We start from the raw sequence: 113,322 nt of genomic DNA on the forward strand, positions 1-113,322 counted from the left end.
ACCCTCCCTATCTCTGTAACCTCCTCCAGTCCCTACACCCCTCCCTATCTCTGTAACCTCCTCCAGCCCCTATGCCCCCCTCACTGTAACCTCCTCCAGCCCCTACACCCCTCCCTATCTCTGTAACCTCCTCCAGCCCCTACACCCCTCCCTATCTCTGTAACCTCCGCCAGCCCCTACAACCCTCCCTATCTCTGTAACCTCCTCCAGCCCCTACACCCCTCCCTATCTCTGTAACCTCCTCCAGCCCCTACACCCCCTCCCTATCTCTGTAACCTCCTCCAACCCTTCACCCCTCCCTATCTCTGTAAACTCCTCCAGCCCCTACAGCCCTCCCAATCTCTGTAACCTCCTCCAGTCCCTACACCGCTCCCTATCTCTGTAACCCTCCTCCAGCCCCTACAACCCTCCCTATCTCTGTAACCCTCCTCCAGCCCCTACACCCCTCCCTATCTCTGTAACCCTCCTCCAGCCCCTACAACCCTAAGTCTGTAACCTCCTCCAGCCCCTACACCCCTCCCTATCTCTGTAATCTCCTCCAGCCCCTACACCCCTCCCTATCTCTGTAACCTCCTCCAGCCCCTACACCCCTCCCTATCTCTGTAATCTCCTCCAACCCCTACACCCCTCCCAATCTCTGTAACCTCCTCCAGCCCCTACACGCCTCCCTATCTCTGTAACCTCCTCCCGCCCCTACACCCCTCCCTATCTCTGTAACCTCCTCCAGCCCCTACAACCCTCCCTATCTCTGTAACATCCTCCAGCCCATACACCCCTCCCTATCTCTGTAACCTCCTCCAGCCCCTACACCCCTCCCTATCTCTTAAACCTCCTCCAGTCCCTACACCCCTCCCTATCTCTGTAACCTCCTCCAGCCCCTACACCCCTCCCAATCTCTGTAACATCCTCCAGACCATACAACCCTCCCTATCTCTGTAACCTCCTCCAGCCCCTACAACCCTCCCTAACTCTGTAACCTCCTCCAGCCCTTACAACCCTCCCTATCTCTGTAACCTCCACCAGCCCCCACACCCCTCCCTATCTCTTTAACCTCCTCCAGCCCCTACACACCTCCATATCTCTGTAACCTCCTCCAGCCCCCACACGCCTCCCTATCTCTGTAACCTCCTCCAGCCCCTACACACCTCCCTATCTCTGTAACCTCCTCCAGACCCTACACCACTCCCTATCTCTGTAACCTCCTCCAGCCCCTACACCCCTCCCTATCTCTGTAACCTCCTCCAGCCCCTACACACCTCCCTATCTCAGTAACCTCCTCCAGACCCTACACCCCTCCCTATCTCTGTAACCTCCTCCAGCCCCTACACCCTTCCCTATCTCTGCAACTTCCTCCAGTCCCTACACCCCTCCCTACCTCTGTAAACTCCTCCAGCTCCTACAACCCTCCCTATCTCTGATACCTCCTCCAGGCCCCTACACCCCTCCCTATCTCTGTAACCTCCTCCAGCCCCTACACCCCTCCCTATCTCTGTAATCTCCTCCAGCCCCTACACCCCTCCCTATCTCTGTAACCTCCTCCAGCCCCTACACACCTCCCTATCTCTGTAAACTCCTCCCGACCCTACACCACTCCCTATCTCTGTAACCTCCTCCAGCCCCTACACCCCTCCCTATCTCTGTAACCTCCTCCAGCCCCTACAACCCTACCTATCTCTGTAACCTCCTCCAACCCTTCACCCCTCCATATCTCTGTAACCTCCTCCAGTCCCTACACCCCTCCCTATCTCTGTAACCTCCTCCAGCCCCGATGCCCCTCTCACTGTAACCTCCTCCAGCCCCTGCACCCCTCCCTATCTCTGTAACCTCCTCCAGCCCCTACACCCCTCCCTATCTCTGTAATCTCCTCCAACCCCTACACCCCTCCCAATCTCTGTAACCTCCTCCAGCCCCTACACGCCTCCCTATCTCTGTAACCTCCTCCCGCCCCTACACCCCTCCCTATCTCTGTAACCTCCTCCAGCCCCTACAACCCTCCCTATCTCTGTAACATCCTCCAGCCCATACACCCCTCCCTATCTCTGTAACCTCCTCCAGCCCCTACACCCCTCCCTATCTCTTAAACCTCCTCCAGTCCCTACACCCCTCCCTATCTCTGTAACCTCCTCCAGCCCCTACACCCCTCCCAATCTCTGTAACCTCCTCCAGCCCCTACACCCCTCCCTATCTCTGTAACATCCTCCAGACCATACAACCCTCCCTATCTCTGTAACCTCCTCCAGCCCCTACAACCCTCCCTAACTCTGTAACCTCCTCCAGCCCTTACAACCCTCCCTATCTCTGTAACCTCCACCAGCCCCCACACCCCTCCCTATCTCTTTAACCTCCTCCAGCCCCTACACACCTCCATATCTCTGTAACCTCCTCCAGCCCCTACACACCTCCCTATCTCTGTAACCTCCTCCAGACCCTACACCACTCCCTATCTCTGTAACCTCCTCCAGCTCCTACACCCCTCCCTATCTCTGTAACCTCCTCCAGCCCCTACACACCTCCCTATCTCAGTAACCTCCTCCAGACCCTAAACCCCTCCCTATCTCTGTAACCTCCTCCAGCCCCTACACCCTTCCCTATCTCTGCAACTTCCTCCAGTCCCTACACCCCTCCCTACCTCTGTAAACTCCTCCAGCTCCTACAACCCTCCCTATCTCTGATACCTCCTCCAGGCCCCTACACCCCTCCCTATCTCTGTAACCTCCTCCAGCCCCTACACCCCTCCCTATCTCTGTAATCTCCTCCAGCCCCTTCACCCCTCCCTATCTCTGTAACCTCCTCCAGCCCCTACACACCTCCCTATCTCTGTAAACTCCTCCCGACCCTACACCACTCCCTATCTCTGTAACCTCCTCCAGCCCCTACACCCCTCCCTATCTCTGTAACCTCCTCCAGCCCCTACACCCCTACCTATCTCTGTAACCTCCTCCAACCCTTCACCCCTCCATATCTCTGTAACCTCCTCCAGTCCCTACACCCCTCCCTATCTCTGTAACCTCCTCCAGCCCCGATGCCCCTCTCACTGTAACCTCCTCCAGCCCCTGCACCCCTCCCTATCTCTGTAACCTCCTCCAGCCCTTACACCCCTCCCTATCTCTGTAACCTCCTCCAGCCCCTACAACCCTCTCTATCTCTGTAACCTCCTCCAGCCCCTACACCCCTCCCTATCTCTGTAACCTCCTCCAGCCCCTACACCCCTCCCTATCTCTGTAACCTCCTCCAACCCTTCACCCCTCCCTATCTCTGTAACCTCCTCCAGCCCCTACACCCCTCCCTATCTCTGTAACGTCCTCCAGTCCCTACACCGCTCCCTATCTTTGTAACCCTCCTCCAGCCCCTACAACCCTCCCTATCTCTGTAACCCTCCTCTAGCCCCTACACCACTCCCTATCTCTGTAACCCTCCTCCAGCCCCTACAACCCTAAGTCTGTAACCTCCTCCAGCCCCTACACCCCTCCCTATCTCTGTAATCTCCTCCAGCCCCTACACCCCTCCCAATCTCTGTAACCTCCTCCAGCCCCTACACCCCTCCCTATCTCTGTAACCTCCTCCCGCCCCTACACCCCTCCCTATCTCTGTAACCTCCTCCAGCCCCTACAACCCTCCCTATCTCTGTAACATCCTCCAGCCCATACACCCCTCCCTATCTCTGTAACCTCCTCCAGCCCTTACACCCCTCCCTATCTCTGTAACCTCCTCCAGCCCCTACACCCCTCCCTATCTCTGTAGCATCCTCCAGACCATACAACCCTCCCTATCTCAGCAACCTCCTCCAGCACCTACAACCCTCCCTAACTCTGTAACCTCCTCCAGCCCTTACAACCCTCCCTATCTCTGTAACGTCCTCCAGCCCCCACACCCCTCCCTATCTCTTTAAACTCCTCCAGCCCCTACACCCCTCCCTATCTCTGTAACCTCCTCCAGCCCCTAAACACCTCCCTATCTCTGTAACCTCCTCCAGACCCTACACCACTCCCTATCTCTGCAACCTCCTCCAGCCCCTACACCCCTCCCTATCTCTGTAACCTCCTCCAGCCCCTACACACCTCCCTATCTCAGTAACCTCCTCCAGACCCTACACCCCTCCCTATCTCTGTAACCTCCTCCAGCCCCTACACCCTTCCCTATCTCTGCAACTTCCTCCAGTCCCTACACCCCTCCCTATCTCTGTAACCTCCTCCAGCCCCTATGCCCCTATCACTGTAACCTCCTCCAGCCCCTACACCCCTCCCTATCTCTGTAACCTCCTCCAGCCCCTACACCCCTCCCTATCTCTGTAACCTCCTCCAGCCCCTACAACCCTCCCTATCTCTGTAAACTCCTCCAGCCCCTACACCCCTCCCTATCTCTGTAACCTCCTCCAGCCCCTACACCCCTCCCTATCTCTGTAACCTCCTCCAACCCTTCACCCCTCCCTATCTCTGTAACCTCCTCCAGCCCCTACAGCCCTCCCAATCTCTGTAACCTCCTCCAGTCCCTACACCGCTCCCTATCTCTGTAACCCTCCTCCAGCCCCTACAACCCTCCCTATCTCTGTAACCCTCCTCCAGCCCCTACACCCCTCCCTATCTCTGTAACCCTCCTCCAGCCCCTACAACCCTAAGTCTGTAACCTCCTCCAGCCCCTACACCCCTCCCTATCTCTGTAATCTCCTCCAGCCCCTACACCCCTCCCTATCTCTGTAACTTCCACCAGCCCCTACACCCCTCCATATCTCTGTAATCTCCTCCAACCCCTACACCCCTCCCAATCTCTGTAACCTCCTCCAGCCCCTACACCCCTCCCTATCTCTGTAACCTCCTCCCGCCCCTACACCCCTCCCTATCTCTGTAACCTCCTCCAGCCCCTACAACCCTCCCTATCTCTGTAACATCCTCCAGCCCATACACCCCTCCCTATCTCTGTAACCTCCTCCAGCCATTACACCCCTCCCTATCTCTTAAACATCCTCCAGTCCCTACACCCCTCCCAATCTCTGTAACCTCCTCCAGCCCCTACACCCCTCCCTATCTCTGTAACATCCTCCAGACCATACAACCCTCCCTATCTCTGTAACCTCCTCCAGCCCCTACAACCCTCCCTAACTCTGTAACCTCCTCCAGCCCTTACAGCCCTCCCTATCTCTGTAACCTCCACCAGCCCCCACACCCCTCCCTATCTCTGTAACCTCCTCCAGCCCCTATGCCCCTATCACTGTAACCTCCTCCAGCCCCTACACCCCTCCCTATCTCTGTAACCTCCTCCAGCCCCTACACCCCTCCCTATCTCTGTAACCTCCTCCAGCCCCTACAACCCTCCCTATCTCTGTAACCTCCTCCAACCCTTCACCCCTCCCTATCTCTGTAACCTCCTCCAGCCCCTACAGCCCCTCCCAATCTCTGTAACCTCCTCCAGTCCCTACACCGCTCCCTATCTCTGTAACCCTCCTCCAGCCCCTACAACCCTCCCTATCTCTGTAACCCTCCTCCAGCCCCTACACCCCTCCCTATCTCTGTAACCCTCCTCCAGCCCCTACAACCCTAAGTCTGTAACCTCCTCCAGCCCCTACACCCCTCCCTATCTCTGTAATCTCCTCCAGCCCCTACACCCCTCCCTATCTCTGTAACTTCCACCAGCCCCTACACCCCTCCATATCTCTGTAATCTCCTCCAACCCCTACACCCCTCCCAATCTCTGTAACCTCCTCCAGCCCCTACACCCCTCCCTATCTCTGTAACCTCCTCCCGCCCCTACACCCCTCCCTATCTCTGTAACCTCCTCCAGCCCCTAGAACCCTCCCTATCTCTGTAACATCCTCCAGCCCATACACCCCTCCCTAACTCTGTAACCTCCTCCAGCCATTACACCCCTCCCTATCTCTTAAACCTCCTCCAGTCCCTACACCCCTCCCAATCTCTGTAACCTCCTCCAGCCCCTACACCCCTCCCTATCTCTGTAACATCCTCCAGACCATACAACCCTCCCTATCTCTGTAACCTCCTCCAGCCCCTACAACCCTCCCTAACTCTGTAACCTCCTCCAGCCCTTACAGCCCTCCCTATCTCTGTAACCTCCACCAGCCCCCACACCCCTCCCTATCTCTTTAACCTCCTCCAGCCCCTACACACCTCCATATCTCTGTAACCTCCTCCAGCCCCTACACACCTCCCTATCTCTGTAACCTCCTCCAGACCCTACACCACTCCCTATCTCTGTAACCTACTCCAGCCCCTACACCCCTCCCTATCTCTGTAACCTCCTCCAGCCCCTACACCCCTCCCTATCTCAGTAACCTCCTCCAGACCCTACACCCCTCCCTATCTCTGTAACCCTCCTCCAGCCCCTACAACCCTAAGTCTGTAACCTCCTCCAGCCCCTACACCCCTCCCTATCTCTGTAATCTCCTCCAGCCCCTACACCCCTCCCTATCTCTGTAACCTCCTCCAGCCCCTACACCCCTCCCTATCTCTGTAACCTCCTCCAGCCCCTACACCCCTCCCTATCTCTGTAACCTCCTCCCGCCCCTACACCCCTCCCTATCTCTGTAACCTCCTCCAGCCCCTACAACCCTCCCTATCTCTGTAACATCCTCCAGCCCATACACCCCTCCCTATCTCTGTAACCTCCTCCAGCCCCTACACCCCTCCCTATCTCTGTAACCTCCTCCAGCCCCTACACCCCTCCCTATCTCTGTAGCATCCTCCAGACCATACAACCCTCCCTATCTCAGTAACCTCCTCCAGCACCTACAACCCTCCCTAACTCTGTAACCTCCTCCAGCCCTTACAACCCTCCCTATATCTGTAACGTCCTCCAGCCCCCACACCCCTCCCTATCTCTTTAACCTCCTCCAGCCCCTACACCCCTCCCTATCTCTGTAACCTCCTCCAGCCCCTACACACCTCCCTATCTCAGTAACCTCCTCCAGACCCTACACCCCTCCCTATCTCTGTAACCTCCTCCAGCCCCTACACCCTTCCCTATCTCTGCAACTTCCTCCAGTCCCTACACCCCTCCCTATCTCTGTAACCTCCTCCAGCCACTCTGCCCCTATCACTGTAACCTCCTCCAGCCCCTACACCCCTCCCTATCTCTGTAACCTCCTCCAGCCCCTACACCCCTCCCTATCTCTGTAACCTCCTCCAGCCCCTACAACCCTCCCTATCTCTGTAACCTCCTCCAGCCCCTACACCCCTCCCTATCTCTGTAACCTCCTCCAGCCCCTACACCCCTCCCTATCTCTGTAACCTCCTCCAACCCCTACAACCCTCCCTATCTCTGTAACCCTCCTCCAGCCCCTACAACCCTCCCTATCTCTGTAACCCTCCTCCAGCCCCTACACCCCTCCCTATCTCTGTAACCCTCCTCCAGCCCCTACAACCCTAAGTCTGTAACCTCCTCCAGCCCCTACATCCCTCCCTATCTCTGTAATCTCCTCCAGCCCCTACACCCCTCCCTATCTCTGTAACCTCCTCCAGCCCCTACACCCCTCCCTATCTCTGTAACCTTCTCCAGTCCCTACACACCTCCCAATCTCTGTAACATCCTCCAGCCTCTACACCCCTCCCTATCTCTGTAACCTCCTCCAGCCCCCACACCCCTCCCTATCTCTGTAACCTCCTCCAGCCCCTACACACCTCCCTATCTCTGTAACCTCCTCCAGCCCCCACCCCTCCCTATCTCTTTAACCTCCTCCAGCCCCTACACCCCTCCCTATCTCTGTAACCTCCTCCAGCCCCTACACCACTCCCTATCTCTGTAACCTCCTCCAGCCCCTACACCCCTCCCTATCTCTGTAATCTCCTCCAACCCCTACACCCCTCCCAATCTCTGTAACCTCCTCCAGCCCCTGCACCCCTCCCTATCTCTGTAACCTCCTCCCGCCCCTACACCCCTCCCTATCTCTGTAACCTCCTCCAGCCCCTACAACCCTCCCTATCTCTGTGATCTCCTCCGGCCTGGACACCCCTCCCTATCTCTGTAACGTCCTCCAATCCCTAAAACTGTCCCTAATCTATAACCTCCTCCAGCTGCTACACCACTCCCTATCTCTGTAACCTCCTCCAGCTCCTACACTCCTCCCTATCTCTGTAACCTCCTCCAGCTCCTATACTCCTCCCTATCTCTGTAACCACCTCCAGACCCTACACCCCTCCCTATCTCTGTAACCTCATCCAGCCCCTACACACCTCCCTATCTCAGTAACCTCCTCCAGACCCTACACCCCTCCCTATCTCTGTAACCTCCTCCAGCCCCTACACCCCTCCCTATCTCTGTAACCTCCTCCAGCCCCTACACACCTCCCTATCTCTGTAACCTCCTCCAGCCCCTACACACCTCCCTATCTCTGTAACCTCCTCCAGACCCTACACCACTCCCTATCTCTGTAACCTCCTCCAGCCCCTACACCCCTCCCTATCTCTGTAACCTCCTCCAGCCCCTACACACCTCCCTATCTCAGTAACCTCCTCCAGACCCTACACCCCTCCCTATCTCTGTAACCTCCTCCAGCCCCTACACCCTTCCCTATCTCTGCAACTTCCTCCAGTCCCTACACCCCTCCCTATCTCTGTAACCTCCTCCAGCCCCTATGCCCCTATCACTGTAACCTCCTCCAGCCCTTACACCCCTCCCTATCTCTGTAACATCCTCCAGCCCCTACACACCTCCCTATCTCAGTAACCTCCTCCAGACCCTACACCCCTCCCTATCTCTGTAACCTCCTCCAGCCCCTACACCCCTCCCTATCTCTGTAACCTCCTCCAGCCCCTACACCCCTCCCTATCTCTGTAACCTCCTCCAGCCCCTATGCCCCTATCACTGTAACCTCCTCCAGCCCCTACACCCCTCCCTATCTCTGTAACCTCCTCCAGTCCCTAAAACCCTCCCTATCCCTGTAACCTCCTCTAGCCCCTACACCCCTCCCTATCTCTGTAACCTCCTCCAACCGTTACACCCCTCCCTAACTCTGTAACCTCCTCCAGCACCTACACCCCTCCATAATCTGTAAGAACCTCAAGCACCTACATCCCTCACCATATCTGTGATCTCCTCCGGCCTGGACACCCCTCCCTATCTCTGTAACGTCCTCCAATCCCTAAAACTGTCCCTAATTTATAACCTCCTCCAGCTGCTACACCACTCCCTATCTTTGTAACCTCCTCCAGACCCTACACCCCTCCCTAATCTGTAACCTCCTCCAGCTCCTACACCCCTCCCTATCTCTGTAACCTCCTCCAGCCCTTACAACCCTCCCTATCTCTGTAACCTCCACCAGCCCCCACACCCCTCCCTATCTCTGTAACCTCCTCCAGCCCCTACACCCCTCCCTATCTCTGTAACCTCCTCCAGCCCCCACACCCCTCCCTATCTCTGAAACCTCCTCCAGCCCCTACACACCTCCCTATCTCTGTAACCTCCTCGGAAACCTACACCACTCCCTATCTCTGTAACCTCCTCCAGCCCCTACACCCCTCCCTATCTCTGTAACCTCCTCCAGCCCCTACACACCTCCCTATCTCAGTAACCTCCTCCAGACCCTACACCCCTCCCTATCTCTGTAACCTCCTCCAGCCCCTACACCCCTCCCTATCTCTGTAACCTCCTCCAGTCCCTACACCCCTCCCTATCTCTGTAAGCTCCTCCAGCCCCTATGCCCCTATCACTGTAACCTCCTCCAGCCCCTACACCCCTCCCTATCTCTGTAACCTCCTCCAGCCCCCACACCCCTCCCTATCTCTGTAACCTCCTCCAGCCCCTACACACCTCCCTATCTCTGTAACCTCCTCCAGACCCTACACCACTCCCTATCTCTGTAACCTCCTCCAGCCCCTACACCCCTCCCTATCTCTGTAACCTCCTCCAGCCCCTACACCCCTCCCTATCTCTGTAACCTCCTCCAGCCCCTACACCCCTCCCTATCTCTGTAACCTCCTCCAACCCTTCACCCCTCCCTATCTCTGTAACCTCCTCCAGCCCCTACAGCCCTCCCTATCTCTGTAACCTCCTGCAGTCCCTACACCACTCCCTATCTCTGTAACCCTCCTCCAGCCCCTACACCCCTCCCTATCTCTGTAACCCTCCTCCAGCCCCTACAACCCTAAGTCTGTAACCTCCTCCAGCCGCTACACCCCTCCCTATCTCTGTAATCTCCTCCAGCCCCTACACCCCTCCCTATCTCTGTAACCTCCTCCAGCCCCTACACCCCTCCCTATCTCTGTAATCTCCTCCAGCCCCTACACCCCTCCCAATCTCTGTAACCTCCTCCAGCCCCTACACCACTCCCTATCTCTGTAACCTCCACCCGCCCCTACACCCCTCCCTATCTCTGTAACCTCCTCCAGCCCCTACAACCCTCCCTATCTCTGTAACATCCTCCAGCCCCTACACCCCTCCCTATCTCTGTAACCTCCTCCAGCCCCTACACCCCTCCCTATCTCTGTAACCTCCTCCAGCGCCTACACCCCTCCCTATCTCTGTAACCTCCTCCAGTCCCTACACCCCTCCCTATCTCTGTAACCTCCTCCAGCCCCTACACTCCTCCCAATCTCTGTAACCTCCTCCAGCCCCTACACCCCTCCCTATCTCTGTAACATCCTCCAGACCATACAACCCTCCCTATCTCTGTAACCTCCTCCAGCCCCTACAACCCTCCCTATCTCTGTAACCTCCTCCAGCCCTTACAACCCTCCCTATCTCTGTAACCTCCTCCAGCCCCCACACCCTTCCCTATCTCTGTAACCTCCTCCAGCCCCTACACACCTCCCTATCTCTGTAACCTCCTCCAGACCCTACACCACTCCCTATCTCTGTAACCTCCTCCAGCCCCTACACCCCTCCCTATCTCTGTAACCTCTTCCAGCCCCTACACACCTCCCTATCTCAGTAACCTCCTCCAGACCCTACACCCCTCCCTATCTCTGTAACCTCCTCCAGCCCCTACACCCCTCCCTATCTCTGCAACTTCCTCCAGTCCCTACACCCCTCCCTATCTCTGTAACCTCCTCCAGCCCCTATGCCCCTATTACTGTAACCTCCTCCAGCCCCTACACTCCTCCCTATCTCTGTAACCTCCTCCAGCCCCTACAACCCTCCCTATCTCTGTAACCTCCTCCAGCCCCTACAACCCTCCCTATCTCTGTAACCTCCTCCAACCCTTCACCCCTCCCTATCTCTGTAACCTCCTCCAGCCCCTACACCCCTCCCTATCTCTGTAACCTCCTCCAGTCCCTACACCGCTCCCTATCTCTGTAACCCTCCTCCAGCCCCTACAACCCTCCCTATCTCTGTAACCCTCCTCCAGCCCCTACACCCCTCCCTATCTCTGTAACCTCCTCCAGCGCCTACACCCCTCCCTATCTCTTTAACCTCCTCCAGCCCCTATGCCCCTATCACTGTAACCTCCTCCAGCCCCTACACCCCTCCCTATCTCTGTAACCTCCTCCAGCCCCCACACCCCTCCCTATCTCTGTAACCTCCTCCAGCCCCTACACACCTCCCTATCTCTGTAACCTCCTCCAGACCCTACACCACTCCCTATCTCTGTAACCTCCTCCAGCCCCTACACCCCTCCCTATCTCTGTAACCTCCTCCAGCCCCTACACCCCTCCCTATCTCTGTAACCACCTCCAGCCCCTACACCCCTCCCTATCTCTGTAACCTCCTCCAACCCTTCACCCCTCCCTATCTCTGTAACCTCCTCCAGCCCCTACAGCCCTCCCTATCTCTGTAACCTCCTGCAGTCCCTACACCACTCCCTATCTCTGTAACCCTCCTCCAGCCCCTACACCCCTCCCTATCTCTGTAACCCTCCTCCAGCCCCTACAACCCTAAGTCTGTAACCTCCTCCAGCCGCTACACCCCTCCCTATCTCTGTAATCTCCTCCAGCCCCTACACCCCTCCCTATCTCTGTAACCTCCTCCAGCCCCTACACCCCTCCCTATCTCTGTAATCTCCTCCAGCCCCTACACTCCTCCCAATCTCTGTAACCTCCTCCAGCCCCTACACCACTCCCTATCTCTGTAACCTCCACCCGCCCCTACACCCCTCCCTATCTCTGTAACCTCCTCCAGCCCCTACAACCCTCCCTATCTCTGTAACATCCTCCAGCCCCTACACCCCTCCCTATCTCTGTAACCTCCTCCAGCCCCTACACCCCTCCCTATCTCTGTAACCTCCTCCAGCGCCTACACCCCTCCCTATCTCTGTAACCTCCTCCAGTCCCTACACCCCTCCCTATCTCTGTAACCTCCTCCAGCCCCTACACTCCTCCCAATCTCTGTAACCTCCTCCAGCCCCTACACCCCTCCCTATCTCTGTAACATCCTCCAGACCATACAACCCTCCCTATCTCTGTAACCTCCTCCAGCCCCTACAACCCTCCCTATCTCTGTAACCTCCTCCAGCCCTTACAACCCTCCCTATCTCTGTAACCTCCTCCAGCCCCCACACCCTTCCCTATCTCTGTAACCTCCTCCAGCCCCTACACACCTCCCTATCTCTGTAACCTCCTCCAGACCCTACACCACTCCCTATCTCTGTAACCTCCTCCAGCCCCTACACCCCTCCCTATCTCTGTAACCTCTTCCAGCCCCTACACACCTCCCTATCTCAGTAACCTCCTCCAGACCCTACACCCCTCCCTATCTCTGTAACCTCCTCCAGCCCCTACACCCCTCCCTATCTCTGCAACTTCCTCCAGTCCCTACACCCCTCCCTATCTCTGTAACCTCCTCCAGCCCCTATGCCCCTATTACTGTAACCTCCTCCAGCCCCTACACTCCTCCCTATCTCTGTAACCTCCTCCAGCCCCTACAACCCTCCCTATCTCTGTAACCTCCTCCAGCCCCTACAACCCTCCCTATCTCTGTAACCTCCTCCAACCCTTCACCCCTCCCTATCTCTGTAACCTCCTCCAGCCCCTACACCCCTCCCTATCTCTGTAACCTCCTCCAGTCCCTACACCGCTCCCTATCTCTGTAACCCTCCTCCAGCCCCTACAACCCTCCCTATCTCTGTAACCCTCCTCCAGCCCCTACACCCCTCCCTATCTCTGTAACCCTCCTCCAGCCCCTACAACCCTAAGTCTGTAACCTCCTCCAGCCCCTACACCCCTCCCTATCTCTGTAACCTCCTCCAGCCCCTACAACCCTCCCTATCTCTGTAACATCCTCCAGCCCATACACCCCTCCCTATTTCTGTAATCTCCTCCAGCCCCTACACCCCTCCCTATCTCTGTAACCTCCTCCAACCCTTCACCCCTCCCTACTTTGTAACCACATTCAGCCCCTACACCCCTCCCTATCTCTGTAACCTCCTCCAGCCCCTACAACCCTCCCTATCTCTAACCTCCTCCAGCCCCTACACCCATCCCTATCTCTGTAACCTCCTCCAGCCCCGACACCCCTCCCTATCTCTGTAATCTCCTCCAGCCCCTACACCCCTCCCTATCTCTAACCTCCTCCAGCCCCTACACCCATCCCTATCTCTGTAACCTCTTCCAGCCCCTACACCCCTCCCTATTTCTGTAACCTCCTCTAGCCCCAAAAACCCTCCCTAGTTCTGTAACCACCTCCAGCCCCTACACCCCTCCCTATCTCTGTGACCTCCTCCAGCTCCTACACTCCTCCCTATCTCTGTAACCACCTCCAGATCTTCCACCCCTCCCTATCTCTGTAACCTCCTCTAGACCCTCCACACCTCCCTAATCTGTAACCTCCTTCAGCCCGTACACCCCTCCCTATCTCTGTAACCTCCTCCAGCTCCTACACTCCTCCCTATCTCTGTAACCTCCTCCAGCTCCTACACTCCTCCCTATCTCTGTAACCACCTCCAGATCTTCCACCCCTCCCTATCTCTGTAACTTCCTCTATACCCTCCACCCCTCCCTAATCTGTAACCTCCTTCAGCCCGTATACCCCTCCCTATCTCTGTAACCTCCTCTAGCCCCTACACCCCTCCCTATCTCTGTAACCTCCTCAAGCCCCAACAACCCTCCCTAGCTCTGTAACCAGCTCCAGCACCGACACCCCTCCTTAATTTGTAACATCCGCCATCTCCTACACCCCTCCCTATCTCTGTAACCTCCTCCAGTCCCTACAACCCTCCCTATCCCTGTAACCTCCTCCAGCCCCTACACCCCTCCCTATCTCTGTAACCTCCTCCAGCACATACACCCCTCCCTACTTTGTAACCACCTTCAGCCCCTACAACACTCCCTATCTCTGTAATGTCCTCCAGCCCCTACACCCCTCCCTATCTCTATAACCTCCTCCAGCACCTACACCCCTCCCTATCTCTGTAACCTCCTCCAGACCCTACACCCCTCCCTATCTCTGTAACCTCCTCCAGCACCTACACCCCTCCATAATCTGTAAGAACCTCAAGCACCTACATCCCTCACCATATCTGTGATCTCCTCCGGCCTGGACACCCCTCCCTATCTCTGTAACCTCCTCCAATCCCTAAAACTGTCCCTAATCTATAACCTCCTCCAGCTGCTACACCACTCCCTATCTTTGTAACCTCCTCCAGCTCCTACACTCCTCCCTATCTCTGTAACCTCCTCCAGCTCCTATACTCCTCCCTATCTCTGTAACCACCTCCAAATCTTCCACCCCTCCCTATCTCTGTAACCTCCTCTAGACCCTCCACCCCTCCCTAATCTGTAACCTCCTTCAGCCCGTACACCCCTCCCTATCTCTGTAACCTCCTCTAGCCCCTACACCCCTCCCTATCTCTGTAACCTCCTCTAGACCCTCCACCCCTCCCTAATCTGTAACCTCCTTCAGCCCGTACACCCCTCCCTATCTCTGTAACCTCCTCTAGCCCCTACACCCCTCCCTATCTCAGTAACCTCCTCTAGACCCTCCACCCCTCCCTAATCTGTAACCTCCTTCAGCCCGTACACCCCTCCCTATCTCTGTAACCTCCTCTAGCCCCTACACCCCTCCCTATCTCTGTAACCTCCTCAAGCCCCAACAACCCTCCCTAGCTCTGTAACCAGCTCCAGCACCGACACCCCTCCTTAATTTGTAACATCCGCCATCTCCTACACCCCTCCCTATCTCTGTAACCTCCTCCAGCACATACACCCCTCCCTACTTTGTAACCACCTTCAGCCCCTACACCCCTCCCTATCTCTGTAACCTCCTCCAGTCCCTACAACCCTCCCTATCCCTGTAACCTCCTCTAGCCTCTACACCCCTCCCTATCTCTGTAACCTCCTCCAGCACATACACCCCTCCCTACTTTGTAACCACCTTCAGCCCCTACACCCCTCCCTATCTCTGTAACCTCCTCCAACCTTACACCCCTCCCTAACTCTGTAACCTCCTCCAGCACCTACACCCCTCCATAATCTGTAAGAACCTCAAGCACCTACATCCTTCACCATATCTGTGATCTCCTCCAGCCTGGACACCCCTCCCTATCTCTGTAACCTCCTCCAATCCCTAAAACTGTCCCTAATCTATAACCTCCTCCAGCTGCTACACCACTCCCTATCTCTGTAACCTCCTCCAGTCCCTACACCCCTCCCTACCTCTGTAACCTCCTCCAGCTCCTACAACCCTCCCTATCTCTGATACCTCCTCCAGCCCCCTACACCCCTCCCTATCTCTGTAACATCCTCCAGCCCCTACACCCCTCCCTATCTCTGTAACCTCCTCCAGCCCCTACACCCTTCCCTATCCCTGTAACCTCCTCCAGCCCCAACACTCCTCCATATCTCTGTGCTCCTCTCTGTCCAGCCTTTTGAGTATCCCCATTTAATCGATCTACCATTGATGGCTGTGCCTTCATCTGTCTAGACCCCAAGCTCTGGAATTCCCTCCCTACGCCTCTGTCTCTCTCCTTCCTCCTTTACTTTCATAAACCTCAAACCCCAACTCCAAGATCAAACTCAAATCATCTGCCCTATAATCACATTAATTGGCTCCATGTCAAAGTTTGTTAATGTCCTGATGAAGTACCTTGGGTTGCTTTACACTCTGGGTGTTATGCAAATGTAAGTTGTTGTTATGTGTTGTTTAAAGTCTTCAAAACATGTTCTAATAGGCCCCCCATAGGTATTCCCTTCCTCTTTTATTGCTTCCTCTCCTGACACTGAATGCACCCTGGCTGCTGCCCCCTCACTACTTACCTGTGCTGCCCCCTCGTCACTTACCTGTGCTGCCCCCTCGCCACTTACCTGTGCTGCCCCCTCGTCACTTACCTGTGCTGCCCCCTCGTCACTTACCTGTGCTGCCCCCTCGTCACTTACCTTTGCTGCCCCTGTTCCCCTCCCTGACCTCCCATTTATCCGTATAAAGAGACCAGAACAGTGTGTTCCATTCCAAGCCCAAATTATCGACATTATCAAAAGGGGTTTTTAATCAGGATTAACTACTTGTGTAACTGAGCTTTAATAAAAGATGTTTTTCCTTTCAGTTATTCCATGGACCTTGTTTGTTGAGTATTTCTACTGTTTTCACAGCCTGTTGCTTACTTAAAATGCAGCTTGAACAGCTCAGCCTCAGGTTATTTCCTCACTCTGACCCTGGGGCTCTGTCCCAGGTAAGATCCATGTGGAGCTGCCCAGAAGCTGCAGAGGAGAAGCTGGTCAATCTCCTCCTGTGAACAACCCAACTGCACAACACAGAGCAGAAACTGAGGAGCCGACTTTAATGGACACTTTTTAATTCAGTCTCAGGATGTCAGCATTGCTGACAAATCCAATATAAAATCAAAATACTGCGGATGCTGCAAATCTGAAACAAAAACAGAAAATGCTGGAAAAACTCAGCAGCTCTGACAGCCTCTGTGGAGAGAGAAACAGAGTTTACCTTTTGAGTCCGTTTGACTCTTCTGCAGAGCTGGGAGGAGAGTCATATGGACTCAAAAGGTAAACTCTGTTTCTCTCTCCACAGAGGCTGTCAGAGCTGCTGAGTTTTTCCAGCATTTTCTGTTTTTGTTTCAGTTATTCCCCAATCACTGGTTGCCTAGAAAATTCAGCTTCGATTGGCAGAAAAATTCAGCTTAGATTGGCAGAAAAATTCAGCTTAGATTGGCAGGCCACATCTCCTGTTTGGATGACTGCAGAATCCCCAAACACATCCTCTATGGTTAACTGTCTCAGGGCAAACAACATCAAGGTGATCACGACTGATGACACAAGAACACCCTTAAAAAAAGAACTGTACAAACTTCTGCTGCCGAATCTTGGGAAAGCACTGCAGCCCCATGTGGAGGCTAGCACTAAAATTTGGTTCAGCATGCTTCAAGGACCATCTACACCAAACTCGCAAAATTTGATGTGTCCAATGGAAGACCAGAGGGGGTGCAACTGCAAGAGTTCTCCCAATCACCAACAATGACATGAACTGGCAGGTCTGTGGGCGTCCATTCTGATCTCATCGGACTCTGTCACGAGAGGACCCACAGAAGACGATGAAATCGTTTACAGCCTTGACGCACTCAAATAGCAGGGAGTCTGCCCTGACTTCTCAAGGAGGTGGTGGTGAAGCCGCTGTCATGAGCTGCTAACAGTTTGATACAACACCTTGCTGGGCAATTTCAGAGGCAACCACATTGCTGAGGGTCGGGAGTCACATGTAGGCCAGACCAGGTGGGGGCAGCAGGTTTCCTTCCCTAAAGGATGTTAGTGACCCAGATGGGGTTTTAAAGACAGTCCAACAACCTTGTGGTCACTTTTACTGATCCTTAAACTAAATTCAAGTTCCAAATTAACCTGATAATCCAGGCAGTGAGCTCTGACCCTACCAGTCCAATAACAGAACTACTTCACTCCCACTGTCTGCCATTCCACATTCAACCAGTAGAGAGTGCTGCACCAAAAGATGTGTTGAGTCAATCCCACATTTGAGTACAAAACAGGAAAGATATAACAAACCTGTATAAAACTCCAGTTAGGCCCGACCTAGAGTATTGCATCCAATTCTGGTCACCACACTTTAGGAAAGGTGTGAAGGTCTATGAGAGGGTGCGGAGGAGATTTGTCAGAATGGTTCCAGGGGTGGGGGTTTGAGTTACAAGGTGAGGTTGGAGAAGCTGGAGTTGTTCTCCTTGGAGCAAAGGAGATTGAGGGGAGATTTAATAGAGGGGTACAAGATTATGACAGGTTTAGATAAGGTAGGCAGGGAAAAACTCCTCCCATTAGCTGATGGCAGAAGGACTTAGGGACTCAGATCCAAGATTTTGGGCAAGAGATGCAGAGGGAATGTGAGGGAGAGCTTTTCTTTTACACACAGGGAGTGGTAATGATCTGGAATTTGCAGCCCATGATGGATTGTGCATGTGGAAGCAAGCAATGATTTCAAAAGGAAATGTGAAGGTCGCTTCGAGAAAATAAACTTGTAGGGGTATGGGGATAGAGTGGGGAGAGTGGGATTGAATGGAGTGCTCTGCAGGGAGCTGGCATGGACTTGATGGGCTGAATGGCCTCTTTCTGTGCTGCAAATGACTGACTCTTTTTAGATTCTTCCCTAACCCAGGGTAAGGAATAACAATGGACTGACAAGTGGCAAGTAACATTCGCACAACACAAGTGTCAGGCAATGACCATCTCCAACAAGAGAGAATCCAACCATCACCCCTTGACATTCAATGGCATTACCATCACTGAATCCCCCACCACCAACATCCTGGGGGTTACCATTGACCAGAAACTGAACTGGACCAGCCATATAAATACTGTGGCTACAAGAGCAGGTTAGAGACTGGGAATCCTGTGGTGAGTAACTCACCTCCTGACTCCCAAAGCCTGTCCACCATCTACAAGGCACAAGTCAGGAGTGTGATGGAATACTCCCCACTTGCCTGGATAAATGCAGCTCCCACAACACTCAAGAAGCTGGACACTGTCCAGGACAAAGCAGCCCACTTGATTGGCACCACATCCACAAACATTCACTCCCTCCACCACCGACACACAGTAGCAGCAGTGTGTACCATCTACAAAATGCACTGCAGGAATTCACCAAGGCTCCTTAGACACCCCTTTCCAAACCCACGACCACTACCATCTAGAAGGACAAGGGCAGCAGACACATGGGAAACACCACCACCTGGAAGTTCCCCTCCAAGTCACTCACCATCCTGACTTGGAAATATATCACTGTTCCTTCACTGTCGCTGGGTCAAAATCCTGGAACTCCCTCCCTAACAGCACTGTGGGTGTACCTACACCACCTGGACTGCAGCGGCTCAAGAAGGCAGCTCACCACCACCTTCTCAAGGGCAACTAGGGATGGGCAATAAATGCTGGCCCAGCCAGCGAAGACCACATCCTGTGAATGAATTTTAAGAAAAGACACACCCACCTTTAACACTTAAACCGTTTCAGTCAATTGACAGGAGCATTATAATGTGACATCTTTCCTGGTGAGGGGCTGGAAGGACAGATGTTACACATGTGGGTATAACCTGAGGGAAACTAGCCAGCAAACCCTGTCTTGGTGCAGTTTGTAGAGGCCAGTGAGCCCCTCCCCCTCCCTCCTCCTCCCCAAACCCCGTCCTCATTCTTCACCCTGAACGAGAAAGAAAATTTCCCCCTGGACATTCGACTGTGGAGGGCAGCTCACAGCCGGAAATCGCCACAAACCAGAGTGATCGGAATTCGCCGGAAGTGCCCGGGGGAGTGCTGAGAGGGGACGCACCGGAAGTGCCCTGTGGCGAGGGCTAAGCGGGGACACACCGGAAGCGCCCTGTGGGGAGGGCTAAGCGGGGACACACCGGAAGCGCCCTGTGGGGAGGGCTAAGCGGGGACACACCGGAAGTGCCCTGTGGGGAGGGCTAAGCGGGGACACACCGGAAGCGCCCTGTGGGGAGGGCTAAGCGGGGACACATCGCAAGCGGCGGCCTCATGGTGATGGCGGCCAAGCGGCGGGCCGGCGGTGGGGCAGGGGCCGCCAAGCGGCGGCGGATGAGCGGGAAGGAGTCGGCGGGAGCGGAGCCTGAAGCTCCCAGGGGCAGAGAGAACATCATCCCCGGCCCCGTGTCCAGGGTAAGCCCCAGTTACATTGTTATAGCGCCTGTCGCATCCTCACTGAAATGGAGCCCAGTGTATTTACACAGCAAGATCCCAGACAGTGAGGTGGGGTTGACCCAGATCATCACCAGTTCACATTGAGAGGAGATTTGACGGAGGTTTTCAAAATCCCGCGGGGTCTGGACAGGGTCAATAGAAACTGTTCCCATCGGTGGAAGGATCTAGAACCAGAGGCACAGATTGAAGGGGATGAGTAAAAGAAGCAATGGAGACATGAGGAGAAACCCTTTCACACAGCGAGAGGTTAGGATCTGGGGTGTACGGCCTGAGAGTGTGAGAGAGGCCGGCTCAGTCGAGGCTTTCTGAAGGGGAATTGAGTTATTAGGGGTGAAAAGGAAGAATGTGCAGGGTTACAGGGAGAGGGCCAGTGCAGACATGGTGGGCCAAATGGCCTCCTCCTGCCCCTGAACAGAGAGCGCAGTTGGGGCCTCATTTTAACACCTCATCCAAATAACAGCACCTCCAACTGTGCAGCATTCCCTCAGTACTGACCCTCTATCAGTGTAGCGCTCACTCAGTGCTGACCCTGCTCCAAGAGTTCTCAGTCTTCAGAATTCTCCACCTCAGTGAATAATGGGCTGCGTTCAACAGATTTTTTAGATCTACAAGGGGGTCCAGGGTTGTTGGGAGGTGGGGCGGGGGGGGGGGTGGGGGGGCGGTGTTCGCAGACAGGAAAGTGGAGTTAAGGCCACATTCAGGTGAACCCTGATTTGTGGAACAGGCTTGAAGGGCTGAATGGCCACTTCCTGTTCCTATTTCTTCTGATTTTATGATTTTGATGTGAGTTAGAATCTGGTTGAGAAAAACCATAACTCTTCCTGCCCTCAATCACCTTAACCACAGGGCAAATGGAAGAACAAGGAACGCGTTCTTATCTTCTCCTCTCGAGGGATTGATTACAGGGCACGCCATCTGATGCAGGACCTCCGCACACTGATGCCCCACTCGAAACCCGGTAACGCAAGACATTTCTTCCTTTCAAATTACTGGGATAAGGACTCGCTTTGGGGGGATTTCAAATCGAAACTTTGACTGTGATTTTGGAAACATTTACCTGATGAATTGGACAGGAAGCTGAGTTTAGGGAGGGTTGTAAACGAGCTGGACTTACTTTTCAACATTAAGTTCAAGTTGTTGCTGGAGGGTTAGGGAGTGGTGTTGAGGGGTTTTTATTTGTTCATGGGTTTGATTTCAGATATGTTTTCACAGACACCTGACTATTGCTCTAACTATCAAACCCCAGACCAGAGCTTTTCTGACCTTCCTTTCTTTTTATTCACTTATGGGATGTGGGCATCGCTGGCTGGGCCAGTATTTATTGTCCATCCCTAGTTGCCCTTGAGAAGGTGGTGATGAGCTGCCTTCTTGAACCGCTGCAGTCCATGTGGTGTAGGTACATCCACAGTGCTGTTAGGAAGGGAGTTCCAGGATTCTGACCCAGTGACAGTGAAGGAACGGAGATATATTTCCAAGTCAGGATGGTGAGTGACTTGGAGGGGAACTTCCAGGTGGTGGTGTTCTCATCTATCTGCTGCCCTTGTCCTTCTAGATGGTAGTGGTCATGGGTTTGGAAGGTGCTGCCAAAGGATCCTTGGTGAATTCCTGCAGTGCATCTTGTAGATGGTACACACTGCTGCTACTGTGCATTGGTAGTGGAGAGAGTGAATGTTTGTAGATGTGGTGCCAATCAAGTGGGCTGCATTGTCCTGGATGGTGTCAAGCTTCTTGAGTGTTGTGGGAGCTGCACTCATCCAGGCAAGTGGGGAGTATTCCATCACACTCCTGACTTGTGCCTTGTAGATGGTGGACAGGCTTTGGAGAGTCAGGAGGTGAGTTAATCTCCACAGGATGCCTAGCCTCTGACCTGCTTTTGTAGCCACAGTATTTATATGGCTAGTCCAGTTCAGTTTCTGGTCGATGGTAACCCCCAGGATGTTGATAGCGGTGGTTTCAGTGATGCTAATGCCATTGAATGTCATGGGGAGATGGTTAGATTTTCTCTTGTTGGAGATGGTCATTGCCTGACACTTATGTGGTGTGAATGTTACTTGTCACTTGTCAGTCCAAGCCTGGATATTGTCCAGGTCTTGCTGCATTTGGACATGGGCTGCTTCAGTATCCGAAGAGTCATGAATGGTGCTGAACATTGTGCAATCAACAGTGAATATCCCCACTTCTGACCTTATGAAGGAAGGAAGTTCATTGATGAAGCAGCTGAAGATGGTTGGGCTGATGACACTACCCTGAGGAACTCCTGCAGTGATGTCCTGGAGCTGAGGTGACTGGCCTCCAACAACCACAACCATCTTCCTTTGTTAAAAACAAAATACTGCGGATGCTGGAAATCTGAAACAAAAACAAAAATAGTTGGAAAAACTCAGCAGGTCTGACAGCATCTGTGGAGAGGAACACAGAGTTAACATTTTGAGTCCATTCTGATGAAGGGTCATATGGACTTGAAACATTAACTGTGTTCCTCTCCACAGATGCTGTCAGACCTGCTGAGTTTTTCCAGCAATTTTTGTTTTTGTTTCATCTTCCTTTGTGCTCGGTATGACTCCAACCAGCAGAGAGTTTCCCCCCCGATTCCCATTGACTCCAGTTTTGCTAGGGCTCCTTGTTGCCACACTCAGTCAAATGCTGCCTTGATGTCAAGGGCAGTCACTCTCACCTCACCTCAGGAGTTCAGCTCTTTTGTCCATGTTTGAACCAAGGCTGTAATGAGGTCAGGAACTGAGTGGTCCTGGCGGAACCCAAACTGGGTGTCAGTGAGCAGGTTATTGCCAAGCAAGTGCCACTTGATAGCACTGTTGATGACCCCTTCCATTACTTTACTGATGATCGGGAGTAGACTAATGGGGTGGTAATTGGCCGGGTTGGATTTGTGCTGCGTTTTGTGTACAGGACATACCTGGACAATTTTCCACATAGCCGGGTAGATGCCAGTGTTGTAGCTGTACTGGAACAGTTTGGCTAGGGGCGCGGCAAGTTCTGGAGCACAAGTCTTCAGTACTATTGCTGGAATATTGTCAGGGCCCATAGCCTTTGCAGTATCCAGTGCCTTCAGCTGTTTCTCGATATCACGTGGAGTGAATTGAATTGGCTGAAGACTGGCATCTGTGATGGTCGTTAGTAATCGTGAAACTACTGGATTCACCACCTGGGTCACTAATGTCCTTTAGGGAAGGAAATCTGCTGTCCTTACCTGGTCTGACCTACATGTGACTCAAGACCCACAGCAATGTGGTTGACTCTTAAACACCCTCTGAAATGGCCAAGCCAGACACTCAGTTGTATCAAACCAATACAGAAAAAAATTGCAGCACTGTGGGTGTACCTACACCACATGGACTGCAGCGGTTCAAGAAGGCAGCTCACCACCACCTTCTCAAGGGCAACTAGGGATAGGCAATAAATGTTGGTCCAGCCAGTGAAGCGCAGGCCCCACTAAAGAATGAGAAAATACAGAATTATGTGTGTGGAAGAGCTTCTTGGGGGCGGGGTTTCCCTGGTTACAGGGGTGCGGGGTATCCCTGGTTACGGGGGGGTGTTTCCTCCGTTACTGGGGGGGCGGGGTCTCCCCGGTTACTGGGGGCGGGGTCTCCCTGGTTACAGGGGTGCGGGGTATCCCTGGTTACGGGGGCGTGTTTCCTCGGTTACTGGGGGGCGGGGTCTCCCTGGCTACCAGGGGCGGGGTCTCCCTGGCTACCGGGGGCAGGGTCCTAGTGGTGAGCCACCTGGGGTCTCCAGGCCTTTTGTGGAACTAATGAAAGGTCTTTCCTCTAATTCCAGACACCAAAATGGATCGAAAGGACAAGCTGTTTGTTGTTAATGAGGTAAGCTGTGTGCTGGGAACTGCAATATGTGTGTGAATTACATGAAAGATGCAGAATGCCTGGTCTTAGAATCCCCCGGATGAGCTGGAAGGCGCTGTTCCTGGGTTACAGAGAGAGTGGGAGGAGCAGCATTGTGGTTGCTGATTGTGTAAAACTCAAACCCGTTTGCTGATACACTGGGTCCACATGTTCAGGCTGCTGATAGCTTCCTGGCCTTTCACCGGGTGTGGTTTTGCAGCACTGAGCTGTCACACACCTGTCCACAGGTGTGTCCCTACTCCCTGCGGTGAGCTCAGGGGAGATGCTGTGAACTATAACCACAGGAGACACGGTGATCCCAGGAGGACAGTGTGTCCATGAGGGAGCAGATTGACTATACACACTGGCTCAGTGAGTTGGATCAGGTTTCCTGACTCTGGGCAGATGTGCCCCAGCCAGAAAGGCAGTGATGGGACTGTGTTGGGAACTGGTTTGTGAGCAGTAACCTCTTTGTTAATTGAATCTGAGAACCTGCTATTGTTGATTCTTCAACAACAGATTTGTGAAATGAAGAACTGTAATAAGTGTGTGTACTTTGAAGCCAAGAAGAAACAAGATCTGTACATGTGGTGAGTGAGAATCATCGTGTTATTCAAGTGATGGGATCAGGATCTGTGGATGTGGTGAGTAAGCTGTGGGGAGGACACAAAGAGGCTGCAAAGAGATGGACAAGTTAAGTGAGTGGGTAACAGGGTGGGCAAGTGGGAGGTGATTCACTTTGGTCAGAAGAATAGAAAAGCAGAATATTTTTGAATGGTGAGAGACTGGGAAACATATGCATTCAGAGGGACCTGGGTGTCCCTGTACATAAGTCACAAAAATAATATGCAGGTCCAACAAGCAATCAGGAAGCTAAATGGTTTGTTAGCTTTTTGTTGTTATTTCCTTGGATGTGGGACTCACTGACTAGACCAGCATTTATTGCCCATCCCTAGTTGCATTCTCCATGGCAACGCCACTTGCCAACCAATCAGCACTCTCTTCACATTGGGTATAAATTGTTGTTTCCCCCTTATATTGTTATTCTTGCGAGTGTCCTGATGAGTGCACGACGAAAAGCTTCAACCTGTCTCTTTTTTCAGCAATACTCAAGTTCTGTACCACCAAACGGCCAGCCCTAATTGCCCTTGGTGGTGGTGAGCTGCCATCTTGAACTGCTACAGTCCATGTGGTGTAGGTACACCCACAGTGCTGTTAGGGAGGGAGTTCCAGGTTTATTACAAAGGGATTGGAGTATGAGAATAAAGAAGTCTTACTACAATTATACAGGGCATTGGTGAGAGCACAGCTGGGGAATACCGTGCAGAGTTTTGGCTCTTACCTAAGGAAGGATAGACTTGCCTCAGAGAGGGTACAGCGGAGGTTCACTGGATTGGTCCCTGGGATGAGGGGGTTATCCTTGGATGAGAGGCTGAGTAAGTTGGGCCGATATTCTCTGGAGTTTAGAAGAATGAGAGGCGATCTCATTGCAACATATGAGACTCTGAAAAGGTTTGATAGGGTGGACACTGAGAGATTGTTTCCATTGGTCGGAGAATCTAAAACCTGGGGGCACAGTCTCAGGATAAGGGGCTGATCAATTAGGATTGAAATGAGGGGAAATTACTTCACTCTAAGCTCTGTAATCCTGCCACATCCAGTTGTGAATGGTGGTGGACAATTAAACAACTCACTGGAGGAGGAGGCTCCACAAATATCCCCATCCTCAATGATGGGGGAGCCCAGCACATCAGTGCAAAAGATAAGGCTGAAGCATTTGCTACAATCTTCAGCCAAAAGTGTCGAGTGGATGATCCATCTCGGCCTCCTCCACAGGTCCCCAGCATCACAGATTCCAGTCTTCAGCCAATTCGATTCACTCCACATGATATCAAGAAACAGCTGAAGGCACTGGATGCTGCAAAGTCTATGGACCCTGACAACATTCCAGCAATAGTACTGAAGACTTGTGCTCCAGAACTTGCCGCGCCCCTATCCAAGCTGTTCCAGTACAGCTACAACACTGACATCTACCCGGCTATGTGGACAATTGTCCAGGTATGTCCTGTACACAAAAAGCAGGACAAATCCAACATGTCCAATTACTGCCCCATCAGTCTACTCTCAATCACCAATAAAGTAATGGAAGGGATCATCAACAGCGCTATCAAGCGGCACTTGCTTGGCAATAACCTGCTCACTGACACCCAGTTTGGGTTCTGCCAGGGCCACTTAGCTCCTGACCTCATTACAGCCTTGGTTCAAACATGGACAAAAGAATTGAGCTCCCAAGGTGAGGTGAGAGTGACTGCCCTTGACATCAAGGCAGCATTTGACCGAGTGTGGCATCAAGGAGCCCTAGCAACACTGGAGTCAATGGGAATCAGGGGGAAAACTCTCTGCTGGTTGGAGTCATACCTAGCACAAAGGAAGATGGTTGTGGTTGTTAAAGGTCAGTCATCTCAGCTCCAGGATATCACTGCAGGAGTTCCTCAGGGTAGTGTCCTCGGCCCAACCATCTTCAGCTGCTTCATCAATGACCTTCCTTCCATCATAAGGTCAGAAGTGGGGATGTGCGCTGATGATTGCACAGTGTTCAGCACCATTCACAACTCCTCAGATACTGAAGCAGTCCATGTCCAAATGCAGCAAGACCTGGACAATATCCAGGCTTGGGCTGACAAGTGGCAAGTAACATTCACACCACACAAGTGTCAGGCAATGACCATCTCCAACAAGAGAGAATCCAACCATCGCCCCCTGACATTCAATGGCATTATCATCACTGAATCCCCCACTATCAACATCCTGGGGGTTACCATTGACCAGAAACTGAACTGGACTAGCCATATAAATACTGTGGCTACAAGAGCAGGTCAGAGGCTAGGAATCCTGCAGCAAGTAACTCACCTCCTGACTCCCCAAAGCCTGTCCACCATCTACAAGGCACAAGTCAGGAGTGTGATGGAATACTCACTTGCCTGGATGCGTGCAGCTCCCACAACACTCAAGAAGCTTAACACCATCCAGGACAAAGCAGCCCACTTGATTGGCACCACATCCACAAACATTCACTCCCTCCACCACCGACACACAGTAGCAGCAGTGTGTACCATCTACAAGATGCACTGCAGGAATTCACCAAGGCTCCTTTGACAGCACCTTCCAAATCCACGACCACTACCATCTACAAGGACAAGGGCAGCCGATAGATGGGAACACCACCACCTGGAAGTTCCCCTCCAAGTCACTCACCATCTGGACTTGGAAATATATCACCATTCCTTCACTGTCGCTGGGTCAAAATCCTGGAACTCCCTCCCTAACAGCACTGTGGGTGTACCTACACCACATGGACTTCAGCGGTTCAAGAAGGCAGCTCACCACCACCTTCTCAAGGGCAATTAGGGATGGACAATAAATGCTGGGCTAGCCAGCGATGCCCACATCCCATGAATGAATAAAGGAAATGGTCTATTCCTGCTCTTATTCCTTATGTTGAAAGCTGGGTTTCGGGGGTTTGGGTGAGGGTTAAACCTGGTTCAGGGGGCTAAGCCTACCCTACCTGTTACCCTCCACATGAACCACAATCAGGGCTTTTGGGAGAGTGTGGGGGCAGAGTTGGGGGGGGGAGGGGGAGTACGAGGAGGTAGAGTTGAGTGGAGGGGGTGGGGATTGCGGGGAGGAGGCCGAGTTGTTGTGGGGTGGGGGTACCGGGCCTGTGTAGGCATGTTCTGACGGAGCCTGTACCTGTTCAGTTTGGGCTGTTTTTAATCTGAATGAAATGCAGGTTCTAAATGATGCAAATATTTTCTGTGTGTTTCAGGATCTCAAATGTACCACATGGACCATCTGCCAAATTTTTAATACAAAACAGTAAGTTTGCTGTTGTCTGTGGGTAGTGGGTTTAATGTGTTTAAATGTTTCACTGCCCTGGGGAGGGATACTCAGGCAGTGGTCTGATATCTCAAGGTTAGTAACCATATTCCCAAGCTGCATACAGCACTAACTCTGGCCCCATGTACATCTCTCTTCGATGACAGGAGTCAGCAGGCTTTGTCCCACATTGATGGAAGGGAATGTGACTTAGAGCTGAATTGTTGGTGGCTACAGATTTTGGTGTCGACACTCCTCAGTGTGTGTGTGTTTGGAGGTGTCGACACTCCTCAGTGTGTGTGTGTTTGGAGGTGTCGACACTTCTCAGTGTGTGTGTGTGTGTTTGGAGGTGTCGACACTCCTCAGTGTGTGTGTGTGTGTGTTTGGAGGTGTCGACACTCCTCAGTGTGTGTGTGTGTTTGGAGGTGTCAACACTCCTCAGTGTGTGTGTGTGTGTGTGTGTGTTTGGAGGTGTCGACACTCCTCAGTGTGTGTGTTTGGAGGTGTCGACACTCCTCAGTGTGTGTGTGTGTTTGGAGGTGTCGACACTCCTCAGTGTGTGTGTGTGTTTGGAGGTGTCGACACTTCTGTGTGTGTGTGTGTGTGTGTGTGTGTGTGTGTGTGTGTGTGTGTGTGTGTGTGTGTGTGTGTGTGTTTGGAGGTGTCGACACTTCTCAGTGTGTGTGTGTATTTGGAGGTGTCGACACTTCTCAGTGTGTGTGTTTGGAGGTGTCGACACTTAGTGTGTGTGTGTGTTTGGAGGTGTCGACACTTCTCAGTGTGTGTGTGTGTTTGGAGGTGTCGACACTTCTCAGTGTGTGTGTGTGTTTGGAGGTGTCGACACTCCTCAGTGTGTGTGTGTGTGTGTGTGTTTGGAGGTGTCGACACTCTGTGTGTGTGTGTGTGTGTGTGTGTGTTTGGAGGTGTCGACACTCCTCAGTGTGTGTGTGTGTGTGTGTGTTTGGAGGTGTCGACACTCTGTGTGTGTGTGTGTGTGTGTGTGTGTTTGGAGGTGTCGACACTCTGTGTGTGTGTTGGGAGGTGTCGACAGCTCCTTTTCATTTGAAGTGAATGAGGTCAGGGAGGAAATGAGTTGCCTCAATGTGAGGGAGGATGCTGATTGAGTGCAGAGGAGTTTGTTCAGGAAATGTATCACTAACCAGAGAATACAGATAGCATTAGGAAAAACTTCAGGGTGGATGAGGAGGGTTTTGAGATCCTGTTTGTTGTTGTAATTTGGAATGTGTTTCCTTAAATGGCGCGGATGCAGAATGAGTGAGGACATTTTAAAAAATACTCCAGCAGGTCTGTCGGGAAAGAGGAGGGCAGTGCAATTAATTGGAAAGCTCTTTCAAAGTGCTAGCACAGGCATGATGGCCTGAACGGGCTCCTCCCATCCTGTGATCATGTTAGTACAGGCACCAGTCACAACAGGAGTTGATGTCCTGAGTTGAGGCAGATCTCACTGTGACCCCTCGAGCCTGGGATTCTGGCTGGTATCCAGTCTCAGTGATTCCCTTTGTCTGGGTGTCAGAGTTACCATGTCCGATGGTACATTGACTCCCTGCTGAAGACAGCTTCGAATCTCCTGTAATGATGGCAGGCTCAGAGTACAATGAACATATGTGACCTGTGGCTCCTTCACATATCTCTTTCTGTCTCTCTCTCTCTCACTTTCTGTCCCTCGTTTGCTCTCTCTCCCTTCTTGCGCTCTCCCCCTGTGTATTCGCTGGCGCACTCTCTCCCTCATCTACATCCCCTGGGCTATCCTTATGTCTCCCTGGTCTGCTACCCCACTGCTCTCTCCCTCCTGCTCACCCCCTCTCCCCTCCCACACCCCATTCCCCCCAATGTCCTCTCTCTTTCCCCCTCCTCCCCTTGCTCTCTCTCCCTTGGTTTTTCTTGTAGTTCACACCCTGGATGAGTTGAAGATGACTGGAAACTGTTTGAAAGGTTCGAGACCGCTGCTGTCCTTTGACCCGGTGAGGAAGCTGCTATTCTTCAATCTTTGTCCTATTTGTCCTAGAGGCTACATGTTTAACACTTGTTTTCTCCTTCTCTTCTCAACAGACTTTTGATAAAGAACCTCATTACAGTGTCCTCAAGGAACTCTTTATCCAGGTGAGTTTGTGTTTACCCTGTCTCTGATCTCGAGCACACAGAGGGAATCGGGGAGACACAGTCTGACCAACCCCTTTGCCTCAATAACACAGACCTACAGCACCTGCTGCAGTCAGTTTGTGCCCCTGGCTCAGCTTGTCTCTTTCCCTTTGTCAGTGCACTCCTCCAGCTCGCTCGGCCAGTGCACTCCTCCAGCTCGCTCTGCCGGTGCGCTCCTCCAGCTCGCTCGGCCGGTGCACTCCTCCAGCTCGCTCTGCCGGTGCGCTCCTCCAGCTCGCTCGGCCAGTGCACTCCTCCAGCTCGCTCGGCCAGTGCGCTCCTCCAGCTCGCTCGGCCAGTGCACTCCTCCAGCTCGCTCTGCCAATGCGCTCCTCCAGCTCGCTCGGCTAGTGCACTCCTCCAGCTCGCTCTGCCGGTGCGCTCCTCCAGCTCGCTCTGCCGGTGCACTCCTCCAGCTGGCTGGGCCAGTGCACTCCTCCAGCTCGCTCTGCCGGTGCGCTCCTCCAGCTGGCTCTGCCGGTGCGCTCCTCCAGCTGGCTGGGCCGGTGCACTCCTCCAGCTCGCTCTGCCAGTGCACTCCTCCAGCTCGCTCTGCCAGTGCACTCCTCCAGCTCGCTCTGCCAGTGCACTCCTCCAGCTCGCTCTGCCAGTGCACTCCTCCAGCTGGCTCGGCCAGTGCACTCCTCCAGCTCGCTCTGCCAGTGCACTCCTCCAGCCCCCTTTGGAAGGGAGATCTTACAGTGTCTAGGAGTGAAAGAAACACCCAAATCCTGAGAGAGAATTCTGACCTCTACCTTCCAAACTGCTCCTTGACAGAAGTGCTAGTCACTCTTGCCATCTGCGGAAGTTGGGCCCCAACCTTTTACACCTGGAATTCAGGGTCACTGTTTAAAAATATGAGGTCGCTCGTTTAAGTTGGGGCTGAGGAGATTTTTTTTCTCTGGATGTTTTGAATCTTTGGAACTCTCTCCCTGAAAAGCTGGTCGAAAGAGAGTCTTTGAATATTTTTAAGGCAGAGGTGGATAGATTCTCGATTAACAAGGGGGTGTAAGGTTATCGGGGTAGGCAGGAGGTTACATTCGCACAGCCGAGACCTTATTGACTGGCGGAGCAGTCTCGAAGGGCTGAATGGCCTACTCCTGCTCCCAGTTCGTATGATCTGTAATCAGTGTACACTGTTACAGTCACACATCGATCTGTAATCAGTGTACACTGTTACAGTCACACATCGATCTGTAATCAGTGTACACTGTTACAGTCACACATCGATCTGTAATCAGTGTACACTGTTACAGTCACACATCGATCTGTAATCAGTGTACGCTGTTACAGTCACACATCGATCTGTAATCAGTGTACGCTGTTACAGTCACACATCGATCTGTAATCAGTGTACACTGTTAGTCACACATTGATCTGTAATCAGTGTACACTGTTACAGTCACACATTGATCTGTAATCAGTGTACGCTGTTACAGTCACACATTGATCTGTAATCAGTGTACACTGTTACAGTCACACATCGATCTGTAATCAGTGTACACTGTTACAGTCACACATCGATCTGTAATCAGTGTACACTGTTACAGTCACACATCGATCTGTAATCAGTGTACACTGTTACAGTCACACATCGATCTGTAATCAGTGTACACTGTTACAGTCACACATCGATCTGTAATCAGTGTACACTGTTACAGTCACACATCGATCTGTAATCAGTGTACACTGTTACAGTCACACATCGATCTGTAATCAGTGTACACTGTTAGTCACACATCGATCTGTAATCAGTGTCTGCTGTTGTTGCCCATCCCTAGTTGCCCTTGAGAAGGTGGTGGTGAGCTGCCTTCTTGAACCGCTGCCGTCCATGTGGTGTAGGTACACCCACAGTGCTGTTAGGGAGGGAGTTCCAGGATTTTGACCCAGTGACAGGGAAGGAACAGTGATATATTTCCTCATATATATATATATATAATATATATAGACAACTAGATTTTTTTTTCATGGAGAGAAGACATGCCTCAGCTGTACAAAGCCCTGTTAGACCCACACCTGGAGTTACTGGGAGCAGCTCTGGGCCCCACACTTTAGGAAGGAGATATTGATATTTGGGACAGTGCAGCATAGATTTAGCAGAATGGTGGGACTCCAAGGGCTACATTACTAGGAGAGATTACACAAACTAGGGCTGTATTCTCTGGAATTTAGATTGAGGGGTAATATTATTGAAATTATCAAAATATGAAGGGGAACTGATAGGGTTGATTGGGAGAAACTATTCCCACTGGTTGGGGAGTCCGGGACTAGGGGCCAGAGTTTAATAATGACAGCCAGAGTTTTCAGGAGTGAAATTCGGAAACACTTCCACACACAAAGGGTGGGAGAAGTTTGGAACTCTTCCACAACCAGCAGTTGGTGGTGGATCAATTGTTGATTTTAACTCTCAGATTGACTGGTTTTTGTTATCTAAAAGTATTAAAGGAAATGGGGCAAAGGAGGATATAAGGAGTTAGGTCACAGATCAGCCATGATCTCATTGAATAGAAGAACAGGCTCAAGGGGCTAAATGGCCTCCTCCTGTTCCTAAGTCAGGATGGTAAGTGACTTGGAGAGGAACTTCCCATCTATCTGCTGCCCTTGTCCTTCTAGATGGGAGTGGTTGTGGGTTTGGAAGGTGCTGTGGAAGGAGCCTAGGCAAAGAACACAATGCAGGCGAGGTAGAGTTTGTCAAACTGTTTCAGTGTGTTACCCAAAGGACTGTGTGTTACTGTTCCCCTGTCCAGTCTGGTTTGGTATAACCCTTTCTCTTGCAGATCTTTTCAACACCTCACTACCACCCGAAGAGTCAGCCCTTTGTTGATCACATCTTCACATTCACCATCACCGACAACAGGATCTGGTTCAGGAACTATCAGGTCAGTTTGAAGCGGTTTTTTTAAATCCTGTAAGCCTGCTGTTATGAGGGCAGGAGGAGACTTCACCTCACTGCAGTTTGGTGTGAGCTGGGGGTTGTTGAACCTTGTCCCAGGTAGAGGGGCTGTGGGGGAGTCACTCTGGCTGTCTCTCCAAGGATATTTTGAGTAATTGAATCATCAAAGACCTGGGTTCAGCCTCACTGCTGGCTAGGGAGGTGCAGGATGATAACACCTTCTCCCTGCCTAATGAGGCACTTCTTCCTCCCTGGGGATGTTTGTAGGGGGTGGTAGACAGTGATTGGAATGAGATGCCTGCGGTTCACAATTGGGTTGGTGTATGGACCTTATGAGGAGAGGTTGAGTAGGTTGGGCCTGTACTCATTGGAGTTTAGAAGAATGAGAGGTGACCTTATTGAAACATATAAGATTCTTAGGGGGTTTGACAGAGTAGATGCTGAGAGGTTGTTTCCCCCTCTGGGAGAGTCTTGGACCAGAGGGCATAATCTCAGAGTAAGGGAGTGTCCATTTAAAACAGAGATGAGGAGGAATTTCTTCTCTCAGAGGGTAGTGAATCTGTGGAATTCTTTACCACAGAGGGCTGTAGAGGCTGGGTCATTAAGTATATTCAAGGCTGAGATAGACAGATTTTTAATCAGTAAGGGAATCAAGGGTTATGGGGAAAAAGCAGGAAAGTGGAGTTGAGGATTATCAGATCAGCCATGGGCAGTAAGTGCTGGTCTAGCCAGCGACACCCACATCCCGTGAAAGAATTTAAAAAAAGATCGCCCCCTTGTCTTCTAAACTGGAGAATACAAACCTAGTGTAGGCAAAATACTGCTAATGCTGGAAACCTGAAATAAAAACAGAAAATGCTGGGAATACTCAGGTCAGGCGGCAGCAATGGAGAGAGAAACAAGAGTTAACATTTCAGGTTAATGACTCTGCATCCTCCGAATTTAACCCTTTACCCCCCAGTATCATTCTGCTGTGTCCACTCCCCAGCAGGGGTCCAGACTTCAGGCTTTTATCACTGTCGAGTTTTACAGAATTCTTACAGTGCAGAAGGAGGCCACTTGGCCCATCCTGCCTGCTCCAAATGAACCGAGTGTCAGCCCCCAGCCTTCTCCCTGTAACCCTGCACCACCTTCCTTTTCAAATAACAGTCCAATTCCCTTTGAACTACCTCCCTTTTTAATCAGCTTCTCTGATTTGATTTCCTTTTCTCTGTTACAGATTATCGAAGAGGATGGAGCTCTGGTTGAAATTGGACCACGCTTTGTTCTAAACCTTATTAAGATTTTCCAGGGCAGTTTTGGGGGACCGACACTCTATGAAAATCCCACCTATCAGTCTCCAAACATGGTAAGCAGGACCTCCCAACCCAGTTACAGGGAGAAATGTCTGACTCAGCCAACTAAAACAAGCAAGACTGCAGGGGAACTCTGAATCCTAGGAAATTGGATCAGGAGTAGGCTATTCGGCCCATCAGTCCTGCTGTGGCATCCTTCCTGCACCCACCCTCTCGAGCCCTGTATGAATTGTGTAAGTTTCAGTGAGGTCACTGCTCATTCTTTGAAATTCTAGAGAATACAGGCCCAGTCTCCTCAATCTCTCCTCAAACGACAATCCTGCCATCCCAGGAATCAGTCCGGTGAACCATCGTTGCACTCTCTCTCTCTGGCAAATATATCATTTCTTAGATAAGGAGACCAAAACTGTACACAATACTCCAGGTGCAGTCTCACCAAAGCTCTGTACAATTGCAGCAAGACATCTTTACTTCTGCACTCAAATCCCCTCGTAATGAAGGCCAACACACCATTTACCTTCCTATTTGCCTGCTGTACCTGCGTGTTAGCTTTCAGTGACTCATGGACAAGGACACCCAGGTCCCTTTGGACATCAACACTTCCCAACCTCTCACCATTTAAGGAATACTCTGCCTTTCTGTTTTTTCTACCAAAGTGGATAACTTCACACTTATTCACGTTGTATTCCATCTGCCATGTTCTTGCCCATTCACTTAGCTTGTCCGAATCCTCTCAAAGCTCACATTTCTATAGAGCAACCAGCATCACAGAGCACAGACAGCCAGAGCATTTCCTATCCTAATTTACTCACTGCAATGTCCCACAAACTGCAGTGAGTTAATACCAGCTTTGTGATGTTGGTTAACAGACCAGAGAACAGGAAGAATCCCGCTGCTCTTCGAATAATGCCATGGGAACCTTTACATCCACCTGAGAGACAGACAGGGCCTTGGTGTGCCTCAGCTTAAAGACAACACCGCCAATAATGCAGCACTCCCTCAGTACTGACCCTCCGACAGTGCAGCACTCCCCCAGTACTGACCCTCCGACAGTGCAGCACTCCCTCAGTACTGACCCTCTGACAGTGCAGCACTCCCCCAGTACTGACCCTCTGACAGTGCAGCACTCCCCCAGTACTGACCCTCTGACAGTGCAGCACTCCCTCAGTACTGACCCTCTGACAGTGCAGCACTCCCTCAGTACTGACCCTCTGACAGTGCAGCACTCCCTCAGTACTGACCCTCCGACAGTGCAGCACTCCCCCAGTACTGACCCTCCGACAGTGCAGCACTCCCCCAGTACTGACCCTCTGACGATGCAGCACTCCCCCAGTACTGACCCTCTGACAGTGCAGCACTCCCCCAGTACTGACCCTCTGACAGCGCAGCACTCCCCCAGTACTGACCCTCTGACAGTGCAGCACTCCCCCAGTACTGACCCTCTGACAGTGCAGCACTCCCCCAGTACTGACCCTCTGACGGTGCAGCACTCCCCCAGTACTGACCCTCTGACAGTGCAGCACTCCCTCAGCACTGACCCTCTGACAGTGCAGCACTCCCCCAGTACTGACCCTCTGACAGTGCAGCACTCCCTCAGTACTGACCCTCTGACAGTGCAGCACTCTCCCAGTACTGACCCTCTGACAGTGCAGCACTTCTTTAGTACTGACCCTCTGACAGTGCAGCACTCCCTCAGTACTGACCCTCTGACAGTGCAGCACTCCCCCAGTACTGACCCTCTGACAGTGCAGCACTCCCTCAGAACTGACCGTCTGACAGTGCAGCTCTCCCCCAGTACTGACCCTCTGACAGTGCAGCACTCCCTCAGTACTGACCCCCTGACAGTGCAGCACTCCCTCAGTACTGACCCTCCGACAGTGCAGCACTCCCTCATTACTGACCCTCTGACAGTGCAGCACTCCCTCCGTACCAAACCTCCAACAGTGCAGCACTCCCCCAGTACTGACCCTCTGACAGTGCAGAACTCCCTCAGTACTGACCCTCCGACAGTGCAGTAGTCCCCCAGTATTGACCCTCTGACAGTGCAGCAGTCCCCCAGTACTGACCCTCTGACAGTGCAGCACTCCCCCAGCACTGACCCTCTGACAGTGCAGCACTCCCTCAGTACTGACCTTCTGACAGTGCAGCACTCCCTCAGTACTGACCCTCTGACAGTGCAGCACTCCCTCAGTACTGACCCTCCAACAGTGCAGCACTCCCTCAGTACTGACCCTCTGACAGTGCAGCACTTCCTCAGAACTGACCTTCTGACAGTGCAGCACTCCCCCAGTACTGACCCTCTGACAGTGCAGCACTCCCTCAGAACTGACCTTCTGACAGTGCAGCACTCCCTCAGAACTGACCCTCTGACACTGTGGCACTCCCTCAGTACTGACCCTCTGACAGTACGGCACTCCCCCAGTACTGACCCTCTGACAGTGCAGCAGTCCCCCAGTACTGACCCTCTGACAGTGCAGCACTCCCCCTGTACTGACCCTCTGACAGTGCAGCACTCCCTCATTACTGACCCTCTGACAGTGCAGCACTCCCTCCGTACCAAACCTCCAACAGTGCAGCACTCCCTCAGTACTGACCCTCTGACAGTGCAGCACTCCCCCTGTACTGACCCTTTGACAGTGCAGCACTCCCCCACTACTGACCTTCTGACAGTGCAGCACTCCCCCAGTACTGACCCTCTGACAGTGCAGCACTCCCTCAGTACTGACCTTCTGACAGTGCAGCACTCCCCCAGTACTGACCCTCTGACAGTGCAGCACTCCCTCAGTACTGACTCTCTGACAGTGCAGCACTCCCCCAGAACTGACCCTCTGACAGTGCAGCACTTCCTCAGTACTGACCTTCTGACAGTGCAGCACTCCCATAGTACTGACCCTCCGACAGTGCAGCACTCCCTCAGTACTGACTCTCTGACAGTGCAGCACTCCCCCAGTACTGACCCTCTGACAGTGCAGCACTCCCTCAGTACTGACCTTCTGACAGTGCAGCACTCCCTCAGTACTGACCCTCCGACAGTGCAGCACTCCCTCAGTACTGACCCTCTGACAGTGCAGCACTCCCTCCGTACCAAACCTCCAACAGTGCAGCACTCCCCCAGTACTGACCCTCTGACAGTGCAGCACTCCCTCAGTATTGACCCTCTGACAGTGCAGCAGACCCCCAGTATTGACCCTCTGACAGTGCAGCAGTCCCCCAATACTGACCCTCTGACAGTACAGCACTCCTTCAGTACTGAACTTCTGACAGTGCAGCACTCCCTCAGTACTGACCCTCCGAGAGTGCAGCACTCCCCCAGTACTGACCCTCTGACAGTGCAGCACTCCCTCAGAACTGACCTTCTGACAGTGCAGCACTCCCTCAAAACTGACCTTCTGACAGTGCAGCACTCCCTCAGAACTGACCCTCTGACAGTGCGGCACTCCCTCAGCACTGACCCTCTGATAGTGTGGCACTCCCTCAGTACTGACCCTCCGACAGTGCAGCAGTCCCCCAGTACTGACCCTCTGACACTGCAGCAGTCCCCCAGTACTGACCCTCTGACAGTGCAGCAGTCCCCCAGTACTGACCCTCTGACAGTGCAGCACTCCCCCAGTACTGACCTTCTGACAGTGCAGCACTCCCTCAGTACTGACCTTCTGACAGTGCAGCACTCCCTCAGTACTGACCCTCTGACAGTGCAGCACTCCCTCAGTACTGACCCTCTGACAGTGCAGCACTCCCCCAGTACTGACCCTCTGACAGTGCAGCGCTCGCTCAGTACTGACCCTCTGACAGTGCAGCACTGCCTCAGAACTGACCTTCTGACAGTGCAGCACTCCCTCAGAACTGACCCTCTGACAGTGCGGCACTCCCTCAGTACTGACCCTCTGACAGTGCGGCACTCCCTCAGTACTGACCCTCTGACAGTGCGGCAGTCCCCCAGTACTGACCCTCTGACAGTGCAGCACTCCCTCAGTACTGACTCACTGACAGTGCAGCAGTCCCCCTGTACTGACCCTCTGACAGTGCAGCACTCCCCCTGTACTGACCCTCTGACAGTGCAGCACTCCCTCAGTAATGACCCTCTGACAGTGCAGCACTCCCCCACTACTGACCTTCTGACAGTGCAGCACTCCCTCAGTACTAATTCTCTGACAGTGCAGCACTCCCTCAGTACTGATTCTCCGACAGTGCAGCGCTCCCTCAGTACTGACCCTCTGACAGTGCAGCACTCCCTCAGTACTGACCCTCTGACAGTGCAGCACTCCCTCAGTACTGACCCTCTGACAGTGCAGCACTCCCTCAGTACTGACCCTCTGACAGTGCAGCACTCCCTCAGTACTGACCCTCTGACAGTGCAGCACTCCCTCAGTACTGACCCTCTGACAGTGCAGCACTCCCTCAGTACTGACCCTCTGACGGTGCAGCACTCCCTCAGTACTGACCCTCTGACGGTGCAGCACTCCCTCAGTACTGACCCTCTGACAGTGCAGCACTCCCTCAGTACTGACCCTCTGACAGTGCAGCACTCCCTCAGGACTGACCCTCTGACAATGCAGCACTCCCTCAGGACTGACCCTCTGACAATGCAGCAGTCCCTCAGGACTGACCCTCTGACAATGCAGCAGTCCCTCAGGACTGACCCTCTGACAGTGCAGCAGTCCCTCAGTACTGACCCTCTGACAATGCAGCACTCCCTCAGTACTGCCCCTCTGAGAGTGCAACACTCCCTCAGAACTGACCCTCTGACAGTGCAGCACTCCCTCAGTACTGACCCTCCGACAGTGCAGCAGTCCCTCAGTACTGACCCTCTGACAGTGCAGCACTCCCTCAGCACTGACCCTCCGACAAAGCAGCACTCCCTCAGTACTGACCCTCTGACAGTGCAGCACCCAACTGGTACTGTGTCTGCACTGTGCCGATTTTTGGACTAAGGGAGTTGAGGGATATGGGGATGGTGTGTGAAAGTGGAGTTGAGGCCCACGATCAGCCTTGATTGTATTGAATGGCGGAGCAAGCTCAATGGGCTGAGTGGCCTACTGCTGTTTCTTGTGAATGTGCACTTTCTCCAAATTGTGTGATGAATGTGAGCGAGTGTTTTATTTATTTCTCATTCTGGGTTCCAATTCTCCCTGCTCTGTTCTGGGATCTGACTCTAACTGTTCTCCCTCTTCCCTGGGTTCTCTCCCCCAGCCCCCCTCTCTCTCCCTCTTTCTGTTTCTGGGTTGTAACACTCTCTCTGGGTTCTAACTTGCTGCTCCCCCTGTTGTCTGGTTCTAACTTTCTCTTTGTTTGTGGGTTCTACCTCTTGCTGCTCTCTCTGTTTCTGGGTTGTAACTCGCTGCTCTCCCTGTTTCTGGGTTGTAACTCACCCCTCTCTCCCTGGGTTCTACCTCTCGCTGCTCTCCCTGTTTCTGGGTTGTAACTCACCCCTCTCTCTCTGGGTTCTACCTCTCGCTGCTCCCTGTTTCTGGGTTGTAACTCTTTCTCTCTCTCTGGGTTCTAACTCACTGCTCTCTCTGTTTCTGGGTTATAACTCTCTCTCTCTCTCTCTCTCTCTGGGTTCTAACTCGCTGCTCTCCCTGTTTCTGGGTTATAACTCTCTCTCTCTCTGGGTTCTACCTCTTGCTGCTGCTCTCTGTTTTTGGGTTGTAACTCTTCCCTCTCTGGGTTTTACCTCTCGCTGCTCTCTTTTTGGGTTGTAATTCTCCCCTCTCTGGGTTGTAACTCGCTGCTCTCTCTGTTTCTGGGTTATAACTCTCTCTCTCTGGGTTCTACCTCTTGCTGCTCTCCCTATTTCTGGGTTATAACTCTCTGGGTTCTACCTCTCGCTGCTGTCTCTGTTTCTGGGTTGTAACTCTTCCCTCCCTCTCTGGGTTTTACCTCTCGCTGCTCTCTTTTTGGGTTGTAACTCTCCCCTCTCTCTCTCTGTGGGTTCTACCTCTCGCTGCTCTCTCTGTTTCTGGGTTGTAATTCTCCTCTCTCTCTCTCTCTCTCTCTCTCTCTGGTTTCTAACTCGATGCTCTCTCTTGTTTCTGGTTCTAACTTTCACCCCTGTGTCTGTCTCCAGCACCGAAGGATTTTGCGGATAGCTGCTGCTGATCGCTTTCTGGAGAAACATCAGATGAAGCGGTTCCAGCGCATCCAGCAGACTGAGGAGCGTTTGACTTTACCCGAGGACCCCACTCAAGCAGTTTTTGATACGCCGGCTGATGAGAAATCATCCCTCACGCAACTAGAACCTCCTCCAGAACAACCCAGAAATCCAAACAGGAAAAAGAGGCCGTTCAAACGTCAGAGAATGAAACTGCGAAGATAGACGGACACTCCATCCAGACTGGAATCACCCACTGGCAAAATTCCCATCCAAACCACCAGGGAATTGCCTCCTCCAATCTGATAGGTCAACGACCACATGGGAAATAAACATTAGCAAGTTCCTGAATCCCCTGTCAAACTGCATAATCCCAGGTGAACTGCTATACTGGGAGGGGACTATGGGATGTGGTGGGAATAAAAGTTTTGATTAATCAATTTTAAAAATATGTTTTAAAATTTTTTGATACATTCTTGACGCTGCAGTAAAATTGTTTCCTCGTTTTCCTGCCTGGTTATTTGTGTATTTGTCAATCAGATTTGGGGGTTTGCAGATGGAGATGGACTGTCTCTCCCTGCACCCAGACTGGGCTTTTACCTGGTGATGGGATCACAGGGAAGGGGATGAGAGAGGGGGAAGAGGGTGAGAAAGAGAGAGGGGGAAAGAGAGAGGGGGGGCAAAGAGGGTGAGAGAAAAAGGGGGAAAGCGGGTGAGAGAGAAAGGGGGAAAGGGTGAGAGAGAAAGGGGGAAAGGGTGAGAGAAAGGGGGAAAGAGGGTGAGAGAAAAAGGGGGAAAGAGGGTGAGAGAGAAAGGGGGAAAGAGGGTGAGAGAGAAAGGGGGAAAGGGTGCAAGAGGGTGAGGGGGAAAGGGTGCAAGAGGGTGAGGGGGAAAGGGTGAGAGAGAAAGAGGGTGAGAGAAAGGGGGCAAGAGGGTGAGAAAGGGGGGCAAGAGGGTGAGAGAGAAAGGGGGGAAAGAGAGTGAGAAAGGGGGGCAAGAGGGTGAGAGAGAAAGGGGGGAAAGAGGGTGAGAAAGGGGGGCAAGAGGGTGAGAGAGAAAGGGGGTGAGAGGGAAAGGGGGTAAGAGTGAGAGAGGGGAATTGCTGCTTCCTGGGTTGTGATGGTGACAGGTTGGGGTTAGGGGAGGGGGTGCAGAAGGAGATTCACCAGGATGTTGCCTGGGATGAAACATTTAAGTTATGAAGAGAGGTTGGATAGAATTGGGTTGTTTTTGTTGGAGCAGAGAAGACTGAGGGGCGACCTGATCAAGGTGTACAAGATTATGAGGGGCATGGACAGGGTGGATAGGGAGCAGCTGTTCCCCTTAGTTGAAGGGTCAGTCACGAGGGGACATAAGTTCAAGGTGACGGGCAGGAGGTTTAGGGAGGATGTGAGGAAAACCTTTTTACCCAGAGGGTGGTGACGGTCTGGAATGCGCTGCCTGGGAGGGTGGTGGAGGCGGGTTGCCTCACATCCTTTAAAAAGTACCTGGATGAGCACTTGGCACATCATAACATTCAAGGCTATGGGCCAAGTGCTGGTAAATGGGATTAGGTAGGTAGGTCAGGTGTTTCTCACGTGTTGGTGCAGACTCGATGGACCGAAGGATCTCTTCTACACTGTGTGATTCTGGGAGTTGGCCCCAGTCTAACCAATCGGGGGGGGGGCGGGGCTAGGATAGGCCCCGCCTGCTCAGTGACGTCATGTGCGTGCGCCGGAAGTGAGGCTGTGAGAGCGGCCGCGGTGCCTGATTTCCCCACCGGCCCGGCGGCGGCGATCGCAGAGACCCCGGCCCCCCGGCCCCCCGGCCCCCCGGACCCCCGGACCCCCGGACTCCCGGCCCCCCGGCCCCCCGGCCCCCCGGACCCCCGGCCCCCCGGCCCCCGGACCCCCGGACCCCGGCCCCGGGATGCGGTGTCACTATGAGGAACTCGGTGTTCCCAGGGACGTCAATGAAGAGGATTTGAAAAAAGCTTATCGGAAACTGGCGCTGAAATGGCATCCGGGTAACCTGGGGTAGGGGGGAAACACCCCCCCTGGGGGACAGGGGGGAAACACCCCCCCCTGGGGGACAGGGGGAGGGGTAAACACCCCCCCTGGGGGACAGGGGGAGGGGGGTAAACACCCCCCCCTGGGGGACAGGGGGAGGGGGGTAAACACCCTCCCCTGGGGGACAGGGGGAGGGGGGTAAACACCCCCCCTGGGGGACAGGGGGAGGGGGGTAAACACCCTCCCCTGGGGGACAGGGGGAGGGGGGTAAACACCCCCCCTGGGGGACAGGGGGAGGGGGGTAAACACCCCCCCTGGGGGACAGGGGGAGGGGGGTAAACACCCCCCCCTGGGGGACCGGGGGAGGGGGGTTAACACCCCCCCCTGGGGGACAGGGGGAGGGGGGTAAACACCCTCCCCTGGGGGACAGGGGGAGGGGGGTAAACACCCCCCCTGGGGGACAGGGGGAGGGGGGTAAACACCCCCCCCCTGGGGGACAGGGGGAGGGGGGTAAACACCCTCCCCTGGGGGACAGGGGGAGGGGGGTAAACACCCTCCCCTGGGGGACAGGGGGAGGGGGGTAAACACCCTCCCCTGGGGGACAGGGGGAGGGGGGTAAACACCCTCCCCTGGGGGACAGGGGGAGGGGTAAACACCCTCCCCTGGGGGACAGGGGGAGGGGGGTAAACACCCTCCCCTGGGGGACAGGGGGAGGGGGGTAAACACCCTCCCCTGGGGGACAGGGGGAGGGGGGTAAACACCCCCCATGGGGGACAGGGGGAGGGGTAAACACCCCCCCCTGGGGGACAAGGGGGTAAACACCCCCCCTGGTGGACAGGGGGGTAAACACCCTCCCCTGGGGGACAAGGGGAGGGGTAAACACCCCCCCTGGGGGACAAGGGGAGGGGTAAACACCCCCCCTGGGGGACAAAGGGAGGGGTAAACACCCCCCCTGGGGGACAGGGGGAGGGGTAAACACCCCCCCTGGGGGACAGGGGGAGGGGTAAACACCCCCCCTGGGGGACAGGGGGAGGGGTAAACACCCCCCCTGGGGGACAGGGGGAGGGGTAAACACCCGCCCCTGGGGGACAGGGGTAGGGGTAAACACCCGCCCCTGGGGGACAGGGGGAGGGGTAAACACCCGCCCCTGGGGGACAGGGGGAGGGGTAAACACCCCCCCTGGGGGACAGGGGGAGGGGTAAACACCCGCCCCTGGGGGACAGGGGGAGGGGTAAACAGCCCCCCCTGGGGGACAGGGGGAGGGGTAAACACCCCCCCCCTGGGGGACAGGGGGAGGGGTAAACACCCCCCCTGGGGGACAGGGGGGTAAACACCTCCCCTGGGGGACAGGGGGAGGGGTAAACAGCCCCCCCTGGGGGACAGGGGGAGGGGTAAACACCCCCCCCCTGGGGGACAGGGGGAGGGGTAAACACCCCCCCTGGGGGACAGGGGGGTAAACACCTCCCCTGGGGGACAGGGGGAGGGGTAAACAGCCCCCCCTGGGGGACAGGGGGAGGGGTAAACAGCCCCCCCTGGGGGACAGGGGGAGGGGTAAACAGCCCCCCCTGGGGGACAGGGGGAGGGGTAAACAGCCCCCCCTGGGGGACAGGGGGAGGGGTAAACAGCCCCCCCTGGGGGACAGGGGGAGGGGTAAACAGCCCCCCCTGGGGGACAGGGGGAGGGGTAAACAGCCCCCCCTGGGGGACAGGGGGAGGGGTAAACAGCCCCCCCTGGGGGACAAGGGGGTAAACACCCCCCCTGGTGGACAGGGGGGTAAACACCCTCCCCTGGGGGACAAGGGGAGGGGTAAACACCCCCCCTGGGGGACAAGGGGAGGGGTAAACACCCCCCCTGGGGGACAAAGGGAGGGGTAAACACCCCCCCTGGGGGACAGGGGGAGGGGTAAACACCCCCCCTGGGGGACAGGGGGAGGGGTAAACACCCCCCCTGGGGGACAGGGGGAGGGGTAAACACCCCCCCTGGGGGACAGGGGGAGGGGTAAACACCCGCCCCTGGGGGACAGGGGGAGGGGTAAACACCCGCCCCTGGGGGACAGGGGGAGGGGTAAACACCCCCCCTGGGGGACAGGGGGAGGGGTAAACACCCGCCCCTGGGGGACAGGGGGAGGGGTAAACAGCCCCCCCTGGGGGACAGGGGGAGGGGTAAACACCCCCCCCCCTGGGGGACAGGGGGAGGGGTAAACACCCCCCCTGGGGGACAGGGGGGTAAACACCTCCCCTGGGGGACAGGGGGAGGGGTAAACAGCCCCCCCTGGGGGACAGGGGAGGGGTAAACACCCCCCCCTGGGGGACAGGGGGAGGGGTAAACACCCCCCCTGGGGGACAGGGGGGTAAACACCTCCCCTGGGGGACAGGGGGAGGGGTAAACAGCCCCCCCTGGGGGACAGGGGGAGGGGTAAACAGCCCCCCCTGGGGGACAGGGGGAGGGGTAAACAGCCCCCCCTGGGGGACAGGGGGAGGGGTAAACAGCCCCCCCTGGGGGACAGGGGGAGGGGTAAACAGCCCCCCCTGGGGGACAGGGGGAGGGGTAAACAGCCCCCCCTGGGGGACAGGGGGAGGGGTAAACAGCCCCCCCTGGGGGACAGGGGGAGGGGTAAACAGCCCCCCCTGGGGGACAGGGGGAGGGGTAAACAGCCCCCCCTGGGGGACAGGGGGAGGGGTAAACACCCCCCCCTGGGGGACAGGGGGAGGGGTAAACACCCCCCCCTGGGGGACAGGGGGAGGGGTGAACAGCTCCCTGGGGGACAGGGGGAGGGGTAAACAGCCCCCTGGGGGACAGGGGGGTAAACACCTCCCCTGGGGGACAGGGGGAGGGGTAAACAGCCCCCTGGGGGACAGGGGGTAAACACCTCCCCTGGGGGACAGGGGGAGGGGTAAACATTCTCCCTGGGGGACAGGGGGAGGGGTAAACACCCCCCCCGGGGGACAGGGGGAGGGGTAAACACCCCCCCCCCCCCCCCCCCCCCCGGGGGAAAGGGGGAGGGGTAAACACCCCCCCCTGGGGGACAGGGGGAGGGGTAAACACCCCCCCCCTGGGGGACAGGGGGAGGGGTAAACAGCCCCTGGGGGACAGGGGGAGGGGTGAACAGCCCCCTGGGGGACAGGGGAGGGGTAAACATTCTCCCTGGGGGACAGGGGGAGGGGTAAACAGCCCCCCGGGGGACAGGGGGGGTAAACAGCCCCCTGTGGGACAGGGGCTAAACAGCCCCCTGGGGGACAGGGGAGGGGTAATACTCCTACTCCCCAGGTACATGTTAAATACTCCCCAGTTGCGTGGGGAGCTGGTGGTGTCTGCCCCTCAGTCTGTGTGTGGTGCTGCACTCTCTGCATTCCCTGTATTTTTTTGTGTATTGTGTTTATCCAATTCCCCTTTGAAAGATGTTATTGAATCTTTTTCCACAGTTTCCCAGATCACAACTGGCTTTGTAAAATGTTTTCTCTTCTGGTTATTTTCCTGTTCACCGTATATCTGTCTCCTTCTGTTCATCACATTTCTTTCACTGAAAATCATTCTCTATCCTATTTACTCTATCCACACACTACATTGTCTTAAACACACCCATCAAATCTCCTCTCATCTTTCTCTTTAACATGAATAACTCCAGCTTGTCCACATTCTCCCCAGATTTGAGTCCTCTCTCTCACTCTGTTACCTTCTGGTAAATCTCTCTCTCACTCTGTTACCTTCCTGGTGAATCTCTCTCTCACTCTGTTACCGTCCTGGTAAATCTCTCTCTCACTCTGTTACCTTCCTGGTGAATCTCTCTCTCACTCTGTTACCGTCCTGGTGAATCTCTCTCTCACTCTTACCGTCCTGAGAGGAGATTTGATAAAGATGTTCAAAATCATGAGGGATCTGGACAGAGTAGATAGGGAGAAACTGTTCCCACTCGGAAATGGATCTCTCTCTCACTCTGTTACCTTCCTGGTGAATATCTCTCTCACTCTGTTACCATGGGTCGGCTTGGGGCTGTCGGGGAGTATCACAGAATTGTTATAGCGCAGAAGGAGGCCATTCGGTCCATTGTGTCAGCACCGGCTCTCCGAATGAATAAGTGATGTGCTGCCATTCTCCCACCTTCTCCCCGGAACCTGCACATTCTTCCTTTTCAGATAACAGTCCAATTCCGTTTTAAATGCTTCAATTGACCCTGCCTCCCCCACACTCTCAGGCAGAGCAGTCCAGACCCTAATCACTCCCTGCATACGACAGTTTCTCCCATTTTTGCTTCTTTTGTCAAGTACTTTAAATCTGTGCCCCCTCATTGTACATGCAGACCTGATTCCCAGCAACAAATGGACCCCTGGCCCTCCAGCAATCTACAAGCCCCGTTGGAACATTTGGGGGAGAGTGATTCTTTTTCTCTCATGTCTCCATTGCTTCGTTTGTCAAGTGCTTTAATTCTGTGCCCTCTCATTCCTGATCCATTTCCAAGTGGGAACAGTTTCTCCCTATCTACTCTGTCCAGATCCCTCATGATTTTGAACATCTTTATCAAATCTCCTCTCAGCTTTCTCTTCTCCAAGGAAAAGAAATTGGAGAAGTTATGACTGTCTTCATAACTGATGTTCCTCATCCCTGGAACCATCCACATGAATCTTTTCTGCTCTCTCTCTAATACCTTTAATGGTTCCTAAAGTGCGGTGCCCAGAACTGGACACAACACTCCAGCTGAGACTGAACCAGTGTTTTATACAAGTTTAACATAACCTCCTTGCTCTTGTACGCTATGCTCCTATTAATAAAGCCCAAGATACTGTATGCTTTATTAACCGCTCTCTCAATCCATCCTCTCACCTTCAATAATTTATGCACAAATACACCCAGATCCCCCTGCTCCTGCATCCTTTTCAGAATTGTACCCTTTATTTTATACTGTCTGACCACCCCTCCTCCTTTCCTATGCCTTCTGAACACCTTGTACCTGGGAATATTTAACACCCAGCTCTGCCCTTCCTTGAGCCAGGTCTCTGTTATCACCACAACATCATATTTCTACATAGCAATCTGTGCCTGTAACTCCCCAATCTTATTTACTGTACTCTGTGCATTCACATCCATGCACAGTAACCCTGATTTAGATTTTGTTACTTTCTCCCTTATTCTGACCCCAACTATTAAATTACTATTCTCTATACAAGTGCTATCTAACTTTCCCAATACTCTGTGCATCCTGGTATTCCTCTCTGACATTATCTCCTGGTTCCAACACCCCTGCCGAATTAGTTTAAACTCTCCCCAACAGCACCAGCCCTGTTGCCGGGCATCCTGGGGGTTATTGCATTCTGTAGTGGGTTGATTATGAATAAACAGGGATGATGTACATCTGCATTAATTTAAACATCGAACCTTTCTCTTCACAGATAAGAACTTAGAGAATCCGGAGGATGCTGCCGAGAGGTTTAAACTGATCCAGGCAGCCTACGATGTACTGAGTGACCCTCAGGAGAGAGCATGGTGAGTCCATGAAGGATCAGAGCATGTTACAGCACAGCAAGAGCCCATGGTGCCTCTGCAGGCTCTTTTGTGGAACTATCCAGTCAGTTCCATTCCCCTACTCTGCCCCATCGCTCTGTAATTTATTCCCTTTCAAGAACTTAGTCACTTTTCAATCTGCTTCCACCATCCTTCCAGATCACAGCTTCAGTGAGTGAGGAAATTTCTCATTTCCTACTTGTCCTTGTGCTGATTATTTGAAACCTCTGTCCTCAGGTTACAGACCAACCTCAGAGAATCATTTCACCCATTTTACTCGTAAGAGCACCTCTCATCATTTCACAGACCTGTTATAGGTTCACCTTCACTGATCCAAGGAGAACAATCTCAGTTTCTCCAGTCTCCCCACATAACAGAAACAGACAACACTAGAATAGAGAATAGGAAGTTAATAGGTGAAGTTGGGGCAAGGGAGAAAGTAACAAAATCTAAATCTATATGTGAATTCATGGAGTATAGTAAATAAGATTGGGGAGTTACAGGCACAGATTGCCATGTGGAAATATGATGTTGTGGTGATAACAGAGACCTGGCTCAAGGAAGGGCAGAACTGGGTGTTAAATATTCCTGGGTACAAGATGTTCAGAAGGGATAGGAAAGGAGGAGGGGTGATGGTATTGGTTAAGGAGAGCATTGCAGTGCTGGAGAAAGAGGATGTCTCAGAGGGTTCAAGGACAGAATCTATTTGGCTCGAGCTAAGGAACAAAAAGGCTGCGATTACATTGCTCGGTGAAGTCTATAGACCGTCAACTAGTGAGAAGGATGTAGGAGAACAAATCTGCAGGGGAATTACAGAGAGATGCAGCATTATAGAGTAGTTACAGGGGGGACTTTAATTACCTGGATGTAGACTGGGACAGTGATAGTGTAAAGGGTGGAGAGGGGTAAAAGTTCCTAGATTGTGTTCAGGAGAATTTTCTACAGCAGTATGTGTCCAATCCAACAAGAAAAGACGCACTGTTGGACCTGGTTGTTGGAAATGAGGCGGGCCAGGTAGATCATGTGTCAGTGGAGGAACATTTAGGAGACAGTGATGATTGTATTGTACGTTTTAGGGTGATGATAGAAAAGGACGATAGGCAATCCAGAGTAAAAATAATTAACTGGACAAGAGCCGACTTCGATGGGGCAAGAACGGAGCTGGGTCAGATAGACTGGTAGAAAATAGACTGGTGAGAATCAAGTGGAACACATAAGGTTCGAGGGAGGTGAAGATGCAAATAAAAGAAGTGAAGAGGGATTATGAGAAAAGACTGCCAGCCAACATAAAGGGGAATCCCAAAGTCTCCTATAGGCATATAAATAGTAAAAGTAGAAATAGGGCTGATTAGGGACCTAAAAGGGAATTTACACATGGACGAAGGGGCCAGGGCTGAGGTATTAAATGAATACTTTCCATCCGTCTTTACCAAGGAGGGAGATGCTACCCAGGCCATGGAGGCAGACGAGGAAGCTCTGTCACTAGAAAGGTTCAAAATTGATAAGGAGGAAGTGTTGAATAGACTGGCGGTACTTAAAGTTGACAAGGCACCGGGACCGGACGAGATGCATCCAAGGATATTGAAGGAAGTGAGAGTAGAAATTGCAGGGGCACTGGCCATAATCTTTCAGTCTTCCCTACTCTCAAGGGAGGTGCTAGAGGACTGGAGAATTGCAAATATTACACCCTTGTTCAAAAAAGGTTGTAAGGATAAGCCCAGCAATTACAGACCAGTCAGTTTAATTTCGATGATGGGGAAGCTTCTAGAAACAATTATTTGGGACAGAATTAATAGTCACATGGAAAAAAGTGGGTTGATTAGGGAGAGTCAGCATGGATTTCTAAAGGGGAAATTGTGTTTAACTAACTTTCTGTTGTTTTCAAAGAGTTAACAGAAAAGGTCGATGAGGGTAATGCTGTTGATGTGGTGTACATGGACTTTCAAAAGGCATTTGACAGTGCCACACAACTGAACTTGTGAGAAAGGTTATTGCTCATGGAATAAAAGGGACAGTAGCAATGTGGATACAAAATTGGCTGAAAAATAGGAAGCAGAGAGTAATGGTCAATGGATGTTTTTCAGGCTGGAGGAAGGTTTGTAGTGGAGTTCCCCAGGGGTTGGTATTGGGACCCTTGCTTTTCCTGATGTATATTAATGATCTAGATCTTGGTGCGCAGGGAACAATTTCAAAGTTTTCAGATGATATGAAGTTTGGGAGTGTTGTGAACTGCGGGGAGGATGGTGTGGTACTTCAAGAGGACATAGACAAGTTGGTGGAGTGGGCAGATAGGTGGCAGATGAAGTTCAATGTGGAGAAATGTAAAATGATTCATTTTGATAGGAAGAATGTGGATAGACAATATAAAATAAGGGGTGAAATTTTGAAGGGTGTGTAGGAACAGAAAGATCTGAGTATATATGTGTATAACAAAAACAGAATTACCTGGAAAAACTCAGCTGGTCTTGTAGCATCGGCGGAGAAGAAAAGAGTTGACGTTTCGAGTCCTCATGACCCTTCAACAGAACTGATTGAATGTTAGAAGAGGGGTGAAATATAAGCTGGTTTAAGGGGGTGGGAGGGGGGAGAAGTGGGGGGGTCGGGTGGCATGGTTGTAGGGACAAGCAAACAGTGATAGGAGCAGATACTCAAAAGATGTCACTGACAAAGGAACAAAGAAGTGTTGAAGGTGGTGATATTATCTAAACAACTGTGCTAATTAAGAATGGAGGGTAGGGCACTCAAGGTACAGCTCTTGTGGGGGTGGGGTGGAAAGTCTAGCAGGGCATAAAAGATTTAGAAATAATGGAAATAGGTGGGAAAAGAAAAATCTATATAAATTATTGGAAGAAACAAAAGGAAGGGGGAAGAAACAGAAAGGGGGTGGGGATGGAGGAGGGAGTTCAAGACCTAAAGTTGTTGAATTCAATATTCAGTCCGGATGGCTGTAAAGTGCCTAGTCGGAAGATGAGGTGCTGTTCCTCCAGTTTGCGTTGGGCTTCACTGGAACAATGCAGCAGACCGAGGACAGACATGTGGGCAAGAGAGCAGGGTGGAGTGTTAAAATGGCAAGCGACAGGGAGGTTTGGGTCATTCTTGCAGACAGACCGCAGGTGTTCTGCAAAGCGGTCACCCAGTCTGCGTTTGGTCTCTCCAATGTAGAGGAAACCGCATTGAGAGCAGTGAATACAGTAGACTAAGTTGGGGGAAATGCAAGTGAAACGCTGCTTCACTTGAAAGGAGTGTTTGGGCCCTTGGATAGTGAGGGGGGGGAAGAAAAGGGGCAGTTGTTGCACCTTCTGTGATTGCATGGGAAGGTGCCGTGGGAGGGGGTTGAGGTGTTGGGGGTGATGGAGGAGTGGACCAGGGTGTCCCGGAGGGAGCGATCCCTACGGAATGCCGATAGGAGCGGTGAAGGGAAGATGTGTTTGGTGGTGGCATCATGCTGGAGTTGGCGGAAATGGCGGAGGATGATCCTTTGAATGCGGAGGCTGGTGGGGTGATAAGTGAGGAAAAGGGGGACCCTATCATGTTTCTGGGAGGGAGGAGAAGGCATGAGGGCGGATGCGCGGGAGATGGGCCGGACACTTGTCCTCACTTATCACCCCACTAGCCTCCGCATTCAAAGGATCATCCTCCGCCATTTCCGCCAACTCCAGCATGATGCCACCACCAAACACATCTTCCCTTCACCCCCCCCTGTCAGCATTCTGTAGGGATCGCTCCCTCTGGGACACCCTGGTCCACTCCTCCATCACCCCCTACTCCTCAACCCCCTCCTATGGCACCACCCTATGCCCACGCAAAAGATGGCAACATCTACCCCTTCACTTCCTCTCTCCTCACCGTCCAAGGGCCCAAACACTCCTTTCAAGTGAAGCAGCATTTCACTTGCATTTCCCCCAACTTAGTCTACTGCATTCGTTGTTCCCAATGCGGTCTCCTCTACATTGGAGAGACCAAATGTAAACTGGGCGACCGCTTTGCAGAGCACCTGCGGTCTGTCCGCAAGAAAGACCCAAATCTCCCTGTCGCTTGCCATTTTAACACTCCACCCTACTCTCTTGCCCACATGCCTCTCCTTGGCTTGCTGCATTGTTCCAGTAAAGCCCAACGCAAACTGGAGGAACAGCACCTCATCTTCTGACTAGGCACTTTACAGCCTTCCGGACTGAATATTGAATTCAACAACTTTAGAGCGTGAACTCCCTCCTCCATCCCCACCCCCTTTCTGTTTCTTCCCCCTTCCTTTTGTTTCTTCCAATAATTTATATAGATTTTCATTTTCCCAGCTATTTCTATTATTTTTAAATCTTGTATGTCCTGCTAGTCTTTCTACCCCACCCCCACTAGAGCTATACCTTGAGTGCCCTGCCACCCATTCTTAATTAGCACATTCGTTTAGATAATATCACCAACTTCAACACTTCTTTGTTCTTTTGTCTGTGACATCTTTTGATTATCTGCTCCTATCACTGCTTGCTTGTCCCTACAACCACACCACTTCCCTCCCCACCTTAAACCAGTTTATATTTCACCCCTCCTCTAACATTCAATCAGTTCTGTTGAAGGGTCATGAGGACTCGAAACGTCAACTCTTTTCTTCTCCACCGATGCTGCCAAACCTGCTGAATTTTTCCAGGTAATTCTGTTTTTGTTTTGGATTTCCAGCATCTGCAGTTTTTTGTTTTTATATATGTATATGTGTATAGATCATTGAAAGTGGCAGGGCAGGTGGAGAGAGCAGTTCATAAAGCATATTGTATCCTGGGCTTTATTAATAGGGGCATAGGGTACACGCAGAGAGGTGATACTGAATTCATATAAGACACTCATCAGATTTCAGCTGGAATATTGTGTACAATTCTGGGTAACACATTATCAGAATGATGTGAACACTGGAGAGTGTAGAAGAGGTTTACAAGAATGGTCCCAGGGATGAGAAACTTCAGCTATGAGGATAGATTGGAGAGATTGGGACTGTTCTCCTTGGAGAAGAGAAGGCTGAGAGGAGATTTGATAGAGATGTTCAAAATCATGAGGGGACAGAGTAGATCGGGAGAAGCTGTTCCCGCTTGGAAAAGAATCAAGAACGAGAGGGCACAGATTTTAAGTGATTTGCAAAAGAAGCAAATGTGACGTGAGGAAAATCTTTTTCATACAGTGAGTGGTTCGGGTCTGGAATGCATGGCCTGGAGGTGTGCTGGAGGCAGGTTCAATCAAGGCATTCAAGAGGGTATTAGATGATTATTTAAATAGAAACAATTCGCAGGGTTATGGGAAAAGGCAGGAGATTGGCACTAAAACATAATGCTCATTTGGAGAGCCGGTGCAGACAGGATGGGCTGAATGGCCTCCTGTGCTGTAACAATTCTGTGATAACTGGCTTGCTTTCAGTAAAACATTTTCACCTTAAGCAGATGCCTGGTATGCAATATGCATGTGTGTGTGGGAGCTCACCATGTGTTGTGTCATGTGTGTAGGAGTTCTCTGAGTAGTGTGTGTAGGAGTTGTGTGTATGTCTGTAGGAGCTCTCTGTGACTCCTGTGTGTGTGTGTGTAGAGCTCTCTGTGAGTCATCTGTGTGTATAGGAGCACTCAGTCATCTGTGTTTGTGTGTAGGAGCTCTCTCTGAGTCATAGAAACTAGCAGCAGGAGTAGGCCATTCGGCCCTTCGAGCCTGCTCCACCATTCATTATGATCAGGGCTGATCATCCAACTCAATAGCCTGCTCCCGCTTTCTCCCCATATCCTTTGACCCCTTTCGCCCCAAGAGCTATGTCTAACTCCTTGTGAAAACATACAATGTTTTGGTCTCAACTACTTTCTGTGGTAACGAATTCCACAGGCTCACCACTCTCTGGGTGAAGAAATTTCTCCTCATCTCAGTCCTAAATGGTCTACCCCATATCCTCAGACTGTGACCCCTGGTTCTGGACTCCCCCCACCATCAGGAACATCCTTCCTGCATCTACCCTGTCTAGTCCTGTTAGAATTTTATAGGTTTCTATGAGATCCCCCTCATTCTTCTGAAGTCCAGCAAATATAATCCTAATCCACTCAATCTCTCCTCATATGTCAGTCCCGCCATCCCAGGAATCAGTTGGGTAAACCTTCGCTGCACTCCCTCTATAGCAAGTACATCCTTCCTCAGATAAGGAGACCAAAACTGCACACAATATTCCAAGTGTGGTCTCAACAAGGCCCTGTATAAATGCAGCAAGACATCCCTGTTCCTGTACTCGAATCCTCTGGCTATAAAGGCCAACATACCATTTGCCTTCTTTACCACCTGCTGCACCTGCATGCTTACCTTCAGCGACTGGTGTACGAGGGCACCCAGGTCTCGTTGCGCATTCCCCTCTCTCAATTTATAGCCATTCAGATAATAATCTGCCTTCCTGTTTTTGCTACCAAAATGGATAACCTCACATTTATCCACATTTTACTGCATCTGCCATGCATATGCCCACTCACTCAGCTTGTCCAAATCACACTGAAGCATCTCTGCATCCTCCTCACAGCTCACCCTCCCAACCGGCTTTGTGTCATCTGCAAATTTGGAGATATTACATTTAATTCCCTCATCTAAATCATGAACATATATTGTGAATAACTGGGGGGATTCCAGCACCGATCCCTGCGGTACCCCACTAGTCACTGTCTGCCATTCAGAAAAAGACCAGTTTATTCCTACTCTTTGTTTCCTGTCTGCCAACCAGTTTTCTATCCATCTCAATACACTACCCCCAATCCCATGTGCTTTAATTTTACACGCCAATCTCTTATGTGGGACTTTGTCGAAAGCCTTCTGAAAGTCCAAATAAACCACATCCACTGGCTCCCCCTCATCAACTCTACTTGTTACATCCTCGAAAAATTCCAGTAGATTTGTCAAGCATGATTTCCCTTTCATAAATCCATGCTGACTCTGTCCGATTCTGCCACTGTTTTCCAAATGCTCAGCTATTAAATCTTTTATAATGGACTCTAGAATTTTCCCCACTACCCACGTCAGGCTGACTGGTCTATAATTCCCTGTTTTCTCTCTACCTCCCTTTTTAAATAGTGGGGTTACATTAGCTACCCTCCAATCTGTAGGAACTGTGCCAGAGTCTATAGAATCTTGGAAGATGACCGACAATACATCCATTATTTCTAGTGCCATTTCCTTAAGTACTCTGGGATGTAGATTATCAGGCCCTGGGGATTTATTGGCCTTCAATCCCATCAATTTCCCCAACACCATTTCCCTACTAATACTGATTTCTTTCAGTTCCTCCCTCTCACTAAACCCTGTGTTCCCCAACATTTCTGGTATGTTATTAGTGTCCTTTGTGAAGACAGAACCAAAGTAAGTATTTCGTTGGTCAGCCATTTCTTTGTTGCCCGTTATAAATTCCCCTGTTTCTGACTGTAAGGGACCTACGTTTGTCTTCACCAATCTTTTTCTCTTCACATAGCTATAGAAACTTTTACAGTCAGTTTTTATGTTCCCTGCAAGCTTACTCTCATACTCTATTTTCCCCTTCTTAATCAATCCCTTGGTCCTCCTTTGCTGAATTCTAAACTGCTCCCAATCCTCAGGTCATGTGCGCGTGTCACAATTCTTTGTCTCACCATGTGTCCTGTATGCAGGTATGACAGCCATCGAGAGGCGATCCTGAAGGGGGGTCTGAATGGTGATTATGAGGATGACAGTGTGGATTTGCTGCAATATTTCACCACAGCGTGTTACTCTGGGTATGGTGACGATGAGAAGGTATGGGCAGCTCGTTACAGTCCGGTGTTACTGTGGGTCCCTGGGGAGAGGAGGTTCCTGCTCCTTGTCTACAGAGAGGAGTCAGACCTGTCTGAGGCTGTCCAGTGGTGACTCACAATTACTGTTCCTTGTGGGGAAAGCCACATTTCACCAGCAGGAGGCCCTGGGGATACATTGTGCAACTGTCTGTTCAACTGTGTCCCTGAATGAATTGCAAATTCAGTGATAGAGGGACCATAACCCTCACAGGGAATAGCCCCCCCGCTGTGTGCTATTTACCCGCAGAATTCCACCTCTCTGTGGTAGTGTGCTATTTACTCCTGGAATGCCTCCCATGTGTATTTATTCACAGAACTCCCCCACTCAGTGATATTTTCCCTGAAGGCGCCTTTCTTAAAGGTATCTACCCCCGGAATATCCCCTCTCTTTCTGGTATTTATCTCCTGGAATGGCACTTTCCTTTGAGGTATTTACCCCTTGAATGCCCCCTCTACTTGGTACTTAGCCCTGGAATTACCCCTCTCTAGTATTTACCCCTACCCGGAATGCCCTTCCCTCTCTGGTATTTACCCATGGGATGCCTGGCACCGCCCCCCCCCCCACCACCGTGATATTTGCACCAGGAATGCCCCTGTGTGGTATTAATTACCAGAATTCTTCCTGGGGTGCCCCTCCTGCGTGGTTTTTAACCCCTGAATGCACCCTGCCACCTCGGTATTGACACTGGACTTGCAATCCAGACTCCCAGGGTAACGCTCTGGCTCTGCATTCCACATGACACATGGTGGAAGTTCACTTAAACAAATACCTGGAATTAAAAGTTTGAGGATTACCATTGTCGATTGTTGTAAAAACCTGTCTGGGTCACTAATGTCCTTTAGGGAAGGAAATCTGCTGTCCTTACCTGATCTGGCCTACATGTGACTCCAGACCCACAGCAGTGATTGACTCTGAAATGGCCGAGCCAGACTCTCAGTTGTAACAAACCACAACAAAGTCACAAAAAAGGAATGAAACCGGACGGACCACCCGGCATCGACCTAGGCACTGGAAACAACAACAACAATCTCAGCCCTGTCAGCCCTGCAAAATCCTCCTTACTAACATCTGGGAGCTAGTGCCAAAATTGGGAGAGCGTCTCACAGACTAGTCAAGCAACAGCCTGACATAGTCATCCTCACGGAATCACACCTTACAGATAATGTCCCAGACACCACCATCACCATCCCTGAGTATGTCCCTGGGTATATCTCTTACAGATAGTGTCCCAGACACCACCATCACCATCCCTGGGTATGTCCCTGGGTATGTCCCTGGGTATATCCTTTACAGATAATGTCCCAGAGACCACCATCACCATCCCTGGGTATGTCCTGTCCCACTGGCAGGACAGGCCCAGCAGAGGTGGTGACACAGTGGTATACAGTCAGGAGGAAGTTACACTGAGAGTCCTCAACATCAACTCCAAACCCCATGAAGTCTCATGGCATCAGGTCAAACATGGACAAGGAAACCTCCTGCTGATTACCACGTCCCGCCCTCCCTCAGCTAATGAATCAGTGCTTTCTCCATGTTAAACATCACTTGGAGGAAGCACTGAGGGCGGCGAGGGTGCAGAATGTACTCTGGGTGGGGGACTTCAATGTCCATCACCAAGAGTGTCTCGGTAGCACCACTACAGACTGAGCTGACCTAGTCCTAAAGGACATAGCTGCTAGACTGCGTCTGTGACAGGTGGTGAGGGAACCAACAAGAGGGAAAAACATACTTGACCTCATCCTCACCTCCACATGACAGTATCGGTAGGAGTGACCATCGCACAGTCATTGTGGAGATGAAGTCCCACCTTCACATTGAGGATACCCTCCATCGTGTTGTGTGGCATTACCACCGTGCTAAATGGGATAGATTTCAAACAGATCTAGCAACTCAAGACTGGGCATCCATGAGGTGCTGTGGTCCATCAGCAGCAGCAGAATTGTACTCAGACACAATCTGTAACCTCATGGTCCAGCATATCCCCCACTCTACCATTACCATCAAGCCAGGGGATCAACCCTGGTTCAATGAAGAGTGCAGGAGGGCATGCCAGGAGCAGCACCAGACATATCTAAAAATGAGGTGGCAACCTGGTGACACAGGACTGCTTGCATGTCAAACAGCATAATCAGCAAGAGACAGACAGAGCTAAGCAATCCCACAACAACATATCAGATCTAAGCTCTGCAGTCCTGCCACATCCAGTCGTGAATGGTGGCGGACAATTAAACAGTTCACTGGAGGAGGAGGCTCCACAAATATCCCCATCCTCAATGATGGAGGAGCCCAGCACAGCAGTGCACAAGATAAGGCTGAAACATTTGCTACAATCTTCAGCCAGAAGTGTCGAGTGGATGATCCATCTCGGCCTCCTCCGGAGGTCCCCAGCATCACAGATGCCAGTCTTCAGACAATTCGGTTCACTCCACATGATATCAAGAAACAGCTGAAGGCACTGGATGCTGCAAAGGCTATGGGACCTGACAATATTCCAGCAATAATACTGAAGACTTGTGCTTCAGAACTTGCTGCGCCCCTAGCCAAGCTGTTCCAGTACAGCTACAACACTGGCATCTACCCGGCTATGTGGAAAATTGCCCAGGTATGTCCTGTACACAAAAAGCAGGACAAATCCAACCCGGCCAGTTACCGCCCCATCAGTCTATTCTCGATCATCAGTAAATTGGTGGAAGGGATCATCAACAGTGCTATCAAGCAGCACTTGCTTAGCAATAACCTGCTCACTGACACCCAGTTTGGGTTCCTCCAGGGTCACTCAGCTCCTGACCTCATTACAGCCTTGGTTCAAACATGGACAAAAGAGCTGAACTCCTGAGGTGAGGTGAGAGTGACTGTCCTTGTCATCAAGGCAGCATTTGACCAAGTGTGGCATCAACGACCATCTCCAACAAGAGAGAATCTAACCATCGCCCCTTGATGTTCAACGGCATTACCATCACTGAATCCCCCACTATCAACATCCTGGGGGTTTCCATTGACCGGAAACTGAACTGGACTAGCCATATAAATACTGTGGTTACAACAGCAGGTCAGAAGCTAGGAATCCTGTGGAGAGTAACTCACCTCCTGACTATCCAAAGCCTGTGTACCATCTACAAGGCACAAGTCAGGAGTGTGATGGAATACTCCCCATTGCCCTGGATGAGTGCAGCTCCCACATCACTCAAGAAGCTTGACGCTGTCCAGGACAAAGCAGCTGCTTGATTGGCACCCCATCCACAAACATTCACTCCCTCCACCACCAACGCACAGTAGCAGCAGTGTGTACCATCTACAGGATGCACTGCAGGAATTCACCAAGGCTCCTTAGACAGCAACTTCCAAACTCATGACCACTACCACCTAGAAGGACAAGAGCAGCAGAACTTGGACAGAACTCCCTCCCTAACAGCACTGTGGGTGTAGCTACACCACATGGGCTGCAGTGGTTCAAGAAGGCAGCTCACCACCACCTTCTCAAGGACAACCAGGGATGGGCAATAAATGCTGGTCCAGCCAGCGAAGCCCACATCTCGTGAATGAATAAAAAAAATTACCTCCCAGAATGCCTGTGTGGTATTTATTCCTGGTTACCCGCTCCCTGTGCTATTTATCCCCCTGAATGGGGGGTGCCCGCTCCCTGTACTATTTATCCCCCTGAATGGGGCCACTGTTTATGGTATTGACCCCAGAATGCCTCCCCGTGTAATATTTACCCCCTGGAATACTGCTCATGTATTCATCTTAGATTCCCACCACCCCGCCCTCAACCCAATGCATTATCTACCCCTGGAATGTTCCCTCTCTATCCCACCGGAATGACACCTCTCTGGTATTTACCCCGTAATGCCCCTTTATGTGTTATTTAACCCCAGAATGCCCCCTCGCTACATGATATTTACCCCCCAGGATGCCTCCAGTACGGTACTTACCCTGGAAGGACCCCCATCTGGTATTTACCCCCCTGGAACTTGCCCATCTCTTTATGGTATTTACCCTCTGGAATGCACCCTCGGGTATTAACCCTCCGGAACCTCTGTGTGATTTTTACCCCTACCTGGAATGCCCTTCTTTCTGTGGCATTTGCCCCCAGAATGCCCCCCTGTGGTATTTACCCTCTGCAATGTGCCCCAATGTGTATTTATCCCACAGAATCCTCCCTCTGTGTATTTTCCCCCAGCAATGCCCACTGGTGTGCTACTTACCCCCTGTAATCCCACCTCTCTGAGCTATTTACCCCACAGAAAGCCTCATCTCCGGGGTCTACGCCCCAGAAAGGCCCTGCTGTCTGTGGAATTTACCCCCGAAGTGCTTCCTGTGTGGTATTGCCCCGGGAAGAGCTCTTTCTTTGTTGACGATGGTAATTTTCTGCTCCAGGGTTTCTACACTGTTTATCGCCGGGTTTTCGAGGAGATTGTGCAGGAGGAGCTGGAGTCTCTACAGGAGCCTGAGGAACGGACATGGCCGTCATTTGGAGATTCTCAGAGTGACTATAACACGGTAACTACACCCGACCATGGCACGAGGTAGGGGGCGGGTATGGAGGGGGGAGCAAGAGGCTGACAGGAGGTGGGCTGCGGACTGGGTGGTAAGATGAGGGGAGGGGCTTTCAGGGAAGTGGGTGCAGGCTTCGGTGGGTGGGGGGTGGTGAGGGGAAGGAGAATCTTTCCAGTTGACTGTTCGGAGCAGCTTTCCAAGGAGGTAACTGCAATCTGTGCTCCCAGTCCACCCCCGCCCACCTCGGCACCACCCTGCGGAGTCAATGTTTGGGGATGTGATGTCAAATCAAGTGGCCTGGATGGTGTCAGCTTCTTGAGTGTTGTAGGGGCTGCATTCATCCAGGCAAGTGGAAAGTATTCCATCACACTCCTGACTTGTGCCTTGTAGATGGTGGACAGGCTTTGGGGGGGAGTCAGGAGGTGAGTTACTCTCCACGGGATTCCTAGCCTCTGACCTGCTCTCATAGCCACAGTATTTATATGGCTGGTCCAGTTCAGTTTCTGGTCAATGGTAACCCCCAGGATGCTGATAATGGGGGATTCAGTGATGGTAATGCCATTGAACATCAAGGGATGATGGTTGCATTCTCTCTTATTGGAGATTGAGTGTTGCTGAAGGTTCAGTGTGATGGCGAGCTGCTATTGGCTGGTGCTCTGGGGGGGCTCAGTGTGATGGCGAGCTGCTATTGGCTGGTGCTCTGGGGGGCTCAGTGTGATGGCGAGCTGCTATTGGCTGGTGCTCTGGGGGGCTCAGTATGAGGGCGAGCTGCTATTGGCTGGTGCTCTGGGGGGCTCAGTATGAGGGTGAGCTGCTATTGGCTGGTGCTCTGGGGGGCTCAGTGTGAGGGTGAGCTGCTATTGGCTGGTGCTCTTGTGGGAGGGTCAGCGTGAGGGTGAGCTGCTATTGGCTGGTGCTCTGGGGGGCTCAGTGTGATGGCGAGCTGCTATTGGCTGGTGCTCTGGGGGGCTCAGTGTGAGGGTGAGCTGCTATTGGCTGGTGCTCTGGGGGGCTCAGTATGAGGGTGAGCTGCTATTGGCTGGTGCTCTGGGGGGCTCAGTGTGATGGCGAGCTGCTATTGGCTGGTGCTCTGGGGGGCTCAGTGTGAGGGTGAGCTGCTATTGGCTGGTGCTCTGGGGGGCTCAGTATGAGGGTGAGCTGCTATTGGCTGGTGCTCTGGGGGGCTCAGTGTGATGGCGAGCTGCTATTGGCTGGTGCTCTGGGGGGCTCAGTATGAGGGTGAGCTGCTATTGGCTGGTGCTCTGGGGGGCTCAGTGTGAGGGTGAGCTGCTATTGGCTGGTGCTCTTGTGGGAGGGTCAGTGTGAGGGTGAGCTGCTATTGGCTGGTGCTCTGGGGGGGGCTCAGTGTGATGGCGAGCTGCTATTGGCTGGTGCTCTGGGGGGCTCAGTGTGATGGCGAGCTGCTATTGGCTGGTGCTCTTGTGGGAGGGTCAGTGTGAGGGTGAGCTGCTATTGGCTGGTGCTCTGGGGGGTTCAGTGTGATGGCGAGCTGCTATTGGCTGGTGCTCTTGTGGGAGGGTCAGTGTGAGGGTGAGCTGCTATTGGCTGGTGCTCTGGGGGGGGGTTCAGTGTGATGGCGAGCTGCTATTGGCTGGTGCTCTTGTGGGAGGGTCAGTGTGAGGGTGAGCTGCTATTGGCTGGTGCTCTTGTGGGAGGGTCAGTGTGAGGGTGAGCTGCTATTGGCTGGTGCTCTTGTGGGAGGGTCAGTGTGAGGGTGAGCTGCTATTGGCTGGTGCTCTTGTGGGAGGGTCAGTGTGAGGGTGAGCTGCTATTGGCTGGTGCTCTTGTGGGAGGGTCAGTGTGAGGGTGAGCTGCTATTGGCTGGTGCTCTTGTGGGAGGGTCAGTGTGAGGGTGAGCTGCTATTGGCTGGTGCTCTTGTGGGAGGGTCAGTGTGAGGGTGAGCTGCTATTGGCTGGTGCTCTTGTGGGAGGGTCAGTGTGAGGGTGAGCTGCTATTGGCTGGTGCTCTGGGGGGCTCAGTGTGATGGCGAGCTGCTATTGGCTGGTGCTCTTGTGGGAGGGTCAGTGTGAGGGCGAGCTGCTATTGGCTGGTGCTCTTGTGGGAGGGTCAGTGTGAGGGTGAGCTGCTATTGGCTGGTGCTCTGGGGGGCTCAGTGTGATGGCGAGCTGCTATTGGCTGGTGCTCTTGTGGGAGGGTCAGTGTGAGGGTGAGCTGCTATTGGCTGGTGCTCTGGGGGGCTCAGTGTGATGGCGAGCTGCTATTGGCTGGTGCTCTTGTGGGAGGGTCAGTGTGATGGGTTTTATTGTCTCTCTCCCACCCCAGGTGGTTCACCTGTTCTATGCCCATTGGCAAAGTTTCTGCACCCGGAAGCTGATGGCCTGGAGGGATAAGTATGACACGAGGCAGGCGTCAAACCGCTGGGAGAAACGGGCCATGGAAAAGGAGAACAAGAAGATTCGGGATAAGGCCAGGAAGGAGAGGAATGAGGTGGTGCGGCAGCTGGTAGCTTTTATCCGCAAGCGAGATCGGAGGGTGCAAACTCATCGCAAGAGGCTGGAAGAACAGAACGCAGAGAAAATCAGGAGGTTTGAGGAGCTTCGGAGGCAGCAGAAACTCGAGCAGGCCAGGTACTGAGGAGGAGGCAGCAGCATCCTGTACTCAGGAAGCAGCCGCCCCCTCCCCCATCCCCGTCTCCCTCTCGCCTACCCCCCCTCCCCCCCGTCCCCTCTCCCCTTCCCCCCCCTCCCCCCCCCCGTCTCCCTCTCGCCCCCTCTCCCCCCGTCTCCCTCTCGCCCCCTCCCCCATCCCCGTCTCCCTCTCGCCCCCTCCCCCATCCCCGTCTCCCTCTCGCCCCCTCCCCCATCCCCGTCTCCCTCTCGCCCCCTCCCCCATCCCCGTCTCCCTCTCGCCCCCTCCCCCCCCCCCCATCTCCCTCCCCCCCCCCGTCTCCCTCTCCCCTACCCCCCCTCCCCCCCCGTCCCCTCTCCCCTACCCCCCCTCCCCCCCGTCCCCTCTCCCCTACCCCCCCTCCCCCCCGTCCCCTCTCCCCTACCCCCCCTCCCCCCCGTCCCCTCTCCCCTACCCCCCCCTCCCCCCCCCCCCCGTCTCCCTCTCGCCCCCTCCCCCCCCCCGTCTCCCTCTCGCCCCCCCCCCCCGTCTCCCCTCTCGCCCCCTCCCCCATCCCCGTCTCCCTCTCGCCCCCTCCCCCATCCCCGTCTCCCTCTCGCCCCCTCCCCCCCCATCTCCCTCTCGCCCCCTCCCCCATCCCCGTCTCCCTCTCGCCCCCTCCCCCGTCCCCGTCTCCCTCTCGCCCCCTCCCCCCCCCCGTCTCCCTCTCGCCCCCTCCCCCCCCCGTCTCCCTCTCGCCCCCTCCCCCATCCCCGTCTCCCTCTCGCCCCCTCCCCCATCCCCGTCTCCCTCTCGCCCCCTCCCCCCCCGTCTCCCTCTCGCCCCCGTCTCCCTCTCGCCCCCTCCCCCATCCCCGTCTCCCTCTCGCCCCCTCCCCCCCCGTCTCCCTCTCGCCCCCGTCTCCCTCTCGCCCCCTCCCCCATCCCCGTCTCCCTCTCGCCCCCTCCCCCCCCGTCTCCCTCTCGCCCCCTCCCCCCCCCCGTCTCCCTCTCGCCCCCGTCTCCCTCTCGCCCCCTCCCCCCCCCCGTCTCCCTCTCGCCCCCTCCCCCCCCCCGTCTCCCTCTCGCCCCCTCCCCCCCCCCCGTCTCCCTCTCGCCCCCTCCCCCCCCCCCGTCTCCCTCTCGCCCCCTCCCCCCCCCGTCTCCCTCTCGCCCCCTCCCCCCCCCCCGTCTCCCTCTCGCCCCCTCCCCCCCCCGTCTCCCTCTCGCCCCCTCCCCCCCCCCCGTCTCCCTCTCGCCCCCTCCCCCCCCGTCTCCCTCTCGCCCCCTCCCCCATCCCCGTCTCCCTCTCGCCCCCTCCCCCCCCCCCGTCTCCCTCTCGCCCCCCCCCCCCCGTCTCCCTCAACCCCCCGTCTCCCTCTCGCCCCCTCCCCCCCCGTCTCCCTCTCGCCCCCGTCTCCCTCTCGCCCCCGTCTCCTTCTCGCCCCCTCCCCCATCCCCGTCTCCCTCTCGCCCCCTCCCCCCCCCGTCTCCCTCTCGCCCCCTCCCCCATCCCCGTCTCCCTCTCGCCCCCTCCCCCCCCCCCGTCTCCCTCTCGCCCCCTCCCCCCCCCCCCGTCTCCCTCTCGCCCCCTCCCCCCCCGTCTCCCTCTCGCCCCCTCCCCCCCCCCCGTCTCCCTCTCGCCCCCTCCCCCCCCCCGTCTCCCTCTCTCCCCCGCCCCCCCCCGTCTCCCTCTCGCCCCCCCCGTCTCCCTCTCGCCCCCCCCCCCCGTCTCCCTCTCGCCCCCTCCCCCCCGTCTCCCTCTCGCCCCCCCCCCCCCCCCGTCTCCCTCTCGCCCCCCCCCCCCGTCTCCCTCTCGCCCCCTCCCCCCCCGTCTCCCTCTCGCCCCCTCCCCCCCGTCTCCCTCTCGCCCCCTCCCCCCCCCGTCTCCCTCTCGCCCCCTCCCCCCCCCGTCTCCCTCTCGCCCCCCCCCCCCGTCTCCCTCTCGCCCCCCCCCCCCCGTCTCCCTCTCGCCCCCTCCCCCCCCGTCTCCCTCTCGCCCCCTCCCCCCCCCGTCTCCCTCTCGCCCCCTCCCCCCCCCGTCTCCCTCTCGCCCCCCCCCCCGTCTCCCTCTCGCCCCCCCCCCCGTCTCCCTCTCGCCCCCTCCCCCATCCCCGTCTCCCTCTCGCCCCCCCCCCGTCTCCCTCTCGCCCCCCCCCCCCGTCTCCCTCTCGCCCCCTCCCCCATCCCCGTCTCCCTCTCGCCCCCTCCCCCATCCCCCCCCGTCTCCCTCTCGCCCCCCCCCCCCCCGTCTCCCTCTCCCCCCCCCCCCCCCCCGTCTCCCTCTCGCCCCCCCCCCGTCTCCCTCTCGCCCCCCCCCCGTCTCCCTCTCGCCCCCCCCCCGTCTCCCTCTCGCCCCCCCCCCCGTCTCCCTCTCTCCCCCTCCCCCCCCCCCGTCTCCCTCTCTCCTCCCCCCCCCCCGTCTCCCTCTCGCCCCCCTCCCCCCCCCGCCTCCCTCTCCCCCCCTCCCCCCCCGTCTCCCTCTCGCCCCCCCCCCGTCTCCCTCTCTCCCCCCCCCCCCCCCCCGTCTCCCTCTCGCCCCCTCCCCCCCCCGTCTCCCTCTCGCCCCCCCCCGTCTCCCTCTCGCACCCCCCCCCGTCTCCCTCTCGCCCCCCCCCCGTCTCCCTCTCTCCTCCCCCCCCCGTCTCCCTCTCGCACCCCCCCCCCGTCTCCCTCTCGCCCCCCCCCCCCCGTCTCCCTCTCGCCCCCCCCCCGTCTCCCTCTCTCCCCCTCCCCCACCCCCCGTCTCCCTCTCTCCCCCCCCCCCCCCCGTCTCCCTCTCTCCCCCTCCCCCACCCCCGTCTCCCTCTCTCCCCCCCCCCCCCCCCCCCGTCTCCCTCTCTCCTCCCCCCCCCGTCTCCCTCTCGCCCCCCCCCCCGTCTCTCTCTCCTCCCCCCCCGTCTCCCTCTCGCCCCCCCCCGCTGTCTCTAACTCTCTGTCCCTCCCGGTACAGGTTAGCTGATCAGTACCAGGAGCAGAGCTGGGTGGCCATGTCAGACCTGGAGAAGGAGCTGCAGCAGATGGAGGCTCAGTACGAGAAGGAGTTTGGTGATGGTTCTGACCATCCGGAAGGTTCCGGCCATCAGGACGAAGCTCAGGATCGGATTGGGACAGGAGAAGGTAAAGACCATAAAACCCTGGCCAGGTCCCCCCATCCCCCTCCCCCCTCCGGCCAAACCAGCGCTGCCCCTGTCATCGACCCACCGGCCCCACCCCCCCCCCCCCACCTCCCCAGGAGCCAGCCCCCATCACCCATTTCCTCACCCCACCCCCCCACCCCCCCAGCAGCCCGCAATCTCGCCAAGTGTCCGCTACTGGATTCTGCTTTTTGGTTCTGGTGTTTGCGCTGACGAGTGAAGCTCCAGCCCCTTCTTACCCCCCTCCCCCTGCTGGCCCCCCCCATCACCCCGCTCTCCCTCCGCGCTCCCCCCCACTCCCTAGCAGTTTGGGATTGAATCTGTTTGCCTGGATTGTTAGACCCATGTGGATGGACCTGAATCCAGTAATATTGTTGTCTTTCTGTCTATGTGCTTCTCTGTTTCTCTCTCACTGACCTATTCTCTCTGCACTGCACCATCAGTGGTTTCAGTCTTCCCATTCCTTCCCTCCCGCCTTCAAAACTCTCGCAAAACCTCTTCCCAAATGCCACCTCATATCCCCCTCTGGATCCAGCGCCACCCCCTTTTCACACCCCCCCAGTGCCCCTTCCACAAGCACTTCACTGCTGCAGCCACTGTCCCTTCTCCAGTCCTTTCTTGGGTCAGCGCCCCTCTCTCTCCCTGTGAGTGAGTGCGCTTGTGTGTGTGTGTGTGTGTGTGTGTGTGTGTGTGTGTGTGTGTGTGCTGGGGGGAAGGGTCGCTGTCTGTCCTGCTACAGTGAATGCTGTTGTTTGTTCCAGACACACGCACTGACCCCACTCAGGGTGACATCGATTATTGTGACAGCCTATTCTGCCCGGCTTGTGAGAAAATCTTCCAAAGCGCTAAGACGTAAGTATTTCCAGATTGGCTGCCCCCTGTCCCTGGGGTGGGGCTGGTGCTGGTATTCTCTCCCTGGGTGTGGCCGGGGGTACATCCTGAGATGATGGGGGGGGGGGTGGTGGCGGAGAGGAGGAGAGTGGGGCCCCAGAGTTTGGGATGGGTCTTTGCGGAGTTTTGGAGGGGGCTGCAGTGTCCCATGGACAGTCCCTGGTGGTGATTCCCTCGCTTCCTGTAACCAGCTTCCCGTATATTTCCAGCATGGAGAATCACAAAAAGTCCAAGAAACACCGAGAGATGGTGGCCTTACTACGGCAGCAGCTGGAGGCTGAGGAGGAGGAGCTGTGTGAATGGTCAGGAGAGGATCGAGGCGGAGAGGAGGAACCACCAGAGGATCGAGGCAGAGAGGAGGAACCACCAGAGCATCGAGGCGGAGAGGAGGAACCACCAGAGCATCGAGGCGGAGAGGAGGAACCACCAGAGGATCGAGGCGGAGAGGAGGAACCACCAGAGGATCGAGGCGGAGAGGAGGAACCACCAGAGGATCGAGGTGGAGTGGAGGAATTCCATGAGGAAGCTCAGAGGTATTTACAGACAGTGAGGGGAATTTGTTAAATATGGGAATAAAAGCAAAATACTGCGGATGCTGGAAATCTGAAAGAAAAACAGAAAATGCTGAAAAAACTCAGCAGGTCTAACAGCGTCTGTGGAGAGAAAGACGGAGTTAACACTTTGAGTCCGTATGACTCTCTTATCTCATCTGTTCTCAATGTCCAATCCCAAGTGAAGCAGCATTTACTCCTTTCAATTCAGTATACTGTATTCGCTGCTCACAATGTGGTCTCCCCTACACTGGGGAGACCAACACAGATTGGGTGACCGTTTTACAGAACACTCCCTCTCGGTCCGTGAGCATGACCGCAAGCTTCTGATCACCTGTCATTTTAATTCCTGCTAACTTCTTTGTCCTTTGCCTGCTGCACATTTAAACTCACTGTTAAACTGGAGGAACAGCACTTCCTCTTTCAGTTAAGCACTTTACAGCCTTTCGGACTCGATGTTGAATTGAACAGTAATCTCTGTCTCCATTCTATTTTCCTTGTTATTTGCAGGTTTTAGTTTTAACTTGTTTAGTTTTAGCTTTTGGGCAGCAGCTGTTTGTTATTCTGCCATTCACACCTCGTCTTTTGTTTCCTTACTCGCCCCTTTGGAGGGGAGGGGAAGATGTGTTTGGTGGCGTCACACACTAGAGTTGGCAGAAACGTCAGAGGATGAGCCATCGAATATGGAACTGGTGGGATGAAAAGTGAGGACAAAGGGAACCTTATCGTGGTTCAGGGAGGGAGGGGAACAGACGAGAGCAGAAGTGTGAGAAATGGGTCGGACATGGTTGAGGACCCTGTCAACCCCGGGGGCGGGGTGGGGGATAGTCCTCAGTTGAGGAAAAGGGAAGACATGTTAGAAACACTATTGCGGAAGGTTGCACCATCAGAACAGGTACAATGGGTGTTATGGATAAAAAACAGAGTCTGGACTGACCTAAAAGTAGGAAATTGTATTACAAGCATGGAGAGCTTCAGAGAACCGAAGCTTCTCAAAAAGTGTCAGTGCTAGCAAGTTGTTTATGCAATAATTCCAGAAAGTACAGACACAATTGTTTACACCCCAGGCCTGGCCAAAATCAGCGTACAGCACCTTTGGCCCTCAGAAGGTCAGTTCCTCCTTTGAATGAGCTCACCCAGCAAAACACACAGAAAAGCAGCATGCAGATTGTGTAGGTCAAGGGCTATAGTAGAAAAGTACAGTCAAAGAGACCGCTTTCATGAGCATAACTCACTTTGTAACATTATGACAAAGCCAATGGTAAAGGCTGAGTTGTTCAAATCCCAGAGGGAAACTTGAAACAACTGTCATAATCCAGTTTTGCAATTTGGATGTTTTGAGATGCAGACTTTGAATTCAGTAGAAATAAGACCACTGAGTCTCTTGGTTTTTATGTAAAACTAAATTAAACGTTTATTAATTTAACAACAAATTAAGCACATACACATGGCTGCAAATTACTACTATAATAACTTTTTAACAAATCCCCAAATTAATCACCCCTAGGTAAATCACCACTAAGGTAACAATAACCCATAGACTTTAAACAGACACCAGGCAAAGCACATTTGACCTTACAAATTGCAAATGAGGTTCCTTTGCAAGTTGGTAGGAGACATATAGGCTGGTTAGGTCTTAAATGCCTCTAGCTTACACACACAAACACCTTTCTTTATATACCTAGCTTTCCCTTTGAATGTAAATTCTCATTGTATCACTAGGTCTTTTGAACTTCAGCTCTTCTAACAATAAAACCCCTTTCATAGCATTGATTTTATTTGTAAGCTGAAAAAATAAACATGTTGTTTGGCTTCTTCCAGCAAGGTGCAAGATTTACCTGCAGTCTTGAGTGATTCATTCAACAAATGCAAATGAACACTTTACCTTACTGTTTTCCTTACTGTTCAGCCAATTAATTTCTCAAAACTACTATACATCAAAGCACCCAGACTAGCTGCCTTTAATCCAATTAAGACGTACACAGGCACACACCTAGACACAGACCCCCATTAGAATTCTATTTTAAAAAATAACTTCCAATAACATTATACACAATATCTCTTCATGACAACTCATTGTAATCACATTAATCCTTTATTTCCCAGACAGACATGGAGAAACTGGGAGAATGGAAGAGTTGTTACGGGGAGCAGGATATGAGGAAGTGTAGTTGAGGTGACTGTGGGAGTCGGTGGGTTTAGTTGAAGTATTAGTTGATAGCTTATCTCCAGAAATGGAGATGAGAGCTCCGGGAAGGGAAGGGAAGAGTGAGGGAAGGACGGCAATTGGAAACAAATTCAATGAAATTTTCTATTCCTAGGTGAGACCAGAAATACAGTCATCAGTGTGCCCGGAAAAGAAATGACGGGGGGGGCCCCTGAGTAGGACATACCTCACAAAAAGGCAGGCGTTTTTGGAGCCGTGGGATTGCCTCATAGAAACGTAGAAACTAGCAGCAGGAGGAGGCCATTCGGCCCTTCGAGCCTGCTCCACCATTCATCATGATCAGGGCTGATCATCCAACTCAATAGCCTGCTCCCGCTTTCTCCCCATATCCTCTGATCCCTTTCGTCCCAAGAACTATATCTAACTCCTTGTGAAAACATACAATGTTTTGGTCTCAACTACTTTTCTGTGGTAGCAAATTCCACTGGCTCACCACTCTCTGGGTGAAGAAGTTTCTCCTCATCTCAGTCCTAAATGGTCTACCCCATATCCTCAGACTGTGACCCCTGGTTCTGGGCTCCCCCACCATCAGGAACATCCTTCCTGCATCTACCCTGTCTAGTCCTGTTAGAATTTTATAGGTTTCTATGAGATCCCCCCTCATTCTTCTGAACTCCAGCGAATATAATCCTAACCGACTCAATCTCTCCTCATATGTCAGCCCCATCATCCCAGGAATCAGTCTGTAAACCTTCGCTGCTCTCCCTCTATAGCAAGAACATCCTTCCTCAGATAAGGAGACCAAAACTGCACACAATATTCCAGGTGTGGTCTCACCAAGACCCTGTATAATTGCAGCAAGACATCCCTGTTCCTGTACTCGAACCCTCTGGCTATGAAGGCCAACATACCATTTGCCTTCTTTACCACCTGCTGCACCTGCATGCTTACCTTCAGCGACTGGAGTACAAGGGCACCCAGGTCTCGTTGCACATTCCCCTCTCTCAATTTATAGCCATTCAGATAATCTGCCTTCCTGTTTTTGCTACCAAAGTGGATAACCTCACATTTATCCACCTTATACTACATCTGCCATGCATTTGCCCACTCACTCAGCTTGTCCAAATCACACTGAAGCATCTCTGCATCCTCCTCACAGCTCACCCTTTCACCCAGCTTTGTGTCATCTGCAAATTTGGAGATATTACATTTAGTTCCCTCATCTAAATCATCAATATATATATTGTGAATAACTGGGGTCCCAGCACCAATCCCTGCGGTACCCCACTAGTCACTGCCTGCCATTTGGAGAAAGACCCTTTTGTTCCTACTCTTTGTTTCCTGTCTGCCCATCTCAATACACTACCCCCAATCCCATGCGCTTTAATTTTATACACCAATCTCTTATGTGGGAATTTGTCGAAAGCCTTCTGAAAGTCCAAATAAACCACATCCACTGGCTCCCCCTCATCAACTCTACTAGTTACATCCTCGAGAAATTCCAGTCGGTTTGTCAAGCATGATTTCCCTTTCATAAATCCATGCTGACTGTGTCCGATTCTGCCACTGTTTTCCACGTGCTCAGCTATTAAATCTTTTATAATGGACTCTAGAATTTTCCCCACTACCCACATCAGGCTGACTGGTCTATAATTCCCTGTTTTCTCTCTACCTCTCTTTTTAAATAGTGGGGTTACATTAGCTACCCTCCAATCTGTAGGAATCGTTCCAGGGTCTATAGAATCTTGGAAGATGACCACCAATGCATCCATTATTTCTAGTGCCATTTCCTTAAGTATTCTGGGATGTAGATTATCAGGCCCTGGGGATTTATTGGCCTTCAATCCCATCAAATTCCCCAACACCATTTCCCTACTAATACTGATTTCTTTCAGTTCCTCCCTCTCACTAAACCCTGTGTCCACAACATTTCTGGTATGTTATTAGTGTCCTCCTTTGTGAAGACAGAACCAAAGTATGTATTTAGTTGGTCAGCCATTTCTTTGCCCATTATAAATTCCCCTGTTTCTGACTGTAAGGGACTTACATTTGTCTTCACCAATCTTTTTCTCTTCACATACCTGTAGAAACTTTTACAGTCAGTTTTTATATTCCCTGCAAGCTTACTCTCGTACTCCATTTTCCCCTTCTTAATCAATCCCTTGGTCCTCCTTTGCTGAATTCTAAACTGCTCCCAATCCTCAGGTCTGTTGTTTTTTCTGGCCAATTTGTATGTCTCTTCCTTGGATCTAATACTATCTCTAATTTCCCTTGTAAATCAGGGTTTGGCCACCTTTCCTGTTTTACTTTTGCGCCAGACAGGAATAAATAATTGTTGCAATTCACTCATGCGCTCTTTGAATGTTTGCCATTGCCTGTCCACCATCATCCCTTTAAGTAACATTTCCCAATCCATCATAGCCAACTCGCGTCTCATACCATCGTTGTTCCTTTATTAAGATTCAGGACCTTAGTCTCAGAATCAACTACGTCACTCTCCATCTTGATGAAGAATTCTATCATATTATGGTCGCTCATCCCCAAGGGGCCTCGCACAACTAGACGCCCAATTATTCCTTTCTCATTACACAATACCCAGTCTAGGGTGGCCTGTTCTCTAGTTGGTTCCTCAACGTATTGGTCCAGAAAAACATCCCGTATACACTCCAGGAATTCCTCCTCTACGGTACTGTTACTAATTTGATTTGTCTAATCTCTATGCAGATTAAAGTCACCCATAATTACAGATGTTCCTTTATTACATGCATCTCTAATTTCCTGTTTAATGCCATTCCCAACATCACCACTACAGTTTGGGGGTCTATATACAACCCCCACATCTTTTATTTGGAGGTGTTATGACCACAGCTGATGCTATTACTGAACAAGCCAAACTTGCTGATTTTAAACCTTTTTTTTAATTGTGAAAATGAGTAGGAAGAGCTACAGACCTTAAAAGCACAGAACTCCAATAACACCTTTAGAATCTTAAAACTCAAAAGATTTATCAAAAAGTGGAAAAAAAACTTGCACAAATTAAACTAACACTGCCAGAACAGTCTCCCAGGACAGCCCCCAAAGAACACGCTCAATCAAAACTACACCATTAAACTACCTTTCTGGCAACAACCTCTTATGGATTTTTAACCATAACAATCCAGTAAATATTACCCAAGTCAAGGATTGTCATCACATTAATCCAGGTAAATCTCATGACTTCTCAGGCATTTCCACTCTGATGTGGAATTCCAAAAGTAGGTTCAGAAACAAAGAGTTTTCTAAAAGGAAGACTCTCCTGGCTTAATACTGGGCGGTGTCTCCAATAAAAACTTCCACAGCTTCTCAGCAGCTCACACTAAGCTACTGGCCGTCAGTGGGTTCCCCCCATAGCAACTCTCAACAGTCAAGCATCCCTCTCCTTAAATACTTTTTCCCATTTCATCTCAGGATTGTGCGGCTCCCACAACACTCAAGAAGCTTGACACCCTCCAGCACAAAGCAGCCTACTTGATTGGCACCACATCCAGAAACATTCACTCCCTCCACCACTGATGCACACTAGCAGCCGTGTGTACCATCTACAACTAAGATAAAAGCAAAAAACTGCAGATGCTGGAAATCCAAAACAAAAATAAAAATACCTGGAAAAACTCAGCAGGTCTGACAGCACCTGCGAAGAGGAACACAGTTAACGTTTCAAGTCCGTATGACTCTTCATCAGAGCTAAGGAAAAATAGAAAAGAGGTGAAATATAAGCTGGTTTAAGGGGGTGTGGGACAGGTAGAGCGGGATAGAGGGCCAGTGATAGGAGGAGATAACCAAAAGATGTCACAGACAAAAGGACAAAGAGGTGTTGACGGTGGTGATATTATCTAAGGAATGTGATAATAGGTGACATTAAGGGTAGAAATCAGGACGAGCAAGGTACAGATAGCCCTAGTGGGGGTGGGGTGGGGGTAAGGGATCGAAATAGGCCAAAAGGTAGAGATAAAACAATGGATGGAAATACATTTAAAAATAATGGAAATAGGTGGGAAAAGAAAAATCTATATAAATTATTGGAAAAAAGGGGGATCAGAAAGGGGGTGGGGATGGAGGAGAGAGTTCATGATCTAAAATTGTTGAATTCAATGTTCAGTCCGGAAGGCTGTAAAATGCCGAGTCGGAAGATGAGGTGTTGTTCCTCCAGTTTGTGTTGAGCTTCACTGGAACAATGCAGCAAGCCAAGGACGGACATGTGGGCATGAGAGCAGGGTGGAGTGTTGAAATGGCAAGCGACAGGGAGGTCTGGGTCATGCTTGCGGACAGATCGAAGGTGTTCTGCAAAGCGGTCACCCAGTCTGCGTTTGTTATCTCCAATGTAGAGGCAACTGCATTGGGAGCAGCGAATGCAGTAGACTAAATTGAGGGAAGTGCAAGTGAAATGCTGCTTCACTTGAAAGGAGTGTTTAGGCCCTTGGACAGTGAGGAGGGGGGAAGTAAAGGGGCAGGTGTTGCACCTTCTGCGGTTGCATGGGAAGGTGCCATAGGTGGGGGTTGGGGAGTAGGGGGTGATGGAGGAGTGGACCAGGGTGTCCCGGAGGGAACGATCCCTACGGAATGCCGCCGGGGGATGAAGGGAAGATGTGTTTGGTGGTGGCATCATGCTGGAGTTGGAAATGGTGGAGGATGATCCTTTGAATGTGGAGGCTGGTGGGGTGATAAGTGAGGACAAGGGGGACCCTATCATGTTTCTGGGAAGGAGGAGAAGGCATGAGGGCGGATGTGCGGGAGATGGGCCGGACACGGTTGAGGGCCCTGTCAACGACCATGGGTGGAAAACCTCGGTTAAGGAAGAAGGAGGACATGTCAGAGGAACTGTTTTGGAAAGTAGCATCATCGGAACAGATGCGATGGAGGTGAAGGAACTGAGAGAATGGGATGGAGTCCTTACAGGAAGCGGGGTGTGAGGAGCTGTAGTCGAGGTAGCTGTGGGAGTCGGTGGGCTTGTAATGGATATTGGTGGACAGTCTATCACCAGAGATTGAGACAGAGAGGTCAAGGAAGGGAAGGGAAGTGTCAGAGATGGACCACGTGAAAATGATGGAGGGGTGGAGATTGGAAGCAAAATTAATAAATTTTTCCAAGTCCCAACGAGAGCATGAAGCAGCACCAAAGTAATCATTGATGTAGCAGAGAAAGAGTTCTGGAAGGGGGCCGGAGTAGGACTGCAACAAGGAATGTTCCACATACCCCATAAAGAGACAGGCATAGCTGGGGCCCATGCGGGTACCCATAGCCACACCATTTATTTGGAGGAAGTGAGAGGAGTTGAAGGAGAAATTGTTCAGTGTGAGAACAAGTTCAGCCAGACGGAGGAGAGTAGTGGTGGATGGGGATTATTCGGGCCTCTGTTTGAGGAAGAAGCTAAGGGCCCTCAGACCATCCTGGTGGGGAATGGAGGTGTAGAGGGATTGGACGTCCATGGTGAAGAGGAGGCAGTTGGGGCCAGGGAACTGGAAATTGTTGATGTGATGTAGGGTGTCAGAGGAATCACGGATGTAGGTGGGAAGGGACTGGACAAGGGGAGAGAGAAGGGAGTCAAGATAGCAAGAAATGAGTTCCGTGGGGCAGGAGCAAGCTGACACGATCAGTCAGCTGGGACAGTCCTGTTTGTGAATTTTGGGTAGGAGGTAGAAGTGGGCCGTCTGAGGTTGGGCGACTATCAGATTGGAAGCTGTGGGAGGAAGATCTCCAGAGGAGGTGAGGTCAGTGACAATCCTGGAAACAATGGCTTGATGTTCAGCAGTGAGGTCATGGTCCAGGGAGAGGTAGGAGGAAGTGTCTGCGAGTTGAAGCTCAGCCTCCGCGAGGTAGAGGTCAGTGCACCAGACAACAACAGCAACACCCTTGCCAGCGGGTTTGATGACAATGTTAGGGTTGGACCTGAGAGAATGGAGTGCAGTAAGTTCAGAGAGAGACAGGTTAGAGTGGGTGAGAGGAGCAGAGAAATTGAGACAACTGATGTCACGCCGACAGTTCTCAATGAAAAGATCAAGAGAAGGTAAGAATCCAGAGGGAGGGTTCCAGGTGGAGGGAGAATATTGGAGATGGGTAAAAGGATCCGTTGAACAGGGAGAGGACTCCTGCCCAAAGAAGTGAGCACGGAGACGAAGACGGCGGAAGAAGAGTTCAGCATCGTGCCGAGCCTGAAATTCATTGAGATGAGGGCGTAAGGGTATGAAACTGAGTCCTTTGCTGAGCACTGAACGTTCAGCATCGGAGAAGGGAAGGTCAGGGGGTATGGTGAATACACAGCCGGGGCTGGGATTGGAAGAAGGGATGGGGACAGAGGGACAGGCAGGGGTGGAGGGTCCTGGATGGGCGTTGGTGTCGATGAGTTGTTGGAGCTAGCGTCCTTAGCACCTGAGAGAAAGAGACAAAGGTTTCTTGTTGAGGCGTCAGATGAGTCAAAGAATAAAATGAAACTGGGGGCAAGGGCAGCTTAGAAATAGGGTGCGGCGGTGCTACTGGAGGGAGAGGTCGAGTGTGTTCATATGGCGGCGCATGGCTCAGATTGTGGACCTCAGGATACGACAAGAACAGTCCGAATGTTCACTAGGCTGATTCCTGGATGAAGGGGTTGTCTTATGAGGAATGGTTGAACAGGTTGGGTCCATTCCCATTGTAGTTTAGATGAATGAGAGGTGACCTTATTGAAACATATTTTCTATTTCTCTTTTAATAGTTTCCAGTTTCTGGGTCTTAAGCATCTCCTGTTCACTATATACGTCCAATGCTCTAGATCATACGAATTAGGAGCAGGAGTAGGCCACCCAGCTCCTCGAGCCTGCTCCACCATTCAGTAAGATCATGGCTGATCCGATTGCGATCTTAACTCCACTCTCCTGCCTGCTCTACATAACCCTTGACTCCCTTGTCGATCAAAAATCTGCCCACTCCCTTTAACCTATTTTGCAGCATCCAATTCACAACTTGCTTTCCTACCAACCATTTGATCGTCAGCAAGTTTGGCTACAGTACAGTCAGTCCCTTCATCTGAATCATTAATATGGATTGTAAATGGTTGAGGCCCCAGCACTAATCCCTGCGGCACTCCACTCGTTAGGGAGGGAGTTCCAGGATTTTGACCCAGAGATCGCAAAGGCAATTTCTTCAGTTTGTTACAACTGAGTGGTTTGCTTGGTCATTTCAGAGGGAAATTAAGAGTCAATCACATTGCTGTGGGTCTGGAGTCACATGTAGGCCAGACCAGGTAAGGATAACAGATTTCCTTGCCCACGGGACATTAGTGCACCAGATGTGTTTTTACAACAATTGCTGATATTTTCATTGCATTGTTACTGAGACTAGTTTTTTAATCCAGATTTATGAATGAATCGAATTAAAACTCCACCAGCTGCTGTGGTGGGATTTGAACCCGTGTCCCCAGAGCATTAGCTTCAGCCCCTGGATTACTATTCTAGTGACATTCCCATTATGCCAGCCTCTCCCCTTATTGCGCCACTGTCTGGGAATGTGTTAGAGAGTTAACATTCAGCCTCTGCTAGCTAGAGGTCAGTTCGACAAGAACAACACTGCCCTTGGCAGCAGGTTTGATGACAATATTAGAGTTGGACCTGAGAGAGCAGAGAGCAGCAAGTTCAGAGGAAGACAGGTGAGAGTGGGAGAGGTGAGCAGAGACAGTCAGATGACCAGTGTCATGCTGACAGCTCTCAATGAAAAGATTGAGAGAGTAAAAAAGACCACTGAGAGGGGTCCAGTTGGAGGGAGAGAATTGGAGATGGATGAAAGGGTCTGCTGAGCGGGGGGAAGACTCCTGGATGAAAAATAGGCGTGAGACATCAGAAGAAAAGGCTCAGCATTGTCTGAGCTCTCAATTCATTGAGGTTAGGACAGAAGGGGATGAAGCTGAGGCCGCTGCTGAGCTCAGTGTTCAGGGCCAGGGGGGCAGAGATGGTGGGTGTCATGAATATATGGCAAGGGGTGAGGAAAAGATGGAGTAAGAGGGAAGGGGACGAAGGGATCTGGAGGGGTGTTGATACCTGTGAGTTATTGAAGCTTGTGATACTTCATGCCTGGAAGGAGATGAAAAGTTTCTTGTTAAAGTGTCAGGACAACTCTGAGATTGAGTGAGAGCAAAGCCTTTAATCAACCGGTTCATCTGTTTGTTAATCTCATTCATCTGTTTGTTAATCTCATTCATCTGTTTGTTAATAATGTTAATCTGTTTGTTAATAATGTTAATCTGTTTGTTTATAATGTTAATCTGTTTGTTAATAATGTTAATCTGTTTGTTTATAATGTTAATCTGCTTCTGTAGAGTCTCCAAGAAGCAGAAGAGGAGGAAACGACAACAGAAGGTAAGAAACACTCTGGGAGTGGCAGTGAATGCAGGCTGCATCTGATTGTTTCAGCTCACCCTGATCCCGGTCTCTACACTCCACCTCCTGCCTCTCCCCTTCCATTTGTTCTGCCCAATCCCACCCTGTAAACACTGATCCATATTCAACTAAAACTCTGCTTGCTGCCTGTGATTTAACTTGTACCAACTCCTGTCATCTATCACCCGTTTTCACTGACCTACATCAGCTCCCATTTGAGCATTGTCTGGGTTTAAAAATTCGTATCCTTTTCAACTCCCCCTATGGCCTTAGCCCTCCCTATCACTAAACTCGCCGAGATTACTGCTCTCCTCTATTTCTGACCTCTTGTGTGACCCAGCTTTAACTGTTCCTGCACTGGGGGCTGCCTAGTCCCTAAGCTCTGGAATTCCATCTCTACATCCCTGCACCTCTTGCTTCTTGCTTTCCTCCTTCAAGACACTTCTTAAACCTACCTCTTTGCATCTCCCCTAATGTCCCCATTGCCACACCCCTCCCCACCCCCAGCCTTGTCCCAGGATGTGACTTGGTGCAAGGTTTTATTTGCTAAAACCCCTGTAAGCACTCAGATCTTTTTCTGTTAAATGTTCTCTATAAATTCTGGTTAGACATCTAAAACCTGTCTGTCCGAAAACATGAATTGTCTGAAAACTGGACGTTTTTGAAAATATTCCGTTTGATATTCAGTTAAATGAAATTTGGACGTATTATCCAAATACTGGGATAATTTGGCTAGGCTCTGGTTCTCAGTGGTGTATCAGGTTAATTATCGGCTTTGCCGCTTTGTTTATAGTGGAGCGCTGATCTGATTCCAGAGATCGAGTCGATCCTCGATCCTCCCCAATCCAGGAAAATCCGAAACCCGGCGCGGTCTGGGTCCAGAGGGTGCCAGACTTTGGATGTTCAACCTGTACAGTTCATTGTGTGCTCTGTCCTAGATGTTCAGTGAGAGTTCCCCTGAAGCCACTGATTCCCAGAACCTCACTACCACAGTCACTCACTCAGAATGGAACAACGGGACTGCAGAGGAGGAGAGATTGGGTGAGAGCAGCAAACGTCATCAGGAGCAGGAACCCGACTCTGTGATTACAGAGCAACAAGAAAGCTCAGAGTCTACTGAGCAGCACAAAGATGGCGCAACAGAGGGAAGAACAGCAACTTCATCAAGGTGGGACATTCAGATGGGAACCTGGGGGTGGGAGGATTCCAGCACAGGACCAGTAAAAGAAAATCTTCAAACTATCCACTATTAGTCCCTTTAAACTTAGCTCTGGGATCGAGAATCTCTCTCTCTCTTTAAGCAGAGACTGGGATCGAGAATCTCTCTCTCTTTAAACAGAGACTGGGATCGAGAATCTCTCTCTCTTTAAACAGAGACTGGGATCGAGAATCTCTCTCTCTTTAAACAGAGACTGGGATCGAGAATCTCTCTCTCTTTAAACAGAGACTGGGATCGAGAATCTCTCTCTCTTTAAACAGAGACTGGGATCGAGAATCTCTCTCTCTTTAAACAGAGACTGGGATCGAGAATCTCTCTCTCTTTAAACAGAGACTGGGATCGAGAATCTCTCTCTCTTTAAACAGAGACTGGGATCGAGAATCTCTCTCTCTTTAAACAGAGACTGGGATCGAGAATCTCTCTCTCTTTAAACAGAGACTGGGATCGAGAATCTCTCTCTCTTTAAACAGAGACTGGGATCGAGAATCTCTCTCTCTTTAAACAGAGACTGGGATCGAGAATCTCTCTCTCTTTAAACAGAGACTGGGATCGAGAATCTCTCTCTCTTTAAACAGAGACTGGGATCGAGAATCTCTCTCTCTTTAAACAGAGACTGGGATCGAGAATCTCTCTCTCTTTAAACAGAGACTGGGATCGAGAATCTCTCTCTCTTTAAACAGAGACTGGGATCGAGAATCTCTCTCTCTTTAAACAGAGACTGGGATCGAGAATCTCTCTCTCTTTAAACAGAGACTGGGATCGAGAATCTCTCTCTCTTTAAACAGAGACTGGGATCGAGAATCTCTCTCTCTTTAAACAGAGACTGGGATCGAGAATCTCTCTCTCTTTAAACAGAGACTGGGATCGAGAATCTCTCTCTCTTTAAACAGAGACTGGGATCGAGAATCTCTCTCTCTTTAAACAGAGACTGGGATCGAGAATCTCTCTCTCTTTAAACAGAGACTGGGATCGAGAATCTCTCTCTCTTTAAACAGAGACTGGGATCGAGAATCTCTCTCTCTTTAAACAGAGACTGGGATCGAGAATCTCTCTCTCTTTAAACAGAGACTGGGATCGAGAATCTCTCTCTCTTTAAACAGAGACTGGGATCGAGAATCTCTCTCTCTTTAAACAGAGACTGGGATCGAGAATCTCTCTCTCTTTAAACAGAGACTGGGATCGAGAATCTCTCTCTCTTTAAACAGAGACTGGGATCGAGAATCTCTCTCTCTTTAAACAGAGACTGGGATCGAGAATCTCTCTCTCTTTAAACAGAGACTGGGATCGAGAATCTCTCTCTCTTTAAACAGAGACTGGGATCGAGAATCTCTCTCTCTTTAAACAGAGACTGGGATCGAGAATCTCTCTCTCTTTAAACAGAGACTGGGATCGAGAATCTCTCTCTCTTTAAACAGAGACTGGGATCGAGAATCTCTCTCTCTTTAAACAGAGACTGGGATCGAGAATCTCTCTCTCTTTAAACAGAGACTGGGATCGAGAATCTCTCTCTCTTTAAACAGAGACTGGGATCGAGAATCTCTCTCTCTTTAAACAGAGACTGGGATCGAGAATCTCTCTCTCTTTAAACAGAGACTGGGATCGAGAATCTCTCTCTCTTTAAACAGAGACTGGGATCGAGAATCTCTCTCTCTTTAAACAGAGACTGGGATCGAGAATCTCTCTCTCTTTAAACAGAGACTGGGATCGAGAATCTCTCTCTCTTTAAACAGAGACTGGGATCGAGAATCTCTCTCTCTTTAAACAGAGACTGGGATCGAGAATCTCTCTCTCTTTAAACAGAGACTGGGATCGAGAATCTCTCTCTCTTTAAACAGAGACTGGGATCGAGAATCTCTCTCTCTTTAAACAGAGACTGGGATCGAGAATCTCTCTCTCTTTAAACAGAGACTGGGATCGAGAATCTCTCTCTCTTTAAACAGAGACTGGGATCGAGAATCTCTCTCTCTTTAAACAGAGACTGGGATCGAGAATCTCTCTCTCTTTAAACAGAGACTGGGATCGAGAATCTCTCTCTCTTTAAACAGAGACTGGGATCGAGAATCTCTCTCTCTTTAAACAGAGACTGGGATCGAGAATCTCTCTCTCTTTAAACAGAGACTGGGATCGAGAATCTCTCTCTCTTTAAACAGAGACTGGGATCGAGAATCTCTCTCTCTTTAAACAGAGACTGGGATCGAGAATCTCTCTCTCTTTAAACAGAGACTGGGATCGAGAATCTCTCTCTCTTTAAACAGAGACTGGGATCGAGAATCTCTCTCTCTTTAAACAGAGACTGGGATCGAGAATCTCTCTCTCTTTAAACAGAGACTGGGATCGAGAATCTCTCTCTCTTTAAACAGAGACTGGGATCGAGAATCTCTCTCTCTTTAAACAGAGACTGGGATCGAGAATCTCTCTCTCTTTAAACAGAGACTGGGATCGAGAATCTCTCTCTCTTTAAACAGAGACTGGGATCGAGAATCTCTCTCTCTTTAAACAGAGACTGGGATCGAGAATCTCTCTCTCTTTAAACAGAGACTGGGATCGAGAATCTCTCTCTCTTTAAACAGAGACTGGGATCGAGAATCTCTCTCTCTTTAAACAGAGACTGGGATCGAGAATCTCTCTCTCTTTAAACAGAGACTGGGATCGAGAATCTCTCTCTCTTTAAACAGAGACTGGGATCGAGAATCTCTCTCTCTTTAAACAGAGACTGGGATCGAGAATCTCTCTCTCTTTAAACAGAGACTGGGATCGAGAATCTCTCTCTCTTTAAACAGAGACTGGGATCGAGAATCTCTCTCTCTTTAAACAGAGACTGGGATCGAGAATCTCTCTCTCTTTAAACAGAGACTGGGATCGAGAATCTCTCTCTCTTTAAACAGAGACTGGGATCGAGAATCTCTCTCTCTTTAAACAGAGACTGGGATCGAGAATCTCTCTCTCTTTAAACAGAGACTGGGATCGAGAATCTCTCTCTCTTTAAACAGAGACTGGGATCGAGAATCTCTCTCTCTTTAAACAGAGACTGGGATCGAGAATCTCTCTCTCTTTAAACAGAGACTGGGATCGAGAATCTCTCTCTCTTTAAACAGAGACTGGGATCGAGAATCTCTCTCTCTTTAAACAGAGACTGGGATCGAGAATCTCTCTCTCTTTAAACAGAGACTGGGATCGAGAATCTCTCTCTCTTTAAACAGAGACTGGGATCGAGAATCTCTCTCTCTTTAAACAGAGACTGGGATCGAGAATCTCTCTCTCTTTAAACAGAGACTGGGATCGAGAATCTCTCTCTCTTTAAACAGAGACTGGGATCGAGAATCTCTCTCTCTTTAAACAGAGACTGGGATCGAGAATCTCTCTCTCTTTAAACAGAGACTGGGATCGAGAATCTCTCTCTCTTTAAACAGAGACTGGGATCGAGAATCTCTCTCTCTTTAAACAGAGACTGGGATCGAGAATCTCTCTCTCTTTAAACAGAGACTGGGATCGAGAATCTCACTCTCTTTAAACAGAGACTGGGATCGAGAATCTCTCTCTTTAAACAGAGACTGGGATCGAGAATCTCTCTCTCTCTCTTTAAGCAGAGACTGGGATCGAGAATCTCTCTCTCTTTAAACAGAGACTGGGATCGAGAATCTCTCTCTCTTTAAACAGAGACTGGGATCGAGAATCTCTCTCTCTTTAAACAGAGACTGGGATCGAGAATCTCTCTCTCTTTAAACAGAGACTGGGATCGAGAATCTCTCTCTCTTTAAACAGAGACTGGGATCGAGAATCTCTCTCTCTTTAAACAGAGACTGGGATCGAGAATCTCTCTCTCTTTAAACAGAGACTGGGATCGAGAATCTCTCTCTCTTTAAACAGAGACTGGGATCGAGAATCTCTCTCTCTTTAACAGAGACTGGGATCGAGAATCTCTCTCTCTTTAAACAGAGACTGGGATCGAGAATCTCTCTCTCTTTAAACAGAGACTGGGATCGAGAATCTCTCTCTCTTTAAACAGAGACTGGGATCGAGAATCTCTCTCTCTTTAAACAGAGACTGGGATCGAGAATCTCTCTCTCTTTAAACAGAGACTGGGATCGAGAATCTCTCTCTCTTTAAACAGAGACTGGGATCGAGAATCTCTCTCTCTTTAAACAGAGACTGGGATCGAGAATCTCTCTCTCTTTAAACAGAGACTGGGATCGAGAATCTCTCTCTCTTTAAACAGAGACTGGGATCGAGAATCTCTCTCTCTTTAAACAGAGACTGGGATCGAGAATCTCTCTCTCTTTAAACAGAGACTGGGATCGAGAATCTCTCTCTCTTTAAACAGAGACTGGGATCGAGAATCTCTCTCTCTTTAAACAGAGACTGGGATCGAGAATCTCTCTCTCTTTAAACAGAGACTGGGATCGAGAATCTCTCTCTCTTTAAACAGAGACTGGGATCGAGAATCTCTCTCTCTTTAAACAGAGACTGGGATCGAGAATCTCTCTCTCTTTAAACAGAGACTGGGATCGAGAATCTCTCTCTCTTTAAACAGAGACTGGGATCGAGAATCTCTCTCTCTTTAAACAGAGACTGGGATCGAGAATCTCTCTCTCTTTAAACAGAGACTGGGATCGAGAATCTCACTCTCTTAAACAGAGACTGGGATCGAGAATCTCTCTCTCTTTAAACAGAGACTGGGATCGAGAATCTCTCTCTCTTTAAACAGAGACTGGGATCGAGAATCTCTCTCTCTTTAAACAGAGACTGGGATCGAGAATCTCTCTCTCTTTAAACAGAGACTGGGATCGAGAATCTCTCTCTCTTTAAACAGAGACTGGGATCGAGAATCTCTCTCTCTTTAAACAGAGACTGGGATCGAGAATCTCTCTCTCTTTAAACAGAGACTGGGATCGAGAATCTCTCTCTCTTTAAACAGAGACTGGGATCGAGAATCTCACTCTCTTTAAACAGAGACTGGGATCGAGAATCTCTCTCTCTTTAAACAGAGACTGGGATCGAGAATCTCACTCTCTTTAAACAGAGACTGGGATCGAGAATCTCACTCTCTTTAAACAGAGACTGGGATCGAGAATCTCACTCTCTTTAAACAGAGACTGGGATCGAGAATCTCACTCTCTTTAAACAGAGACTGGATCGAGAATCTCTCTCTCTTTAAACAGAGACTGGGATCGAGAATCTCTTCTCTCTTTAGACAGAGACTGGGATCGAGAATCTCTCTCTCTTTAAACAGAGACTGGGATCGAGAATCTCTCTCTCTCTTTAATACAGAGACTGGGATCGAGAATCTCTCTCTCTTTAAACAGAGACTGGGATCGAGAATCTCTCTCTCTTTAAACAGAGACTGGGATCGAGAATCTCTCTCTCTTTAAACAGAGACTGGGATCGAGAATCTCTCTCTCTTTAAACAGAGACTGGGATCGAGAATCTCTCTTTAAACAGAGACTGGGATCGAGAATCTCTCTTTAAACAGAGACTGGGATCGAGAATCTCTCTCTTTAAACAGTGACTGGGATCGAGAATCTCACTCTCTTTAAACAGAGACTGGGATCGAGAATCTCACTCTCTTTAAACAGAGACTGGGATCGAGAATCTCTCTCTTTAAACAGAGACTGGGATCGAGAATCCCTCTCTCTTTAAGCAGAGACAGGGATCGAGAATCTCTCTCTCTTTAAACAGAGACTGGGATCGAGAATCTCTCTCTCTTTAAACAGAGACTGGGATCGAGAATCTCTCTCTCTTTAAACAGAGACTGGGATCGAGAACCTCTCTCTCTTTAAGCAGAGACTGGGATCGAGAATCTCTCTCTCTCTTTAAACAGAGACTGGGATCGAGAATCTCTCTCTCTCTTTAAACAGAGACTGGGATCGAGAATCTCTCTCTCTTTAAACAAACAGAGACTGGGATCGAGAATCTCTCTCTCTTTAAACAGCGACTGGGATCGTGAATCTCTCTCTTTAAACAGAGACTGGGATCGAGAATCTCTCTCTCTTTAAACAGAGACTGGGATCGAGAATCTGTCTCTCTCTTTAAGCAGAGACTGGGATCGAGAAACTCTCTCTCTTTAAACAGAGACTGGGATCGAGAATCTCTCTCTCTCTTTAAACAGAGACTGGGATCGAGAATCTCTCTCTCTTTAAACAAACAGAGACTGGGATCGAGAATCTCTCTCTCTTTAAACAGAGATTGGGATCGAGAATCTCTCTCTCTTTAAACAGAGACTGGGATCGAGAATCTCTCTCTCTCTTTAAACAGACTGGGATCGAGAATTTCTCTCTCTCTTTAAACAGAGATTGGGATTGAGAATCTCTCTCTTTAAACAGATATTGGGATTGAGAATCTCTCTCTTTAAACTGAGCCCAATCGTTGGTGAATGGCCCCATATTCTGTGGTTGGGCGGTGGGGGAGGGGGGTTAGAGATCAGGTCCTCTTTAATCGGTTGGGGGAGGGGGGTCTGAAATTGGCCCCTGTTACTGGGGAGAGAGGATCATTCGTTAATTCTCTGATTTGTTTTCCTTTCTTCCAGCTTCTTAAAAGCTAAACGAGGGAAAAAGGGAAAACAAGAGAAGAGAGGGAAGACCCCCAGTGGAGAAGCAACAGCTCAGGTCAGTGGGTCTGAGGGGCGAGTAGGGCGGTGGTGGGGGTGGCAGTTGGTGGTGTCAGGGGTGAGGAGTGGGTGGTGAGGGGAATGGGGTAGGCAAGGCTTGCAAGAGAGAGTGGGGAGTGAGATCGGGAGAGAGGGGTGGAGGCGTGACAGAGGAGGGGGTCAGTTGGGGGTGGGCAGAGGAGGGATTGGGGTGAGGGAAGGGGGCCAGAGGAGAGTGGAAGAAGGGAGGTTGGGGCCAGAGGAGGGAATTGGGGTTGGGGTGAGGGTGGGGAAGGGGGGGGTACCAAAGGAGGGGGTTGAGGGGAGGAATTAACGACCCCCTGTGAGAAGAAATTCTGCCTCATCTCTTTCTTAAATGGGAGGAGAGCCTTTATTTATAAACTTATCCCCTTTGTTCTAGACACCGTCTCAGCATCTACCCTGTCAAACCCCTTCAGAATCTTTTATGTTTCATTCAGATCATCTCTCATTCTTCTAAACTCCAATGAGTATAGGCCCAACCTGCTCGAGCTTTCCTCATAAGACAAACTCCTTCATCCCAGGAATCAGCCTAGATTTACCTCCCTAATCACTCGCTGTACCTGCATTGCTGAGTTTTTGTGATTCATGTACCAGGACACCCAGATCCCTCTGTACCTCAGGGTTCTGCAGTCTCTCTCCATTAAATAATATCCTGCTTTTCAATTCTTCCTGCAAAGTGGACAACCTCACATTTTCCCACATTATACTCCATCTGGCAATTTTTTGCCCACTCACTTAACCTTTGCAGGCTCTGTATCCTCTTCACAACTTGCTTTCCTACCTATCTTTGTACTGTCGGCAAATTTATCTACAATAGTCAGTCCCATCAGCCAAGACATTGATATAGATTGTAAATAGTTAAAGCTCCAGCACTGATTTCTGTGACACTCCACTAGTTACAGTTTGTCAGCCTGAAAATGCCCCATTACCCCAGCTCTCTGCTTTCTGTTAGTTAGCCAATCCTCTATCCAAGCTAATATATCACCCCCAACACCATGGGCTCTTATCTTATGCTGTAACCTTTTATGTGGTACCTTATCTCTTTTATTCTTTTCATGGGATGTGGGTGTCGCTGGCAAGGTCAGCATATGTTGCCCATCCTTAATTGCCCTTGAACTGAGAGGCTTGCTAGGACATTTCAGGGGGCAGTTAAGAGTCAACCACATTGCTGAGGGTCTGGAGTCACATGTAGGCCAGACCAGGTAAGGATGGCAGATTTCCTCCCTAAAGGGCATTAGTGAAGCAGATGGGTTTTTAACAACAATCGATGACAGTTTTATGGTCACTATTACTGGGACTAGCTTTAGAATTCCAGGTGTAATAATTGAATTTAAATTCCACCAGCTGCTCTGGTGGGATTTGAACCTGTGTCCACAGAACGATAGCCTGGGTGTCTGGATCACTGGTCTACTGACATTACCACTGTACCACTGCCTCCCCTTAATCTATATATGAATTAGGAGCAATAATAGGCCACTCAGCCCCTCGAGCCTGCTCCACCATTTAATAAGACCACGGCTTATCTGACTGTGGCCTCAACTCCACATTCCACCTACTCCAGATATCCTTTGACCATCTTATTAGTCAAGAATCTATCTACCTGTGCCTTAAAAAATTTTAATGACCATGCCTCCACTGCTCTCTGGGGAAGAGAGTTCCAAAGGCTTACCTCACCTCAGTCTTGAATCGGAGACCCCTTATTTTGAAACTGTGTCCCCTTGTTCTAGTCTCCCCCACAAGGAGAAACACCCTTTCTGTACCCACCCTGTCAAGTCCCCTCAGGATCCTATACATAAGATCACTTCTCGGTCTTCTGTACTCCACTCGATAAAGGCCCAGCCTATCCAAACTGTCCTTGTAAGATAACACCCGCACCACCACATCCCAGGTATCAGCTGAGTGAGCCTTCTCTTAACTACTTCTAATGCACTTATATCCTTTCTTAAAAAAGGAGACCATAACTGTACACAGTACTCCAGATGTGGTCGCAAACTGTAGCAAAACATCCCTGCTTTTATATTCCATTCCCATTGCAATAAATGACGACATTCCATTTGCCTTCCTATCACTTGCTGTACCTGCATGCTAACTTTTCCTGATTCATGCACAGGACACCCAGATCCCTCTGTACCTCAGAGTTCTGCAATCCCTCTCTATTTAAATAATATGCTGCCTTTCTGTTCTTCCTGCCAAATTGGTCAGGTTCACATTTTCTCACATTAAACTCCATCTGCCAAGTTTTTGCCCACTCACTTAACCTGTCTATATCCCTTTGCAGGCTCCTTATGTCCTCTTCACAACTTACATTCCTATCTAACTTTGTGTCAATTAGCGACCATACATTCAAGCACCTTCACCCAAGTCATTGATATAAATTGTAAACAGTTGAGGCCCCAGCACTGATCCAAGTGGCACTCCACTCGCCTCATCCTGCCAACCCAAAAATGACCCATTTATGCCTACACTCTGCTTCCTGTTAGCTAACCAATCCTCTATCCATGCTAATATATTACCTCCTACACCGTGAGCTCTTACTTTGCGTTGTAACCTTTGTGCTGTACTTCGTCAAATGCCTTCTGGAAGTCTAAGTACAGCACATCCACCAGTTCCTCTTTATCCACCCTGCAAGTTACAACCTCTGAATTCTAATAAATTTCTCAAACTCTATTTGTCTTTCACAGAACTATGTTGACTCTGCCTGGTTATATTATGATTTTCTAAATGTCCTGCTACTACCTCTTTTATAATGGATTCTAACTTTTTCCCAGTGACAGACATTAGGCTAACTAGCCTATAGCTAAATCACAGAATCACACAGTGCAGAAGAGGCCCTTCGGCCCATCGAGTCTGCACTGACACGTGAGAAACACCTGACCTACCTACCTAACCCCATTTACCAGCACTTGGCCCATAGCCTTGAATGTTATGATGTGCCAAGTGCTCATCCAGGTACTTTTTAAAGGATGTGAGGCTATCCACCCTGTCCATGTCCCTCATAATCTTGTACACCTACCTACCTAAATCTTTCTACCTACCTCCTTTCTTGAATCGACATGCTGCATTAGTGATTTTTCGATCTTCATGTAGATTGGGAAAATCAAATTGGTAGAGAAAGCCATGAGCAAGAATTCATAGGAAGTTGCCTAAAACAATATGTTGTGAATCCAATCAGGGATCAGGCTATTTTGAATCTGGTAATGTGTAATGAGGCAGGTTTAATAAATGATCTGAGAGTAAAAGATCCCCTAGGAAACAGTGACCATAACATGGTGGAATTTAGCATTCAGTTTGAGGTGAGAAACTTGGGTCAGAAACAACTGTGCTAAACTTAAATAAGGGTAATTACAAAGGAATGAGGGCAGAGTTGGCTGGAGTGGACTGGGAAAGGAGTTTAGCAGAAAAGATGGTTGATTAACAATGGCAGATGTTTAAGAAAATAGCTCATGACTCTCAACAAAGATATATCCCAGTGAGGAAGAAGGATTCAAGGAAGGGGATAAACCAACCATTGTTAATCAAGGAAGTTAAGGACAGAATCAAAGTGAAAGAGACAACGTACAATGTGGCAAAGATCAGTGGTAAGCCAGAGGATTGGGAAAGTTTTAAAAACCCACAGAAGATGACCAAAAAAATAATAAAGGGAGAGAAAATAAACTTTGAGGGTAAACTAGCAAGTAAGATAAAAACGGACAGTAAGAGCTTCCTGAAATATATAAAAATGAAGAGAGAGGCCAAAGTGAACATAGGCTCCTTACAGAATGAGGCTGGGATATGGGGAAGCATTTTTAAGATGGCAACCAGTAACTAGTGGAGTACCACAGGGATCAGTGCTGGGGCCACAGTTATTTACAATATATGTTAATGACTTAGATGAGGGAATTGGATGTACTATCGCCAAGTTTGCGGATGACACAAAAATAGGTGGGAAGACAAAGTGGTGAGGGTGACACAAGGAGTCTACAGATGAATATAGACAGGTTAAGTGAATGGACAAAAACTTGGCAGATGGAATATAATGTGGGAAAGTGTAAGGTTAGGCACTTTGGCAGGAAGAATAGAGGAGCTGAATATTATTTAAATGGAGAAAGACTGCAGAAAGCTGCAGCACAGAGGGATTTGGGAGCCCTTGTACGTGAATCCCAAAAAGCTAACATACAATTTCAGCAGGTAACAGGGAAGGCAAATGGAATGTTGGCCTTTATTTCAAAGGGAATGGAGTGCAAAATAGGGAATTCTTGCTAAAACTATACAAGTCACTAGTTAGACCACACCTAGGATATTGTGAACAGTTTTAGTCCCCTTATCTAAGGAAAGATGCACTGGCATTGAAGGCAGTCCAGAGAAGGTTCACTAGGTTGATCCCGGGGATGGAGGGATTTTCTTATGAGTAGAGGTTGAGTAGGTTGGGCCTGTACTCATTGGAGTTCAGAAGAATGAGAGGCGACCTTATTGAAACATATAAGATTCTTAGGGGGCTTGACAGGGTAGATGCTGAGGTTGTTTCCCCTTGTGGGAGGGTCTAGGACCAGAGGGCATAATCTCAGAGTAAGGAGTCACCCATTTAAGACAGAGATGAGGAGGAATTTCTTCTCCCAGAGGGTAGTGAATCTGTGGAATTCTTTACCGCAGAGGGCTGTAGAGGCTGGGTCATTAAGTATATTCAGGGCTAAGATAGACAGATTTTTAATCATTAAGAGAATCAAGGGTTATGGGGAAAAGGCAGGAAAGTGGAGTTGAGGATTATCAGATCAGCCATGATCTCATTGAATGGCGGAGCAGACTCGATGGGCCAAATGGCCTACTTCAGCTCCTACGTCTTATGGTCCTACTTGAATGGCTCCTGCACCATGGTGCCATGGTCAGTTTGCTCTCCTCCCTGCAGCCCCTGTTCTCATTAACATAAACTGCAACAACTTTGAAGCTGTCTCATCCATTGCTACCTTTTGGGTCTCGTGCCTCACTCACAGTTACACACTCCTCTGCCTGACCACAGACCAAATCAGATGTAGCTACCCTGAGGGATGATACAGTCTCTTGGAGCAAAGTGTGTCCGGTAACCTTTTCCCTAGTACATCGCCGTGTCCAAAGCTCAGATTCCAGCTCATCAGCTCTGAGCTGAAGTACCTCGATTTGCAGACCCTATTGTAGACGTGGTTACTGTGGACCACACTGGTATACAGCTGCAGCACATCACCTGCCATGCCATCTTTGCTGTGTTTTATTTAACTAATTAAGTTTAGAAATATCTCACAATGATTATCTGCAGTTATATCAAGTGGTTTGATGAGTTATAAAGCTATAAATTTAATGCAATACTCACATTTCCCCAGTACCATTTTAAATTATTATCCCTGTGTATAGAGGGAATAAAACTTAAAATTCACCATCTACTCACCTACCTGCTCGCCTCATTAATGCTTCCTGGCTTTAGCTCTGCTGTCCAGCTGCACTTCTCTCGACCCACTCCTCTCCTGTAAAGATCCAAATAGCACTCTCTCCCTCACTGACCACATTCCCAAGCTTACACTCAGTGACCAGCTGCTCACTTTGTACTTGCTTACTTCTGGTGTTTAGCAAGACCACCTGTATTTACTCACTGAAATTCTACAGAGCTGAGTCAGGCATTGCTGGCTAGAGAAACCAGTTTGAACTAGTTACCTAATTAACTATAGCTGCTGCCCAGCATGGAGTGCTCTCTGACTGACTCTCTCTCACACTCGCTCTCTCGAACTCTTCCTCTCTCTCTATTATCTGGGACAATGTGTGAGGTCTGGGACTCTCTCTGTCCTAGAGTTGTCTTATGAGGAAAGGTTGGACAGGTTAGGCTTGTATCCACTGGAGTTTAGAAAAGTAAGAGGTGACTTGATTGAAACATGTAAGATCCTCAGGGGACTTGACAGGGTGGATGTGAAGAGGATGTTTCCTCTTGTGGAAGAATCTAGAACTAGGGATCACTGTTTAAAAATAAGAGGTCACTCATTTAAGACAGAGATGAGGAAAAACTTTATCTCTCAGGCGGTTGTGAGTCTTTGGAACTCTCTTCCTTAAAAGGCTGTAGAAGCAGAGGCTTTGAATATTTTTAAGGCAGAGCGAGATAGATTCTTGATGAGCAAGGGGGCGAAAGGTAATTGGCGGTAGCAGGAAAGTGTGATTGAGGTTTCAATCAGATTAGCCATGATCTTATTGAATGGCGGAGCAGGCTCGAGGGGTGGAGTGGCCGACTCCTGCTCCTAATTCGTATGTTCATATGATTCCTCTCCCTCCCACCCCTGGGGTAGTGTGTGGGGTTCATGTCTTATTCCCTCTCTGTGGAGAAGATGATGGAGGAATTTGATATATGAAACCTACTGTATCTACAGGAAGCTGTGATTCGCTGTGTGACCTGTGACTCTCAATTCTCCTCGAGAAACAAGTTGTTTGAGCATCTGAAGATGACGGGACACGCGACAGTCCAGCAGAGACCCAGGACTGCCGACAGGAGCCAGACTAAAGCAGGGAATCGCAGGAATCGATAGGATAGCACCTGAAGCCTTACACACTGAGATGGTGGAAATTGGGCAGAGAGAGGGGACATGCTACCTGCAGATAACCCCCTCCCCTTCCACAGGACAGACCTCGGTCAGTTTACTGGGCCTGAGGACTGAGATGAGGAGGACAGTGAATGATGGAAGCCCCTTGCACCTTCCCACCGAGCATCATCTGAAACAACAGCAGATCCCAAAATCACTCACTCTTGTATTGCGTTTATTTATAAAATGCTTTTTCTATTCTGATACAAGCACAGGATTGAATATTTTATTCTCTAGTTCAGAGACTGCAGACCAGGACTTCCACAGTGTCTGTAAATGATGTACCTTTACTGAGTCAATTCTAAATAGCTGTTCATCAGCATTAAATCCAAAAAACCTACACTAAATGGTCTCGTGTCAGTGAAACGCCAAAATCTGTGTTAACAAAAAAAAGACACTCGAAGGGCGATGAGGAAAGAGCAGGGGAGGGTTGTTAACACAGGGGCAGCACTTACACGATGGGCTGAATAGCCTCCTGCACTCTGTGAATGCAGGAACAATCACAAGTGGTAATGCTGACTGACCTGTGGATTAAAGCTGCTGTGTGTCCTAGTGATTGGCTGTTCAAATCAAACAGCATAAGTTGAGTTTATAACAGGTAGAATACAGACTGTGCTGAACAAGCACGGACTTGCAAAACCCAAAACAAAACATCTACCAATGGATGTGATTCTGTGATTGGGCAGCACTCCCTGAACAATCCTGAGTTCACCAATAGCTATACCAACAACCAGTTTAAGGTAATCAGTCGAGATTGTAACTAATCCAACCTTCCAGTATTGGCTTGGAGTTTCCAGGAATTGAAGATCAATCTCCAGAGAAATCATGTGAAAGGGAAATCATGTTTATCCAATGGGAATTCTTTGAAGGAGTATCATGTGCTGTGGACAAAGGGGAACCGGTGGATGTGCTGTACTTAGATTTCCAGGAGGCATTTGATAAGGTCCACGTCAAAGGTTATTGTGGAAAATAAAAGCTCATGGTATAGAGAGTGACATATTGTCATGGATAGAAGATTGGCTAGCTAACAGGAAACAGAGAGTATCCATAAATGGGTCTTTTTCAGGTTGGCAGGATGTGACGAGTGGTGTCCCACAGGGATCAGCGCTGGGACCTCAACTGTTTACAATTTATTTAAATGACTTGGATGAAGGGACCGGAGGGATGGTTGCTAAATTTGCTGATATAACAAAGGTAGGTAGGAAAGTAAGTTGTAAAGAGTACTTAAGGAGGCTACAATGAGGCATTGATAGGTTAAGCGAGTGGGCAAAGATCTGGTAAATGGAGTATAATGTGGGAAAATGTGAAATTGTCCATTTTGACAGGAAGAATAAAAAAAGCTTATTATCTAAATGGTGAGAGATTGCAGAGCTCTGAGATACAGAGGGATCTGGGTGTCTTAAGAGTTTTTTTTTATATTCATTCATTGATGGGATGTGGGCATCGCTGGCTGGGCCAGCATTTATTGCCCATCCCTAGTTGCCCTTGAGAAGGTGGTGGTGAGCTGCCTTCTTGAACCGCTGCAGTCCATGTGGTGTAGGTACACCCACAGTGCTGTTAGGGAGGGAGTTCCAGGATTTTGACCCAGCGACAGTGAAGGAACGGCGATATGTTTCCAAGTCAGGATGGTGAGTGACATGGAGGGAAACTTCCAGGTGGTGGTGTTACCATCTATCTGCTGCCCTTGTCCTTCTAGATGGTAGTGGTCATGGGTTTGGAAGGTGCTGTCTAAGGAGCCTTGGTGAATTCCTGCAGTGCATCTTGTAGATGGTACACACTGCCACTACTGTGCGTCGGTAGTGGAGGGAGTGAATGTTTATGGATGTGGTGTCAATCAAGTGGGCTGCTTTGTCCTGGATGGTGTAGGTGCAGGGGGGTGTGGGGACAGGAGAATGTTACAGCTTAGTGAGGGGTGTAGGGGCTGGAGGAGGTTACAGAGATAGGGAGGGGTGTAGGGGCTGGAGGAGGTTACAGGGATGGGAGGGGTGTAGGGGCTGGAGGAGGTTACAGGGATAGGGAGGGGTGTAAGGACTGAAAGAGGTTACATGTTAGGGGGGGTGTCGGGGCTGGAGGAGGTTACAGAGATTGGGAGGGTTGTAGGGGCTGGAGGAGGTCATAGATTAGGGAGGGTTGTAGGGACTGGAGGAGGTTTCAGAGATAGGGAGGGGTATCGGGGCTGGAGGAGGTTACAGAGATTGGGAGGGTGGTAGGGGCTGGAGGAGGTTTCAGAGATAGTGAGGGGTGTAGGGGCTGGAGGAGGTTACAGATTGGGGAGGGGTGTAGTTGCTGGAGGAGGTTACAGAGATAGGGAGGGGTGTAGGGGCTGGAGGAGGTTACAGAGATAGGGAGGGCTGTAGGGGTGGAGGAGGTTACAGAGATAGGAAGGGGTGTAGGGGATGGAGGAGGTTACAGAGATAGGGAGGGATGTAGGGGCTGGAGAAGGTTACAGAGATAGGGAGGGGTGTAGGGGCTGGAGGAGGTTACAGAGATAGTGAGGGGTGTAGGGGCTGGAGGAGGTTACAGAGATAGGGAGGATTGTAGGGGCTGGAGGAGGTTACAGAGATAGGGAGGGTTACAGGGGCTGGGGGAGGTTACAGAGATAGGGATGGGCGTAGGGGCTGGAGGAGGTTATAGAGAAAGGGAGGGACGTAGGGGTTGGAGGAGGTTACAGAGATAGTGAGGGGTGTAGGGGCTGGAGGAGGTTACAGAGATAGGGAGGATTGTAGGGGCTGGAGGAGGTTACAGAGATAGGGAGGGTTACAGGGGCTGGGGGAGGTTACAGAGATAGGGATGGGCGTAGGGGCTGGAGGAGGTTACAGAGAAAGGGAGGGACGTAGGGGTTGGAGGAGGTTACAGAGAAAGGGAGGGGCGTAGGGGTTGGAGGAGGTTACAGAGATAGGGAGGGGTGTAGGAGGCTGGAGGAGGTTACAGGGATAGGGAGGGGCGTAGGGGCTGGAGGAGGTTACAGTGATAGGGAGGGGTGTATGTGCTGGAGGAGGTTACAGGGATAGGGAGGGGTGTAGGGGCTGGAGGAGGTTATAGGTTATGGAGGGTTGTTGGGGCTGGAGGAGGTTACAGAGATAGGGAAGGGTGTAGGGGCTGGAGGAGGTTACAGAGAAAGGGAGGGGTGTAGGGACTGGAGGAGGTTACAGAGAAAGGGAGGGGTGTAGGGGTTGGAGGAGGTTACAGAGATAGGGAGGGGTGTAGGGGCTGGAGGAGGTTACAGAGAAAGGGAGGGGTGTAGGGGCTGGAGGAGGTTACAGAGAAAGGGAGGGGTGTAGGGGTTGGAGGAGGTTACAGAGATAGGGAGGGGTGTAGGGGCTGGAGGAGGTTACAGAGAAAGGGAGGGGTGTAGGGGCTGGAGGAGGTTACAGAGAAAGGGAGGGGTGTAGGGGTTGGAGGAGGTTACAGAGATAGGGAGGGGTGTAGAGGCTGGAGGAGGTTACAGAGATCGGGAGTGTTGTAGGGGCTGGAGGAGGTTACAGACATAGGGAGGGTTGTAGGGGCTGGAGGAGGTTACAGTGATAGGGAGGGGTGTAGGGGCTGGAGGAGGTTACAGAGAAAGGGAGGGGTGTAGGGGCTGGAGGAGGTTACAGAGATAGGGAGGATTGTAGGGGCTGGAGGAGGTTACAGAGAAAGGGAGGGGTGTAGGGGTTGGAGGAGGTTACAGTGATAGGGAGGGGTGTAGGGGCTGGAGGAGGTTACAGAGATAGGGAGGATTGTAGGGGCTGGAGGAGGTTACAGAGAAAGGGAGGGGTGTAGGGGCTGGAGGAGGTTACAGGTTAGGGAGGGGTGTAGGGGCTGGAGGAGGTTACAGATTACCCCAACCTAAATTTTCACCCCACCCCCATTCCATCACCGCATCCCCACTACCTCACCCCACCTCAAATCCTCACCCTAGCCCCACACCTTCACCCTGCCCCCACTCCCTCTCCCTGTCCCCACTTCCTCACCCTGCCCCCACTCTCTCACCATGCACCCACTCCCTCACCCCACCCCCAAATCCTAACCCAGCCCTCCATTTCATCACCCTGCCCCCACTCCCTCACCTCACCCCACCCTACCTTACATCCTTACCCTCACCCTGCCTCTATCCACTCAGGCACAGACACAAACAGGCAGGCACAAAGACAGAGACAGACACACTAATGGACACACACACAAACACACACACACAAACAAACACACACACAGACACACACAGCGCAGATATTGTTAGGAAATAGAAATAGTTTAAGTAAGTTATTTTGGCATTTGTGGGTGTTAGGATTGAATTTTTGCTTGAATATTTGGGTTTAATTTGTATTTCAGTTTGTGTTAAGGAAAAAATGAAGCTGAGTTTTAGTTTTACTCTTAAATTTACCTGAAATTCCAATGAGTGTTTACGACTATAAGAGAATTTAAGCAAACACAAGAGCAGAAAAAACTGGGCTGTTGCCTAGCAACAGGGGGACAGAGAAGCAGGTCCCTCCCAAAGACACAGAAGAAACTAGAAACAGCAGGTTCCAAGTTCAGCTTTGAATACAGCTGCCAGGCAGAAGCAGCCAAGAATGCTCAGTTATCCAGCTCCAAGATAATGTGGGTTGAAAGTAGCTGTCATGGAGCAGCTGGAGCAAAGGGGACAATAGCCAGTCCCAAGTTAAAGAAGAAAGTCCCCAAGAATCCAGGAGAGTGGAGAAGGAGAAAGTCCCAAGCAGATCTTCTAGTCAAAGGAAGGACAGGAACCTGGAAAAGGTCCTGTTAAGTGAGGTTAAGAGTGAGGGGCAGAGAAAGGCTCCAAGCTTCAAGTGATAAAGACTTGTGAGAAGCCAGAAGGTCCAAAAGATGGCTGAGGGTCTGTAACACGTTGCTATGGGCATGTGAGGCAGTGTATACTGCTGACAGCTGAGTGAGTAAGACAGAGTGTGTAGAAGGCAACTTGAATGCACAGGGTGACCCGGGGAAGGGAGAGCGTCGGTTTGGGAAAAAATTTCAAAATGTGTTCCTGGATAGTGGAGATTAGAGTCATAGAGTTATACAGCACAGAAACAGGCCCTTCGGCCCATCATGTCCATGCTGGCCATCAAGCATCGATCTATTCTAATCCCATTTTCCAGCACTCGGCCCATAGACCTGTATGTCATGTCATTTCAGGTGCTTATTTAAATGCTTCTTAACTGTTGTGAGGGTTCCTGTCTCTACCACCCTCTCAGGCAGTGTGTTCCAGATTCCAACCACCAAAGGGACAGATAGCCAGCCCCAAGTCAGCTACTTATTAAGTAGCCTTATGTGTGGTGTCTTTTCGAATGCCTTTTGGAAATCCAGATATATTACATCTACTGGTTCCCCTTTATCTATCCTGCTTGTTACCTCCTCAAAGAATTCTAATAAATTTGTCAGGCATGATTTCCCCTTCATGAAGCCATGCTGACTCTGCTTGATTATATTATGTATTTCTAAATGCTCTGCTATTACATCCTTTATAATAGACTCCAACATTTTCCCAATGACAGATGTTAAGCTAACTGGCCTATAGTTACCTGTTTTTTGTCTCCCTTTTTGAATAAGGGTGTTACATTGGCCGTTCTCCAATCCTCTGGGACTTTTCCACAATCTAAGGATTCTCGGAAGTACATCCACTATCTCTGTAGCTACTTCCTTTAATATCCTAGGATGCAACCCATCAGGTTCAGGGGACTTATCGGCCTTTAGCCCCATTATTTTCCCGAGTACATTTTCTCCAGTGATAGTTATTGTATTTATTATCTCCCCCAACCCTTTTATCCCTTGATTATTTAGTATTTTTGGAATGCTATCTCTTCTCCCGTGAAGACTGAAGCAAAGTATTTATTCAACTCCTCTGCCATTTCCTGGTTCCCCATTATTATTTCCCCAGCTTCATTCTCTAAGGGCCCTATATTGACTTTGGCCTCTCTCTTCCTTTTTATATATTTAAAGACGCTCTTACTGTCAGTTTTTATATTACTTACTAGTTTACCCTCAAAGTTTACTTTCTCCCTCTTTATTATTTTGTCATCTCCTGTTGATTGTTAAAACGTTCCCAATCCTCTGGCTTACCACTAATATTTGCCACATTGTGTGTCTTTTCTTTCAACTTGATACTGTCCTTAACTTCCTTGGTTAACAATGGTTGGTTTATCCCCTTCCGTGAATCCTTCTTCCTCACTGGGATATATCTTTGTTGTGGGTCATGATCTATTTTCTTAAACATCTGCCATTGTTCATCAACCATTTTTTCTGCTAAACTCCTTTCCCAGTCCACTCCAGTCAACCCTGCCCTCATTCCTCTGTAATTACCCTTATTTAAGTTTAGCATAGTTGCTTCCAACCCAAATTTCTCACTCTCAAACTGAATGCTAAATTCCACCATGTTATGGTCACTGTTTCCTAGGGGATCCTTTACTCTGAGATCATTTATTAAATCTGCCTCATTGCACATTACCAGATCCAAAATAGCCTGATCCCTGGTTGGATTCACAATATATTGTTCAAAGAAACTGTCCCAAATAAACTCTATGAATTCTTGCTCGTGTCTACATCTACCAATTTGATTTTCCCAATCTACATGAAGATTAAATGTACCTATGATTAATGTACTGCCTTTTTTACATGCCCTCATTATCTCCTGATTTATTCTCTGTCCTACAGTATAGCTACTGTTAGGGGCCCTATAGACTACTCCCACCATGTCTTCTTCCCCTTGTTATTTCTTACCTCCACCCACATGGAATCTACATCTTCCAATCCAAGTTCCTTTCTTGCTATTGTATTTATTCCAGCTCATACTAACAAAGCTACCCCACCACCCTTTCCTTCCCGCCCGTCCTTTCAGAAAGTCACATATCTCTGAATATTTAGTTCCCAGCTTTGAACTCCTTGTAACCATGTCTCCGTAATGGCTATAAGATCATACCCATTAACCTCTGTTTCTGACGTTAAACATTGAAACATAGAAACTAGGAGCAGGAGTAGGCCATTCGGCCCTTCGAGCCTGCTCTGCCATTCATTATGATCAGGGCTGATCATCCAACTCAATAGCCTGCTCCCGCTTTCTCCCCATACCCTTTGATCCCTTTCACCCCAAGAGCTATATCTAACTCCTTCTTGAAAACATACAATGTTTTGGTCTCAACTACTTTCTGTGGTAATGAATTCCACAGGCTCACCACTCTCTGGGTGAAGAAATTTCTCCTCATCTCAGTCCTAAATGGTCTACCCCATATCCTCAGACTGTGACCCCTGGTTCTGGACTCCCCCACCATCAGGAACATCCTTCCTGCATCTACTCTGTCTAATCCTGTTAGAATTTTATAGGTTTCTATGAGAACCCCCCTCATTCTTCTGAACTCCAGAGAATATAATCCTAACCGACTCAATCTCTCCTCATATGTCAGTCCCGCCATACCAGGAATCAGTCTGGTAAACTTTCGCTGCATTCCCTCTATAACAAGTACATCCTTCCTCAGATAAGGAGATCAAAACTGCACACAATATTCCAGGTGTGGTCTCACCAAGGCCCCTGTACAATTGCAGCAAGAAATCCCTGTTCCTGTACTCGAACCCTCTGGCTATGAAGGCCAACATACATTTGCCTTCTTTACCGCCTGCTGCACCTACATGCTTACCTTCAGCGACTGGTGTACAAGGACACCCAGGTCTCATTGCACATTCCCCTTTCTCAATTTATAGCCATTCAGATAATAATCTGCCTTCCTGTTTTGGTACCAAAGTGGATAACCTCACATTTATCCACATTACACTGCATCTGCCATGCATTTGCCCACTCACTCAGCTTGTCCAAATCACACTGAAGCATCTCTGCATCCTCCTCACAGCTCACCCTCCCACCCAGCTTTGTGTCATCTGCAAATTTGGAGATATTACATTTAGTTCCCTCATCTAAATCATTAATATATATTGTGATTAGCTGGGGTCCCAGCACCAATCCCTGTGGTACCCCACTAGTCGCTGCTTGCAATTCGGAAAAAGACCCATTTATTCCTACTCTTTGTTCCCTGTCTGTCAAACCGTTTTCTATCCATCTCAATACACCCCCCAATCCCATCCGCTTTAATTTTACACGCTAATCTCTTATGTGGGACTTTGTCGAAAGCCTTCCGAAAGTCCAAATAAACCACATCCACTGGCTCCCCCTCATCAACTTTACCAGTTACATCCTCATTTATTTTGTTCTGAATAGCACGCTCATTTAAGTAAAGGGCCGTTAATTTTGCCTTTTTACCATTTTTCCCCCTTTGACCCTATTTAGAGTCATAGAGCATAGAGGTCTACAGCACAGAAGAAGGCCCTTCGGCCCATCGAGTCCCCACCAGTCTAACAAGTACCTAACTATTCTAATCCCATTTTCCAACACTAGGCCCATAACCTTGTATGCCATGGCATCGCAAGTGCACATCCAAATACTCCTTAAATGTTATGAGGGTTTCTGCCTCTACCATCCTCTCAGGCAGTGAGTTCCAGATTCCCACCACCCTCTGGGTGAAAAAATTCTTCCTCACAACCCCTCTAAATCTACTGCCCCTTACCTTAAATCTATGCCATCTGGTTATTGATCCCTCCACCAAGGGGAAAAGTTCCTCCCTGTCTACCCTATCTATGCCCCTCATAATTTTATACACCTCAATCTTGTTCCCCCTCAATCTCCTCTGCTCCAGGGAAAATAACCCCAATCTATCCAAACTCTCCTCATAACTAAAACTCTCCAGCCCAGGCAACATCCTGGTAAATCTCCTCTGCACTCTCTCTAGTGCAATCACAGCCTTCCTATAATGTGGATTCCAGAACAGCACGCAATACTCTAGCTGTGGCCTAACCAGCGTTTTATACAGTTCCAGCATAACCTCCCTGCTCTTATATTCTATGCCTCGGCTAATAAAGGCAAGTATCCCATATAACTTCTTAACAACCTTATCTACCTGTCCCACTACCTTAAGGGACCGGTGAACATGCACACCAAGGTCCCTCTGCTCCTCGGTACTTCCCAGGGTCCTACCATTCATCGTGTATTCCCGTGCCTTGTTTGTCCTGCCCAAGTGCATCACCTCACACTTATCCGGATTAAATTCCATTTGCCACTGATTAGTCCATCTGACCAGCCAGTCTATATCCTCCTGTAATCTAAGGCTATCCTCCTCCCCACCAATTTTTGTATCATCTGCAAACTTACTGATCAACCCTCCTACATTCAAGTCTAAATCGTTTATATATACCACAAACAGCAAGGGACCCAACACCGATCCCTATGGAACCCCACTGAACACAGGCACCCAGTCACAAAAACACCCCTCGACCATCACCCTCTGCTTCCTGCCACTCAGCCAACTCTGGACCAATTTGCCAAATTGCCTTGGATCCCATGGGCTCTTAACCTTCGTTATCAGTCTCCCATGCGGGACCTTATCAAAATCCTTGCTGAAGTCCAAGTAGACCACGTCAAATGCATTGCCCTCATCTACACACCTGGTCACCTCTTTGAAAAATTCAATCAAATTGGTTAGACATGACCTCCCCTTAACAAAACCATGCTGACTGCCCTTGATTAATCCCTGCCTCTCCAATTGTAGATTCATTCTGTCCCTCAGAATTGCTTCCAATAGCTTCCCCACCACTGAGGTTAGACTGACTGGCCTGTAGTTCCCTGATTTATCCCTTCCTCCTTTCTTGAATAACAGGACCTCATTGGCTGTCCTCCAGTCGTCTGGCACCTCTCCTGAAATGAGAGAGGCATTAAAAATTATTGCCAACGTCCCTGCTATCTCCTCCCTTGCCTCACTCAACAGCCTGGGATACATTTCATCCGGGCCTGGAGATTTATCTACTTTTAAGCCTGCCAGACCACTTAGAACCTCCTCCCTTTCTGTGCTAATTTCTTTAATTATATCACAGTTCTTCTGCCTGATTTACATACCCACGTCGTCCCTCTCACTTGTGAACACCGACACAAAGTATTCATTTAGAACCCTAACTACGTCTTCCAGCTCCACATACAAATTACCACTATGGTCCTTAATGAGACCTACTCCTTCCCTAGTTATCCTCTTACTCTTAATGTACTTGTAAAATAACTTTGGATTTCCCTTTAACTTACCCGCCAATGTTTCTCATGCCCCCTTTTTGCTCTCCTAATTTCCTTTTTAAGTTCCCCCTACACATTCTATATTCCTCTAGGGCTTCCGCTGTTTTGAGCCCTTGGTATCTGCCAGAAGCCTCCCTTTTCCTCTTTATCCAATCCTGTATATCCCTCGACATTCAGGGTTCCCTGGATTTGTTGGTCCCACCCTTTATCTTTACTGGAATATGTTGGCCCTGTACTCTCCCTATTTCCTTCTTGAATGAGCCCCATTGCTCTGTTGCAGATTTACCTAAAAGTAGCTGCTCCCAGTCCACTCTGGCCAAATCATATCTGATCTTATTAAAATCGGCCTTCCCCCAATTTAGAACTCTGATTTCTGGCCCAACCTTGTCCTTTTCCATAACAACCTTGAATCTAACGGAGTTATGATCACTATCTGCAAAATGCTCCCCCACTGATACCTCTACCACTTGCCCAGCTTCATTCCCTAAAATTAAGTTCAGGACCTCCCCCTCTCTTGTGGGATCTTCTATGTACTGGTTTAAAAAGCTCTCCTGGATGCATTTTAAGAATTCTGCTCCCTCTAAACCAATCACGATATGAATACCCAGTTAATGTTGGGGCAGTTGAAATCCCCCTCTATTGCTACCCTATTATTTTTACACTTCTCTGAAATTTGCCTACATATCTGCTCTTCTATTTCTCTCTGACTGTTTGGGGGCCTATTGTACACTCCCAGCAATGTGATTGCTCCTTTTTGGTTTTTCAGTTCTACCCATATGGTTTCATTTGAGGAGCCTTCTAAGATGTCATCCCTCCTTACTGCTGTAATTGATTCCTTGATCAATATTGCGATACCCCCTCCTCTTTTACCTCCTTCCCTATCTCGCCTGAAGTCCCTATATACTGGAATATTGAGCTGCCAATCCTAACCTTCTCTCAACCATGTCTCTGTGACAGCAATGACATCATACTACCATGTGTTACTTTGTGCCCTCAACTCATCTGCTTTATTCGTCAGACTCCTTGCATTAAAATAAATACCATCCAACCTTGCCAAACTCCCTTGTGCCTTAACTGGCCTATAATTTCTATGCCTTCCTGACTCACTTGCTCTCTCTTCTAATTTTGGCTGTGCACCTCCCCCTGTTGAACCTCCTCTCATGATCCCATCCCCCTGCCAAGTTAGTTTAAACCCTCCCCAACAGCACTAGCAAACCTTCCCGCAAGGATGTTGGTCCCATTCCGGTTCAGGTGCAACCCGTCTGCTTTGTACAGGTTCCACTTCCCCCAGAAACAGTCCCAATGTCCTAGAAATCTAAAGCCCTCCCTCCTGCACCATCTCTGCAGCCACACAGTCGTCTGGACTAACCTCCTATTTCTATAAAAACAAAAAAACTGCGGATGCTGGAAATCCAAAACAAAAACAGAATTACCTAGGGTCATGAGGACTCGAAACGTCAACTCTTTTCTTCTCCGCCGATGCTGCCAGACCTGCTGAGTTTTTCCAGGTAATTCTGTTTTTGTCTCCTATTTCTATACTCACTAGCGTGTGGCACCGGAATTAATCCAGAGATTACTACCTTTGAGGTCCTGTTTTTTTAATCTGTTTCCTCGCTCCCTAAATTCTGCTTGCAGGACCTCATCCCTCTTTCTACCTATGTCATTAGTACCAATATGTACCACAATCTCTGTCTGTTTGCCCTCCCCCTTTAGAATGTCCTGCAGCCGTTCAGTGACATCCTTGACCCTGGCACCAGGGAGGCAACATACCATCCTGGAGTCATATCTACGGCTGCAGAAATGCCTGTTTTGTTCCCCTTACTATCGAGTCTCCTACCACTCTTGCTCTTCCCCTCTTTTTCCTCCCCCCTGTCCAGCTGAGCCACTCACAGTGCCATGAGCGTGGCTGCATTCCCCAGAGGAACCGTCACTCTCACCATTTTCCAACACAGAAAAACAGTTCTCAAGCGAGATGCACCTTGGGGATTTCCTGACTACCTGCCTGACACCTTTCTTCTGCCTGAGGGTCACCCATTCCCTCTATGTCTGCACTTCTGTAAGCTGTGGGGTGATGAAGTCTAAGAACGTGCTATCAATGAAACTCTCAGCCTTGTGGAGGTACCTCAGTGCTTCCAGCTGCTGCTCAAGATCCGAAACTCAGGGCTCAAGTAGCTGCAGCTGGTGGCACTTCCTGCACACGTGGTCGGTCAGGGCGCAAGAGTGTCTAGGACTTCCCACATGTTGCAGGTGGTACATAACATGGGAATGAGCTGCCCTGCCATGCCTCAGGTTGGAAAAAAATTCCTTACTTTAAGTTAAACAGGGTAAAAAAAATGTTAAATTATTTATGTACGTTAAATAAAACTAGAACCCTTACCTTTCCTTAGCTTAATCTATTTTAAACTGGAGAAAAACTGGAGAAAAACACTTACCTAATACTGGCCAATCAGCTCTCACCGTTGCGATAACGTCTCCTTTTGAAGCTTCCCCGCACTCGTGTAGGTTCTGATCTCTTCATCGCTCTCTCGCGCTGTCTTGTGATGTCACTCCTGTTATTTTCAACAAGAACTGACTGCAGGACACTCTTCCCAGACTGCTTCACCGCGATGCTGACTGCAGGACTCTCTTCCCAGACTGCTTCACCATGATGCTGACTGCAGGGCACTCTTCCCAGACTGCTTCACCACGATGCTGTCTGCGGGACACTCTTCCCAGACTGCTTCACCATGATGCTGACTGCAGGACTCTCTTCCCAGACTGCTTCACCGCGATGCTGCCTGCGGGACACTCTTCCCAGACTGCTTCACCGCGATGCTGTCTGCGGGACACTCTTCCCAGACTGCTTCACCGCGATGCTGTCTGCGGGACATTCTTCCCAGACGGCATCACCGCGATGCTGTCTGCGGGACACTCTTCCCAGACGGCTTCACCGCGATGCTGTCTGCGGGACACTCTTCCCAGACGGCTTCACCGCGATGCTGTCTGCGGGACACTCTACCCAGACGGCTTCACCGCAATGCTGTCTGCGGGACACTCCTCCCAGACGGCTTCACCGCGATGCTGTCTGCGGGACACTCTTCCCAGACTGCTTCACCGCGATGCTGTCTGCGGGACACTCTTCCCAGACTGCTTCACCGCGATGCTGTCTGCGGGACACTCTTCCCAGACTGCTTCACCGCGATGCTGTCTGCGGGACACTCTTCCCAGACTGCTTCACCGCGATGCTGTCTGCGGGACACTCTTCCCAGACTGCTTCACCGCGATGCTGTCTGCGGGACACTCTTCCCAGACTGCTTCACCGTGATGCTGACTGCGGGACACTCTTCCCAGACTGCTTCACCGTGATGCTGACTGCAGGACACTCTTCCCACACTGCTTCACCACGATGCTGACTGCGCGACACTCTTCCCAGACTGCTTCACTGTGATGCTGACTGCAGGACACACCCCCAAGACTGCTTCACCGCGATGCTGTCTGCAGGACACTCTTCCCAGACTGCTTCACCATGATGCTGACTGCAGGACACTCTTCCCAGACTGCTTCACCACGATGCTGACTGCAGGATGCTCTTCCCAGACTGCTTCACTGCGATGCTGACTGCAGGATACTCTTCCCAGACTGCTTCACCATGATGCTGACTGCAGCTCGGTCTTCATAGACTGCTTCACCGCCATGCTGACTGCAGGACACCCCCCCCAAGACTGCTTCACCGCAATGTTGTCTGCAGGACACTCTTCCCAGACTGCTTCACTGCGATGCTGACTGCAGGATACTCTTCCCAGACTGCTTCACCATGATGCTGACTGCAGGACACTCTTCCCAGACTGCTTCACCGCAATGTTGACTGCAGAACACAATTCCCAGACTGCTTCACAGCGATGCTGACTGCAGGACACTCTTCCCAGACTGCTTCACAGCGATGCTGACTGCAGGACACTCTTCCCAGACAGCTTCACAGCGATGCTGACTGCAGGACACTCTTCCCAGACTGCTTCACAGCGATGCTGACTGCAGGACACTCTTCCCAGACTGCTTCACAGCGATGCTGACTGCAGGACACTCTTCCCAGACTGCTTCACCACGATGCTGACTGCAGGACACTCTTCCCAGACTGCTTCACCATGATGCTGACCGCAGGACACTCTTCCCAGACTCCTTCACAGCGATGCTGACTGCAGGACAGCACCCCCCAAGACTGCTTCACCGCAACGTTGTCTGCAGGACACTCTTCCCAGATTGCTTCACCGCGATGCTTACTGCAGGACACTCTTCCCAGACTGCTTCACCGTGATGCTGACTGCAGCTCGCTCTTCCCAGACTGCCTCACCACGATGCTGACTGCAGGACACTCTTCCCAGACTGCTTCACAGTGATGCTGACTGCAGCTCGCTCTTCCCAGACTGCTTCACCACGATGCTGACTGCAGGACACTCTTCCCAGACGGCTTCACCGCCATGTTGACTGCAGAACACAATTCCCAGACTGCTTCACCACGATGCTGACTGCAGGACACTCTTCCCAGACTGCTTCACTATGATGCTGACTGCAGGACACTCTTCCCAGACTGCTTCACCGCGATGCTGACTGCAGGACTCTCTTCCCCGACTGCTTCACCGCGATGCTGACTGCAGGACTCTCTTCCCCGACTGCTTCACAGCGATGCTGACTGCAGGACTCTCTTCCCAGACTGTTTCACCGCTATGCTGACTGCAGGACTCTCTTCCCAGACTGCTTCACCGCGATGCTGACTGCAGGACTCTCTTCCCAGACTGCTTCACCTCGATGCTGACTGCAGGACACTCTTCCCAGACAGCTTCTCCACAATGCTGGCAGCAGGACACTTTTCCCAGACTGCTTCACCATGGTGCTGTCTGCAGGACACTCTTCCCAGACGTCTTCACTGCGATGCTGACTGCAGAACACAATTCCCAGACTGCTTCAACGCGATGCTGAAAGCAGTACACTCTTCCCAGACTGCTTCACAGCAATGCTGACTGCAGGACACTCTTCCCAGACTGCTTCACCGCGATGCTGACTGCAAAACACACTTCCCAGACTGCTTCACAGCAATGCTGACTGCAGGACACTCTTCCCAGACTGCTTCACCATGATGCTGACTGCAGGACTCTTCTCCCAGACTGCTTCACCACGATGCTGACTGCAGGACGCTATTCCCAGACTGCTTCACCACAATGCTGACTGCAGGACGCTCTTCCCAGACTGCTTCACAGCAATGCTGACTGCAGGACACTCTTCCCAGACTGCTTCACCATGATGCTGACTGCAGCTCACTCTTCCCAGACTGCTTCACCACGATGCTGACTGCAGGACACTCTTCCCAGATTGCTTCACCGTGATGCTGACTGCAGCTCACTCTTCCCAGACAGCTTCACCATGTTGCTGACTGCAGGACACTCTTCCTAGACTGCTTCACCACGATGCTGACTGCAGCTCGCTCTTCCCAGACTGCTTCACCACAATGCTGGCTGCAGGACGCTCTTCCCAGACTGCTTCACTGCGATGCTGACTGCAGGATACTCTTCCCAGACTGCTTCACCATGATGCTGACTGCAGGACACTCTTCCCAGACTGCTTCACCGCAATGTTGACTGCAGAACACAATTCCCAGACTGCTTCACAGCGATGCTGACTGCAGGACACTCTTCCCAGACTGCTTCACAGCGATGCTGACTGCAGGACACTCTTCCCAGACAGCTTCACAGTGATGCTGACTGCAGGACACTCTTCCCAGACTGCTTCACCACGATGCTGACTGCAGGACACTCTTCCCAGACTGCTTCACCATGATGCTGACCGCAGGACACTCTTCCCAGACTCCTTCACAGCGATGCTGACTGCAGGACAGCACCCCCCAAGACTGCTTCACCGCAACGTTGTCTGCAGGACACTCTTCCCAGATTGCTTCACCGCGATGCTTACTGCAGGACACTCTTCCCAGACTGCTTCACCGTGATGCTGACTGCAGCTCGCTCTTCCCAGACTGCCTCACCACGATGCTGACTGCAGGACACTCTTCCCAGACTGCTTCACAGTGATGCTGACTGCAGCTCGCTCTTCCCAGACTGCTTCACCACGATGCTGACTGCAGGACACTCTTCCCAGACGGCTTCACCGCCATGTTGACTGCAGAACACAATTCCCAGACTGCTTCACCACGATGCTGACTGCAGGACACTCTTCCCAGACTGCTTCACTATGATGCTGACTGCAGGACACGCTTCCCAGACTGCTTCACCGCGATGCTGACTGCAGGACTCTCTTCCCCGACTGCTTCACCGCGATGCTGACTGCAGGACTCTCTTCCCCGACTGCTTCACAGCGATGCTGACTGCAGGACTCTCTTCCCAGACTGCTTCACCGCTATGCTGACTGCAGGACTCTCTTCCCAGACTGCTTCACCTCGATGCTGACTGCAGGACACTCTTCCCAGACAGCTTCTCCACAATGCTGGCAGCAGGACACTTTTCCCAGACTGCTTCACCATGGTGCTGTCTGCAGGACACTCTTCCCAGACGTCTTCACTGCGATGCTGACTGCAGAACACAATTCCCAGACTGCTTCAACGCGATGCTGAAAGCAGTACACTCTTCCCAGACTGCTTCACAGCAATGCTGACTGCAGGACACTCTTCCCAGACTGCTTCACCGCGATGCTGACTGCAAAACACACTTCCCAGACTGCTTCACAGCAATGCTGACTGCAGGACACTCTTCCCAGACTGCTTCACCATGATGCTGACTGCAGGACTCTTCTCCCAGACTGCTTCACCACGATGCTGACTGCAGGACGCTATTCCCAGACTGCTTCACCACAATGCGGACTGCAGGACGCTCTTCCCAGACTGCTTCACAGCAATGCTGACTGCAGGACACTCTTCCCAGACTGCTTCACCATGATGCTGACTGCAGCTCACTCTTCCCAGACTGCTTCACCACGATGCTGACTGCAGGACACTCTTCCCAGATTGCTTCACCGTGATGCTGACTGCAGCTCACTCTTCCCAGACTGCTTCACCGCGATGCTGACTGCAGGACACTCTTCCCAGACTGCTTCACCGCGATGCTGACTGCAGGACACTCTTCCCAGACTGCTTCACAGCGATGCTGACTGCAGGACACTCTTCCCAAACTGCTTCACTCTGATTCTGACTGCAGGACACTCTTCCCAGACTGCCTCACCACGATGCTGACTGCAGGACACTCTTCCCAGACTGATTCACCGCGATGCTGACTGCAGGATACTCCTCCCAGACTGCTTCACCGTGATGCTGACTGCAGCTCGCTCTTCCCAGACTGCTTCACCACGATGCTGACTGCAGGACACTCTTCCCAGACTGCTTCACCACAATGCTAGCTGCAGGACGCTCTTCCCAGACTGCCTCACCACGATGCTGACTGCAGGACACTCTTCCCGACTGCTTCACCGTGATGCTGACTGCAGCTCACTCTTCCCAGACAGCTTCACCATGTTGCTGACTGCAGGACACTCTTCCAGGACTGCTTCACCACGATGCTGACAGCAGGACACTCTTCCCAGACTGCTTCACCATGATGCTGACTGCAGGACACTCTTCCCAGACTGCTTCACCATGATGCTGACTGCAGAACACTCTTCCCAGACTGCTTCACAGCGATGCTGACTGCAGGACACTCTTCCCAGACTGCTTCACCGCGATGCTGACTGCAGGACACTCTTCCCAGACTGCTTCACAGCGATGCTGACTGCAGGACACTCTTCCCAGACTGCTTCACAGCGATGCTGACTGCAGGATACTCTTCCCAGACTGCTTCACCATGATGCTGACTGCAGGACTCTCTTCCCAGACTGCTTCACAGCGATGCTGACTGCAAGACACTCTTTCCAGACTGCTTCACAGCGATGCTGACTGCAGGACGCTCTTCCCAGACTGCTTCACTGCGATGCTGACTGCAGGACACTCTTCCCAAACTGCTTCACCACGATGCTGACTGCAGGACACTCTTCCCAGACTGCCTCACCTTGATGCTGACTGCAGAACACTCTTCCCAGACTGCTTCACCATGATGCTGACTGCAGGACACTCTTCCCAGACTGCTTCACCATGATGCTGATTGCAAGACACACCTCCCAGACTGCTTCACCACGATGCTGACTGCAGGACACTCTTCCCAGACTGCTTCACCATGATGCTGACTGCAGGACACTCTTCCCAGACTGATTCACCGCGATGCTGACTGCAGGATACTCCTTCCAGACTGCTTCACCGTGATGCTGACTGCAGCTCGCTCTTCCCAGACTGCTTCACCACGATGCTGACTGCAGGACACTCTTCCCAGTCTGCTTCACCACGATGCTGACTGCAGCTCGCTCTTCCCAGACTGCTTCACCACAATGCTGGCTGCAGGACGCTCTTCCCAGACTGCCTCACCACGATGCTGACTGCAGGACACTCTTCCCAGACTGCTTCACCGTGATGCTGACTGCAGCTCACTCTTCCCAGACAGCTTCACCATGTTGCTGACTGCAGGACACTCTTCCAGGACTGCTTCACCACGATGCTGACAGCAGGACACTCTTCCCAGACTGCTTCACCATGATGCTGACTGCAGGACACTCTTCCCAGACTGCTTCACCATGATGCTGACTGCAGGACACTCTTCCCAGACTGCTTCACAGCGATGCTGACTGCAGGACACTCTTCCCAGACTGCTTCACCGCGATGCTGACTGCAGGACACTCTTCCCAGACTGCTTCACAGCGATGCTGACTGCAGGACACTCTTCCCAGACTGCTTCACTCTGATTCTGACTGCAGGACACTCTTCCCAGACTGCTTCACCATGATGCTGACTGCAGGACTCTCTTCCCAGACTGCTTCACAGCGATGCTGACTGCAAGACACTCTTTCCAGACTGCTTCACAGCGATGCTGACTGCAAGACACTCTTTCCAGACTGCTTCACTGCGATGCTGACTGCAGGACACTCTTCCCAAACTGCTTCACTCTGATTCTGACTGCAGGACACTCTTCCCAGACTGCCTCACCACGTTGGTGACTGCAGGACACTCTTCCCAGACTGCCTCACCTTGATGCTGACTGCAGAACACTCTTCCCAGACTGCTTCACAGCAATGCTGACTGCAGGATACTCTTCCCAGACTGCTTCACCATGATGCTGACTGCAGGACACTCTTCCCAGACTGCTTCACCATGATGCTGATTGCAAGACACACCTCCCAGACTGCTTCACCGCGATGCTGACTGCAGGACACTCTTCCCAGACTGTTTCACAGCGATGCTGACTGCAGGACATTCTTCCCAGACTGCTTCACAGCGATGCTGACTGCAGGACACTCTTCCCAGACTGCTTCACAGCGATGCTGACTGCAGGACACTCTTCCCAGACTGCTTCACCGCGATGCTGACTGCAAAACACTCTTCCCAGACTGCTTCACCGCGATGTTGACTGCAGAACACAATTCCCAGACTGCTTCACAGCGATGCTGACTGCAGGACACAATTCCCAGACAGCTTCAGAGCGATGCTGACTGCAGGACACTCTTCCCAGACTGCTTCACAGCGATGCTGACTGCAGGACACTCTTCCCAGACTGCTTCACCGCGATGCTGACTGCAGGACGCTCTTCCCAGACTGTTTCACCATGATGCTGACCGCAGGACACTCTTCCCAGACTGCTTCACAGCGATGCTGACTGCAGGACAGCACCCCCCAAGACTGCTTCACCGCAACGTTGCCTGCAGGACACTCTTCCCAGACTGCTTCACCGCGATGGTTACTGCAGGACACTCTTCCCAGACTGCTTCACCGTGATGCTGACTGCAGCTCGCTCTTCCCAGACTGCCTCAGCACGATGCTGACTGCAGGACACTCCTCCCAGACTGCTTCACCGTGATGCTGACTGCAGCTCGCTCTTCCCAGACTGCTTCACCACGATGCTGACTGCAGGACACTCTTCCCAGACTGCTTCACCATGATGCTGACTGCAGGACACTCTTCCCAGACTGCTTCACCGCCATGTTGACTGCAGAACACAATTCCCAGACTGCTTCACCACGATGCTGACTGCAGGACACTCTTCCCAGACTGCTTCACTATGATGCTGACTGCAGGACACCCTTCCCAGACTGCTTCACCGCGATGCTGACTGCAGGACTCTCTTCCCCGTCTGCTTCACCGCGATGCTGACTGCAGGACTCTCTTCCCCGACTGCTTCACAGCGATGCTGACTGCAGGACTCTCTTCCCAGACTGCTACACCGCGATGCTGACTGCAGGACTCTCTTCCCAGACTGCTTCACCGCGATGCTGACTGCAGGACTCTCTTCCCAGACTGCTTCACCGCGATGCTGACTGCAGGACACTCTTCCCAGACAGCTTCTCCACAATGCTGGCAGCAGGACACTTTTCCCAGACTGCTTCACCATGGTGCTGTCTGCAGGACACTCTTCCCAGACGTCTTCACTGCGATGCTGACTGCAGAACACAATTCCCAGACTGCTTCAACGCGATGCTGATTGCAGGACACTCTTCCCAGACTGCTTCACAGCAATGCTGACTGCAGGATACTCTTCCCAGACTGCTTCACCGCGATGCTGACTGCAAAACACTCTTCCCAGACTGCTTCACAGCAATGCTGACTGCAGGACACTCTTCCCAGACTGCTTCACCATGATGCTGACTGCAGCTCGCTCTTCCCAGACTGCTTCACAGCGATGCTGACTGCAGAACACTCTTCCCAGACTGCTTCACAGCAATGCTGACTGCAGGACACTCTTCCCAGACTTCTTCACCATGATGCTGACTGCAGGACACTCTTCCCAGACTGTTTCACCATGATGCTGACAGCAGGACTCTCTTCCCAGACTGCTTCACCGCGATGCTGACTGCAGGACACTCTTCCCAGACTGCTTCACCGCGATGCTGACTGCAGGATACTCCTCCCAGACTGCTTCACCTTGATGCTGACTGCAGCTTGCTCTTCCCAGACTGCCTCACCACGATGCTGACTGCAGGACACTCTTCCCAGACTGCTTCACCGCCATGCTGACTGCAGGACTCTCCTCCCAGACTGCCTCACCACGATGCTG

General features: G+C 51.2%; 2 protein-coding genes across 3 annotated transcripts; both read left to right on the forward strand.

Moving 5' to 3' along the window:
• The first annotated feature begins 19,821 nt into the window (after positions 1-19,821).
• bxdc2 (brix domain containing 2) lies at positions 19,822-40,714 on the forward strand. The gene is made up of 10 exons (XM_041186269.1): positions 19,822-19,994; positions 20,883-20,994; positions 23,832-23,875; positions 24,413-24,483; positions 27,720-27,769; positions 29,678-29,751; positions 29,840-29,890; positions 32,707-32,808; positions 34,042-34,170; positions 40,185-40,714. Exons 1-10 carry the CDS (start codon positions 19,854-19,856, stop codon positions 40,431-40,433), a joined length of 1,023 nt encoding a protein of 340 aa, XP_041042203.1. The 5' UTR covers positions 19,822-19,853; the 3' UTR covers positions 40,434-40,714.
• A 1,375-nt stretch (positions 40,715-42,089) lies between these two features.
• Positions 42,090-92,330, forward strand: dnajc21 (DnaJ heat shock protein family (Hsp40) member C21). 2 transcript variants are annotated; one of them, XM_041187070.1, is made up of 12 exons: positions 42,090-42,213; positions 47,581-47,674; positions 55,330-55,453; positions 59,870-59,992; positions 62,295-62,599; positions 65,532-65,698; positions 66,477-66,567; positions 66,816-67,139; positions 77,648-77,687; positions 78,647-78,876; positions 85,451-85,529; positions 91,912-92,330. In XM_041187070.1, the coding sequence occupies exons 1-12, from the start codon at positions 42,117-42,119 to the stop codon at positions 92,065-92,067; spliced, it is 1,830 nt and encodes a 609-aa protein (XP_041043004.1). In that variant the 5' UTR covers positions 42,090-42,116; the 3' UTR covers positions 92,068-92,330. The 2 variants fall into 2 exon arrangements, with proteins under 2 accessions (XP_041043004.1, XP_041043006.1); XM_041187072.1 differs by lacking the exon at positions 85,451-85,529 and having other exon boundaries at positions 91,912-92,055.
• The last annotated feature ends 20,992 nt before the right edge of the window (positions 92,331-113,322 follow it).

The sequence above is a fragment of the Carcharodon carcharias genome, chromosome 4 (assembly GCF_017639515.1).
Source record: "Carcharodon carcharias isolate sCarCar2 chromosome 4, sCarCar2.pri, whole genome shotgun sequence".
Lineage (NCBI taxonomy): Eukaryota > Metazoa > Chordata > Chondrichthyes > Lamniformes > Lamnidae > Carcharodon > Carcharodon carcharias.

What these genes read in the sequence shown, in the direction of transcription:
- bxdc2 (XM_041186269.1), top strand. Translation starts at nt 19,854, where the DNA reads ATGGTGATGGCGGCCAAGCGGCGGGCCGGCGGTGGGGCAGGGGCCGCC. An exon ending in AGCTGTTTGTTGTTAATGAG is followed by an intron (nt 23,876 to 24,412) that starts GTAAGCTGTGTG and finishes CTTCAACAACAG; the next exon opens with ATTTGTGAAATGAAGAACTG. An exon ending in CAAATTTTTAATACAAAACA is followed by an intron (nt 27,770 to 29,677) that starts GTAAGTTTGCTG and finishes TTTTTCTTGTAG; the next exon opens with TTCACACCCTGGATGAGTTG.
- dnajc21 (XM_041187070.1), top strand. Translation starts at nt 42,117, where the DNA reads ATGCGGTGTCACTATGAGGAACTCGGTGTTCCCAGGGACGTCAATGAA. An exon ending in GGCGCTGAAATGGCATCCGG is followed by an intron (nt 42,214 to 47,580) that starts GTAACCTGGGGT and finishes TTCTCTTCACAG; the next exon opens with ATAAGAACTTAGAGAATCCG. An exon ending in GGAGGAAACGACAACAGAAG is followed by an intron (nt 77,688 to 78,646) that starts GTAAGAAACACT and finishes GCTCTGTCCTAG; the next exon opens with ATGTTCAGTGAGAGTTCCCC.